Below are 144,179 nucleotides of genomic sequence, written 5' to 3'. Positions count from 1 at the left end.
AGTCTCCTGTACCAATTTGTTCAAGGGTACCTCCCACTTTCTCTTCTAAGTGATTCAGTGTGGCTGGATTTATGTTGAGGTCTTCGATCCATTTGGACTTAAGTTTTGGGCATGGTGATAGATATGGATCTATCTGCAATCTTCTACACAACACCATCCAGTAATGCCAGCACCATTTGTTGAAGATGCTTTTTTTATCCATTGTATAATTTTAGCTTCTTTGTAAAAAAAAAAAAAATCAAGTGTTCACAGGTATGTCGGGTAATATCAGGGTTTTCAACTCGATTCCATTGGTCTACCTGTCTATTTTTGTGCCAATACCAGGGTGTTTTCAGGACTATAGCTCTATAATAGAGCTTGAAGTCAGGGATGGTGATGCCTCCGGAAGTCCCTTTATTGTACAGGGTTGTGTTAGGTATCTAAATGGGGAAAGTTATTCACCAACCCCACATCTGACAGAGGGCCTATTTCCAAAATATACAAAAAACTCAAGAAGCTAGTCACCAAAACACCAAATAATCCAATTAAAAAGTGGAGTACAGAACTAAATAGAAAATTCTCAATGGAGGAATCTAAAATGGCTGGAAGACACATAAGAAAGTGTTCAACATCCTTAGCCATCAGGGAAATGCAAATCAAAACAACTCTGAGATATAATCTTACTCCTGTCAGAATGGCTAAAATCAAAAACCACCAAGGATAGTTTATGCTGGAGAGGATGTGGAGAAAGGGGACCACTCCTCCACTGCTGGTGGGAGTGCCAACTCGCACAGTCACTTTGGAAATCAGTATGGCAATTCCTCAGGAAACTGGGAATCAGTCTACCACAAGATCCAGCAATTCCACTCTTAGGCATATACTCAAAAAAGCACATTCATACAACAAGGACATCTGTTCAACCATGTTCATAGCAGCTTTATTTGTAATAGTCAGAACCTGGAAGCAACCTAGATGCCCCTCAACTGAAGAATGGATGGAGAAAATGTGGTACACTTATACAATGGAATGCTACTCAGCAGAAAAAAAAAAACAATGGAATCTTGAAATTTTCAGGCAAATGGATGGAACTAGAAGAAACCATTCTGAGTGAGGTAACCCAGTCCAAAAAGACAAAATGGTATGTATTCACTCATATATGGATTTTAGACCTAGAGCAAAGAAGTAGCAGCCTACAATCCACACCACCACAGAAGCTAGGAAACAAGGAGGACTCTAAGAGAGACATACATGTTCCCACGAAGAAGGGAAAAGTGACAGGATTGCCTGAGCAAATTGGGAGCATGGGGGAGGAGAGAGGGAACTAGGAGAATGAGAAGGAGAGAAGAGGAGGGGAGAGGAGGACATGAGGGAGCAGGAAGATCTAGTCAGGGGAAGAATAGAGGAGAGCAAGATAAGAAATACCATAGTAGAGGGAACTATTATAGGTTTAAAGAGAATTCTGGCACTAGGGAAATGTCCAGAGATCTACAAGGTTGACCCTAACTAACAATCTAAGCAATAGTCGAGAGGTTACCTTAAATGCTCTTCCCTGATAATGAGATTGATGTCTACCTTATATCCTAGAGCCTTCATCCAGTAGCTGATGGAAGCAGAAGCAGATACCTACAGCTAAACACTGAGCTGAACTCTGGAATACAGTTGCAGAGAGGGAGGAGTGATGAGCAAAGGGTCAAGACCAGGCTGGAGAAACCCACAGAAACAACTGACCTGAAAAAGGGGTTGCTCATTGACCCCAGACTGATAGCTGGGAAAGCAGCACTTTACTGTTCTAGACCCCCTGAACCAAGGAGGTAAGTTTGGAGGTCTGGGCAATTTATGGGGCCAATGGTAGTGGATCAGTATTTACCTCTAGTACACAAATCGACTTTGGGAGCCCACTCCACATAGAGGGATACTCTGTCAGCCTAGACCCACAGGGGAAGGTCTAGGCCCAGTTCCTAATGATATGACAGACTTTGAAGATCCCTCATGGAAGGCCTCACCTTCCCTGGGGAGCAGAAAGGGTTTGGGATAGGGGGTTGGTGGGAGGCAGGGGAGTAGGGGAGGGAGAGGGAACTGGGATTGACACGTAAAAGAACCTTATTTCTAATTTAAATTTAAAAATGCAAAAAAAATACCAAAATGAAACAAAATCATGTTTGAGTTGTTGTTGTTGTTGTTGTTTTGGTTTGGTTTTGATTTTGTTTCTTTGTCTTGGCCAAGTACTCCTGGGCAAATGTGGTTGATATACACAGTGACATTCCACTATAGAAAACCAATTTTCCATTTGCCCATGAATATCAATTTCGAATAGCTTCTTGTTTAGGGGAGAGACCCCATGTCCACTTGTCCCTCTCAGTACTGACTACCTGTCTTGAACTCGTGCAGGTCTTACGTGTGCTGCCACAGTCTCTATGAGTTCATATGAAGTTCATATATATTTATTCACCAAAAGTCTATATGTACACTTGATAAATCATTATTTATAGTAGCTTGGAAGTGACATCTGGTTGTATGAAGTAGGTCACTCAGAGTGGTGTGACCTTGAAAGGTATACCTTATTTTCAGTCCTCATACTGGCTGCCAGGAGGTGGGCAGATTTTCCCTACCATACACTCTCTGCCATAATGTTGTGGCTCAATTGAATCTCAGCAATTGGTCCAAATTACCATGTACTTGAACTCTGAACCATAAGCCCAAATAAATATTTCCTCCTGTTGCATTTTTAAAAAGCAGCACAGAAGAGCAAGACATCATGAGAACACTTGGGTGGAGAGATTTTTTCCTACTGGAAAGAGAATGGGAAAAGGAGGAGGTGGTGGGGAAACCAGCCTCTGGGGACAGGAGCAGCAGAAGAGAAAAGAGAGTCAGAGAGAAAGAGCTGTGGAAGGAAGGAGAGACAGAAAGATATGCAGAGGAGAGGGGGGGAGGGAGTGAGGGGGGAATGGGAGATGGACAGAGCCCTTTTAAAAGGAAACATAGTGAATATGCACAGGTGGTGCTCTTAGTGGCTACAGCTGACAGCATATCCTGTCAGAACCCTAAGGACAGTCCTGTACAGATAACCGGAATACTAACACCTTTCTTAACATATTTTGTCTTAGATACATTGCCATAGTAATAGAAAATCTTACTAATATTATTGCTTTAGGCTTTCTTGAAGTTCCAGTTGAGAAACAATACTTTGAAATTTTGTCTTGCTCCCTTAAAAATACAGTAAACTAACTTTAATCATGATCCTCTATGGCTATGTCTCCTGTGTCCCCAGTAGGAAGAATCCAAGGCTCAGAGAAACAACAGATGTACAGCAGAGTAAAATTCAATAATCTGCCATGCAATTCTCCTTCCAGTTTCTACAGTGCTAAGCTGGGGGTGCGGGTATATCTTGTAAATCATAAAAACTAAGGGGTGAATATTTTCTCACGAAATTTAACTAGAAGGCATTCTGACAATGAGATATGGATGCTACTTAGATCTTTCAGGATGCCTGTGTTCAGGAAATAGAGGGTAAGAAGAAGAATCCCTATTCATTCTGAATACCCCATAGACAGAGTGTGGACTGACATGGAACTTTTGGTTCTGGGATGAATACAGATGGTCTCACCATATAAAAGTGTGAAATTTTCATTACTACAAAATGATACTTTTTTATGAGAGTTAGGAGGACCCAAGTTAATCTAAGAATAGCTTGTGTGTTTTTTGAATGAGATGTTCCCTAAAGTCTCAAGCATTTGAATACAATGTTCATAGTTAATGGTCTTGTTTAGGGAGGCTTATGAGGTGTGTCCTTGGTGGAGAAAGTATGTCATGGAGGCTGGATTTAAGGTTTGAAAATTTTCACATCATTCTCAGTGCTCTTTCAGCTTCCTGCTGGTTTTAAGACATGAACTCTAAGCTTGCTGCTCCAGCTGCCATGCTGGCCTGATCCCATGTTCCTTTGCCATGATAGTGATAGACTCTTAGAGTCTTGAGCCCTAAGTTCAAACAAACACTTTGTTTTTAAGTTGTCTTGGTCAAGGCGTTTCATTACAGCAATATAAATTTAAGTAATGCAGCTCAAGAAAGCAAGAAAATGACCCAAATATAAGCTTTTATAGTTTTTATGTCTGTATTTCTAAGTATTGCAGCTCAGATGGAAAGAGACCCTGGCAATCAGGAGCCAAGGAATACCACAAAGTCACCCTAAGGTAGAAGCTCACAGTTTTGTGCTCCAGGGAAAGGTTTTCCCAATGTAACAGCTCTGCTCCAGCAAGGAAGGTTTTCCCCGGGGAGGTTGTTGCAGTTCTGCTCAGTTTCCCCTGAGTGTTAACAACTCTGCTCCACCAGTGGGAGGTTCCCCCGGCGAAAGTGTTACTGTTCTGCTCTGCTCCACTAGGGGGAGGTTTCCTTGGCCAAAGTATTACAGCCCTGCTCTGCTCCACTCTGCTCCTGCTTGGAGAAGTTGTTACTTCTCTGCTCGGCTTCATTCTTACAGCAAAAGTAGGTCTCACCCAAACCTCATTCAAGAGATTTATTGGGAGGGGAAGAATCCAGGAGGTTGTCCGCCTCTGCCAGAGTGGAAAAGAGCAGCTACCAACTGAACAGGTACTGGGCTTTTTATGGGGCTTCTTGGGGGCGGAATTTTAACAGGGTGTAATTTTCAGGGTGGGAATTGGATTTCAAACCGTGAACTTGGACAAGCTCAGACATTGGCTGAATTTCATGCTCATGGATTAATTGGTTTCATACTCAGTGATTAGTTGGTTTCATGCTCAGTGATTAGTTGGTTTTCCTGCTCAGGGATTGGTTGGTTTCTTGTTCAGGGATTGGGTGATTTCGTGCACAGGGATTGGTTGGTTTTTGGTCAGGTACAAAGTGTGTTTCTTTGCCTTTGATTTCAGGGCCAAAGTGTGTTTCTCTCATTGGCCCTTTTTAACTTTTTGGTTCTGGTTTCGGGGCCAGGGTGTGTTTCTTTCACTGGCCCTTTTAAACCTTTGGCTCTGTTTTCAGAGTCAGTGAATTGGCTCTGCTTTCAGGGCTAAAGTGTGTTTCTTTGGCTCTGGTCAGGTCATATTTCTTTGGATGGCTCTTTTACCCCACCAATGTAAAAAGGGGCTTATGTGGTTTGAACCTCTCCTAATTCCATAATGGAGAAGACATTGCCCTTCTTATCAGCTATCTCAGAAGTGAAGAACAAGAAATGAGTCAGAGACTAGGCTTAAATGATATCAGCTATCAACAACTGGAGTCAGACTCTCCATTTCTCCATGTAGATAAGGGTCATTGACCGCAATAATCAGGAAGGGCAATAGACTGTGTTACACAACAGATTCCACCATCATTTGTTTGACACTCAAAGTGATTGATAATCTGTTGCCAAATATTTCTTGGAAAATGGACATAAGAAGTAATATTTGCCCAAATATAGCTGAGCATTTGATATGGATATGGTTCTGCCATGTACTGTTCCAGGTTCATGCATACATACACATGATAAATACATACCATATGTATGTATATAAATGTAATTTTAAAATTCAAAGGAAGATAGTACTTGAAAGGACCAAAATTCCAGTTTGTTTACTACTGATAGCGTATCAGTAATTTTTATTTGATTTGTTTGTTGTTTTAACTTTTTTAGTGTTGGAAATTGAACCCAATGTTTCATAAACTAGAAATACTAGGCAATTGCTATACCATTGACACCTTCACTGTATTTATTTTATGCTAAAAACATTAAATATGATATCTACCATCAAAAATATTTAAGACTGTATTGTAGTATTAATAAATACAGATACTGTTTTACAGATTTCTAGAACCAATACAACTGATATTATTCCAGTCTTATATACATTGAATAACAACTCACAATTTTCTGGCCCCTATAGCAATTGGAATCCTACTTTCTGTTTCTACAAATATAACTAATCTAGATCCCTCATACATATGGAACGATATAGGGAATTGAATATCTGTGACTATCTTATTTGGATTAATATCCCCATAGGAAGAGTTCCTTCTTCATAAAGGAAATAATCAATTTTATGTGCATGTCATATTGTCTTTATCCCTCTATCATTTATTCAAATAACCCAACTTTAAGTTGCATTAATTTTTTTAAATAACATTTTAAAATTAAAATACAAGTATATCCTTCACTTCCTTTTCCTCACTCCATGTTCTCTACCCCTTCACATGTTCTCTACCCCCTGATCCCTATCAAATTCATGGCCTCTTTTGTAGTTGTGAGATGTATTATACATACATATATGTGTTATAATGTATATTGTTTACTGTTACTACTATATACTTGTGTTTGTGATTTCAGGACTAACCACTTTGTATTGGACAACTAATTAGGTGGCTCATTCCTGGAGAAGACTATTGTTGTGATACACACACACACACACACACACACACACACACACACACACATATATGTATGTATGTATGTATGTATGTATGTATGTATGTATGTATATAAACAACTTGGGAAGGAAAGCTTTCATTTTATCTTATGCTTTCAGGTCACAACCAAAGTCAGGTAAGGAACTTATGCAAGAACAGAAACAAGAAATGTGGAGGAAAGCTGATTGCTGGCTTGCTTCCAAATTGACATCAAACTACCAGATCCATATACCCAGTGATTGTATTGCATGCAATAACAGGGGGAGTTGTCCCATATCAACAAACAATCAAGAAAATGCCTCATAGTCATGCTCACCAAGTAATCTGGTGGAGGAGATTCTTCAACTAAGGTTCCTTCTTCCAAGGTGTGTCAATGTGACAAGCAAAAATAGCCATCATGTTGACCATGTTGTTTTATGGAAGAGGGTGGGTGATTCTAGAAGTCTGGATAAGAAAAGTGGTTAAATGTTCGAGGCAGAACTTAATAAGCCATTCTAGTGGGATCCTGTGTGACACTAGTGCTGAGAGGAATTTTGAAGACATTGTAACATTGAGTCTGTGGTATGATTATTGCTAACAACTCTATGCAGGTCTAAACTGAAAAAAACTGGAAATAGGATATAAATTTTAAAAAAAGTTAAAAGAGAAAAAATACTTGGAGGCTTAATATTACAGCCAAGGGACTTCCTGCAAAAAGACAATGTACATGTTGAGGAGAAGTCACCTATTCTGTAAAGGAAAAATGACAATGGCGCTAAACTTCCAACTCTGAAAGCAGAAAGCCTGAGGGGTTGTTGGGTCCTAGAAAGCAATTGCGTCAACACGCAAAATCTGTTGCTAATGTGGTAGAAAGGGGCAAGGTCCATCCTAAAATGGCAGCCAAACATAACAGTGTAATCCACGTTGTACATGCTTTGGTTCATGAATGATGCAAGAATGAGTGTAGCTATAGATTCTGCTTTCACTGTTTCAGAGAGCTACTGAGGTCAGTCAATACATGGAAGTGCTTGAGTTTGCTGCGAGAAGGCTCTGAGAGGCAATTGAATTAAGCTGTGAAAGTGAAGTCTGTTGTATTAGAGATCCCTATAGGTTGGAGATGCCAGAAACATGAGACATCTGCCATGAAAAGTTGCATATTCAGAGTAGTGCCATGCAAAGAGAGAGATGTATGTTACAAGTAGCAAAGCTAGAGATGCTGAGCTATCAAAGCCCCTGAAAACTAAAGTCCCAGGCACTGACATGGAGTTACAGGATTTGCAAATTACAATTACCACATTACATTGAGTCTCGGAAGAAACTGCACTTTTAAACAGTGTTCAGACTGAAAGACTATGGAGACATTTAAAGTAGAACTAAATGCATTTAACATTATGATATGGCCATGAATCTATGAGGAACACAGAATGGAATGTTGTGGTGTGAATGTGAAATGCCCTCCCCATAGTCTCACATGTTTGAGCACTTGAATCTGGGTGGTGGTACTATTTTGGCTGAGAGTATGGACTTTTAGGATGTGGACCATTCCTAGACGAAGTGTACTGCTAGGGGTAGGCTTTGAAAGCTTATAGTCTCATCCAAATTCCAGTTTGTTCTCTCAGCTTCCTATTTGATTAAATGTGATCAGTATCTTTCCCACTCTGGTCACCTGCTGCTATATCTTCCTTGCCATTATGGCCTTTTCTTCTAGAACCATAAGCCAAAATAAAATCTTTTTCAATGTGCTTCTGGCCATGATATTTTATCATATCAAGAGAAAGGTAACTAACACATACACATATGCACATGTATTACACACACACACACACACACACACACACACACACACACACACACTCACAAGACACCTACTGAATCTCCATTTTTAGCATTGCTAGTATAGACATGTTTAGGGCTAACTGCTTGGTACTGGATTACATATCAAGAGGCTCATCCTTCGAGAAAACTGATCCTCCTTCCCCAGTACTCATTGACTGTAGTTCTTCATCTAGGAGTAAGGCCTTGCAAAATTTCCCCCATTCATGTTGGCATACCTGATCATTGCTGTCATTATGCAGGTATGTTAGGCAGCTGTACTGTTGAGGTCTCATGGGTGTAGCATCCCTATCATGTCTATAAGCATTGGTGGCGCACGCCTTTAATCCCAGCACTCGGGAGGCAGAGGCAGGCAGATCTCTCTGAGTTCGAGACCAGCCTGGTCTCCAGAGCGAGTGCCAGGATAGGCTCCAAAGCTACACAGAGAAACCCTGACTCGAAAAACCAAAAAAAAAAAAAAAGACACTGTGTAGCTGCAGACATAATGGCTCTCTAGTTCTTAGAATCTTTCCACCCCCCTTTTCCACAACGTTCACTGACTCTTAGGTATAGGGGCTGTGAGGTAGATGAAACTGTTTAGGTTGAGTACCCCACATTCACTTATTCTCTGCATATTGATCACTTGTGAATTTCTGCAATAGTTTTCATATTTGCTCAAAGGCGCTTCTTTGATGAGGGACAGAGCTACACTTACTAGCGTATATAAGGACAAAAATTAGAATACAGTTAGAAATCAGAGTGCTTTGAGGGAAACGGTAGCAGTAGGTAATCCAGCATCTATGACCTCTCCAGCCGGGAGACATTAGCTAGATTTACAATATCTGGCATGAATTCCCCCTCCTGAGTGGGCCTTAAAAATGAAACAAACAGTTGTTGATTACTTCAAAGATAAACATGCCACTATTGCATCACTAGCAGGCTGATCATGGGTGGGATTCATAGGCTTTACAACTGGGTAGAACTATTGATTGCTTTTCTCCCTTGGCAGCTTGCACAGAACATCAGATACTATGAGAGCTAGTCCTCAGGGAGGTTTCCAGCTCCTTTCCACCTCAATTCCTCTAGGCCCCGTGTCCTACATGTTCAGTATCTTCAGCAATAAGGTCTTCCATTGAAGCTCTAAAAGGCAACTATGGGCAATGGCAATAGCCTATGTTGTTGGGGGCATCTTACATTTTCACTGAATTTCCTAGGATTTGGTGAGATCATAACAGCATGGATATTATTACCCTTTCCATTCACACATGAGGAAAAGAAGGTGTACCTTTTATGGACTTTGCCCAAGATCACAAAATAGTGTAAGTAACAGAGCCAATATTGTAAACAAACTACAGTGAATGAAACATTGTGTCAAGAATGAACTTTTTTCTGTACCATAAGTCATTACCCTTCTCTTGGTTTCCAATTTCTTATCCACAAAGGCCAAAGGAAGTGTTGTAATTTTAAAAATGCAGTGCAAGAGAAAAAAGAGGCCATGCGATAGAGTTCAAGTGGATGGGTGTTTTTATTAGGGAAAGGGATCATATGAAAAGGGGAAAGGGGGGGCGGAGACTGTCCTCCAGGGACTAGAGCAGCAGGAGAGAAGAGAGGGAGAGGTGGGAGGGAGAGAAAAGAAGAGAGGAGGATAGGAGGTAGGCAGGGCCCCTTTAAAAAGGAAAGTAGTGAATGTGCACAGGTGGTGCACTTATTGGCTGCAGCTGAGGGTAGACCCTGTCAGAACCCCAAGGACAGGCCAGTACAGATGCCTGAATACTAACAATAAGTATTATAGAAAAGATATTCAAGGCCCCTACAAATGTGTCTGATAAGAAAAGAATAAAAGCTGAAAACATATAGCTAAGCATATTTTTTATCTTAATATGGAAGCTTATATACATAGTACTAACACATATGTTGCTATTTTCCTATTAGTGAAAGACTGGTGATAGAATTTGGCTACTACATAATTAACACTCACTGTGATATCTGCATTCCAAATGCTAGTATTAGTGCTTGAATACATGATGTCAAGAATAATACTTTGATGGGTGAAGACAGAATAGCATACACAGGCAATAGGGGTTCTGGGGACACAAATATCATATTTTATTGAGGAATACATATTGAGGAAGACAAAAAAGACAAGTTAACCAGGAAATTTCCATGAGACCAAGTGGGACAGATATGCAATATTTGGAAAGAATATTTAAAAAATAATGAATATAGTATACAGTGCAAATGAGTTATGCCTCCATCGATACCTTATGAATTAGAACAATGGTATCTGCTAGTGAGAATGTGGCCTGTGTAAGAAAATTCATTTCCCTCTATTCTGTTGTTGAATGCACGTTTGGTAACAAAAGTTATATCTCTAGATAAAAGCACCCAATCTATGGCTTGATAGTATAGTGAAAGAAGCTTTATTAAAGCTAGCAGTAGTTATAATCACAGACTCATTTTGAATGTGTAGAAAGAGCAGATGTTAATGTGAAGCTCATATACAAGCCACAGCATTTGCATGTTCATTGATCATACTATTGGAATACTGTAATGTGAAGACTTGACTCATACTGCAGCTATTGTCCAAAGGCATTTGTAACCAGTCAAATTTTCTAGACTTAGCTAATTAATGAGTAGCTTTATAGTGACTTACTAACATTGATCCTCTAGTCTTAGATAACAATAACTCATTGACTATCTGAATGTTTGGTCAAAGTATCAGCCTCTTCCACAGCCAATGTAGTCCTGAGAAGGTCCACTTTTATCCCTTGCCCAAAAGACATAAAGTCCAAGCCCACAGTGAGTGCATCAAGCTATGTTAAATGTTTATTTCCCATTATAAAATGCACACACTCAATGGCCTCTTCCTCAATTACTCTTTCGATGGGTTAACAACTTTCCCTAAAAAGAGAATGCTTCTGGTCCTTTTCTCCAAAATCATCAGTAAGAATGGTCTATCAATTCGGATAATAGGGTGAAGAGGAGCTACTTCTGGCAGATCCAGAGACACAACTTCAGGAGCAGCTCCTTCTTTGGTTCCCCCTTCTCCAATGTGCAGCACAGCCTTGTGAAAAGCCTATGAGAAAAGAACACACACTGAACGTCCCTTGAAAAGTGGCAACAGCATTTGGGTGTGTTACATGTACAAAAAGAAATACAGTGTTTTGTGTTGATGGTACTTGAATGTGAATATTACTTCGATAAATGTGGCTAATGAATTTCTATGATTTTAGGACTATTTGTTTGGATAGCATCTCATTCTCCATTACCTTCCATTTCTAGAAGTTATCTCTAAGGTGCCTTTCTCATATCTTCTAGTACTATATCTCACAAGAGTCACTTCTGATCATTAAGACTTTCCATTGTATTACAGTCATCTTAGTACGTGAGGGTTAGGGATGAAAATTGCATTTATGTATCTATTTATTTATGTATTTGGGTGTTTGGCTTGCATGTAGTTTTTGGATCACATGCTTGCCTTGTACTTTTACAAAAGAGGGTGTCAAATATCATGGGATTGAAGTTGCAGACAGTTGGTAGCTGCCATACTATGTTGGTGATAGAAAACTGAGTCTTCTGGAAGAGCAACATTTCTCTTATCTGCAAAGCCATCGCTCTAGCTCCAGAAATAACTTCTAAAATTATTTATTTTGAGTAACAAGAATGAATCTCTAACAGAATCACACTGCCACTATAGACATGAGATTTCTCATTGACTAAATGAGATAGGTGAATTAATTGACTCTCAATGTCCTTTCCAGCTCATACAGTAAAAAACTAATCCATCAACTTACATAAGAAAGGCGTACACCTTTGTCTTCTGTGATTCCAGAAAAGTCAGCACTTTCAGCAAAGGCATGCCTCATGCCCATCTTCTGAAGTGTGCTTCCAAGGTCATATGTTGCAGAAATTGAAAACTTTGGAACAAACAACTCAACCCATCTGTATAGAATACCGAAAGGGAGACATGATAGTCACCATACTAATCTCTCATTCAACAGTGCTACTCCTCAGAACATTGACAACCATTAACATAACACCAGAATCACAGAAGGCATTGCTGTAGAAATGGTCTCTGACTCAGAAAATGTTATGACAGCAACACACGATGCCCCATCCCTTATTATCAGACAGATGTGTCACCGTGGTATTGAGCAAGAGTAAGGGTTTTATGGAAGGAAGATCAAAGTGTAGTGCACAGAAAATTTCATAGATTACTGTCTTGCAGTTCTATCTAAGAATGACTGCCAACTCCATGTCAGCATCAAATCTTTTCCATTCCAAAGCTCTATTTGGTCCCTAAAAAGTTATCAGCATCCTAGCATCACCACTCTGGGGAGCTTTATGGGAATTTCTAATCAGAAAAAATGTCTAAGATACTACCTCCTTTGGCATTTTCTTGATATGCTTAGATAAAAAACTGGAAAGTATCCAGAAAAGTGCCAGGCACACTACTGAACATACTCTAAATATCATCATACGCCTGCTAAGTACTTCTGGGTAATTTTCCTACCTCTAGGTTTCTTTTGATCCCAGCCTCACCTCCATTGTTAGACCCACCCATAGCCCCTCATACCCTCTAAATTGTTTACCCTTTCTGCAGTAAGTGATTCCATTTCTTCAGTGTCTTAGATGACATGGATGCCTCCACCCACTCCAGGTGTCCCTCCTTTGGAAGGACAAAAAGTGCCAGGGCATTCTCACTATAGTCCATTTGAAGTACTGTGCAATTCAGCTCTACATCCACAAAATGATAATATTGTTCTAGCTGGTGCATCATGGGAACTTGTACTGTAGTGGTCTTGTCCACTGAGAAGTTGGAACGGTCTTCTGTTTTAGATACACGAAAAGGATTTGCCCACTGGGCTTAAAACAAGAAAGAGGAGAGATGTTTCTTTGAAAGCATTAGTCATTCATCTAATAATTAAAACTGCCTACTGTCAACTAGTTTTCCAAGTGATTACATGTGACTTACTAAGGATCAGAGAAACAAGGTCAGCTGACAGGATCATCCAGCTACCACATGGCAAAACCAGAAGTCCTTGCCAATGCTGCTGGACTTTACAATATGTTTTTAGAAACACTATACTTTCTACACCCACCAGAAACAGCTTCAATTCCATGAAAAGGTATATGAGTGTACAGAAAAATGGGTGAAATGAGATAACAAAGTGTTCTGCCATTTTAAATGTATATAGGTGTTTGGCTGATGCCAAAAATTCACTCATCCAAACAAAAAAGACAGGTTCTGTAAAACCAAGCCTTGCTGGAAAAGGTAGCACTAAAAATTATCAATGTTATGAATTTGGGTACTTGTAGCATAATCTTTAGTACATACTAAGTATTTAACATATAATAAAAGGTATTTATGCAATATATACAAATGTGCATAGGAAGTAGGGACCACATTATGCTTAGATACAAATTCAGTTGCCTTGCCAAGTACAGGCTATTTCTCCACCTCATTAAATATTTTATAAACTGTAATTATTTAGCCTGATATGATCAGAACATTCATAATATTATCAACTGCATCTTTAAAAGTGTTATTTCCATTGAAATTTCCTGGAGCTGTGTGTCATCCTGGAATGATCCAATACAATGCACAGATATAGACAGTAGTGAAAAATCACTGTGGTATGAGGTACACCTACTGATGCCAGTGATAAGGGACCAGAATCCCTCCCCCACTTCTCTATCTTAACACTAGACTGGAACTTGATGTCTTAATACCTTACCTTTGAAATGAATATAGTTCACCAGAATCATGATAATGTTAAGTCTAAGGTCTTGAATTAAGCCTATAATTTTCCCTTTGGTTTGCTTCGCCACATAACTGTTGATCTCCTGCTGGGCTGCAGAAACATTGGAGAAGTCGGTAGGAAAGACTTCAGTTTCATAGAGGGTCTTGACATCATCCAAAAACTTTGCCAGTGGTTTCAGATGCTGCCCAATGAAAACTGCATTTCCCATCTGCAATTCCAGTTCGTTCTTTGGGAAATTCAATAAACAGATCAAATGCTGGAAGCCCTGATGTAATTCTGTCACTGGAGTATCTGTGAGGTTAAATCCCAAGACCTCCAGAATCTGAGTCTGGGTGCTAGAGCCAGATCCAAAAGAAAGCATGGCTAAAGCAGCAGATATGCTCACAGGGGAAAAGAAGATGTTCCAATCTGGGTTCTCCACAGAGAACCTACGATATAGACTGAATGCAAAGTCAGCATTGATAAATGGCATCTTATAGAGAGTAGCATTTTGTTGGGGTAAATGGCAGGTGGTTACTTTGCCTTCAGAGCTGTTATACTGTGCACAATTGATTGTATCCTGAAGCCCAAATACCAAGAGAAACAGATAGAGGAACACTGACATTCTGGAATGAAGATGATCTACAAAACATAAAGTGAGATAAACATTGGGGGAGCTTAGATAGACAAAACATTTTCTGATCCTGGGAAACATAAAAGTCACCCACCTTGATTTACAAAACTAAAGAAAGTATTTGAAGGTGTGTTCAGGGAGGAATAAGGGATGGTAGTCTCTCTCTTCTCTAAATACCAGTGACATGTCAACTAGGGAAAGAGAGTAGGAGAAATGGCTTGCCTAGGTAACAGAAATACAATGCCACAAATTCATTAACATATGGTAACAGCATGTGAAAATACTGATACTAATTCAAACTCATGGAAATTGAATCAGTTGTCATTTGAATGAAGGGCAGTTTTATGGGTATGAAGAATCATTAGAGAGAGCAAAGACTCCCTCTGTTTATGTTACATGTTCATTAGAATTTTGATTTGTATGCATGTGTGTATATTAAATTGGTGTTTTCTTAAGATAACATTTGTGATATGACAAAATGAGAACAACTCCTACAAGAAGTGATTAGTTTAGAATGGAAGGATAATGGTTTATCAAGTCACGTACAACATAACAAGCCAAAATTCATTCACCTGTGAAATCTATGGACTCCACAAGAGGATTTTCCCAGGCTAGGAAAATGAAAGTATAACATTCTTGTTTTAGAGACTTCAGTGCCACCTGAAGAGTCACTTCTCACTTTCAACAGATCTTAATCATCTTATTCTTATAAGTATGCATGTCATTTTTTGTAATAATCAGAGAGGAAGCCCTAAAGTTTCTAAGCATGAAATAGTACAAAGAAACAGGGAGCATGTTGTAGAGTCATACAGCAGTGGTTAGAAAAAAGAGATTCATGGAATCAGTATAGGATCCCTTCCTAAGCCTTTCATTTTCTTCATAAGTGGTCTCACTTAAGGTACTAAACAGCGATATTGTAAATGTCCTTCTAGTTCATACTGTCTTAATGAATTGTTACTCATCTATCCAGCTGCTACTGGACATATACACCCTGTTTGCAATTCATACTTCAGCCTCCACTGGGAAATTCCATCTCCCAAATGTAAATGCATTCTATCTCAACTCCCCAAACCCACTTCTTCATTTTCATTCCATATTCCAATATATTGCACCCCTGTTTATAGACAGACCCATATCAAAAAGGCTTGCTTCATTTTTATTCTTCACTTCTAATGGTCATGATGACCAATGACTACTGCCTGAATACTTATCAAAACTTTTTTTTTCTCTCCATCTCCAATTGCCATTGCCTAAGTTTAAGGTTTTAATGACTTTGTCATCACCTAGCATGATCTCCTTTAGCCTTCCTTCATCCACTTTTAGATCAATTTCCACATTATCATCAGAGTACTCTTCCTGTCAAAGTCATCAAGGATGCCTAGAAGGTCAGTTACAGGAGGAACACTGTTAGACCTTGCCTCCTGATTCAAACTCATTTATTTGGAACTCTGACTTAGAAATGTTCAATGTTCCCAAGGAAAAAATACTTACAGCACATGCCCAAGAAGCCACTTGCATCTCTCAGATAACAACACCTTTCCATCTTTATAACATGCCCTCTATTGCGAAACTAGAGCATTCTTAGTTACAAATTAACCATAACATGAACACTGCAATAACATTTCCAAAGTTGATGCACAAAACCAAGGCCAAGTGGAAAAAAAGCTCAAAAAAAGGTTTGTACTCTGGATAAAATTTTAGATAATGCTTTGGCTTCTACATACATTCCCTCATTTAAAACAGTTCCTACTCCCAATGCCAAATAATGCCAGAACAGGATGACTTTTGAGAAAATGTTATGTACAGAAAGAGACTTGGTGAATCTTTCTAATTGGTGCTATAGGATGGTTTATGCATAGGTGAAGAAAATGTCAAATCAGACTTTTTTAATGCTCAAAGGGAAACTAGTCCTGTCTTCTGATCAGTAAAGTCCACTATACTGTCCACTAGCATAGGGACTCTAGAATATGGTACAAAAGGGGCCAAGAATATGGAAGAAAAGTAAACATTTTCTACCTGATCTGCTTTATACAAAGAAGCAGTAGAAGCTGGGTGGTGGTGGTGCACATCTGTAATCCCAGCACTTGGGAGGCAGAGGCAGGTAGATATTTTCAGGCCAGTCTGGTCTACAAAGCAAGTTCCAGGACAACCAAAGCTGTTACACAAAGAAACCCTGTCACAAAAGACAAAACAAAATAAAACAAAGAGAAGAAACAAAAATAATTAGATTTCATCAAGAAACTCCAGTTTGACTCTGCCAGGTTCTAGGCAGTTTAATAATAGTAACGGTAACTCCTCTTCCTGTTTGATCAAGCACATGGGATGACACAAAGTACCTGACTCTCCAAACAGCTACCTTAAGAACTACATTAAGGATCAATGTATTCAGTCAGCAGCATAGATCACAGACATCCACATAGTTTTTGGTAAATCCATGTTGATGTCCATGGCCTAGGCAGCCACTGGACATATTGATGTCCATGACTCATGTTTCCCAGGAGGCCATGCTGATGTCTGTGGCCTGTGCTGCTGCCAAGGTCTAGATAGTGTCCATGGCCTGTGATGCAGCAGAGGGCCATGTTGATGTCTGTGGTCTATACTGACACTGGAGACCATGCTGAGGTCCAAGTGGCTCATATGGATGCTGGAGGCCATGTAGATGTTCATGGTCTGTGCTGTGGCCCAAAACCATGTAGAAGTCAGTGATCTGTGCTCCTGCTGACTGTAAAGGGCAAGGAATCTTCTTTTGCAGTTGTATTGATGACTGCAGAGTCACATTTGAGAAAAACATATAAAGCTTCTGGGAAAACCCCTACCCCCATCCCACTCCATGCCACCTCATACCAACCCCCCAAAAGCAACAGCCTAGACAGGAAGCCATTGAAGTGAACTCTTAAAAATTGTGATAATGATGGCTTCTGGCAAGGGTCAGGGTGGGGAAATACTAAGTTTTCTTAAGGGGCTGGCCACTGGGTCTTTGACCATATGGGCAACACAATTTGAAAGAAAGAAAAAACTTTCTTGGGGGCTGCCACAAGGGTCAGAGAGCAGACCTGGGAGGAATGGCAAGTGAGTGTCATGGGGTTCATGTTGTGAAATTCCCAAATAATCAATGAAAATATTATGCTGGGGAACAAAGGAGCAATATGTTAATCAAGGGAGTAGTGAAAGTACCTGGGGCTAGTTCAACTAAATCCTACATATAGTCTATGGAAGGACTTGAAATCCAAGATAAATTGGACATACTTTAACTGAAGTTCATTGGAAAAACACTGGGAGATTTTTGAAAAGGTGGTAAATACAGTGAGGCTGACTATACTGTGCCACTGTTTCTTTCCAATCAAATATAGTAAAGTGCTACTGTATACAAAACAGTATATTCAGTACTGGGATTTCAAATGTGAATGCAAAATATTCATCCTTCATCAAAGTGGCCTTTGTGATCTCATGGCACCACTGCCCAAACTCAATAGGTAAGGTCTCAGCTCACAAACAGGATGGTCAATGGCACATGTGTCACATAGAAAGGTCATGTCAATCTTTGGTCCCTTGACTACTTGTTTAGCAAACTCAACCCTGATAATAAAACAACACATTGTCTGTTTTTCTCAGATGCTATAAGTTCTAGCAAACCCTTGCAGAAGAAACAAAAAGTTAAAAAAAGAAAGAAAGAAAGAAAGAAAGAAAGAAAGAAAGAAAGAAAGAAAGAAAGACAGGAAGGAAGGAAGGAAGGAAGGAAGGAAGGAAGGAAGGAAGGAAGGAAGGAAGGAAGGAAGCAAGGAAGCAAGGAAGCAAGGAAGCAAGGAAGCAAGGAAGCAAGGAAGCAAGGAAGGAAGGAAGGAAAATTTTCAAACCTGTGCCCTCTGTGGCATATTTGGACAATGGCACAGGTTCAGGCTTTCATTGGAAATTAACTTAAGGAAACCAGGTGGGACACACACACACACACACACACACACACACACACACATATATATATGTACACTAGGGAAATAGAGGCAGAGAGATCAAACTATGAATTCTAAGTCAGTCTGGGTTACATAATCAGATTCAGTCTCAAACAACAACAGGAAACAAAAACAACAAACTAAAAAATAACCAATTTAAGGAGACCCCAAGCACTAACTTTGTCTAGTCCCTCCTGAGAACAGTGGACAATAGTCTAACTCTAAGCCCCACTTCACAAAGTTCTACTTTTATTCCTATATCCACTCATATTTCCATAAAATGTGTTAATTGTACTTCATTTCTCAACATGACAATCAATACACAGAGCAGGAATGAGTAGTATCCAGAGATAAATGAAAGCACTACCTTGGTTCATCCAGCATTCACAGCAATTTACTGTAAACTGAGTTTTTTTAAACAATAGAAATTTTTTTCTCAACATCCTAAAGGCTGAGAAAGCCAAGTTCCCAGTGCTGAAAGATTCAATATCTGCCCCAATTTTGTTTCTTGTTAATATGAAAAACAATATCCTGACAAAATCAATTTTAAGGGAGAAAGGGTTTGCTCAGTTTACAACTCCAAGTCACAGTCAATCACTACTGGGACATCAAGGGAGGAGCCTGAAGAAGCTAATTACACCCACAGTAAAGAGCCTCAAGAATGAACACACGTTTGCTTATTGCTCAGCTTCCCTTTTCCACTATTATACAGGGTGGGACGCAAACTCATAATGGCACTGCTCACAGTGGACTGGGTTTTATGACATCATTTAAGTCAATCCAGACAATCCCCCACAGACATGCCCACAGCCTTCCCCAGGTGATACTACATGTGGTAAAGTTGACATCTAAGACTAACCATCAGTATGTCATATGACAAATGCATTCAGGTTCATAGATAGCATCTTCTCCCTATGCCTTCATAACAGAAGTGATAAATGAATACCTTAAGGCATCCTTTTGGAGGGGACTAATCCCATCCATTAGGGCTATGCTACCATAACCTCATCCCATCCTCAGGGGGCCATCTCTTAATATGATTATCTCAAGTAGTAGGGTTTCTTTTGTTTGTTTTTGTGTACATGTTTGTGTTCATGTGACAGTGCATGTGCATGTGTCTTTTTAAGACAAGAAGATAATCTTGGGTGTAGTTCCACAGGCTCCTTCCATCCACCTTGTTTTTTGGAGACAAGGTCTCCCATTGGCCTGGATCTCATTATTAGAACATCCTGACTGGCTAGTGAGTCCTGAGGGAATCCATCTGTCTCTGCCCCCATGAGCCCTGCACTGGGATTACAAACACACACACACCCCATTACCCAGCTTTTTTACATTGCTTCTATGACTTAAAGTCAGGTCTTTACACTTGTGCACTAAGCATTTTTCTTGAAGCTCCAGGATATAGGATTTAAACTTTAGATCTGAGGGGAACAAAGCACTCAGACCAAAGCAGAGACTTAATATCCTCTTTTGTAAAAAGGCTTCACATGTTTTGAGTTACATATATGCAAAACAGCATCCTGAGAGGTGGAGGATTGCTTTTGCTGTCTCATTCCTCACAAGTTAAACATGAATACACTAACAACCAAGGCAACCAGGTTGTTCTATGGGACACTTGTACAATGCTGTGCTGGTTGGTTTTTGTCACCTTGACACAAATCTAGCCATAAGTGGAAAGAGGGACACTTGACTGATAGAATGCCTCTAGCAGATTGGCCTCTGTAGGGCATTTTCTTGATTGATTAATTAAGCTCACTGTTGGCAGTACCACCCCTGGGCTAGTGCTCCTGGATTGCGTAAGAAAGCAGACTATGGGGATCATTAAGTAGCACTACTTCATTGTCTCTGCTTCGGTTCCTGCCTCCGGGTTCCTGCCTTGAATTTCTTCCCTGACTTTCCTCAGAGATGGACTATAAGCTGTAAAATGAAATAAACTGTTTCCTCCCAATTTGCTTTTAGTCATAGTGTTTAATCATATACATAGAAATCCTAATTAGGACAAATATAAGTTTTCTAAGACCAAATACATGCCCCAGATAGCTTTTTGGATGTTTTTCATTAGGATTGCTCGAAACAAACATTTTTTAAGCTTTGGAAAGCAGAAACAAAATGGAAACCCTACTTTACTCTTTGAAGGATGATGTAGGTCTAGAATTCTCTTTTTCTATGTGATGTTTCATCTTGTTGTCAATGATAGTATCCACTTTCATGCCTCTAGCTATAAGTGTCCTCTGCCTTCTGATTCTTTAATTTCTGTTCCAGGTTTAGAAGTTATGACAAGACTAACACTTCTCTTCCTGAAGGTTCCATTTAATGTGGCATTGAATCTGTATGCCTAGGGAGATACAAAGTCTCTGTGAGATAGTTTCCATCCAGATTTCAAGACCCATTTTCCCTTACGTGTCTCTCTTCCGGACTCCATGTCCTTCCTACAACCTGGGGCTCACACTGCTCTCTAGAAAAAATCAAAGTCCCCAAGCCATTGTACTGCTTCTCTACAGTAGTATGCAGTCAAATGTCTAGTGAAAAGCTTTCTTCCAGAGAGGAACTTCCATAGTCTCCCAGAAGCTGCATAGAAAAGGAGCAATAGTTTCTCTAACAAATATTCTATATGGAAAAATGGATTCCTCCAAAACCAATTTAGAGATTTTACTCTGCAGGCCTAAGAAACTAATAATTGGTGGCCTCACACAAATACACGATTGAGACAAAAGCATTAGAGCTTTAATATACCTAAAATCCAAAATCTGATATTATTCAAAATAAAAAGCCAACATAATACCACCAGCACATATTTTATAATTGTGTTTATATAAAAGGTCAATGTCAAAATGCAGGTGTACAAAAATATTGCTGATGATTATGTACAGGAAATGCATATAAAGAGCATATAGTAGTAAGGAAATTTCAGTTCTACACTTAAGTCCCATTGCCAAGGTATCAAAATCCAAAAGAACTAAAAAACCAAATAAATTTTTACCATCTAGGATAAATAAGGGATACTTCACCTGTTGATTTATACATGTGTAGCACACCACAAAGCAAAATGTGCTTTTGTGCCTGCTACTTTAAATTATTCTCAAAGCAGTCTCATGAAACAACGAGGGAATCAATTAATTAGTTTTGTAAATTATAAAACTATGGGAATGACAAACAACACACCAAAAGTCACATAGGAGAGCTCAGGATAAAACCAACTCAGAGTGATATGATTGTGACCCAGTTTTGTTGTTGAGTTAGAAGTTTTCTACATTCCCTTCCACATTTAAACCAAAGAATGAGGACCACTGTGCTCCCATGTCAAGGTGGGACCAGAGGCAAAATTTAAAAGCACTGCAATTTGTTTAGAGTTGTGAGTGAGATCTGTTGATATTTTTTTCTGAACTCAGATATTTCTGAAGTTGTTTGTAATGGTAGAATATTTTTCTAAAATTAATCTGATACACAAAACATTGTTCTTTTTTAGAAAACCTTTGACATAACCTCTGATGTCTCTATAATTTTAAGAAATATTTTAAATCAAGGTTATAGCTTAGGAGGGGCTAAATGATGAATCAGAGTCTTATTTTGTTTACTGAGAAACTATCTGTTACCAAATTTCTTTTCAGAAGCATGTCACCAGGACAAGTGACCAAGGGACAAGTGTTGAGAAAAGAAAATAGCTTTAATGAAGATAGTAGAGACATAAAATGGGGAGAAAATTAGTCTCAATTCCTCCTTTTCCAAGATCTTAGGGAAGTACTCAATTGTTGTACATTAATCAGTCAGTATAGGAGCAACATGGAGAAAACCAGCATTTTCCAGATGCCTTGAGTTGGGCAGTCTGGAGTTTTATAGTGACCAGATGATGATAGAATCCAAATTAGAGTTTGTTGCTAACTAGAAATCAAGCATTTCTGCAATGCAGAGTAAAGGACAATTTCTCACAATGAGACAGAAAAAGGAATAAACTGAGGTGAAGTTATTGATAGTAGCATAGTTGCTTTTCAAAGTATTATTCCTATGCACCCTTTGGAGGTTTTATGTAATTTGAGAAGTACTCATTAAATATCTTCTACTTCTGTTTGTTTATTCATTGATTTTTATTGTTACTTGTGATGATAGAATAGTTTCTCTTTCTTTCTTTCTTTCTTTCTTTCTTTCTTTCTTTCTTTCTTTCTTTCTTTCTTTCCTTATTTCAAATCTGGCTTGCATACAGTGTGCTATGTAGGCTAGGCTGGCCTCAAACTCAACAGAGATCCATCTACCTCTGACTCCCAAGTACTGGAATTAAAGGCTTGAATGCTCCACAACTTCCAGCTTTGCTTTTTTTGTTTAACTTTTCTTCAACCTATTCTAAATTCATGTATTTCAACTTTACATGATTTTAAAATAAATATGCTTACTAGCACTAAAATATCCAGTCTTCATCTCTTTCTTTCTGAAAGGTTTACAAAACTGCTAAGATCTGCTTTCTGTACTATTTTTAATGCCTCTGTCCCTATTGACATGTGTGCTCCCTAGGTTGAAATCAGGTAAACAACATAGTGTTCCATGCCTCGAAGTACCAGCTTATTATAACATTTTACTCTTTCTGGCAGTGGAATTTATCAGATAGACAGGGCATCAGTGAATCTAAAGTTAGCCCAGAAACCTAAAGAATCAAGAGACAGGCATCGGATAATTCATTTGCTAAGGTCCAAGTGTCAAGGCTAAAGTTAAGTATCAAGATAATTCACTTGCTAAGGACCTACGCCATTCATTGGACACAAAACATGTCAATCATTACCTCTTAGCAAATGACTTTAAAGCACATTAGAAAACTAGAATTGTGTTTTATGACTCCTCCAGAGTCCACCCATGCCAACTGCCAATGTGAATCCTTCATGCTCATCTGAGGTCTCTGGGTAAATAAAGTAGCAGTTGTCCTCACCACTTCCCAGAAGGCTTCTTGACCAACTGTGTCCCCCTTTGGTAAATAGCTATAGCTCAACCATATTTTTTGACAGGTGTGTGCCGTACCATGTTTTATTTCCAAAAGCAAAGCCCATCTCCAACAGATGGGGTTGGAGTGGATAGACAAATGAGCCCATATCTGCTTGTCGATGATGAAGGCTTGGTGCCTGAAGAATATGTGTCCTTAGTCCCTGAAGAGATGATCCCTGTGGCTTTGGAAGCAGAAGTGGAAGAATCTATGGCAATGGAGGAAGGGAAGGAAGTCATTTGGTTTTATGTACCACCAAATGAAGAGGAGGAGAATCAGGCTGAGGCCCAGGAAGAAGACTGTGACAGGATTCACAGTGTGGAAGAGGGTGACGATGATGATGAGGAGGATGATGAAGCTAATTATGAGTATACTGAAAAATTCACAGGCAGAGGTGAGTTAACTGCAATGGGATTTTGGCACTTTACTTAAGATCTGGTATGTTCTATACAGCATATCTATTGGAATGATTATATCCTGCTCATTGGCCCAGGCAGGCTGTGTTGTGGTTAAGTACCACTGTGGACCTGGGAAAACACTGAGACTGGGGAAACAATATGCTTTATTAGTTTGTAAATTCCAATGACAATTTTTCTTTTGTGGGATGGCAGCAAATATCACCAGAACCAAGTGGCTTTGCTCATTCTTGTCCCAAGAGTCAGAAATAATTAGCTGCACAATATGTAAGATCTACTATAAAGAGAGGGTAATGTTATTGAAAACTATTAACCACTTACAATCTAGCCCTCAGCTATAGTCTGAAGACTATGGAAATGTAGTTTCACCCCAAAGGAAGGTACCCAGATATATTTGCTAATATTTTAGATTTTTTCTACTTAGTTTTATACTGAGTACACTGCTAGATATTACTGCTGATTGTAAACTAGAATTTTTTAGAGGTTCTAGTCTTAATGTCTGTATATTTCTTTACTTATTTAAGTGAATGACCATACATATGAACGTGCCCATTATGAGACAAAAGAAGCTGAGTGTACAGGGAAAGATGAGAGTGAAAATGAAAACCAAGAGGTGGAAGATGGCATTAATCCAAAATGAGCTGAAAACAAAGCCTGGAATCCAGGTAGATATATATGGTATAGCATTCAATCATTCCTGTCTATGTTTGTGTGTATATACTGTGTGTGAATATACATATATATATATATATATATATAATATATATATATATATGTGTGTGTGTGTGTGTGTGTGTGAATGTGTGATTGTGTTATGTTTAAAGTTTTCCTTGGTAAACCAAATAATGAGAACTGTTAAAAAATTAGTTCTTAAATTCAGTTTAAGGTTAATAATGAACACTAGATAGCACAGACTACAATGTGTTCTTAAATGTTCTTCATTTTCTTTTTAAAAATTATTTGTGTGCAGTTGAGCATGTACATTTGTATGTATGTGTGTGAGTGTGGTGTGTGGCAAAGTGTGGTATATTCATGCATGGGATGTACATACTAAGCAATCAAGAATCAGAAGAGGGCATTGGGTGTGTTCCCTTCATCACTTTATACCCTTTTTCTTTTGAGGCAGCATCTGTGACCCTAGAGTTCAAGGTTTTCTGGCTAGCTTGGCATACCAGAAAGCCCTAGTGATCCTGTCTCTCCTTTGTTCAGTACTGGAGTTAGAGGTGTGCACAAGGTCATGAATAGCTTGTTAGGTGGGTGCTAGGATGAAAAGCCAGATCCTCATGCAGATATGGCAAGCGTTCTTAACTGCCAAGACATCTGCCTAGCCCAAATGGTCTTCATTTGCATTTATTCAGCTATGGCTTTGAGGATCAACAGAAGGTTTGTCACAGTGAGTAGTTGAGCCCATAATATTTGGAGAAGCCCAAACAAGTGGCTAAAGTAATATTTACATATAACAATTTAGACTTCATCCTGTAGGAATAGAGATAATCTATTTTAACAGGGAGGAATGTTTGAGGTTGTGATGACTTACAGAACTGTAGCAACTAGAATCACTGTGATTGGTATCTTAGTATTCATTTAGTCGAAATTATTACATTTCACCTAATAGTCAACAAAAAATTAGTCATAGGAAGGGTACACTCCCAATGACTTTGTACTTAGTTTATATCTAATTGTATAACTCCATTTATCCTTTTTACCAGTATAGAACCTATTGGTTAGGAAAATATGATTCTTGAATAGAGAATGCAGGGATTTTTTTACAGGGTCACACCATAGACCACACTGTCCTGGAACTTGTTATCTACCCTAGGCTGGTCTCAAACTTGGAAACTTCCTGTCTTCACATGTTGAATGCTGAGATTACAGATGTGCATCATCATGCCCAGCTAGCAGGATTTTGTTTGTTTGTTCTAATAGAAAACTGTACTAAAATCTCAGAATGGCTTCTCCAAAGCAAACAACAAAATGGAATTTTTCAATGTTGAAAAGTGAGAAAGATGAAGTTGCTATGGTAGGAGGGTGATTGGTTTGATATTCTGTATGAACATTTTCATTCCCAAAGATCTAAGCTATGATGGAGAAATACTGTGGAAAAATTCATGTTAAAACAGTGCATTCCTGTTGGATTGGCTGCTTTCTTATATTTTCAATGTAGCTGGTGCATGTTAATGCTCTACAAGTGCTAATTATCTCTTATTGCTTCCTACAGTTTGAAGGCATAGAGATAAAATACAGGATGGCAGAAACATACAAGGATTTTATCAACTCTGATTATGTTTCAAAGTTCATCATTACCCTTTTTAGTCAACTTTACTGTTATCTGATTTTTTCCTATATTATTTTTCTGTAATCCACAATGTTTGTTCAGTTCAAAATAAAGGATTTGAAAAGCATAAGCACAAGATTCTTTGCATAAATAACACTGTCTTAATTTATTAATATTGCTTTTGTCTTTGCTTAGCAGATATTAAAGGGAATCTTTGGCAGCTACGTTTTAAATTCTTTCATTAGTAGCCTCCGGCTACAACAACATCAGTGTCAAACAATTTATTTCAAGAGAGAGGCAGAGGTCTAGCTTCGATTCAAGGAAACTAATGAATGTACTGGCTTGCCTGGAAGCCAGATGGTGTCACTGTGCAGTGGCAGCAGCAGCAGACAGAGAAGAAGCAGTATCTAGGCACTTGTTAGAAATGCAATTACACAAGCCCACTACAGATAAGCTAAGGCAGAAATGTTCAAGATAAACAAAAAATCTGAGTTTTTAATAAGTCTTTTAGGTGATCCTAAAGCACATTAATGCTTGAAAAACATTAGATTAGGGCAATGGGAGGCCACGTTTCTGCTTTCTGAGTGTTAGTTAATCCACTTGAGACCCTTTTCAGCAAATTGAACAGGGAAATCAAGGTTGAGGGTGAGCCTTGAATTCCTCAGAGTTTAGACATAAGATGTGGAAGCTTAAAGATTATATTGTGGAAGTGGGGAAAACAGTTAAGGGAGAAAGCTAGTCCTAGAAATATACCAATTTTATGATGCCACATATACATGTTGTAATGTATAAAATAACCATCTACTAATTGCAGAGTCATGCAAGTATAAGAGAAGGGATGCATAGGAGAGATGCCTGTGAGTGTATACTGCATAGAGGTGTGTAAGACAAGAATAAACACCTTATCTAGGAGGATGGCTATCTTTGAAGAGAGAGGATAGATCATTCACTTGGAGAAGATACTCTTGACCCTATAAATCTGTGATTAAGTATTACCACAAAAGCAAATAGCTTCAAACAAGAGAAGTTTATATTCAGACACTTCTGAAGGCCACAAGTCTGAAATGAAATTCTAATCCAGGAACACTCACTTAGTAGATTTAGGAAAGAATCCTTCTTGTTTCTCTGATTTCTGGTCACTTTACATGTGATCTCTTGTTTATCTGTTTCCTCCAGATTGGATATGAATCAGAGCTTCTGTGATTAATAATTTACATCACAAACCTCCTGAGATCAGGCTTACTGTCTTTTCCCTAGTGGAGGGATGGAGAATATTTACAGGGATTATGGGGATCAAAATCCTTGAGAGATCTTCCCAAGGCTCATTTTCCCCTGACATTATGTAGGAGGTAGAATGTTGACAAGCTATGGGACTCTGGCTAGCTCCAAGTATGTGGCCCGTGGGGATTCTTCAAAGTCATAGCATTTTATGAGTCATTCATGAGGTGGATGGCATTCTTCAGTAGTATAGCTTCAGGTAAGTTGTTTAGATAGCTTGGCATGAACCACCCATGCTCCTACATATATTCTCAATAAACCCATTGGTTCACCAAGCTGTATTTGCATGGAATCCTTTCTTTGGTCAGTTAGTGCTATATCTGGGGTGAATAAATGGTTCTTTATGTCTCTTGAGGAAAGCTCATGCATGGCATATATTTTTTCCTTCCTAGCCTTTCTCTTAGCCAAGAGAACTCACCAATCATTGGATTTAAGACTCATGCTTTGTTTTTGAAACTTTTATTGATTCTTTGTAGATTTCACATCATGCTTCTTGATCCCACTTATCTTCCTGTCCCCTCAGAGCTACCCTCAACCCATGTAAGCCCCCCCTAAACAAAACAAAATTTAAAAGAAAAACCAAAACAAACAACAAAAATAGAAGAAAAAAGAAGAGGCGGAGGAGGAGGAAGAGAAGGAGGAGGAGAAGAAGAAGAAGAAAGAAGAAGAAGAAGAAGAAGAAGAAGAAGAAGAAGAAGAAGAAGAAGAAGAAGAAGAAGAAGAAGAAGAAGAAACAGCAGCAGCAGCAGTGTGGCCCATTGAGTCACACAGTTTATTTATTTTAGTCCATTCATTTTTACTTGTAAGTGTTCATTGCTATGAATCATTTGTCTGGTTCGAGGCCCCTGGCCTCTGCTATACCACTGATACTGGGCTCTCTCTGAGGATCCTCTTGGATATCCTGTTGTCCTGTGTCATGGAGATCCTGCAGTTTTTATATCTGTGGTTCATCCCCTTCACATGTTCCAACAATTCATTGTTGGAGTGGGCTAACTCATAGCCCTTCCTGGTTCTGGGCCTGGATGACACTGGCCACAGACATCATCATGGACCCCTGCTGCACAAGAACCATAGACCCAGACATGGCCCTCAACAGCAGGTTGGGCTCTGATGTTACCATGGCCATAGTGGAAGCATGGGCCACCTAGATCAGTATGATCCTGGTGGGAGCATGGCCCTCAGATACTATGGTAGTTTGAAAGAAAATGGCTCTCAAAGGGAGTGGCACTATTAGGACGTGTGGCCTTGTTGGAATAGGTGTGGCCTTGGAGGAAGTGTGTCACTGTGGGGGTGGGTTTTGAGTTCTCCTATGCTCAAGCTACTCTCAGTGTCTCAGACCACTTGCTGTTGCCTGCAAGATATAGAACTCTCAGCTACTTCTCCAGCACTGTGTCTGCCTGCATGCCACCATGTCCCATTATGATGATAATGGACTGAAGTAAGTGAACCACCCTTGTAGGGGAAGCTGTAGCCATGCCTACTTAGGGGCTGGCTACAGGTGTGCCTGACCACGATTGCGAGGGTGTGGTCAGGGTGATGTAGAGCGATACTTCCATGGGACTGCGTTTTCTCTTTTGGGTTCACTTTGGTACTTGCTGGACAGACTGCTGCCGCGCCGGCTGGCTAGGGTGCTCTGTAAGTAAGGCTTTTCCCTATTAAATACCCTATATTTCTACCTGGCTCTGTATTGGTAATTTCCCACTATATCTGGTGTCAGGAGTGGGATTATACCCTTATATTTCTACCTGACTCCGTATTGGTAATTTCCCACTATACACCCCAATTAAATGTTTTCCTATAAGAGTTGCTGTGGTCATGCAGTCTCTTCACAGCAACAGAAACCCTAAGACAGACACTGATACAATCTCAGGTAGCTGACTAGACCCTGTATATCTGCAGAGCCCTCAGTGTTAACAGGAGCCATGGACATCATCTCAGATCCCAGACACTTCAGTGATACCCCAACCTGTTCTTCTTAAGTAAATTTGAACTTCAAAGATACCACATCCAATTAAAATCACATTTATATGTTGTAGATATTAGAATTTGACATTCCTTATGTAGAGAATGAAATTTAGTCCATCACAAGGAACACAGAAAACTTCCATTATTCTTATATATTAAGTAGTGTGGTTGGTACATATTATAAATATAATTGATTTCATATCTATGGATGCCACACCTATGAATTAAAGTATGATTAAAAATTTTAAAAAACAGACACCTCATCCTTGTCCCCCCTCCACTCTCTGCCCTCAGCCTGCCACCTGAGGTGAGTCTGAGCACTGTTCTTCCCCCAATTCCCTCCATCACCCCTCCTCCCTTCCTCCTGAGCCTGCCCCTCGCCACCAGTAGACCTGCCCAGACAGGAAGGCCCACCCTGAGTCTGGCCACACCTCATGCTTATCCTCCTTCTGCCCTCTGCCCTCTGTCTGCCACCTGAGGTGAGTCTGGGTACTGCTCTGCCCTGAACTTCCTTCACTACATGCTCCTCACTTCTTCCTGAGCCTGCCCGTTGAGTAGAGTGGACCTACCCAGACTGGAAGGCCCACCCAGAGTCCAGACACACCTCACTCTTGGTTCCCCCTCTGCCCTCCGCCCTTTGCTTGAGGAGACTAGAAGAGAGGGAGAGACCCCACCTGCACCCACTGGAAGAAGGGATGGGAAGATGACAGAATAAGAACACACTCAACAACAGAAGGACCAATAGGACACCACCAGATTCTAGGGACAAGCCCAACACAGAGGATGAAGAAGAGATGGACCTTAAAAATTATCTTATGAAGATGATAGAGACCATTAAAGAGGAAACAAAAATCCCTTAAAGAAATAGAAGACATACAGGGGGTGGGCCTAGGCCCTATCCCAAAGGATACAATAGACATTGATGACACCCTATGGAAGGCCTCACCATCCAGGGGGAGCAGAAAGGATATGTGATAGATAGGGTTTTAGTTGGGGGAGTGGTAGGGGAGGACGGGAGGGGGAAGGGAACTGGGATTGTCATGTAAAACAATTCTGCTTCTAATTCAAATAAAAAAAGTTAAAAAATAAAATTAAGAACTCTGCAACCTTCCACTTTGTTCTTTGTTTGCAAGATTATTTTGGGTGTGCAGGGTCTTTGAAATTCCCTATAAATTGAGAATGGGTTTATCTAGTAATCAAAAAAGCGTTTTGGAGTTTGCAAGGCATTATATTAAAACTGTCCAGCATTTTGAGTACTATAGGCATCTTTAAAATATTAATTCTCCTAACCCAGAAGAGAGAATATCTCTCCATATATTTGTCTTCTTGCATTTTATTTCAATATTTTGTAAAACTTCACTTATAAATCTTCTGTCTTTAATTCTCTGCACTTGTTTCTAAGTATGTTATTTTTCAAAAGATTTTTTAAAGTAGTTATTTATGAGTCTGTGTGAGTAGATGTCACATGTGTGCATACCCACAGAAATCGGAAGAAGGAGTCTTATGGTAGAAGTTGGACCTGTAGGCACTTGTGAGGAGAACAATGTGTATGCTGGGAACCAAACTCAGGTCCTCTGGAAAAGCAGAAAATGCTTTTAAGCACTGAGCCACCACTCTACCCCAGTACTTTATTCTTTACTGTGGTATGGAAACTGAAATTAAGTTTTCATTTCTTATTTTGGCCATTTATTGTTAGTGTGCAGAAATGCAATTGATTTTTGTGTATTGGTTATAATTTGCAATCTAGCTGTATTGGTTGAATTGTATGTGTGTGTGTAGTAATTGACACTGTCTAAATATATAAGATTATGTCATCTGTTAATAGAATACTTTTACTTCTTTTTTTTCTAATAAAATAGACATAGAAGAAAAAGCAAGCAAAAAGTTACATGAAATAGAGGAAAAGACAAACCAAAAAATTCTAGATATAAACAAATCTCTTAAAGAATCTAAAGAAAGCCAAGAAAAAACAACCAAACAAGTAAAGGAAACAATTCAAACAGTTCATAGTTTGAAAGCAGAAGTAGAAACAATAAGGAAAACACAGAATGAGGGGATGCTGGAAATAAAAAAGCTGGGTGAATGATTAGAAACCACTGGTTATACTGATGCAAGTATAACCAATAGAATACAAGAGATGGAAGAGAGAATCTCAGGTGTTGAAGACTCACTAGAGGATATGCAGTCATCAACCAAAGTAAATCTCAAGTTCAACAAAACCCTAACATAAAATATTCAGGAAATATGGGAAACCGTGAAAAGACCAAACCTAAGAATAATAGGTACAGAAGAAGGTGAAGAAATTCAGCTCAAATGTACAGAAAACATATTCAACAAAATCATAGAATAAAACTTCCCTAACCTAAAGGATAAGCTTATGAAAGTACAAGAAGCTTACAGAACACGAAAATAATAATCAAATTATTGCCACATAATAATCAAAACACCAAACTCACAGAATAAAGAAAAATATTAAGAGCAGCAAAAAAAAAAAAAAGGCCAAGTAACATATAAAGGCAGACCTATCTGAATTACACCAAACTTCTCAATGGAAACTATGAAAGCCAGAAGGTCCTGGATAGATGTTCTGCAAGTGCTATGGGAACATGGATGCGAGCCCAGATTACTGTATCCAGCAAAGCTTTCAATCACTATAGATGGAGAAAACAAGATATCCCATAACAAAATCAGATTTAAGCAATACATATCCACAAATCCAGCCCTACAGAAATTACTAGAAGGAAAATTCCAACCCAACAAAGATAACTACTCTCAAAAAATCATAGGCAATAGATAATGCCACTTAACCAAAAACCAAAAGAAAAGCGGAGGGAAACCCACACATAATAACACCACTAAAAACAAATCCAAAACAAACAAGAATCAACAATCAATGGTCATTAATATCCATCAATGTGAATGGTCTTAATTTGCCTATAAAAATATACAAGCTAACCGAATGGATACGAAGACAGAATCTATCCTTCTGAGGCATACAAGAAACACATCTCAATGTGAAAGACATGCATTCCCTCAAAGTAAATGGTGGGGAAAAGACTTTCCAATCAAATGGATCCAAGAAACAAGCTGGTGTAGCAATCCTAATATCTAACAAATTCGACTTCAAAATAAAATCAATCAAAAGAGATAAAGAAGGGCATTTCATACTCACCACAGGAAAAGTCCATCAAGATGAAGTCTCAATCCTGAATATCTATGCCCCAAATACAAAGGCACCCACATTCGTAAAACAAACATTACTAAAGATCAAATCACACATAAAACCTCACACACTTATAGTAGGAGATTTCAACACTCTGCTCTCACCACTAGATAAGACCAGAAGACAGAAACTTAAAAAAGAAACAAAAGAACTAACAAAAGTTATGACCCAGTTGGGTTTAACAGACATCTATAGAACATTCCATCCAAACACAAAAGAATATACCTTCTTCTCAGTGCCACATGGAACTTTCTCTAAAATTGACCACATACTCAGCAATGAAGCAAACCTACACACACACAAAAAAAAATAGAAAAATCCGTGTTCTTATCAAACCACCATGCTTTAAAATTAGAATTCAACAACAACACAAATTGCAGAAACTCTACAAACTCATGGAAATTGAATAATGCACCAATTGCACCATTCCAGGGTCAAGGAAGAAATACAAAATGAAATTAAAGACTTCCTAGAATTTAATGAGAATGAAGACACAACATACCCAAACTTATGGGATACTTTGAAAGCAGTGCTAAGAGGAAAGTTCATAGCACTAAGGGCCCACATGAAGAAACTGGAGAACAGCCACACTAGAGAATTAACAGCGCAACTGAAAGCTATAGAACAAATGGAAGCAAACTCACCCCAAAGGAGTAGACACCAGGAAATAATAAAACAGAGGGTTGAAATCAATAAAATAGAAACTAGGGAAACATTAGAAAGACTCAATGAAACAAAGAGTTGGTTCTTCCAGAAAGTCAACAAGATAGACAAACCTTTATCCAAACTTACCAAAAGGCAGAGAGACATCATGCTAATTAACGAAATGAGAAATGAAAAGGGGACATAACAAAGGACACTGAGGAAATCCAGAGAATCATCAGGTCATACTTTGAAAACCTGTACTCCACAAAATTAGAAAATCTAAAAGAAATGGACAATTTTCTGGATAGATATAAATTACCAAAATTAAATCAAGAACAGATAAGCAATTTAAACAGACCTATAACCCTTAATGAAATAAAAGCAATCATCAAAGTCTACCAACCAAAAAGAGCACAGGGCCAGATGGTTTCAGTGCAGAATTCTACCAGAAATTCAAAGAGCTAATACCAGTACTCCTCAAATTGTTCCACACAATAGCAGCAGAAGGGACATTGCCAAGCTCTTTCTATGAGGCTACAATTACTTGGTACCCAAGCCACACAAAGACACAACTAAAAATGAGAATTACAGACCAATATCCCCCATGGACATCCATTAAAAATATTCAACAAAATACTCACAAACTGAATCCAAAAACACATCACAGAAATCATCACCATGATCAAGTTGGCTTTATCCCAGGAATACAGGGATGGTTCAACATATGGAAATCTATCAATGTAATCCACCATATAAACAAACTGAAAAAGAAAAACACATGATCATCTCACTAGATGCTGAAAAAGCCTTTGAGAAAATTCAACATCCCTTCATGATAAAGGTCTTAGAGCTCAGGGATAACAGGAACATACCTAAACATGATAAAATCAACATGCAGCAAACCATCAGCCAACATCAAACTAAATGGAGAGAAACTCAAAGCAATTCCTCTAAAATCAGGAAAAAGACAAGGCTGCCTACTCTCTCAATATCTCTTCAATATTGTACTTGAAGTTCTAGCTAGAGCAATAAAACAACAAAGGGAGATCAAGGGGACACAAATTGGAAAGGAAGAACTCAAACTTTCACTATTTGCAGATGACATGATAGTTTACATAAGTGACCTGAAAAACCAAGGAACTCCTACAGCTGATTAACACCTTTAGCAAAGTGGCTGGATACAAGATTTGCTCAAAAAAATCAGTAGCCCTGTTATATACAGATGATAAATGCACTGAGAAAGATGTCAGAGAAACATCACCCTTTACAATAGCAAATAACAACATAAAATATCTTGGGGTACCGCTAACCAAAAATGTAAAAGACCTGTATAGTAAGAACTTTGAGTCTTTAAAGAAAGAAGTTAAAGAAGATACTACAAAATGAAAGATCTCCCATGCTCTTGGATAGGTAGGATCAACCTTGTAAAAATGTTTATCTTGCCAAAAGCAATCTACAGATTCAGTGCAATTCCCATCAAAATCCCAACACAATTCTTCACAGACCTTGAAAGAACAGTACTCAACTTCATATGAAAAAAAAAGGATAGCCAAAACAACCCTGTACAATAAAGGAACTTCCAGAGGCATCACTATCCTGGATTTCAAGCTCTATTATATAGCCATAGTCCTGAAAACAGCTTGGTATTGGCACAAAAATAGACAGGTAGACCAATGGAATTGAATTAAAAACCCTGATATTAACCCACACACCGATGAACACCTAATTTTTGACAAAGAAGCTTAAGTTTCACAATGGAAAAAGAAAGCATCTTCAACAAATGGTATTGGCATAACTGGATTCAGACATGTAGAAGATTGTAGATAGATCCATATATATCGCCATGCACAAAACTTAAGTCTAAATGGTTCAAAGACCTCAACATAAATTCAGCCACACTGAACCTCCTAGAAGAGAAGTTAGGTGGTACCCTCGATCAAATTAGTACAGGAGACTACTTTCTGAGCATAACACCAGTAGCACAAACATTGAGATAGACGATCAATAAATGGGACTTGCTCAAACTAAGAAGTTTCTGTAAGGCAAAGGACACCATCAGCAAGACAAAACGGCAGCCCACAGAATGGGAAAAGGTATTCACCATACCCACATCTGATACAGGGCTTATCACCAAAATATACAATGAACTCAAGAACCTAGCCACCAAAACACAAACAATGGAGTTAAATAGTGGAGTGCAGAACTAAATAGAGAATTCTCAAGAGAGGAACCTACAATGGCTGAAAGACACTTAAGAAAGTGTTCAACATCCTTAACCATCAGGGAAATGTAGCTCGAAACCACTGTGAGATACCATCTCACACCTGTCAGAATAGCTAAAATCAAAAATACCAATGACAGTTTATGCTGGAGAGGATGTGAAGAAAGGGGAACACGCCTCCACTGCTGGTGGGAGTGCCAACTCTTAACAGCCACTTTGGAAATCTGTATGGCGATTCTTCAGGAAAATGGAAATCAGTCTACCACAACATCCAGCAATTCCACTCTTAGGCATATACCCAAAAGAAGCACATTCATACAAGGACATCTGTTCAACGATGTTCATCGCAGCATTATTTGTAATAGCCAGAACCTGGAAACAACCTAGATGCCTCAACTGAAGAATGGATACATAAAATGTGGTACAGTTACACAATGGAGTACTACTCAGTGGGGGAAAAAATAAACAATGGAATCTTGAAATTCACAGGCAAATGGATGGAACTAGAAGAAGCCATTCTGAGTGAGGTAACCCAGTCACAAAAGACAAACATGGTATATACTCACTCATATGTGTATTTTAGACATAGAGTAAAGGATTACCAGCCTATCATCCACACTTCCAGAGAAACTTGGAAACAAGGAGGACCCTAAGGGAGATATACAAGGTCCCCTGGAGAAGGGGAAAGAGACAAGATCTCCTGAGCAAATTGGGAGCATGGAAGTGTGGGGAGAGGGAACTAGGAGAATGAGAAGGGGAGAAGAAGAGGGCTGAGGAAGACATGATGGGGCAGGGAGGTTGAGTTGAGAGAAGAACAGAAGAGAGCAAGATAAGAGATACTATAATAGAGGGCGAAATTACAGGTTTAAAGAGAAATCAGGCACAAGGGAAATGCCTCGAGAGCTACAAGGATGACACCAACTAACAATCTAAGCAACAGAGGAGAGGCTACCTTAAATGCCCTCTCCTGATAAAGAGATTGATGACTAATTCATATGATGTCGTATAGCCTTCATCCAACAGCTTGTGGAAGTAGAAGCAGACACAGCTAAATCTTGAACTGAACTGGAATCCAGTTGCAGAGAAGAATGAGTGATGAGCAAAGGGGTCCACACCAGGCTGGTGAAACCCACAGAAACAGCTGACCTAAACAAGGGAGAGCTCTTGGTCCGCAGACTGATACCTGGGAAACCAGCATGGGACTGATCCAGACCCCCTGAATGTGGGTTTCAGTGAGGAGACCTCGGAAATCTATGGGACCTCTTGTAGTGGATCAGTACTTATCCCTAGCATAGAAATGGACTTTGGGACCCCATTCCACATGGAGGGATACTCCCTGAGCCTAGATACAAGGGGTTTGTCTTAGGCCCTATCCCAAAGAGTAAGACAGACTTTGAAGACCCCCCACAGAAGGCCTCACCCTCCCTTGGGAGCAGAAAGGGTATGGAATAGGTAGGGTGTTAGTTGGGGGGGGCAAGGGAGGAGGGGAGGGAAAGGGACTTGGGATTGACATGTAAAATAATTTTCTTTCTAATTAAAATATAAAAAAGAAAGTCTTCGGAGACAAAGGGCTCCATGCTGTGGATTATCTACATGATTGAACAATATTGAAGAAGAGCTCCCAGCTGAAATAGCAAACCTGGAAGTGGTTCTTGCATGAGGAGGGGATTGAGGAATACTAGAGTAACTGAAGTAGATGTTTCCAGAGAAGGGCTAGAAGGGTTGGTCATTGATTATGGTCTGGGACCCAATAATACTTCACATGAGTGAAATGCTCTTCCCCCTACAAGGGAAATATGTTCCTTAAAAATGGGCATGCAACAGCACTTCCAGCAGCTCCACACAGCCACATCCTACACATCCTTTTCCATTGATTAGCTTGGTGGATTCTTTTGATCCTTCCTTCCACACACTCTCCCCAATCCATGGGTTGTAGAAGGAACCAATGTGGGGAGAGAAGGAGCTCCCAAGATGGAAATAGCAGGACATGAGTGCAATGAAATAAGAAATAGGCAAAGCAGGAGGGGGCTCTTTAATTGGGAAGGGGGAAAGAGGGCAACACAAAGGGAGAGGGCTAGAGGATGGCTAGATAACACTGAAGATGTTTGAAAAAGCCATATGGAATCATAGTATTTTATGTTTACCTAATACTATATAATATGTGTGTATGTGTTTTATGTGTATATATATAATATAGTTAGACAATTTTAATGAGTTTATGCCACTTGGAATCATAATGTTCCACCCCAAAGCCTTAGACTAACAATAACACACAAAAGAGGCTTCTGCATGGCAGTCCAAGAGACCCCTCACCCCAAGAACATGATAGTCTATTGCCATTGTCCTTGGTTGCCTCCCAGATTTTGAGGGTAAGCGCCTATTGCTGAACACACCACACACTTTGGAAACAGGGTTTGGAGGCATCAGGCTGCAACTGACCAAAAAGCCTCTTCCCTGAATATCACCTCCTATAGTGCTAGAAGGTGCTAAGAAAGCTACCAAGGGAGAAAACAATCAATATTCCTAGCCAGCAGTAAAACCTATGAACTGCAATAATAACTAGCAAGGCAAGAAATCTCCAAAGGTGCAGCAGTCTCACTTATATACTGGGAGCAATCAACATCCTTCTAATTGTAGTGTAGGGCTGCTCAATAGCAGGGAATTTGTGCCAGGTGCTGTAAACCTAGCCAACTATACATGGCTGATTTGGCCATGGACCCCAGAGAAGGGCCAACTGTCATTTTCCTAAACAAGTATAATTTCTAACTGCACTGTAAATAGTTAACTTCCTATCCACAGATAAGTGTAGTTCTCACCTCTCATCAAAATTGCTTGCTTTAGCTCCAGACAAAAACCACCACAGAAAGACTCCACTGGTAAAAATGCAGAGAACACCTAACCATGGGGTGCCTGGCCTCGGTTGATGAACATACAACACAACCTCTATACCTAATGATCAGGAAACATTGCAGACAGGTGTCATATAGATTGAAAGAGCAAGAGGTCTAAGATGGTGGCTTCAAGGTTGTGTCTTCTATATAGAACAGTTGCTGCATCCATGCATGACTCCTGGGACTTTGACCAGATAAGGAGAGGGGGTTGAAGAAAAGATACATACACATAAACAGAAGAGCTGGGATTGGGTGGACTGGGGTCTCTGCTGTAGAAACCACACCACCCTGGAACCTCAGCATATTTGTTATATATACCTGAACAGGGATATTGCATACAGTTGAACAAGGAGTCTGTGCTTATGGTATACAGCTGGATCAAGGAGGAAGTTTTAGCTAATCTCAGTAGGACCAGTTTTGTTTTATCTATGTTGTTATACTAACAATAAAGACTCAGTAGTCAGATATTGGGACAAAAAACTGATAGATCGCTGGGTGGTGGTGGTACATGCCTTTAATCCCAGCACTCAGGAGCCAGAGGCTGGAAGATCTCTGAGTTCGAGGCCAGCATGGTCTACAGAGTGAGTTCTAGGTCATCCAGTGCTACACAGAGAAACCCTGTCTTGAAAAACCAAAAATAAATAAATAAATGAATAAATAAATAAATAAATAAATAAATAAATAAATCCAAAAACCGATAGATCAATGAGGTGGAGGAGTGACTTGTGAAACTATCTATGGCCAATTCTTGTCAATTAGTTCCTGGCTCAGCCCCCTGACCCAAGGTTATTTTATTAACACAGTCTCAGAGTTTCAAAGTGTGATCAAATATCCCACAATGGAGCAGTCTCTGTACTGGTGCAATATTCAGATGATTGATATCCAGGAGAAGAACTAACTAGAGTGAACATTTTATGTACTCTCTTGGTTCCCTGGAAAAGGCTTTGCCATTTCTGTCTGAGCCACCCCAAGGAGGTAGATTTGCCATTCCTCCATGGGTCTGAAGCTCTGAGGTCCTTGGCATGGCCCAGGTCAACACCACACACTCACTGAGGACTTCATTCCTTCACAGTGATAAGGACAAGGGAGGCTGGCAGCATGACTAACCCTGCAGCTGCCCAGGTCCAAAACCAGAGTTACAAGTTGGCCCACCCCAACATCCACCCCATCTATGGACTGCTGGAGCATGAGAAGGGGCCCGTCCTGTAGACCCAAAGCTGCAGGAACTCCATGACACAGGGCAACAAGAGGATAACCAAGAGAAGTTCCAGTGAGGGCTCAGCATCAATAGTGTAACAGAAACCAGAGGCCTCAAATCAGACTTCTTGCAATGAACACTTGCAAGTAAAGATATATGGATAAAAGCGTAAACTGTGTGACTCACTGTGTCACACTACAGTTTTGATGGGGAGATCGATTTTTTCTTTTTTCTTTCTTCTTTTTTTTCACTTAAATTTTATTTTATTGGGCTGGAGAGATGGCTCAGAGGTTAAGAGCACCAACTGCTCTTCCTGAGGTCCTGAGTTCAATTCCCAGCAACCACATGGTGACTTACAACCATCTGTAATGAGATCTGGTGCCCTCTTCTGGTGTGCAGATATACATGGAAGCAGAATGTTGTATACATAATAAATAAAAAAATGTTTTATTAAAAAATTATTTTATTTTAATTTGGGGGGATTGCAAGGGTAGAGGGCAAGATATGAATGCAGGAGGAAATGAATGGGATGGAGATGCATGTTGTGAAGGCCAGTAAGAACAAATAAAAAAGAAAGTTAAAAAATGTATAAACTTAGAGTATCCCTTATCACAAAGTGAGATAGAAGGCACAGGTCCTTTTATCATCATTGTTTAACTGGAAGTGTAAAACACTAGAAAGTTCTCTATGTAGGTAACTGGGCACAGGATTTAAGGCCTTATAGCTCAACTCTATTTCCTCTCTCTTCCCTGCTTCCTGTTCCTTAAAGATGATGAGTCCCAGCTGCACACTATTTTCACCAAGGAGCCACTGACTGCCATGTTCCCCCTCCATGATGGATTATATCCCCTCCAACTGTGAGCCAAAATCAATCTTTCCTTCTTCATGTTGTTTCTTTCCAAGTATTTCATCACAGCAACAAGACAAAGAATTATACAGCTATACCAAATATTCAATTTACATATTCCCAGTGGGCCTGTGATAAGTACCTTGAGGAGTTTGTATTGCTTTTTGCTGCCCACATGACTTTTTTTAGATGAAACCAATGTACATTTGTCCCAATATCAATACCCTAATCCTGTTATTACCTATCTGTAATTATTTTTTGTTTGTTTGAGGACTAACTGTTGGAGTATCCACATAGACCCATGGCCTGAGATATTCACATGCATATAGATGTGGCCTGTCAATGTGAAGGATGGAAAGCAGGTGGAGACAAAAGATTTCAGGCTTACCTGAGGCCAAGGGGCTAAAAAGGGTGGTAGTCAGGATTCCCGCTCTGATAGTATAAAATGCACAGCAGTCAAAGAATTCAAAATTCAAAATTAACTGGTTGGGTCTTTATAATGGTGGATTTATTATGAAATAAAAATTGTTGCTTGTGAATGGGGCCCAGGTTTTTTGTGTTCAGGTCCTCGGCCTTTTATCCAAAGAGACAAATTAAGAGCTCACACAGATTTGCTAAAAGAGCAAGATAACTTCATTTGGCACAAACTGATAATGTAAGTTGTAGAGTCATGCACTGTTAAGACTGACACCCTGCCCACTTGAGGCAGGCAAGCTTATGAGTCAGTCTGGTGTACCCATTTGGGTTTGGCTTATGCATACTCTTGTAATAATTTACATGGCAGGGCTTCCTTCCTTTGCATATACTATATGTACACCTTGTGGTAGTTGAATGTAGTTGACCCCCATAATCTCATAGGCAATGGAACTATTAGGAGGAGTGACTTTATTGGAGTGGGGATGGCCTTGTTGAGGGGAGTCTGTCACTGTGGGTGTAGGCTTTAAGGTTCCCTATGCTCGGGATACTGCCTAGTGTCTCAGTCAACTTCCTGTTGCCTGCAAGATGTAGGACTCTCAGCTACTACTCCAGCACCAAATCTGCATGCATACCACTATGCTCTCCTCCAGGATGATAATGGAGTGAGCATCTGAAACTGTAAGCAAGCCACACCAATTAAATGTTCCCTTTAAAAGAGTTGCTGTGGTCATGGTGTCTCTTCACAGCAAGAAAAACCCCAAGACACACCCTTCTCCAAATAATGTGCCTAGCACCTTCAGAAAGTCCCTCCACCCCTAACTCATATTGGGCTACACTTACTCCTATATATGGCCAACATTGTAAATTCCTCTGCCCCAGTTCACAATCAAATTTAGACAGTTCTCTTCAAGGTTATTGCTGACATATTGGGATAAAAAAAAAGAGTAGGACAGGTCTGGCCTGAAGTAGGTTTGGGCACATGCTCAGTAAAGCATAACTGTCCTCTAGTAACTTCTTGGCGAGAATCCTATATACTATCTTATGAGTACATGCAATTGGGTGTGGATATGATTGAAATCAAATGTATTGTGGGAAGGGTCATGCACAGAACCTAATATATGGATCAAGATAGAGAATCACCCGAACTACATTTCTTAGGAACCAGCCTGTCTTTCCATAGATCCATAGAAAGAGACAGCCCAGGACCATAGAGTGCTCTCACTCATGTGACCTGATGTCAGGCTTAACAGCATATCCCTCTAACAATCTGCACTACTGCTTTGCTCCACAAAAAAAGTTGTCTTACTTCTTTCGCAAGTCTCTGTGAGCCTTCCTTTTCCAGTTTTTTTTTTTTTTTTTTTTTTTTGGATAAAAGGTCAAGAACCTGGAAACAATCAGCCCACCCCACAGCCAATAACCAGTAACCAATACACATTGTTTTATTTAACAGGTAATTAGTTGACTTAAACATTTCAAATCATTATATAGATATCATGCAGGCCTCCAACTGAAGCCTTGTCCTAAGCCTTGTAAATTTCACAAGCATTACAGGTGGGTTATGTTAAATATTTAGTCTACCCTTTCCACATGAACTGTGGGGCTTCTCTTGGTGTTATGTGCTGCTTTATACTAAACACATGGCTAGGTTAGAGAAAACAGATGTGCCTTTGTCACATTATCAATACCCTGACTATATTCCCTATCTTCAATTCCCCTTACTCCACACAACTACCACAAACACTATTGTCCAGAAGAACTAAAACTTTTGGTTTATTATGATGGCGGGAATAGAAATGTCCCCCATAATTTAGGGTACTTGTACACACTTAGTCACCAGTTGGTGGTGCTGTTCAAGGAGGTGGGGGTAGATGGTCCAGCCTTGCTAGAGATGGTACATCACTGGAGCCTAGCTTTGAGCTTACAAGGCTTCTCACCACTTTCAGCCCACTCATTCTGCTTCATGGCTGTGGTTGAGGATGTAGGCTATCAGCTTCCTGCTCTAGCTGTCATGCCTCCCTGTCATGAAAAACCCATTTGGGCTCTGGAACCATGAGCCCAAATGAAACCATTCATTCCTTCTGAAAGTTGCCTTGGTCATGGTGTTTTATCACAGCAGCAGAAGAGTAAGTTAGGGAATTGCTATTCTTATGTCATTAGTAAAATCTAGCCATATAACAGTAATACCTGGAACTAAGTTTTACCAGAGTTTGGGGTACCTGGAACACTTGAAGCCAGGCAATGGCATACTAGTCATGATGAAAAACTTCTACTGGTGTACTAGTAGGCATAAGAATCAAGGGTTGTTTCATAATCTATTTTCATATTTGTGCTTCTAGCATTTTCAAGCTGAATCTATTAGTAAGATTTCTGGAAATAACACTTCAGGTGTGATATTCCTAGGAGCTTTGTGGATCTTCTCTTAGGGACACTGGTAAAATTTATTATTTACATGGGTGTTGGAGTGTGTGCTTATTCTTGTGTGTGCTGGTTCACATGTGTATAGTACACAGGTAAATGTGCAATACATTGTTCTTCAGGAACTTTCCATCTTGTTTGTTTTTTTTTTTCATCCAGGACCTCTCACTGGGACCTGGGGCTTGGTGATTCAATTAGACTGGCTTTCCAGAGAACCCCAGAGATCATCAACCTTCCTCCACCTCCCCAGCACCAGAATTATAAGTATCAAAATACCTACATTTTTACATGAATGCTAGGGGTTAAACTTGGGTACTCAGGTTTTCATGAAAAGCTTTTTTTTTTAATTAAAATATCTCCAAGCCTCCAAAATTGTTTTTTAATCCAATTGATTGCATTCTTTAGGAGTGATATTAAGGTCATACATCAAGCAAAGCAACTTTAATTCAAGAAAATCCATACAAATTCAATAATAATAATGTGAGACTGTGATACCTGAGCCAGTGTCCACACCGTCTTTCTCCTTTACAAAGGAAAATTCAAGACTATTGTAGCCAATAAAATAGGGCATTATCTTCCTCCAGCTCTGGAGTGATGCTTAAAAGAGCAGAACACCTAAAGATTTAATCCCATTTCAACCTACTTTTCCCCCAAAATCTGATTTTGAAGTGGATGTGGTGTAGATGTAGAAGCCCCCATCTTTCATGATGTCATCCCTTATAAGATGAAGGCCCTACCATGGATCTAACACTGGTGAGACTATTAGGCCCCCAACAGGGTAAAGAGGTTCTTCTCTAGATGAGTCAGTCCTTTAGAATACTTCCTATTTCCCTCTCATACCCTTTGAGAAGCTGCAGCAACATACACATCCAATGTTCTTAGGACAAGATGGAGACTGCTAGCTAGCCTTCCCCAGCAACTCCCTCCCTATGTTCAGAGAGCAATGTGATCACCTCTTTGCCCTATGATGTCTCCCTTTTGCTTGCAAACAAAAGCATTATTTCAAGATTTCATTAAAGCCTTACCTGTATTCTTGCATACTTGGCTGAGTGTCCTTTTTATTGCCTCTATTGCAGAGCTCCTCTCTCCAGTAACACAGACATTGAGTACATACCTCCTAAGATAGAGTATCAATTATTAAAAAGATCCACCTGTTGCATGACTTTTTCTGGGAGCTACATAATTAACATGTGACCACAACCTAAAATAATGTAACTATCCCAGAGAACGACTCATTGAAGTTAATGTTAATGAGTAAATTGAGTTTATTTGGAGCTACTGGATGATTGGGACAGCTGTTATTTTTCTAAAGTCCACCTATCATACCATTCATTCCCCTATCTCTGCTTATCATGTTGCTAACTTATACAGCTCTATGTCTACAGCAGAATGGATGCAAGCCTGAGTTCAGAGCGCTACCTAGTGTTAATGAAGAGGAGGAGACACTAGCCTCAATTAATATATGCCATAAGTAAAACCAGATCCTGGGAGTTCCAAATTTCCATGCATTCTGTCCTTACTCTTATCACGGATTCTCCTGGTCTTGGCAGACTCCATCTAAGCTTGGGAGGAATGGCTTTTTGTTGAATTTGGTTGCATAGAACAGCCAAGTGGTGTCTGCAGCAAGATGGAGTTACTCTAGCTAGGATTTGAAAGACTACTTCCATACTCTTAATCAATTCTCCCTATCCCCCAGGTCCAGATCCACACCACAAAGATTTTGCCCAGGGGGTAAAGCAGTTCATGGGGCAGGTTTCTGCATCTTTTCCCTCAGAGAGTTAATCTATTTGCAACAGAGTATAAAATCAAAGCTTATGATGCTCTCAATAATTAATAGTGTCTGTGGTTAGAAGCAATTAAGAGGAAATAGAATCATTACAAATAGAAGCTAAAGTAATAGGCAAGCTATCTTGCCAAAATAATTGAGGATAAACATACTTAAGAAGACTCGATGTTGGGATCAGAAAAATTTCAAGTATAGCCTAAAACATTATTCCTTCAAAGGAACCTGAATTTAATTGGCTCAATCTGCTGAGCAATGTATTTCACAAGCAGCAGTGAATAGAGAGTAATGGCTGAGTGTGGTCAGGGAAAGAGATTATCAAAGAGAGCCATGACAGAACCATTCTCCTCCCAGGGTGAACGTGGGCAAACATATGAAGGCAATACACCCTTACAAAGATCATCATTACTGTCATGCCAGAAGGGAGGGAGAAGTAGACATTGTCAAAATAGTCCAAGCAGTCAATAAACAAAAAAGCAAGTAATGAGAGAGATAGTCTAAAATATATATTGTCTAAAATATGGTGTTTCTCACAAAAATAAAAGACAAGAAAAAACAAATATGTCTAACTCTGAGTCTGATTTATTCCTATTTACAGTTTTACAGTGTCACTCTATCTGAAATGATAAGAGATTACTAAACACCCAATACTCAACATCAGGCACACCAAATCAAACTGAACTTTTAAAATCAAACACCCAGTCCCCAAAAGACCATGGTGGCATGTAGGACAACATAAGTCTTGAACTCAGGAATAGTGAATTTGTGGAGACTGTGGAGGCAGCCCTTGTAGAAAAAAGAGACTGATTTGATTCTGGTCCTTGTCATAGGGATGAAAGGCAGGAAGACAGAATAAAAATGACCATATGCAACTAGCCGCTTCCCAGGCACTATTTGGGAATAGGAAAGTTTAACTATATGCCAGTATCCTGTCACTTAATATGGTGCTCTGTGTCTGGTAACATCCTTCCTTTCATGGCTTGGTTTGGGAAGCTCATGTGTCCTGGGACCACATTTATTAGTAGATATGATTACTATGATGTTGGTAACCTCTAACACAAATAGCAGGGTTTACAACTATCTCGGTCAGTGGTTAATACACTTTTTTGATAGATAGCAAGTGCTTCCTTTGGCCACACAAGGCCAGAGACCTTCTGTGATGAGGAGAAATCCTCTTTTACAACCTAAAGACCAACATAAATCCAAGTTAAAAAGAAATGATACACTTGAAGACATGATAACAAGAGAAATAACAATCTCTGTAATGAAATATGAATTTAAAGACCTACAAAAGCCCTGCCCTTCATGCAGTTGCTTTTACACTCTCACTGCTAACCCAGGTCACTGAGTTCACTTCAGAAAGTGTAACTTTCTCCCTTCCCCTCTTTCTATTCTGCTTCTGACACTTAGCTAGCTGAAAGTTCTCCAGTGCTGGGTTCAAAGTGGACATGGAAAGTTGGGAGTAAGACACTTATTAGAAGAATGTTGAACACCATGGTCCGACAGGAAACAGCATGATGGTGGACTCAGGAATACAGGCCCCAGAATCAAAGACAGACACCATGCAGGGCGCTCCAGTGAAGTAGAGGTGGGGGCCCATTCTTATAGGTGTTTGAGGAAGTGGGAATGTTTGGGGCATCAGGGAAAGCCATGGTGGGGAGATGCATTGTCACTGGCAACCACTATTAGTTCTCTGCTGCCTGATTCTGGCAAGCCTTTTTGAAAAGTCCCAGGACTTTTATGTAGAGAGTCTGCTGGAATATTAGAGTCACCAGCAGACTCTCTTTCAATTGCCTGCCAGGGGCTGTGCGACTGCAGAGAGGGAACTGATGCTGTATGTATAATGGACTGAGCATATGTCTGCTTTGTGTTTTAACACCTGATGACCTTGATATGCACTGACATTTTGCGGCTGTCCAACCCCCACACATATAGTCAAAGACTTCCACTTCAGGCTGAGGCTCTCTGTTTTCTTCAACTTCTAACTCAGAAACTATAACATTTCTCTCCTTTTCCTCTCCTTCCCCCTGGGCAGCTGCCAAGATCTCCAACTTGCCTGTCCTGATGTTTTCTCTAATTCCAATAAATTCCTTAAGCTCCTTCTGATTCTGTTTTTAGATTTTCAAATATATTCTAAAGAGACATTCAGATCCCTCTATCTGACTATCTACTCTTTAGGAATTTCCTGATGGGAAAAAGAAAAGGCTAAATCCTGCTGACAGCTAGAGGATGAACTTGCCTCCCAGGAAGATATTTCATGAGATGCTGACATCATGTTAGAGCACCTTACTGGAGACACCAGAGCCCAGACAATGATAGTTCAGTGATGAGTGATGGGCAGTCCCATACCTTGGCCTGGGATGCCTAAATTACATCTCCATGGCCCTCTATTTATGCTTTAACTCACTTCAGGATCCCAAAGATGAATTTGGGGGCCAGTGGGCAATCACTGGATTTCTTTGTTCCTTTTCCCCAAAGTGACCACATTGAATAAATGTCTTATTTCTGTTTTTCACTATTAATTTTGGCTGTTTTAATTGATTTCTTGAAGCTGCAACTAGCTTCTTGGAGTGCAGACTGACTCCAATCTCAATAACAATAATGAAATTATAAATCACACAACACAAAGTTATAATTAGAAGATAATCCTCCCTCTGGAAATCGCCAAAGGCCTATTGTTGGAGACTGTCTTGTCTTATCAACTTTTTTCCAACCAATGAATAACAATAAGACATGATCAGAGTCTCTAGGACAGACTGTGGAGGCTGAAGAGATAATAAAACATCTTTATATGGAACAGGTAGATAAAAAGTGCTACTGTTGCTAAGAACCAGTGATTATATATGTTCTGAAACCAAGCAGCACAAGTTAGGCTATTGAAAGACAAGGGCTTATAAGAAATAGACAAGACTGTTGCAGGCGCCTTACTTTAGACTTGATAGTTATTATTCATCAGCTCATACAAAAGGCTGCCTAGAAATAAGAATGGAAAGCAATTTGGCATTTATTATTTCATCAAGCTTGTTCTGTTCCTGAGAGAAAACAACTAAATGGCAAAGCTGTTCCTCCATTGAAAACAAGCACAGACGATTTCTGCCTATTTTTAGAAACACTATTGTGCTGTGGTCCATCTAAATGAGCTGGAAGATGCACTGTCTCCTTCCCTGGTCCTTTTCAAGGTATAATTTATCGGGTTTATGTGAAATTAAGAACATAAGTCAAAGAATCCTTTAAATTAACAACTCAGTTACATAATAGTCACATTTCTACAAAGAAGATGGGGTGCAAAAACAAGGTACAGTGTATATAAGTCTACAAAATGCACATAGTTGGGTATCAGCCTTTCTGTAAACACTGTAAATAAAACTACACAAAGGAATAGGAAGAAATCTGACACCACATTAAAAAATTGGCAACTCACAACCAGGCTTTATTTATCAGCCTTCTAATGGAATCCCTATGGAAAGCCAGATTGTAGATTAAAATGTGCTGCAAGAACTCCTAAAATTGATTTAATTTTTTGAAAACTCATATACAGATGAGTGCACATTTAATCTCAACACCAGAGTTAGATTTCATTTGAATAATTTTCTTTACTCAAAATTAGCACAAAGATTTATAAAATCACCAAAGGAGAAAAGAATGCAGCAGGACCTTATGAAAGAGAGAAAGATAGAGCATGGAGTTGGGTGAGTGGCATGTGGAGAGGATCTGGGAGGAGTTGGGAGAGGGAAAACCTCCATTATCAGAATTCATTGCATGAAACTTTCTTTCAATAATAATATTCTCATTGCCATTGAAATCTTTAGTTTTGTATTGTCTCTTGTTTTTCTACATTTTGGTTTCCAATAATAACCAATCTTTACAGAAGTTCATTTCAGATTGCATAATACAGTAAGTAAAAAGCAGAAGATTAGTACAGGACATTTAAAGTTTATGAACATTATCTTTCTGCTACAACAGATTAAGTGATTGAAATAGAGATTTAAGTAAACCTTTATTTTCTTCTTCTTTGGTATTTTACATGGGTACAGGGCCAGTTTTCTTTTTTATTTATTTTTTATTTATTTTTATTTAAATTAGAAACAAGCCTGCTTCACATGTCAATTCCAGCTCCCTCTCCCTCCTTTCCTCCCTGCCCCTCACCAACTCCCCCAACCACCCACCCCATCCCGCCTCCATTCCCCAGGGAGGATGAGGCCCTCCATGGGGAATTGCCAAAGTCTGTCAAATCATCCAGGGCAGGGCCTAGGCCCTTCCCCATGTTTCCAGGATGAGAGAGCATGCCTTCACATAGACTGAGCTCCCAAAGTCTATTCATATGCCAGGGATAAATACTGGTCTACTACCAGAGGTTCCATATATTGCCGATAAAGCAAGTTTTCTATAGCTTTGAGATTCTTATCTCGATGGAAATGGCTAGTAAAGTCCAGTTTATTTTCCTGCATTGCATTAGACTTTTTATTATATTGGCTTAAAAAAACTGTACTGTAATTTGTAAACATTTTGTGTTGACTTTGAATACTGTTTTTGAATTTTTCCTCCATATTAAATTGAGGAAAATTAATATTAAATATTAACTTTAAATTCTTGCAGTCTGTGTAAATTATAATAACAAAGATGTATATTTACTTTTGTAATATTTTACTACAGATGATTCTTCTTAAAATAAACTGATTTAGAATAGATGAAAATGTTTATATTCTTGATACATTGAAATTCAAGCTAGTGCATTCCAGATGGTAATATATTTAGTAATACACAGACACAATGTATAAAAGTTCACCTTATATTTTACTATGTATGCCAATCTGTGCAGAGAAAAAATTAGGACATCTTTTTGGTTCAATATATTACCGTTGCTTTTTCTTTTCTTATTTTTTTTTTGCTTTTTTTTTTGAGACAGGGTTTCTCTGTGTAGCTTTGGAGCCTATCCTGGCACTCGCTCTGGAGACCAGGCTGGCCTCGAACTTGGAGATCCGAGTGCCTCTGCCTCCCGAGTGCTAGGATTAAAGGCATGTGCCACCAACACCTGGCCCTACTTTTTGTTTTCTCTATGAATAAATTATGCAGTATAGTGACTCAATATTTTATTTATCTTTTACTTTCTGTTTTTGTTCACTTTGTTCCTCCAAAGTGAAAGATCTAGCAAAAATAAGCAATTAAGTTTTATGTTGAAATTTAATTTTTCAACCACTTTTTTAAATTAAATTTCTTCTTTGTATGAGCTGACAATTCTTTTGATTACAGTCTTAGTTACAATCAATTTAAAACTCAATGTAACAGTCTTAGTAACTATACTACTTATATATAATCCAGCGGCACAATGCATTCAAGCCACCAATGTTGTTAATCTGACACCATGGTCTTTTTCTGTGTTGTATGAAAATAGTCTTTAAGGCTTGGTTCAGTGCTGGGGATGTAGCTCAGTGTGGTAGAGCATGTGCTTAGCATGTTGAAAGCCTGCGTTCAATCCATAACACCAGAACAACACACACCTGTTCTCTAATGAAGCTACTGTAAGTGGCTCATACTTAAACAGAAGTATTTTATGGTTCTCAGTGTCTATGAATGGCACTATAGACTGGAAACAAACCTTTTACCATGTGGCCCATTGGGGAACATTCCAGGTCCTAACTATTACAGAAACACAATAACAAGAAACTATGACTATGCATTTGTTCTCATTTCTTCTCTAAGAATCTTTAAAAGTGGTAAAATTATATAAATCAGTAACTATAACAACATATGATTTACTTTGTAGCATTTATGTATGTAACTGGTATCATTTGGGAAAGGCTTTGTGTTTTCTCCAGATCATAATCTATAAAAGCATGCTTTACCTCTCGCCTGCCTTAACTTGTCACAGGCTCAGACTCTTTTTGTATAATAATGTCAGAGAAGAGCATTTTTTTTCTAGAAATTTTATAATGTGTGTGCTCATTAAAAACAACTTGCAATTTAAGAGTGAATTAATTTTATGGTATTATTTAGACAGCATATTATACATATTAGAAAAGCCTTTGTTTTCAAATGAACACTTAAAATGAGTTCGTCTTAGTAGGAAAACACTTAATTTTTCTATCATTTACTTCAAAGGTATGGATTCTTTCAGATGTAAATTTTGCAACAAGTTGTTTTCATACAGTGTATTCTATTGTGTATGCTATTAGCATATTACATCAATGAACTGCTTAAAATTTACTGTATGGAAAACTTTTAGTCATTGAAGTTTTAACATGGTTTATGATAAAAAACATTTATACTTCAGAAGAGTGGTGTTTTTATATAAGAAACATATTTCACGCCTAAAGAATATTATAAAAATAAAATTAATTTACTGTAACAAGAATAATTGAAATTTATTCCTTTTTAGGACACATGGGTATCTTTCCCCCTCCTCTAATTCCTCTCATAACAAACCTCTTCCCCTCCCTCTCCCCTTCCACCCAACTTTTGAGTTTTCTACTTTTTTTCTCCCCCATCAGGTCCAGGTTGTTTTATACAAGTACCCTTGTGAGTAAGGCCAGTCTGGAATGCGGTTGACCTCCCAGGGGTCACCTCATTTAGCAAACTGACTCTCCCTCTCCCAGCAGCTATCAAATGCCTGTAGCTCTTCAACTAGTGGTAGGATTTTATACCTACATCCCACTTTCATGCTGAGATTTTGTCTGACTTGAGCTTGTGCAGGTCTTGTGTGTGCTGTCACAATCACTGTGACTTCATATCTGCAACTGCTCTGTCTGTCATGTATAGAAAACACTGCTTCCTTGATGTTATCCACCACCTCAGGCTCTTCCAATCATTCCAATCCCTCTGCTGATAATATCCCTGAGCCTTGGATGTAGGGAGTGTGATATGTATGTCCCATTTAGAGCCGAGTACTCCACAGATTTGATTTCTCTGCATATTGACAAGTTGAGAGTTTCTGCTATTTCTCATCTACTACAAGGAGAAGATTCTATGGTGAGAGTTTAGAGATGTTCTGATCTATGGTAATAGCAATAAGTCATTGGAAGTCATTTTAGTACTATGTGTATTTGTAGAATGATGATAGTATTGGGTATTCCTAAAATGCCTATAACTTATGCAGTCACAGTTTTTTGTACCCTTTAACAGTACCAGCTAATGGTTCTATGTCATGGAGCAGGACCTTAGATCCATTCAAAAAGTAGTTGGCTATATCCCCATAACATCCATGCCACTATTGCACCAGGAGCCATATCTTGTCAGGCCAGGTGTTGTTGTAGTTTGCAGAGAAAACAGATGGGTGAAACTGATGCTTATGTTTCTTCTCTGGTAGTATGCATAGCAACTTCCAGCACTATGAAATCTAGCCAGTAGGGATGAAACTTTCAGGTCACTACCAGTTAAATTTCGCAACGGTTAGTGACTCAAGTATGTGGTGTCTTTAGCAAGAGTCTTACTATCAAGTTTTGAAGGGCAGTAATTGGCAAGCCCAGGTAACACAATTAGTAAAAGACACAGAGACAGATATTGGGGTTCAAGCTTCAAGCTAAAGATCACAAAAGCAAAACATCCAGCCACTAGCTATTACCTCTATCTCAGTTTCAAGGGGGGGTAATTCTGGCTGCAGAAGTCCTCAGAGTGCAATGCTTTGTCCAGGAATCCTCGGAGACAATAACTTGCCCTGTCTAGAAGCTAAATCTCCTCCTCCTGTCCTCAAGTGGATGGAGACTAATTCTTCCTTGAGACCCTTTGTTTCTGCCTTCTATACCTTCTAGTGCTGGGATTAAAGGCATGAGCTCTGTTGTTCCTCACTCTTGTGTAAGCCAGGATGGCCTTGAACTCACAGAGATCCATTTGCTTGTTTCTTGAGTCCTGGGATTAAAGGTGTGTATCACCAGAGTTAGCTAGCTTTGCTTTCTGTATCCTCAGGCAAGCTTTAATAAATCATAAAAAAAATCACCACAAAAACCTCTGAGACATCTTGCTAGCCCATATAATAGCATTCTTATTATTTAAAAAGGAACAATTTTTGAGGGAAACCTGATGTCAATTATTTCAGTGAACTATCATAAGAAAGCTGAAAGAGTGCCTGGAGTGATAGCTCAGTGGTTAAGGGAACTTGATATCGATACATTTTCAGAGGTCCACCGTTTGGTTCTTAGCACTCACATGGTGGCTCACAACTGCCTGGAACTCTCTTCCTAATGCTGTGACCCTTTAATATAGTACCGCATGTTGTGCTGAGCCTCAATCATAAAGTTATTTTTATTGCTACTTCATAGCTATAATTTTGCCTCTGTTATGAACCATAATGCAAATATATACTATGCAGATATCTGATTTGCAACCCCTGTGAAAGGGGTTGTGACCCCCAGATTGAGAAATGTTGCTGTTGATCAAGGAACTCCAATGACCTTATGGCCTCCATACATGAGGTGCACATTAACTCACACAGGAATACACACAAATAAAAACAAGTAAAGCATTCAACGGAAGTTCAAAGAACTAAACGAATCATGGGCTGAATAAGTAAATTTTGAAATTATAACAACACCTCATTAAATGGTAAATATAAATAAAAAGACAAAGACTATTTTAAAAACAAAGAAGTATTCTGTAGCTGAAAACACAACATGAAAAAATATTAGAGGGCCTCAATAGTAGAGAAGAATTATCAGAATAATTCTAAAAGCTGAAGACAGATGGTAAATCTTCATACTATCAATGAAAAGAATATAAATGAACATTCTCAAAAATGGGAAAAATATCCACCTAGCTTTAAGTTTAGTGTCTCACCGGGCATTGGTGGTGCATGCCTTTAATCCCAGTACTCAGGAGGCAGAGGCAGGTGGATCTCTGTGAGTTTGAGGCCGGCCTGGTCTCCAGAGCAAGTGCCAGAATAGGTTCCAAAGCTACACAAAGAAACCCTGTCTCAAAAAACCGAAAACATAAAAAAGTTTAGGGCCTCAAAGAATAATTAGAAAGGGAAAGTGGAGGACATCTGGCTTCTGAACACCTACATGAGCATATAGCATACATCACACACACACACACACACACACACGAATATAATGTACATACTAGATAAAACAAATTCTAAAAAAAATAAGACAATACAGAATTTTCACTAGCCTGTCTGCTATAACATAACAAAACAAAAAATACTAAATGACATTTTTAGGCTAAGAATGTATTATTTCAGGTTGATAATGTGAATCTACTCACACAAAGGAGTATCAGTAATATAATTATATGATTATTAAAAGTCATGTCTATTCTCCTTTCTTAACCATATGAAGAGCAATTATACAATATAATATTTGTATCACATTTTCTCTATAATATATACACACAAATATGATGTATTTGCCAATTACATCACACAAGTTATAGTTAAGTGTGAGGATATATTTATCTAGTCAAGAATTTTGTTTCATATAGTAACTTGAATTTACAAAAAATAAAATAAACCTCCATTATAAATGGGAAGGTAAATTAGCTTTATTTTACTGTTACAAACTACCTGAGATAAATCAACTTTGAAAAATAAAAACACATTTAGTTAGCAGTGTCAGAAAATTTTGTCCACTGTTAAGTGACCCCACTCCTTTTAACCAGTGAATAGGTAGCATAACCCTTTTTCATTTTTGAAATTTTTTTGATTTTTTTGAGACAAGGTTTCTCTTCGTAGCTATGGAGCCTATCCTGGCACTCACTCTGGAGACCAGGCTGGCCTCAAATTTACAGAGATCCACCTGTTTCTGCCTCCTGAGTGCTGGGGTTAAAGGCGTGCACCACTAACGCCCGGTTCATTTTTGAAATTTTTTATTCATTCTTTGGGAATTTTATACAATGTATTATGATCATTTTCACCCTCCACCCACCTCTTCCTAGACCCAACACCCTCTCTTATCCACCTGTGGTAGTTTGAAGAAGAATGGCCCCCCATAGGATCATATATTTGAATGTTTGGTCTCCAGCTGCTAGAACTATTTGGAAAGGATTAGGAGATGTGGTCTTGGGAGAAGGGGTCGGCCACACCATTCCCAGATTTTTCCCTCTTTCTGCCTTTACCTTGCTGATAAAATGTAAGCTTTCAGCTACTGCCATGTGTCATCAATGACAGCCTACTGCCATGCTCCCTACCATGATGGTCATGGACTCTATCCCTCTAAAGCCTCAAATTAAATGCTTCCTAAGTTAGCACAGCAGCAGAAAATTTACCAGGGCACCACCCAACTTCATGTCCTCTTTTGTTTCCTAAGCCCAGTAAGTCTAATTTAAGTTGTTCATATACTGTTGAATATGTAGCCTTCCTCTAGAGTATGGCTGATCTCTCAGGAGCTACACCCTTAGAGAAAACTGACTTTCCCTCTCCAAGCCACTATCAATTGCCAATAGCACCTCAGCTTGGGCTGGGACTTCTTGTCCCCCTCCCTTCTCTATACTGGGATTTTGTCTAGCATGAGCTTGTGCTCCTCCCCTGCATGTGCATGCTGAGAAGGCACATCTTGATGAAGAACTCATAATTTAGTTAAACTCTTCACCTGAGAGTCATGGAAAAAATGTATCAGTGGGGAGAGAAAACAAAGGAAAGTAGAGAGTAGAGGAAAGATGAAAGAGGAAAAAGAGGAAAGAGAGAAGAGGGAAGAGGGAAGAGGAAATGGGAAAGAAAATGAAAGGAAAGGAAAGGAAGGGAAGGGAAATGAAAGGAAAAGAAAAGAAAGTAAAAGAAGAGAAAAGGAAAGGAGGAAAGGAAAGGAAAGAAAAGAAAAGGAAAGGAAAGGAAAGAAAAGGAAAGGAAAGAAAATGAAAGGAAAGGAAAGGAAGGGAAGGGAAATGAAAGGAAAAGAAAAGAAAGTAAAAGAAGAGAAAAGGAAAGGAGGAAAGGAAAGGAAAGAAAAGAAAAGGAAAGGAAAGGAAAGGAAAGGAAAGGAAAGGAAAGGAAAGGAAAGGAAAGGAAAGGAAAGAAAAGAAAAGGAAAGGAAAGTTTTCACAATTTCCTGAGAGGGCAAGTCTCCAGTGAATTAACTTACTCCTCAACTTAAAACTTTCACTATCTCTGAATCCTGGTAGAAACAAAGATTTTTACACATGGGCTTTTTTTGACACATTCAAGGTTGAAGTCATAGCAAAAGGTTAATAACAAAATCTGTAATTTCATATGTGTTCTTTCTTCTCCCAGATTCTTTTCCCTCTAGGAAAAAATGTAGTTTATTTTCAAATAATAGGCAACAGTAACATACTATTGGTTGTTAATAGCAATGCACATAGTACCATGATTTTTTAATAAGATGTCCTCTAATATCCAACAATGATAAAAATCTATAGTCTGAGGAACATCTCTGGGATTGTAGGAGAGAATGCTCCTCTTCTGGCAGGCAGGCATACATGCAGACAGAAGACTGTATACATACTAAATAAATTAATTAATTAACTTGAAAATTGAAATCCAGATTCACCTATAAAATAGGTGAAAGAAAAGATTGTTAGTTGGTGATAAGAACACAATTGGGTGAGAGAATTACCAGGTTCAGTGATAAAGCTAAGATAAAGGGTAGTTCCTTAATGCAGAAACCAAAACTATTCCAGAGGCAAAAATACAGTAATAGTGAAGGTTCCCAGACATATGGAAAGTAGACTCCCATTTACTTTTCTTCCTTTAGCATTTATCAGTTTACAAACACTGGCTTTGTGCTGGTCTTTGCCTTTAAAGTATTTGGTGGGGTACACATCTTAGCAACAATGAAAGCTGTAAAACTAAGGAGAGGGTGATTGCTTTAACCCACTATCTTGGAAAAAATAATTCCTTCCTAGCAGAGCCACCAGACTTACATCACATGGTACTTTCGCATTTACTAATAATAGAAACAGTAGTATTAGAACAACTATGAACTTCCTAAGCATAAGTTTCTGTGTAACTTTGAAACTCCTCTGTGTTGTGGACTATTATTTTAAATATGTAAAGATGTATTGCATTTGTCTATGCTGCAGAATATTACTTTAACTGTGTAAAGTTGTGTTACATTTGTTCTTGATGCCTTTATTTAACAAAGGTGTGAGGTGGGAGGATGTGTTGCGTTTGTTTAATTATGAAAAGGTGTGTTGCTGTTTCACCTTGACTGCCTAAAGTACCTGATTGGTCTAATGAAAGGCTGAATGGTCGATAGCTAGGCAGGAGACAGAAAGTGGGGCTGGCAGGCAGAGAGAATAAATAGGAGGAGGAATCTAGGCTTAGTAGAGGAATGAGAGAAGAAGGAGAAGAGAACAAGGGAGAAAGAGAGGTACACACCCAGGACAAGAAGCCAGGTAGCTGCCAGCCTGCCAGACACAAGAAGCAGCGAAAGCAAGATATACAGGAGAAAAGAAAAGTAAGAAGCCTTGAGTCAAAATGTAGGTTAAAAAAAAAGGTTAATTTAAGTTAAAAGAGCTAGCCAGAAATGAGCCTACACTAGGCGGAGCATTCATAATTAATAATAAGCCATAATTTGGGAGCTTGTTGGTGGCCCAAAAGAATAAGTCTGCCACACCTATGATCCTCTTTACTTGATTTTTGTCTATCTATCTATCTATCTATCTATCTATCTATCTATCTATCTCTCCATCCAATTTATTTAAACTTTTTTTCTTATAATATATTTTGGTCATATTCTTTCCCTTTCTCCAACTTCTTCCAGATCCTACTCACCAAACGTCATATTCTTTCTCTCTCTCAGAAAAAAAGACAAAAGTCCCCAGAAAAAAAAATAGAAAAATTAAAAGTACACAAAAACCATAGCATCTGTATTGTGTTGTCACTATTCATGGGTGTGAGGCCTGACCTGGAATGTGGCTGATATACCTTTATGAGACATAAAATTATATAACATAATAACTATAACAAATATATCATTTTGTAATACATATATATATATATATATATATGTACTGTTATAACATGCAACAGGCTGAGCATTGGTGGTGCACGCCTTTAATCCCAGCACTCGGGAGGCAGAGGATCTCTGTGAGTTCGAGGCCAGCCTGGTCTCCAGAGCGAGTGCCAGGATAGGCTCCAAAGCTACACAGAGAAACCCTGTCTGGAAAAAACCAAAAATAATAGTAATAATAATAACATGCAACAGTATTGCACAAATAGTAAAAGGGGGTAACTACAAAAAAATATTTCATTATGTCATAATGTATGTCATTATTTTGTCCAACTGATATATACTAATGAAAAGAGGGAAAGGAATATTTATAGATTTATCTGGAATACAGTCGTATAAATCTGAAGCTGATTCTCAAAAACTAACCATATAGTAATCTTTAAAATAATAATAAAAATAAAAATTAATTCAAGAGACTGGTGATGTCACTCAGTGACTGGAGTACTTACTTGCCTAGCCTGTACAAAGCTCTGGGCTGGATCTCCGGTAAAGTATAAAACCTGGCTAGTGATGCAAGCCTATAATCCTAGAACTCAGGAGACAAATGCAGAAAGATTCAAAGTTAAAACTGGTCATTTGGGGCTACATAGAAAGCTCAAGAAAAGTCTAGAGTAATGGAACCCAATCTCAAAAAGAATTAATCTATCAATATCTATATCTATATCTATATCTATATCTATATCTATATATATATCAGTTTGTTAGTTTTTTTAAAGCGGAAGTTTTCTCTCCTATGCAAAAATCTTGATTTAAGTTTATACATTATACATATGCACATGGGTAGAAATACTATGAAATACAAGGAAAGCTATGAATGGGGATGAAGTTATCATAATTGAAGGGGGAGGGGGAAAGAGAGACTAACGTAATACATATTATGCATGAATTAGAAATGAGAATTATTTGGAGGAAGGGGCCTACAAGAAATACAGTATAGGGGGTGGCTAAGGGTAGTTGGGGGAGAGGATGAATGAGATCACATAATGACATTTATGTATCAAAAATGCCATAAGGAGACACTTTAGTTTGTATTCTAACCTAAAAAATGTAACAAGGGAAAATATTTGCCCTAGATGAAAAAGTAAAAAGTGAAGAGGAAAGGAGGGAAGGGGAGAGGAGGGAAAAATAGAGTGTGATTCTGATTCTTGGTTCAAGCCTTAAGTACAGCTTTTCTTGCCTGACTACAGATTGTTAGAAAAGTTTTTACGTAGTAGGCCTCATGGGAGAAAATGTCTCTCCTCACACCAGACTTGCACAGCTGATGCTTTGTCCTCCCAGAAAGGAGTTGCTGTCAGCCAGCCAAAGCCCTGGTCAGCCATGCTCTCCCACACAGCTGCTTCTTTGGCCCAGTTGCCTGGATTTAGTAACCTCTCTCAGGTGTATCTGGCAGATACTTTTGTCAGGGACCTTTTTGCTGAAATCTTTGGTGAGACATAGGAAAGGAATGAGTTCTTGTTTCTAAATAAGGCTTTGCTCTCCAGCACTCTGCTGTGATTTCTTTTAGTGAGGCAACCCCCATGTCTTTGTTCATCTATCCAACCCTTAACTAGTGCTGTTCTGTGGACAAACGAGAACACAGAGGAGCCAGAACTTTCTCCAAATTAGTGATTTGCTTGTTAGTAAACAATTAAAACCTTGCCTCTTCTCTTTATTTTGGCTTCTGGTCTCAAACAGATACCCTTGACACCTCAGCACTCAGCTCTCCTCCTTCTCAGTTTAACTCCTGCCAAAAGGTGCAGGGATCTGAGTAGTCAATTAACCCCACTACCATTGAAAAAAAAATGCTTGAGGATTTCAGAGTCCCTTTGGGAAGTATTAGAATCTGCAGAGCATCCCAGGGGAGTTGCTAATGGATTTGGTTTCCATGAGACTGAGGGTTCCACGGGTCACTTTACTAGCTATGTACATGACCTTTGAAAGTATTAGAGAAAACTATGAGACTTTCAAAGGCGTTATCTGATGTTTGTATAAATATTTCAGTGCCAAAGGAGACTTAGGTCTTTCTGTTTAATCCTTGACACTTTATCTGAAATCTACAGGCCAGTAGAAAAAGAATCCAATGAAAATGTTCAAAAAGTCAGTGAAGCAGTGTCATAGCTCTAATATAGGACAATGACAGTAGGGCCAGAAATAGGGAAGGGGGCAGATTCCCTCACAAATGGAGTAAAGGCAAATTTGTGTCCGCTGCAAATACACACATTTACAATGCAGCAAGTTGTGTAACTTCAAAAGGAAAAAGAAGTATAGTACCCAAGAGCCCTGAAAAGAGTTCAAAAACTTCACTTGATCCGCTCTAATCCCTTTAGAAGTAAGCCTGCTAAAGTTAGGGGTGTGGATGTTGCTCTGAACACCGTCCTTTACAGTGCCCTAACAGCAGCCTTAGCCATGACGACAGGATGTAAACAGCAGTGGAAGACCAGCTGTAACCATCTGGATGCTGTGGCCCTCCAGGGAAGTCCAGACTCTGCTTCAACTCTTCTTTCTCTCTGCATAGGCTCAAAAGTTCCAGCCAAGAAAGCCGTTTGCCTCAGCCCAGTCCGCACCCTGCCTGTGCCAAAGCCAGCCAGCTGGCCATGCTTGGTTTTATAAATGGGCAGCACCTGAGATTGATGCATATCCTGATCTTTGTGCCCCTCTCTGTAAGCCAAGGGCTAAAGGCCCCACAGTTTTTGTTCATAAAATCAGCTTTCAAAACCAAGCAAAACTTTTCTATCCAGAAATACTTAAGGAATGCCTGCACCAAGATTGGGATTCAATAATCCTTAGCCTGCTGTGTGTTGGCACATAGGTGGTTGTGATTCTAAGTCCCTGGACTAAGATGAAGAAAAATAGGGAGTTTAAAGTTTAGAGTTTAAAGGCACCACCCTAAAGATCCCCACACAAGCCCAACTACAAGTGAATTATTTGGGGTCTTTGCAAATGTCTATTTTCCTGAACCCTACCATTGGAAAATACATACATATATATATATATATATATATATATATATATATATATATATATATGGCTCTGAAAACATCCACTCCTAGATGGTAATGAGAAATGGAACAATTAGGGCCACTTTAAGTGACATGGGAAGCTATAAACCTGTATTATAGTTAATGCCTTGGCCATTTGACTAGGCCACTAGCAAGCCTCTGTTGGTACATAAAACAAACTGCCTGGTGGGAACAATTCATTGAGATACAAGTCATTTCTGTTCTTAATAAGATCTTTGTCACCTGTGCAGATGCTCACCAGAACATTTGCGTTGCCAAGGTGAAATGCAGTTCATGAGCAGATTGGGGTTGAGAACTAAGTACAGAGGCCGAAGTGTCTTCTGACCTCATAAAAGGATGTGATATACATTCACGCATCAAATTTGATGATGAGATCTTCAGCAACAACATCGCACCATCAAGTTATGGAGCGTAATCAAGAGCAATGGTAATAACCTGTAATGTTGGGGGGGACCATAATAGGACCTGAACTGGAAAATGCCATGAAAAGAGGGAATTTATACCTGGCACTGAGCTTTTCACAACCCTAATCAGAGAATCTTATTTCTGTGATAGATGACAACTAATACAGAGACCAAACTCTGGCCGATGTGCAGAGAATAAGAGACTACTCAGTGCTCAGCTCTAAATGGGACATCTATATCACAGGAGTATTGGATGGGGGGGTGTAGAAGGGAGGCGGGGGAGAGAATGGGAGGAGGGGGAAGGGGAACTGGTTGGTATGTAAAAAAAATGAAAAAATTTAATAAAAATTTTGAAAAGAAAAAGAAAAGAATTCAGAAACAATTTGTGGTAGTTTGAATGAAAATGGCCACCATAGACTCATAGGGAGGGGCACTATTAGGAGGCTGGAAGAGGTGTGGCTTTGTTGGAGGAAGCGTATCTCAGGGGGTGGGTGTTGAGATTTCACATGGTCAAGCCAGGCCCAGTGTCACTCCCTTCCCGCTCACTTTGGATCCAGATGTAGAACTCTCGGCTACCTCTCCAGTGTTATGTCTACCTGTGTGCTGCCACACTTCCTGCTATGATAATGAACTAGACATCTGAACTATAAGCCAGCCCCAGTTAAATGTTTTCCTTTATAAGAGTTTCTGTGGTCATGGTGGGATTGGGGTATAGCTGATATAGACCAGACCATGGTTTTTATTTGTTTAAGAGGACTATGAATTTTGGATTCAAAAGAGGAGTTGAATGCTTTAAGTGGGGCTTAGTGGGCCATAGGAGTAGACGCAAGGAAGACCGTGGTGCTTAGTATAATTTGAACTGTGAGGGCCCAATTCAAGATGTTTTAGGGGAGAAGAATATTAATATGTGGCCTAGAGATCATTCTTGTGATATCTTGGTGAAGAACGTAGGTACTTTCTGCCCTTGTCTAAAAATCTGCCTGGAGCTAAATTGAAGGGTTATAGATTAACAGCTTTGGCAGAGGGCATTTCCAAACAACCTAGCATTGACTGTACTATGTGGCTGTTAGTGGCCAGTCTTATGCAAATCTATAATGAAAATGAATAAGCTGAGCAAGGAAATATCCATAATGTAGTATTGGAGAAGAAAGGGAGCACCAGGAAGAAAAAGAAAAGAAATGATCAAGAAAAGGCTGATGCTAAGTGGAATAAATGGAGTGGTGGCCTCAGAACAACACCCCACCCAGCTAATCTTCCAACTAACAAATATTGGAATTAAAGAAAAGCTTAGGGTCAAGTGTGATAGGGCACACCTTTAATCCCAGCACTCAGAAGGCAGAGGCTGGCAGATCTCTGATTTCAAGGCCAGCCTGGTCTACATTGAGAGTTCCAGGACAGCCAAACTTAGGCAGTGAAGGAAACCATTGAAAACAGAAAGCTGTTGAAAATGTACTTGAACAAGGGGTCCATGTTCCAGCTTCAACAAGACAAAGAAAGAACTTGGCCACTTCAGCCACATAGTTCTAGCATTAGAGTCAAGGATACAAGAAACTGGTTACAGAATTTCACTCTGAGACTAAGAAAAGCTGCTAAGGCCAGGCACATGTCAGGGGTGTCCCTGCATGGATGCTTAGAGATTCCATTGTATGAAGCTGAGAAGGGGAAGCCTGGATTGCTTTGGAGGTCGCAAGATGTTTTATGCTAGAGTGTGGGATACCTGCTGAGGAAAGCTGCTAATAGGAAGTAGAACTAGTCCAAAAGAAGGATATGTCTTGCAGTCAACAAGGATGAAAGGAGATGGAGATCTGAAGAGCATTTTGACATCATACATGGAGATGCAGAGTTTAGAGTTTGTCTAGCTGGTTTTCAGTCTTTCTTTGGTTCAATATCCCACACACACACACTATGTTCCCTTTCCTCCCTTTTGGAATATTACTATATATCCTGTGCTATTGTATGTTGAAAATATATGATCTTCTTTTCATTTTGGTTTTATAGGGGATTATGGGTAAGAGATTGCATGAATCTCAGAAGAGACTCTGAACTTTTAAACACTGTTGAGACTATTATAAACTATATGGGCTTTTGATGTTGGACTGAATGCAGTTTTACATTATGATATGGTTACCAGCCTATGAAAACCAAAGAGTAGAATGTGGTGTTTTGAATGAAAATGGCCCCCATAGGCTCATAGGAGTGGCACTATTAGGGAGGTATTGTTTTGTGGGAGTAGGTGAGGATGTATGTCACCAGGGGTGGGCTTTAAGGAGGTTTCATATGCCCATGCCAGGCCCAGTGTCACTCTCTCTTCCTGCTCACTTCATCTAGATGCATAACTCTCAACTATTCTTCAGTGCTGTCTGCCTGCATGCTGTCATGCTTCCTGCTATGAACGTAATGAAATAAACCTCTGAACTATATAAGCCAGCTGCAATTAAATGGTTTCCTTTATAACAGTTGGATTGTCTAGCAATTGAAACCCTAACTAAGATACAAGTGAAAAAATGTAAGAAAAGGGAGAGAAATAAAACACCGTCCTAGAGTTTTCTTATATACATGAATAGCTTTTGTCACTAAAATGACAAAGCAGCATGGAAAACATGCCTTATCTGTTAAAAATATGCTACCCTAGCTTATACTGAAACCTGTCATGGATAGATAAAGCAAGCCAATAGGTCATGATATTCTTAACAAGTTAATTACATTGAAACACTGAGTTCATTTAAGACTATTCACTGGATCTTGAAAAAAGTAGCTGACACTTTTTCCTAGGTGAAACATTTACCTGTCCATCCTCAAGGGACAAAGTTCTTCTCTTTATACAAACTTGTTATAATGTCAATGCACTGCAATCTGTAAAAGGAGATGTGGTCACAGACTCAGGACTACTTGGCTGGCTGTGCTTTTGTGTACACTGATATCCCTTGTCTAGTTACCTTCACTTAGAAGCTGCTTTATTAGAGGCCTTCAACATAGAGCTGCCTCTGGTACTTCTGCTAAAACATCATTAAGAAGGATGGAAATTCTCTGTTTCCCAATTCTGGCTCTTTAGTCAGTATTTTTCTACTACTAGCTTTTCTCTCCCTCTACTTCTCGACTCCAAGGTCCAGAAATAAGCAGGGATATTGTTCAGGGTGCCATGAAAATGAACAGGGTGCCACAAAAGGTTCTCATGTGTGAACTGATCCATTTGTTTTTGACTCATCCATTCTACAGAGAAAAACAGAACTGAGAGAAAGAAGTCGGTTCTTTGTTGAATTTGTCCTCTTACAATAAACAATTAATGACTGTATGGTTAATATAATTTTGGCTTATTGTTCTCATCAGCTATTCTTATACCTGGTAGTTCAATGTCCTCCCCAGTACAGCTAAGATCCCAACATTAAAAACCCTTAAGCAAACCAAAATGCCATTATAAAATATTCACAAAATATCAAAAAGTTACAGAAACAAAACTAAAGAAAAAAAGATTATACACAACATACAGAAAATGATGGCTAATGGTGTATATAAATCCAATATCTATAAGAACATTAAATGTAAATGTAGTAAGTATTTCATTCACAAGGCAGTAAGTCTTAGACTAGATAAAAGCACAGTCTAATCATATGATACCTATAAGAGAGTTTAGACTTAAAATACACATAGATTTAGAGTAACACAAGAGAAGCAGATGGATCATACAAATAGAAACCATAAGTGGTAAGACCCATACTAGTAAGAGATAAAGTAGACTTTCAACAAAAAATTGACTAGAGCCAATTCCCCTTGAGAAGCCTCTTCTTGTCCTATTATGTATAATTACTTTCTCTCTTAAAGTGCTTTTATTTCTGTTACAGTAAATCCAATTTTGCTTCAAAAATGCAACTAAATAGAAAATACTATAAAAATAAAGTATAATAATTGTGAACAAATGAACAAGTACATAAAGGGTTATCTCTTTCCCCAGACCCAACTTTCAGGGTCACCACTTGCAACAGAATACAAGCTTCAACCTCCATTCTCTCCTATCCACACATCCTGTAAATCCAAAATACTATACCTCCTGGCCTCCCTTCCCAATTCATTCCTATGCACCAGCCACCAACTCAGGGAGACATCCCTCTTCAACCACAGGCCACACCTTCCAGAAGACCTGGTAGGCTTCCCTCTGATTTCCCCACTCTCTCTGTTCCCCAGAATCAAACCTCAGTTTTTGCCTCTAGGGCTACAACAGACTATCTCTCCCAGGCCTTCCCCTCTCCTCCAAACCCAGCAAGCATTCCCTATGAACACATCAACAGAGCAGACCCATAAAAGAGACAACACACAACCAACACACACTCTGAAAATCTACAGAAGAAACAGAAACCAAGAAATAAAACACCCACCCAACAACAACAAAACACAGAAAATCAGCAACTACATTTTAAATAAACCTAACCCATATGTCTAGATACCAGCATAAGAACACAATCAATAACAGCCATGACAATATGTCTCCACCAGAGCCCAGCTACCTTACCACAGCTGGCTCTGAATATTCCAAAATAGTTTAAGAAGAAGACACTACAACAAACTATATGAAGTTGATAAAGGTTCTTAAAGAGGAAATGAATAACTCCATTAAAGAAATCCAGGAAAATGCAAACAATAGGAGGAAATGAATAAATATCTTAAAGAAAACCAAGAAAACAATTGAAGGAAAGGATTAAAACTGTTCAAGACCTGAAAGTGGAAATAGAAGCAATAAAGAAAATACAAACTGAGGGAATTCTGGAAACTAAAAAGAAAATACAAACTGAGGGAATTCTGGAAACTAAAAATTTAGGAATTCGAACATGAACTACAGAAGCAAGGCTCATCAACAGACTTACAAGAGAAGAAAGAGAAGTTTAGGCAAGGAAGATACAATAAAAGAAACGGATACATCAGCCAAATAAAATGATATATCTAAAAAATTACTGACATGAAAATTTCAGGAAATCTGGGATACTATGAAAATACCAAGCCTATGAATAACACAAATAGATGAAGAAGAATTTCATCTCAAAGGACCAGGAAATATTTTAACAGAATTGTAGAAGAAAATTTTCTTAACCTAAAGAAGGAGGTGTCTATAAAGGTACAAGAAGCATACAGAACATGGAATAGATTGAGCCAAAAAGGAAATTCTCCTTCACACATAATAATCAAAACACTAAACACACAGAACAAAGAATATTAAAATCTGTAAGGATAAAAGACTAAGTAACATATAAAGGTAAACCTATTAGAAGTACATCTGTCTTCTCAATGGAGACTCTAAAATTCCAGAAGGCTTGGACAGATGTGCTGCATACTCTTAAGAGACCACAGATGCCAGCCCAGACTAGAAAACCTTCAAACACCATAGATAGTAAAAACAAGATATTTCATGAAAAAGTCAAATTTAAACAATATCTACCCATAAACCCAGTCCTACAGAAGGTTCTAGAAAGAAAACTCCAAACCAAGGTTAACTACACCCATGGAAACACAGGAAATAATCTCACACCAGCAAAATAAAAGAAGAGAAGCATCCACACACACACAAAAATATACCACCATCACAAACAACAACAACAAAATAACAGAAATTAATAATCATTGGTCATTTATCTCTTGTTATAGTCTCAATTTCCCAAGAAAGACACAGACTAGCAGAATGTATGTGAAAACAGGATCCATCCTTCTGCTGCACACAGGAAACACACCTTACCTCAACATCAAAAGGGTTAAAAAAATATTACAAGCAAATAGGCCTAAAAAGCCAGATGGTGTAGCCAACTTAATATCTAACAAAGTAGAATTCAAGCCAAAACTAACCAAAAGACATGAGGAAGTACACTGCATACTCATCAAAGGAAAAAAATCTCCAAGATGATATTTTGGTTCTTAACATCTATGCTCCAAACACAGGGCACTAAAGTTTGTAAAAGAAACACTGCTACAGCTTAAATCATACATTGATTCTCACACATGACCCTAACAGATATTGATAGAACATTCCACCCAAACACAAAAGAACATACCTTCTTCTCAACACCACAAGGAACTTTCTCCAAAATTGACCACATACATGGACACGAAGCAAGTCTACATAGACACAAGAAAACTGAAGTACCTCCCTGCATCCTATCAGACCACCATTGAGTAAAGCTGAGCATCAGGAAAGTGAAAATCAAACCTACTTTGACATTCCATTAAAAAAAAAACATCAGAAAGGCAGAGATCAATAACCCAAGGGACAGCTCCTGTTGTGGAGGATGTGGAGCAAGGGGAACATTCCTCCATTGCTTGTTGTAGTGAACACTTGGACAACCACAATGTAAATCAATATGGCCATTTTTGAGAAAACTGGAAATTGATTTACCTCAAGACTCACCTATACCTCTCCTGGGCTCCATCATGCCACAAGGGCACTTGCTCAACTATGTTCATTGTGGATTTAGACTTTATACATAATAGTCAGAAGCTGGAAACAACCTAGATGATCCTCAACTGAAGAATAGATAAAGAAATACGGTACATTTACACAATGGAGTATTACTCAGCTGTTAAAAATGACATCATTGCTGGGTGGTGGTGGCATGAGCCTTTAATCCCAGCACTCGGGAGGTAGAAGTAGGTGGATCTCTATTAGTTTGAGGGAAGCCTGGTCTACAAAGCAAGTTCTAGGACAATCAGGACACAGAGAAATCCTGTCTCAAAAAACTAAAAAGAAAAAAAATGAGATCATGAAATTTTCAGGCAAATGGACAGAACTAGAAAAAAAAACCACCCTGAGTGAGGTAACCCAGACTCAGAAAAGCAAATATGGTATGTATTCACTAAGTGGGTATTAGCTATTTAGTAAATGATAATCAAGCTTATAATCCACAGACCCAGAGAAGTTAGGTAAAGAGGAGGGTTATAGGGGAAAAGCATGGATTTCCCTAGGAAGGGGAAATAAAAAAGATTCTGTGGAGGAGGAGGATGCAGCAGCAGGAGGGATTGGGTGTGGGGGATAGAGAGAGAGAGAGAGAATGTGTGTAGAAACAGCTATAATTGGGAGGAATTGGCATTTGGAGGGCAGTGTGGAAACCCAGTGCAGTGGAAACCTTCTGGGGTCTATAAGGATGATCCTATTGAGGACTCCTAGTAATGGAGGATAAGGAGTCTGAACTATCCATCTCTTGTAGACAGGTAAGGCCTCCAGTGGTGGGACTGGGTTGCAGTCAGTAAAGTTATTGGGAGAGAAGTCCTATACAGATCTCTAAACAACTCAGGCTAAAACTAGGACAGAGGACCTGACAGGGGGCCCCATTGCTGAGGACAGCATCCACACAGCTCATTGAACATGGAGAGGTTGAGCTGGTGCCTGCATGGAGCCTTCACCCCTACATTCTAATCTCTTTGGTGTGAGTAGGTACTCTGCAGGCTATGGAAAGAGAGACCTGGACACCAACCCATCCACAAACCGTCCACCTATAATCTGTCCTGCCTACAAGATGTGTTGGGGCAACAGTGGCACAGAACTTGTGGGAGTGACCAACCAATGTCCCATTGAACTCAAGGCTCATACCATGAGAAGGAGCCCATGCCCTATAAGGCCTGAACAGCTAGGACTAGAGACTGGATAGCTCAGAGACCAAATACCACCAGCCAAAAAACAAAACCAAATAAATAATAATTAAATGACTCCTAATGATATTGTTCTATAATCATAGATTGGTGCCTTGTCCATTCATCATCAGAGAGGCTTCTTCCAACAGCAGATGGGAGCTGATGCAGAGACCCACAGCCAAATATTAGGCAAAGAAAGAGTCTATATTCTAAGTATCCATCAGGTCCCTCACCCCAGAGGTCAGGGAACTTGGGCAGGGGGGGGGGCAGAGAGATTGTAGAAGTTAGAGAAGATGGAGGACACTAGGAGAACATAACCCACTGAATCAACTAAACAGGGCTCACATGGATTACGGAGACTGAAGAGACAAGCATTGGAGCTTACATGGCTTTGCACCAGGTCCTCTGCATCTATGTTATAGCTATTAGCTTGGTATTTTTGTGGAACTCCTAACAATGGGAGTAGGAGTATCTCTGACTCTTGCCTGCTCTTTGGACTTCATTGTTCCTATTGGGTTGTCTTGTCCAGCCTTAGATATGAGGGCTCTTGCCTTGTTTATCTTATCTTAGTTTGTTGTATTTGGTTGTTTTCTCTTAGAGGCCTGCTCTTTCCTGGAGGGAAATAGAGGGGGAGTATATCTGGGGGAGAGGGGAGGTAGGGGGTTGCTGAGAGGAATGGAGGGAGGGGAAACTGTGGTCAGGATATACTGTATAAGAGAAGAACCTCTCTTCAATAAAAACTAAAAAACATATACATAAAGCCAATTCTGACAAAATTAAGGGAGAAAAAGAAATTTCAACAATAACAGTTGGAAAATTTACTATTTTAGTATTGGATAGTACATTTAGGCATAATATTGGTAAAACATGAATATTTAGACAAAACAATTGAGTCTGGAGAAATTGTTATGTTTGAGAGCAGTGGCTCCTCTTCCAGAGAAGCCAGGTTCAATTCCCTGTATCCACATAACAGCTCACAATCTTCCGTAATTACAGTTCCAGGGATCTGAAACCTTCTTCTGGCCTCTGGCCTTACCAGGTTTACACGTTTATACACATAATATACATAATAAAATCAATAAAAAAGAAATCAACTAGGCCTAACATGTCTATAAAATACCCAAAACAGGAAATAGTCTTATCGAGTACCTCTGGAACATTCTACAAGATAAATATTATGATACTATAATACTACTAACACCTATAAAGTCACAAGAATGAAAATAGCACAAATATTATTTTACTATATAACATGGAACAAAACTAGGAATACCAGTATAACTAAAGCAAGGAATAGATATGTACAAGATAAATAACACACACTTAAATAATTAAGAGTCAAGGAGAAAAGTCAGAAGGTAAATGTGAAAACATTTTAAGATACATGAAAACAAAACATGATATATCCAAACTGAGCAATTGTAAGTTAAGTGGTACTTAAAGGAACATTTATCTCTGAAAATGCCCATATTAAAAGATGAAACTCAGAGCAATTGTTGATCCATCCATTTTAAGATACTAAAAAAAAATTAAATAAAGCAAGAATAAGTAAAGTTTAATTAATAAAATAGATTGTAATGTTGGAGACTATCTCAATCTGAAAATGGTTTGCCTTTCAAAGCACGAGAATCCAAGTTTGGTCCTGAGAACTCATGTGAAAAAGTACTGGACATATGACTAATGCTTGTAATCTAGGGTTCACTGGTCAGCCAGTCTAGCCTATTCTGTGAACTGCAGGCAAGTAAGAGACCCTGTCTCAGAAAACTGGGTTGATCCCAGGGCTCTCTCTATATAAGCAAACATAGGGGCTGGCAGACAAACACAGACACATATTTCCAAATAAATTTTTAAAAAAATCAAGTATCTAAAAACAAAATTAAATATAACCAAAGAACTATTACTAAAACAAATTATATATAAATCAATAAAAGTAGAATAAATAAAGCAATGAGGGAAGGGAAGGGGCACACAGAGAGAAAGAGAGACAGAGAGAGAGATCAGATCATTAGAGTTTTAAAAAGAGAAATATAATGTTCATTCAAAAATTGAAAGATCTGTCATCAACTTTGGGAAGCAATTTAGTATATGGCAATAACAGTTATTACAAGTCCATTACAAGCCACAATGATAATGATAGGTTGGTAGGATTTATGAAGCTAATAGAGATCTATTAATGCAGCAATAGGAGACATTATGCACCATTAAAAGTGCTAGCATTGTGCTCTAGTCACAATGGTCAGTTACCCATCTAGACTATGTTTGGCTGTAAGTAGGTGAAGGGACAAGGAATAGTTACCAGATTAGTTCAAAGAGACTATCTAGCAGCTAAAGTGGACACTAAATAGGGTTTAGATCTTTACTGGAATTTTGTAGAACCATTATTGGTTGTGGCCTACAGTAAAGAATTTAAGTCATTATTTATTTGCCTCTTCCACTTTATCACTTTGCTTCTTAGCCTTACTAAGGTGAACTGGTTTCCTTCATTACATATCCTCAACATTATTTATTTTCACCACAGGCCCAAAACAAGAGGGACAAAACATGGACTGACACCATAGGTCAAAATAACCCCTCAATCCTTATTAAATATTTATCTCATGCACTTTAACACAGGAATACAAAGATGACAGACACATTACCATACCGCCTGGGATAGAGATCTGTAGAGCGCAGGAAGATATAACATGGCGAGAAATCAATGCTTTTTTGTTCCTTGGCTCCAATACCCCAGCATGGCTAATCACCCTATGGTTTACTTTAGTTAAGTGGGAAAAGTATTTGTCATGTTGCTGATTTTGTCATTCTTACCTTCTTTCTAAGGGAATTCATATTTATCTCCTAATGCCTAAATAGCCTTAGAGTACATCATGATGGTTGTATGTTCTGTATCTACATAAGAACAGTGCTTATGTTGATTACCAAACAAATGTAGAGTTGACCCAAATCAAATGTAATAATTAATGTCAAGCTAGAGTACCCTGACATTGTGTTATATGCTTGCATATGTTGTAGAGTTTGGACATAGATGGGCTTTACATTGTCAATTTGAATGGCATTTACAACATGCACCATTCTTTTTCATTATTGGTAACATTATATGTTGAACCTTTTCTTGAACCACTAAGAGAACTGTCTTATACAGGATGATACAGTAACTTTTGTGTCCGTACAGCAATGTGATTGCTACTTCCTAGGTTCAGTGTTTTGGCCCTACAGACAATGTGCATGAACCCTCATTTACTTTAGGTACTATAGATACTATAGTATATGTAGTAGAGCGATGGTTCTCAACCTGTGGGTCCTGAACACAAATTTCTGATGGTCTTAGGAAATGAGACATCGCTCAGTAGCAAATTAAAGTTCTAAAGGGCTATGCAGAATTAGGGTTTTTCCACATGATCAGAAAGGGGGGTTGCATGACTCTCTGGAGGGGGTCACCTAAGACCATCAGAAAACACAGATATTTATATTAAGACTCATAACTGTAGCACAATTACAGTTATGAAATAGTAACAAAAATAACTTTATGGTTGGGGTTACCACAACATCAGGAACTGTATTAAATGGCCATGTAATAAGAAAGGTTGAGAAGCACTGATTGAAGGTAAATGGGATAGTAGCAGAAGATAATTATAGGAAAGGAAAACTAAACGAGAATAATTATGAGGACCCAGCAAGCTGCAAAGCTTCAGACTGAAAAGGACAATACCAATAGACATGCTACCATGGAAAGGGGGCATCTCACAGGGACCCAACCCTAGACAAGGAACTACAGGCATGTAAGAGATGCTGAGAGAAGAAGAAATAGTCTTCCCCAGAGAAGAGAACACTAGTTGTTTATCCAATATCAAATAATCAACCCTGAAAATTAATCATATACATATATATACATATATATACATATATATACATATATATACATATATATATATATGTAGCATTATATATACTAAGAAAGTTGTATTTATAAATTTAGGAATATATAAATGAGAGAGAAAAAAAGGCCAGAGGCCCTGGATCTGAGAAAGAAAAAAAATGGGATACAATGGGGGAGGCGGGTGTTGCAGAGAGGAAAGGTAAAGGGGAAAGTAATGTAACTACACTTTAATTTCATTTTTATTTAATTATTTATTTTACATAACAACCCCAGTTACCACTCCCTCCCCTTCTCCTACCCCCACCTCCCCCATCCCACCCTCCATCCACTCCTCAGATGGGGTAGGACCTCCCATGGGGAGTCAGCAAAGTCTGGTATACCAAGTTGAAACAGGACAAAGACCCTCCCCCCTGTATCAAGGCTGAGGAAAGTATCCTACCATAAAGAATGGGCTCCAAAAAGCCAGTCCATGCACATGAGATAAGTCCTGGTCCCACTGCCAGCCCCTCCAACAGATCAAGCCACGTAATTGTCACCCACATTCAGAGGGTCAAGCTGCAGGTTCCCTAGCTGTCAGTCCATAGTCTGTGAGCTCCCACTGGCTCATATCAGCTGTCTGTGGTTTTTCCCATCACGGTCTTCACGCCATTGTTCATATGATCCCTTGCTTCTACTTAACTCCAGGAGCTTAGCCCAGTGCTTGGCTGTGGATCACTATATCTACTTCCATCAGTTACTGGATGTAGGTTCTATGATGACAATTGGGGTACTCACTAATCTGATTAAGGGCAAGGCCAGTTCAGGCCTCCCACCCTCTCCACTCTAGCTAGGAGTCTTAGTTGGGGTCATCCTTGTGGATTGCTGGGAATTTTCCTAGTGCCAGGTTTCACACTAACCCCATTATGGCTCCCTCTATCAAGATATCTCTTTCATTGCTCTCCCTCTCCCCAGTCTCCTTCCCTCCCTCCAGTTCTACAATCTCCAATCCAAATATTCTCATCCCCTCCCTTCTACTGCCCCTCCCACTTTACCCAGTAGATCTTATCTATTTCCCATTCCTAGAGCCCACCATGTGTGTACCTCTTAGGTTCCTCCTTTTTACCTAGCTTCTCTGGGGTTGTGGATTGTAGCCTGGTTATCCTTTGCTTTATATCATAAAAAATATGATTCAGAAAATCCTTTAGACTGAAATAGTTTTATCCCTCCTTCATGTTAATACCAGCATAACTATATTAATACCTAATCATTTATTCTACTTTTATTCTCATATTGGTTCATGTTTATATAAAGGAATCTTATTGAACTTAATTTTAGAACATATCAAAGATGCCTCAGAGGAGGCATGAGGATTGCACCCAAACAGATAAGAGGATGCCAAGCACATTGACTGAGTGCTTTTATTCAACAAAAAACGTCCTTCTCAGAGCTCTACATGCTAAGAATACCAACTTCAAGATATTAAAATATTTGGTATCTGAGAGAAAAAACTTTCAGGTTCACATATCGTGACTTCTCCTTATGTTATTGTGGGGAAGTGGCCACATCAAAACCTCTCTTGGAAGGGCATTGGTCCCATTCACAAGAGCTATGCCAACATGGCATTATACTGCTCCTAAGGATGCATCATTTACTATTGTCACCTCAAAGAATAGGATTTCAAAATGAGGAAACACGAACACACAAACTAAAACAGGGACTTCATACCCTGTTTTGTGGAAAGTCTTTACATCTAGTGGTATGTAAGAGTGGAGAGATAATATTCCTCTTTTCTATGCTAGAAAATTAAATATTCGTTAAAACAAGGCATATGTTACAAGGCTGTTCTGTGAGACACTTGTAAAGTGTCACTTGGGCTAAGCTCAACTCTACGTCCCAAATAGCTTTCTTTAAGCATTTCTCACTAGGTTGCTCACAACAGAAGTTTTTTTCTGAGTTTTGGAGAGTAGAAGTGATACAGTAGCCCTGCTTTAGTTTTTCCATGATGATTTAGGTCCAGGGCCCTCTTTTTTCTCTGTAGGTCTATCTTGATGCCAATGGTAGTAGTTACCTTCATGGCTATAGAGAACAGTGTCCACTGGGTCCAGACTCTCTATCATCTTTGCCAGGTTCCAGGTTGTGGACTTTGAGGCAATACAAACATTTCTCCTGTGGGTTCCACATTGGCAGTAAGGCTGTTTGCCTAAAGATGGACAAAATCATAGTGAGAGTTTCTAACATTTCATATCCCATTTTTCATCTATTCCTCCATGTCATATTCACTCTTCCCTTCTGGACCCATGTTCTGTGAGTGGAGGCTTACACTTGGTTCTAAATAAGCAGCTATATCAATATTGTTTTTACCAGTTTCCATTGAAGTATGCAGCTAAATATCCATAGTGATTTCATTCTGGAACAGAGAAAATATCTTAGCTCATTGGTACTTCTGTAACAAGATGCTATAGAGTAGGTAACTTATATGTTATTTCTTATTTCTTAGTATATTGGTGCCTGTGAGTCCAAAACTAAGTCACTGACAGTTGCTATGTCTGTCTCATCTGCTTGCATGGAGGCACTATTTTGCTTCATCTTCCAGAGGGAATCACTATTGTGTCCTCATTTTATAAGGCTCAGACCTTTCATTACAGGAGAGCCCTTACGATCTCATAACCTACTTATATGACAATAGATACTGTTGTGTTGAGCATTAGGCTTAGATATGAACTTTAGTTGAGAAAGAAACATTCAGGCCACAGAAGTGAATCAAGTAATTTACCAGATAATAAGCACATTTTGAATTTGCCAGAGTGAGCCTCATGTTCCATACACAGGGCTCTTTGGCCTCTTTTGAAGTCCAACGTAAATCTTTATTTCTAAATCCCACTCACTGTTAGTCTGTCCTGATTTTTTTCAAATAATTGTTTATTACTTAAAAATGAAAATATAAACATATCATTCCCCATTCCCTTTCTCCCATTTCTAAGAGCCCTTCTGATGTATACCCTCATCTTGCTACCTCTCATATTCATGGCCTCTTTTTCTTTAACTGTTATTTGTATCTAACACTAGACAAAGAACTATAAACAACTGAGGAGTATCGAGAATGGGAGAATCAGTGTTCCCCAAGAAAGAGCCCTCCATCCTGATATTTTATAGGCAATATATTGCATGGAACAATCTTTCTGCCATAGACTAGTTCAGGTTTAACTTTTGGGCCTACCATGATTTTGAGAAGCTCACTCCACTGCATGCTTTTCAACCTCTAACACTGTCTCTCATCAACGGTGGAGAAAGTCTGGTTGGGCCTACTGAGGGCCATGAATTTCTTTGTATTTGGCTAATTAACCTTTCTACATTCTCTTTGATATTTATGTGTTTTATGAAAACGCCATGTTCCCCTTTTGAAGTGGGAGTTTGCTAAATTGTTATTAACTTCTACATTTTGTGGGAATGATTAAGGAGATTGGTGGGTGTCATTTTCCTGAAATGGGATGTTTTTGTTTAAAGATTTTCACTATAAACATGAAAAGGTATTTTATTTCTTCATAGTAGAAAAATTCTTTATATTTTGGAATTCTTTATTCTGGTCTAACTGGGAAGAATGAAACAGAAAGTTTTAGTTTTGATAACTCATCCTAGAAAAGCTGTCATTTTAATTTCTGACATGCTTTTCCTCTTTTTGCACACATTTATAGGAGGATTGGTTTGGATTTGGCAGTGGGAGTTAAATACTTTCCAGGTCCTGGTTTGTTTGATTTTTCACTTTCAACTCTTTGTTTTGACTGTAACCATTTAAATTTTTCAACATTTGGCTCTTTTCTGTGTCCTTTAATTTTACCACTGCTTAAATATGAGCTATACAATGATTGGGTTTTTTTATTATTTTGGATCTTATTTTATATGTGTATTGGTGCTTTTTCTTGCATATATGTCTGTACATCACATGTATACAATGCCCAATGAGACCAGAAGGTACCAGATGCCCTCGAATTGGAGTTACAAATGGTTGTTAACCCCCACGTGGGTGCTGGGAATCGAACCCGGGTCCTCTGGAAAAGCAGTAAGTACTCTTCTGAGCTATCTTTCCTGCCCTTCTACAATTGTTTTATAACTGTTTATATTTGCATAACCCATGCCAAATAGAAGTCAGTGTGGAGAGGCTCATTCATATTGATACACTATTATTTTGCTGACAATATAAAATTTAAAATACGGGGCTCCTATCACCTTAAAAGTATCCCAAGACAGTAAGGCCTCAACGGAAAAAGGTCTGATTCTGAGCAGTCCAGTAAGGCCTCAACGGAAAAAAGGTATGATTCTGAGCAGTCCCTTGAATTCAAAGACCATTATCGCTCATTGGGCACAATGAGTGTCAATCACTATGTCTCAGCAAATGAGCTTACAGTTCTGATGACGTGTGAGAGGGACCATTATTACTCTTCAAGGCTCCACCCCCTCATACTGGTCATAAGCCATCTTGTGGCTCACCTCGGTAGGCTGCTCCTCCTGGTGCTGTCTAGCCCTTCCTTTTTAGGTGTTCCACACGAACCAAATCCATCGGTTGACTAGTGGAAAACCTTCACTACTGCTCTCACTGCCTCCAAGGAGGTACCTGTGGCCAACAGCCTTCCTCTTTGTCTTTGACTGCTCTCACTGCCTCCAAGGAGGTACCTGTGGCCAACAGCCTTCCTCTTTGTCTTGGTAGTCAACTTAACAACGCCTCATCCCAACCAACACCTTCAGAGCTCCAAGTTTGCAGTAACATCTTGACTGGCAAATATATTGTGTCATGTCTGCTGTTGCAGAGCAGGAGCCAGGATTACCTGAGCAACAGCAAGAAGGTAGTGGGATGGGGCATGACGCCAGACAAATTGTCTTACATGTACTACCAATAGACGACGCTATTGATGACATCGACGGAACCGTGGCATTTCTGGTTTCTCAAGCAGTAGTGAGAGCAATTGCGGAGGAAGGGTGTGGGCAGGAGGAGATATGGCCCGATATTGAGGAGATATGGCCTCAAGTGGAAGGCATCTGGCCTGAAGAGGAGGAGGTATGGCCTGATGTCGAGGAGGACTGGTATGTCTGGAACAATGACCAAGAGAATGAGGAAGTTTGGAGGGAAGCAGAGGACGACGACGACGACTATGACAACCAATACTACAATAATGAGGAAGATGAGGAGGAGGGCTACTATGACTATGATGACGATGATGAAGATGACGACGACGACGACGATGACGACGATGATGATGATTATGAATATGATGATTATGAGGAGGAGGATGAGGAGGACGAGGACGAGGAGAACGAAGACGAAGAACAAGATGAGGTTCTGGGGGAGGAGATCGTCCTGCATGCTTGTGAGTTCACCTAAGGGGGTTTCAGGTCCCGATAGAGAAAATTTGTTTCTCTTAAATACACCACGCCACTAAAGTGTGTATACATGCTATTAACAACCACATTTTGCTTCACCCAAGGCAAGGGACGTAAAATTCAGTCATTGGGAGCTCACAGATTCAGGAGAGGGAAGAACTATCCAAGAAGTCCAGACCTGTCAAAGGAAGCATAGAATTGGGAGGGTGAGTGTCTATTAGGAGGAGCTACCTCCAGGATGGCTGTCTTTGGTAACATCCCAAAAGGGATCCCAAGGTGCATTACACAGCTCAGAGGAAGCTGAGGGTGGCATGTTCTAGTACAGTGAGTCCTTGACTAACACTTCTGTATTTTATTAGTTGCTGATTTTTGCAACAAAGGGAACAAGGCCACCAAACATCAGCAAAGCTGTTTACCATTCAGCATCTGTTGGCATTGGTAGCTCACTTGCAGACCATACACAGAAAACTTGGTGTTAAAGTGGGAAACCAATTCTATCAATACCCTGTTATTGAGGTATTTGGGGGAGTGGTTTGCTGCTTTTTACCAATCTGTTTGATAAGATTACCAATTCAGTATACAATCCTACAGTAGGTGACTGTTGCTTTTTTAAGGAATATTTACAAAGGAGTGTTGGAGGATGGAGAGACCAGAGGCAAACAGCAAGCAAATGCTATATATTGGTTTTGGATGAGGGTTTTAAGAATGCAAATAGGATCTAATGTAGGATGATACAAGATAATGCTGAATAGCTATAAGGATACTTGAAAGTTGTAAAAATCAGATATGAAGAGATTGGGGATATCAATGAGATAGATGCACTACAGAATTTGTCTTCAAATATAACAAATGTTTTTTTTCAACAAATCTCTACAAATAATGAAAATTCAACAAGAGGGAAATAATTCTACTTTCTTCCAAAGGACCAGAAATAATCAAAAGTACAGGATGTTCATGCAATTAGGAAAGGGGGAAAGCACCCTAAAGGAATACAGAACTCAGCAGATATGTGAAGTTCAGAAATGTAGCTACCATTGGGAAGCTGCCAAGACTACTGGATTTTGTTTGCCTACTTCTTTAAATGGAAGGGCATGAAAATTTTTAAAATTATGGTTTATTAGAGGACAGAATATTTTAACACAGAATAACTTATTTGTCTCTTTGCAAGGTCATGGTATAGCCAGAAAAAAACAAGGCCTTTCAAGGTGATTGAAGGTATTAGATGATACGAGTATCCTGATACACAAGTGTTTGAGTTTCAAGAAGAAAATACGCTCATTGTTTTGTTAAGAAAACAGAAAGATATGATATACTAACTTAAGATAAAAAGTAGTTCATGTTAATGTTTTCCAGTTGTTAATTATCTCTTATTCTTCCTACAGTCTGAGGGCAAAGGAAGGCGTGGATGAAGATGGACTCGAATTGGTTCTTCATGGATTTGAGATCTTCTAAAATTTATTCACAGATGAAAATTATCACCACTGATACTGTTATAAATTTCTTCATTAAAAATATACACACTGAAAACTTCCCCCATTGTTTAATCATTCCTTAGATTAAAAATAAAAATCATTTGAAATTAATAAATTGTAGAGGTTTTGTATCAATAAAACTAACTCAAGTTGACTGATGTATACTTTTGTTTCAGCCTACCAGTCCCAGAAGCAGATCACTTTTAACTGCTTTAAGTCCTCTTATTACACTCTCAATAAATTGCATTAGTAAGTTTAAACCATTTATTGAAAAAACAAAGATGTGTAAGACCTTACCAGGCCACCTGACCTTGGGTGTCAGTTGGGGGGCCTGGACAGTCTATGAGGCCTCTGGCAATGAAACCAGTGTTTATCCCTAGTATAAAAATGGACTTTTGGGGCCCATTCCCTATGGAGGGACACTCTCTCAGTCTAGATAGATGGGGGAGGGCCCCCAATGATGTAATAGACTTTGATGATCCCCTATGGGAGGCCTCACCATCCCTCAGGAGTGAATGGGGAGTAGGAAGGGGGATGGTGGGGAGAATCGGAGGAAAGGAGAGAGAGGGAACTGGGATTGGCATGTAAAATAAGATTTTTTTACAAAATGCCAAAAAAGAGAAAAAACATATGGAGGTCTAGCATAGTCTGAATTTTATTCACAGAAACTGACAAGTGACCCAGTTTGTCTGGAAACAAGATGAGGCCCTTTGACACATGGAACAGCAAAAGCAGCAGCAGCACCTGGGAATTTGTGAGCAAAGCCAATTCCTTGGCTCCATTCAAGATGCACTAGATAATACATTCTCAAATTGACATGGCAGAGCTTCTGAAGAGCTCTAGTTTATTCTTTTTTATTCTTAATGTCAACATAATTTGAAAACTGCTAATCCAGAGTAATGTTCCACTATGATTGGATCAGTGTGATATCACTGAATTGAGACCCTTTAAAATAAATTAAATAAAACAACAAATACTGGATCTTGGATGAGGGATGGTACAGGGAGATCACACAATTATGAGAGGTCTAAGACACAGAAAGACCTAAAATGGCAAATATTGGATGTTGTAGTGGAGAAAAATATATAAGGCAAAAAGACCATTTCTGGATACATTATAAAACACATATAAAGTTTAAAAACATGTAAAACAACAATAAATACAATTATATAAACATATATAGTAAAGTGAGTATTGTGATGCATGCTTATGTAGCATGCAAAGAATCTTCTATGAGAATGAAAATACCTATTTAGGATTACTGGGTATATTTTTTAAGAAAAGGGGAGTATTTAAAGGGTAGGGCTACATGGTGTACTTCAACTACATCATAGTATATCGCTTAGGTTAGTTCAAGGGTGTATACATGTAAGTACTCACTACACCTTGTTATAGGTTATCGATGTTTCGAGAAGGGAAATGGAAAACAGGAAGGGTAAAATAAAAAAAAAATGGTTCAACAACTGGAATCTGTTTAAGGGAAAAAGATGGATGTGACTAGAGTAGAGAATCAGAAGAAAAGGGACAGGATGTTAGGGGTGGAAAGCTATGTTCTACCAGTATTATAAAGCTTCAGAGGTGCTCATTTGCCTTAACACCTCCAGTTGTATTCTATGGGAACACATCTCATTTTAAAATATTACATAGCATTATTCACATGTATATCATTGTCATTCTCTAGAGGTCAAGTTTCCAAATTATTAGGACTTTTTAAAAGTTTGACTTACATATCTTTCTTTTCTTCTTTTTTGAGGGGCATTTTCGAGACAGGGTTTCTCTGTGTAGCTTTGGAGGCTGTCCTGGAACTAGCTCTTGTAGACCAGGGTGGCTTCGAACTCACAGAGATCACCTGTCTCTGCCTCCCAAGTGCTGGGATTAAAGGCGTGTGCCACCAACGCCCAGTTATGTATCTTTCTTAATGTACCCATCATTGTGTTTTCCACTTGGTAGATGTTTGATAAACATTTCTTGCAAAAAAAGCTTGCTTAATGCACACATAATTCCATTTTGGGTCACCAATGTTGACATTTAAAAACACATTATCAGTGATGGGATAATAAGGACCATGACAGAAATAGAAAAAATGGATTCATTAAAGTGTTATATAACACAAAAGGGTATGTATAGTCTAAAATAATTTATTGCATATTTTTAAAAACTAGAGAAGGAAGGTTTTCAGACTCTCAACACAGAAATTCAAATGTTTGATAAGATAGTGTGACTCAGTTTGATTTTATCATGAAACATTGTATATAAATACATGTACCAAACTATCACACTATACTCCATAAATAAATGCAACTGAACACTCATTAAAACTAAAGATAATACAGTCTACATAGTACATATTATTAGTAATTTTACATATTTGTGGCAGGCAGATGGGACAGAGACACACTGTAAGTCCTTTTTCACATTCACACTGAGTAGAGAGTACAAATAGGAATTTATCTTAGTGTCATTGAAGACATTCCCATTCATTTTAATTGGTTGCTTCTGGAATTTCTGCTAATATAACTAACTTATACATCTTCTTTCCACTACACATGAAGTATAGCCACAAATCTCTTGGTCTCTTCTCAGATTACTTAGGGACAACCTTCAGTTTAGATAATCAAGTATTTTTTAAGTTTATCTTTTGGTAATTTCATATATGTATACAATGTCACACCACTTTTCACGTCCACCTTCTTACAGGATCCTCAACATGCCTCTTCTAACTTCATGGCCTCTATTTTTATAATCTACAGTTATGATTTTGGGGCCATCTACTGGAGCTTGGGCAACCTATCACAGGCCACACCCTAAAGAAATCAACTTCCCCTCTCCTAACAGTTATCAACTGCCAGTAACTCCTCAGCTAGAAGTGGGGAACTGATGAGGCCTCTCACAATCCCTGGTGGAATTTTTGATAATCTTAATTTTGTGCATGTCTTATGCAGGCAACCACAATTGCTGTGAGTTCATGAGTACAATAGTTTTGTCATGTCAAGAAGACATTATTTTGCAGCAGTCCTCCCTAATCTCTAGCTCTTAACAATCTTTCTCACAGGATTCATAGTTGGGGAAGATTTCTAGAAGCCTGCTTAGCACCTTCTAGAACTATGTAAGCTAGCCAGTAGGGAGGAAGCTTCCAGGTCAATATCATCTTGGTGTTTTTTTGTTTGTTTGTTTTGTTTTTATTTTTTTTTCCCCGTGACCAAAATGTGAGACGTCTTCAACAATAGGAACTTTCCTTTGCATTCTGGTGGATGACTAAGAGCAATGGCAATAGCCTGAATTCATTGAGGGTTCTCTAGGATGCCTATGACCACAAATTGTAGTGTTTATCTCAGATTTGGCATTAGGCTTTTTGTTTGATACCCTATGACTTCTCAGAGCAGCATTATTTCTTTACATGGAGCAAATCCAAATAAACCTGTGTTTCACATACATATTTTTGGATACTTTTAAAATAATAGGTTTCTATATGGTCTTTCCAAGCATTCTCGCTGATATATATCCCTCCTTCTATGCCTGTACCTTGTTCTTCCATCTATCCCCTCCCAACTTAAATGTTCCCCATTATTCTCTTTTCTCCATTCATACAAACTGTACTCTACCACCCCCTGACTTAATCTCTTTCTCACCCCTTCCATGGCCTCTCTTTCTAGTTTCACGACTTCCACAGGTATTCCAAGTTAAACACACAAATCTGAAACTTTCATGCTAGTGTCCACATATGAGAGACAGCATATAGCATTTGTTCCTTCTGGTACTGGCTTACCTTACTCAGCAAGTATCTCTGTTGCAGGATTAAAGACTTTTGGGTACATGCCCAGAAACACTAGAGCTTTTTCATATGTTAAATCTATTTCTAGAAATCCACATTGATATCCATCATGTCTGCATTGTTTTACATATCCATTAACAGAACAAGGGCTACTCTTTCCCCCCACAGCCTCACCAGCATTTGCTGTCATTCAATTTTCAATCATTTTCCAAGCCAATTTAACTGGAGTTAGAAAACAAAAAAAATTAATTTACATTTCTCTGCTTCCTAAGATGTTGAACACTTTTTAGAATATTTCTTAACAATTTATATTTTTTGAGAATTCTGTTAACAGCTAAAGCCCACCTTTTCACTAGGTTGTTTGTTTTCTTGATGCTTTGCTTTTTTATTTTATTCTAGATATTAACAGTCTAGAGAGAATATCTTTCCCAGCTCTGTGGGTTCCCTCCTCACTCAATTGGCTGTATCATTTGCTGTACAGAGATCTTTACATTTCATAAGGTGGCACTTGTCAATCAGCATTAATTCCTGAGTAAATTCAAAGTTTTTATTGTAGTGGTTTTCACATCTTTGGTTAGGCTTATTCTGTTGGCATTCTAAGACTATTGTGAATGGAATTGTTTCCCTGATTTCTTGTGTAGAGTGTTTGTTATTGTTACATAGAAAGGCTACTACTAATTTTTGTAAGTTGATTTTGTGTATCTGTTATTCTTTCTCTTGTCTTAGCAAGAACTTAAAGCACTGTTTTAAACAAGAATGAAGATAGTGGACAGTCTTATCTTCTTCCAGATTTTAATGGACTTTTCCTTAAGTTTTTTTTCCATTTAAGATGATGTGGGCTATGGATTTGTCATATATAAACTCTATTATGTTTAAATACATTCCCTTCAGACATATTTTTCTAGGACATTTATCATGATATAATGTTCATTTTTGTCAAATATATCTATTGAGAAGACCATGTGACTTTGGTCTTTAAGTTCATGTATATGAGTTATTATATTTACCAATATGTTTATATCATCATCCATGAAGCACTGGGATAACACCAATTTGATCATGGTGGATAGTCTGTTTTATGTTTGTCTGAGGATTTTTGCATCTATTTTTCATAAGTGGTAGTGATCTATTCTCTTTTCATGTGTCTTTACCTGGATTTAGTGTTAGAGTAACATTGGTTTCACAGAACAAGTTTGGATGTATTCCTTATATTTCTATCTTTTTGAATAATGGAGAAATGTTTCTTGCAGTTCTTTAAAGGTCTGACAAATTTTTTCTCTGCATCCATCTGGACCCAGTATGGTTTATTTATTTAACTTTCAGTCAAGGGACCTTTTTATTACTGTTTAAGTCTCACTTCATGTTGTGGATCTGTTTAAAGTATTGATCTCTTCTTGGTTTTAATTTGATAGTTAAGATATATTTAGAAATTAATCCATTTCTTTTATGTTCTTCAGCTTGTTTTTGGTCTGGAAGACCTGTACATTGATGAAAGCCAGGTACTGGGATTACAGTCATACCCTATCATGTCTAGCAGAGAAAGTCATTTACTTGATAGATAGATAGATAGATAGATAGATAGATAGATAGATAGATAGATAGATCCTTTGTATTTTGTTATGCAACAATAAAAACCTCATGTATGGGGCTTACCAGAGAGCTTATGTTATGTTTCTGTATGTATAGGTAAACTATTTTTCAGCCATTCCTGATATGGAAAAATAGCCTTGCATTCAAGATTTTCATGCTTACACATGTATCTATTTATGCAGGTGTGAGTCATGGGTATAATCTTTGAAACTTGAATAGGTCTCCAAAGGAGAGGTGGGGAGATGTGATGAGGAAGGTTAGAGGACAATAGAACATATTGATAATAAAGTGAAAAGGAGACTACTGACGTAGAAGGGCACAAGTGGGTATTGGGGGTGGTGGAGTTGAAATGAACGAAAGAAAATTGTTTGAAAACACCATAATAAAACCTAATAGTGTGCACTAATTTTAAAATTAATTAATTGACTGAAAATATACACATATTCTAAGTTGAAACCTGGTATTTCAGATTGGAAAGAAGTCACATTCATCATAATAAAGGAAAGGCATTTTACTTAATGCTTGATTTAAACCTTTCAAATGCTTTTTATATATCACAAATAGGGTCACAAATAAACTCTTACTGAGAGCCCTTCATATGTTACTCAAGTTGTAGATGGTTCAGTTTGCATTTTTGGTTCATACCCCCTCATCACTCCCTGTCATACTTGGCCACCTAAACACAGAAACAATACTTCTCTTTGGCTTGGAAAGGAAATTTTCACCTTGGACTCATATTTCCTCTTTTTTCAGGGTTTGGACCTGTAGACCTAGTGTGAGAAAGGCTAAAATCAACCATCCTACTCCTCCACCCACTCCTAACCACGCCTATCATCTCTAACACATAGCTTACTTTTTGTCATACATTTTATGTAGTTTCTTGGACTTAAGAATTCTGTTCTTTCCTCCAAATGAACATAGTTACATGGAGTCTAATTCCCATCAGCTGAATCAGGCATAACTATTTAGAGCCCCTAGGATCCCGAAAAACTTTCCAAATGACATTTTGCTTCTCTGATAGTTCTCAGGTCTGAACTGTCACTATCCTACTGGCTTTCTCTCCTGTTATACACAGAATGAAGTGAGATTTAAAAGTAGTTTTTGGTTTTGGAATTTAATTTGTCATAGAACTAAGACTAAGGAAACTAGATATTTGACTAAATGTGTCTGTTGATATCTAGGGACATTTTTAAGCCCTTCACTGACAAACAAATAGACAAAAGACAGAGTCTAGGCATGGCTATAATCCTAGCACTTGGGAGACTGGCAAGACTGTGAATTCAAAGACAGCCTGGTCAAGATTGAGTAACAGTGCCTGCTGCCAAGCCTAATCACTTAAGTTTGAGCTTCGGGACACACATGGTGGAGAAAGAGAACCTATTTCCACAAATTGTCCTTTGACCTGTATCCCATTAGCATACTAGTGGCCCCACATACACACATACACACAAAATAAATAAAATGTGATTTAAATATTTTAAAAATACTATCAACCAAAATTACAGAATTTTCCATGAAAAATAAAAATATTTTTAGGAAATATACAGTCAGCCGGGCATTGGTGGTGCATGCCTTTATTCCCAGAACTCAGGAGGCAGAGGCAGGCAGATCTCTATGAGTTCAAGGCTAACCTGGTCTACCAAGCAAGTTCCAGGCCAAGCTCCAAAGTTACACAGAGAAACCCTGTCTCGAAAAACCAAAAAAAAGAAAGAAAGAAAGAAAGAAAGAAAGAAAGAAAGAAAGAAAGAAAGAAAGAAATACACAGTCAGATCCACCACCTATAGAAGCTTTCAAAGTGCTACACACAACATGCTAATGTGTTCATCACTGTCAGTGCTATTGGATCTGATGGGCCACAATGATCAAATGGCACAGAAATTTCCATGATTATCTGGAACTATTATGAGGCATTTTCTTGTTCTGGGACATGTTCAAAAGTAGAAGCTTTTCAGATTACTCAAAAATGGGTATGCTTTGTAATCCCAAATACATACATGATTCTTTCACAATAAAAAATAAGTCCACAAGACATCATGACCTGGTATTGGGGACCAGATACAATTTCCATTTCCTCTTAGAAGAAATAATTTCAATATAATTTTGACCTCTGATTACCTAGAAGATGTGTTAAAGACACAAGTCCCTAAATTTCTGTGGGGCTCACATACTCTATAGTGCAAATATGCCTTAGCAACATAGATAAGGATAAGGTGGTCAGTACACACTGCTCATCAGCTCCAGTTCACAACTATCCACAAGTGATGTTGGCTAGAAGAGAGAAGTCTGACTGACTTATGTGCCATGATGCTTCCAGAGGTTCCATCTGCATTGACTTATGTGAAGATCAGGACATTAGTTTCTACCCAGTGTTACATTTTACCAGTCTTAAGCTGAGTCCCACAATGAACTTCTGTGCTTAATACCCTGCTCTCCTCCTAATGAATACAACCCACAATATACACAATGGAATAATATCCAGCTATATTAAGAAGAAAATGAAGCCATAGCTTCTATGGCAACATGGATGAGATTGGTAATCATTATGTTAAATTAAATAATACAGGCACAGAAAGACACGTACTGCATGATCTCATTCACATGTGGAATATAAAAACATCAATTTCATAGAAAATGAGAGCACAGTGTTTGTAATCAGAGGCCTGGGAAAATAAGGAGTGGGACAGAAAGAGGTTGAACAATGAGTATTATGATATACTTAGATGGGGATAATAAATTTTGGTACGCTATTGCTCAGTAGAATGACTACAGATAATGATAATGTATTGTGTATTTCAAAAGAGAAGAAATTTGAATATTTTCACCATGAGAAATGATTCTTGAGAAGCTAGATGTGTTTACCCTAACATAAACATTGCACAATTTGTGCATGTACTGAAATACCATGTGCCTGTCACAAATATATCCCAAGTCTATAGTTTTGTATATTAGCTACAAAATAAACTTTAAGTAAAAATACAAGAAAAATATGTCAAATATTACAGAAAAAGTTTACAAATGGCAAATAAACATATAAGACAAACAAGTCTCTATAACACACCTAAAATTCATTAGTAATTAAGGAAGTGCAAATCAGAATCTGTATATTTAATATAATAGATTAACACTATCTACCAACTATTGGTAAAGATGTGAATGACTGACTTAATGTACTTCTAATGAGAATTCAATATGCAATTACTATAAAAGAGTTTTTCTTTTTCCTTTTTTTTTTGGCTTTTTCGAGACAGGGTTTCTCTGTGTAGCCCTGGCTGTACTGGAACTCACTTTGTAGACTGGGATGGCCTCAAACTCACAGAGATCCTCTTGTCTCTGCCTCCCTAGTGATGGGATTAAAGGCATGCACCACCACTGCTTGGCTGAGATTTACAGTTTCTTAAAATGTTACATATACAACCACCAGATGATCTGTTCATTCTGCTCCTAGATATTTATCCAAAAGAAAGAAAAATTGTGTTCAGACATCACAGACCTGCCTATGAATATATGCAACCGATTTATTTGTGACTCCCAAACCTGAAATCAAAACTTAAACTTATGGAAAACTCTGGCATATTTGTTTAATGTAATATTTAATAGTGATAAAAAGAATGTACTATTGGTGCATGTAATAATAGTAATTGATCTCAAAATAGCCATTATGAATAAAGAATAGTGACAAAAATCAGTCACCATACAAATGCACTTTTATAAAGCTCTGGGTGAGGGGAGACATTTGTGTAGCAACAGAAACCAAAGTAACGAGTGGAGATGAGAACTTGAGAAGGAATTCTTATGAAAGAATATAGGAAAAGTTCATTATCTTGTTTGTGGTAGTGATTTAAATAATTTTATGTCAGAATTTATAAGGTGTTATAACTCTTAAGTATATGCAGCTTATTTATTATATGTCAATTGTTCTTCAATAAAGCTATTTTTAAAAAGAAAGTAATTAAACACTAGGATTGTTTATTAGTTTCAACCTGAAGCTATAACAGGAATCCCCTAGGCTGGCAATTTCTAGATAATATAAATTTCTCATAATTCTGATCAAAACATCAACAAGTGGTGGGAGTATAGCTCAGTTGGTACAGTACTTATTTAGCAAGCAGGCAGCCCTGGGTTTAACCTTCAACATCTCATAAAAACAGGTATATATAGCTATAATCCCAGTACTCAGGAGGTAGAAGTTGTTAAGCAACTGGAGATGACGTATTAAGCAATCTGGGCTACATTAGGACATTATCTCAAAACAAAGGCTACTGGCTTTTTGCCTTTGATCCCTGCACGTGAGAGGCAGGTGGATCTCTGTGCGTTCAAGGCCAGCCTGGTCTCTACAGTCAGTTTCAGGACAGCCAGTAGTGTCTAGTGAGGGCTTGCATCTTCTCATTGCATTTTTATATGGAAAGAGGTGAATGCTGCATGGTGGTACAACAAAAGAGACTGACAAGTCAAGTACCTCTGTGAAAGCTGTTTGGGTTTTTTCTTTTCATTTTAATTTTTACTTTGGTTTGAAGTTTTATGTTTCATACATTTTCATACATTACATAATGAATTGGTGTGGGATAATGCCCTTGTACACTGTAAAGATTTGTTACTCGTATTGGTTTAATAAAACACTGATTGGCCAGTAGCCAGGCAGGAGGCATAGGCAGAGCTACCAGACTAAGTGAATTCTGGGAAAAGGAAAGGCAGAGACAGAGTCGCCAGCCAGATGCAGAGGAAGCAAGCTGATACTGCCTTACTGAGAGAAGACATTAAATAGCTGCAGGAGTGGACAGGACAAAAACTTCCATCTACAATGAATATTAGTTTTTCCTCATTCCATTTCGCTCCTCCACCATCCCCTCACACATGGAAACCCTTCTTTCCTCACACTATCCTTTTGTGTGTGGCCTGCTAGTCTGTGCACCATGTGCATGCAGTACCCAAGGCGACCAGAAGAGGGCAAAAGATACCTAGAGCTGGAGTTTACAGAGCATTTTGAGCTGCCATGTAGGTGCTGGGAAATAGAACCCCGAACCATTGTAAGTACCTCACATTCTCTTAAACTCTAAGCCATCTTGCCAGCCCTCCAAACCTGTCCTTTGATGTTTTCCGAGCCTGGGTGAGTGTGATACATGTGTCTCATTTAGGGCTGAGCATTCTACCATCATTTAATCTCTGTACATTAGCCAATTATGGATTTCTGCATTAACTGCTACCTGATGTAGTAAGAAGCTTTTCTGATGATGAGCTATGTGTAGCACTGATCTCAAATGGCAAACAGGACTTCAGGCAAATTATCATGGGGCCTCTTTTATAAAAGCGTTAACACCATTCATAAAGTAGAGACTTTCTGACTTATTCAATTCCACAAAGACCTCTCCTCTCCTCTCTCTACATGGGGGTTTAAATTCAAACATACAAATTTGGGAGAAACATACACATCTACATAACTACAAATGGTCTATCCATAAGAGATGGCAATATATTACTGCTAAAAATGTTTATTTGAAGTTATGTAAAAACTTGTCAAGATGGGTGTTTAGTATCAAAGCAAAATCAATGGTTCTATTAATCTTACTGTCTTATTTTTAAAACAAAATGAATAAACTTAATCAATATGTTAAAAGAATGGAAAATAGCAGCAATTAAAGGAGAATTTGTGGGAGATAGGCAAGGAGTGGGAGCAATAGAAATACGGTAGTATACCAACACATTTTGTGAAAACTAGCTTTATGTCAACTTGATAAAAGCTATAGTCATCTGGGAGGAGGTGACCTCAATTGAGAAAATGCCTCCAGAAGATCTGGATGTAAGAAGACAAGCCTGTAGGGCACTTTCTTAATTAGTGATTGATGTGGAAGGGCCCAGCCCATTGTGGGTGGGACCACCCCTGGGTTGGTGGTCCTGGGTTCTATAAGAAAGCAGGCTGAACAAGACATGAGGAGCAGGTCAGTAAGCAGCACCCTTCCATGGCCTATGCATCAGCTCCTGACTCCAGGTTCCTACCCTGCTTGAATTCCTGCCCTAAGTTTCTTCAATGATGAACAATGATGTGGAATTGTAAGCCAAATAAACCCTTTTTCTCCATAACTTGCTTTTGGTCTTGGTGTTTTATTACAGCAATAGTAGCCCTAACTAAGATACCTATATAATGCAATTATGCAATTCATTCACCCTAAATTGCTTCCAGAAAAATAAGGCACTCACCAAGGGAGATATCTCAATGGTTAAGACACTTGTAGCATGCTTGATGGATTTAGAGTCAGTGTGGATACAAACTCCTTTGGGTATATTTATAAAGGTATTGCTAGAAATGTTAAACCAAGAGGTGCATCTGCCCAGAATGTATGTAGAATCATCCCATGGGCTGAAAATTGGGCCGAACACTCTGACTACAGAATGTGGAAGCAATGAGACAAGCTGCATCATTTGCCTCCTGTTGTGACTTCTCCACTAAGATGGACTGAATTCCCTCAGAGTCTGCATTAAATAAACGCTTTACTCCTTAATTCGATTATTCTCTGGTATTTTGGCTATGGTAAAGAGAAAAGTAATTAATACAGAAAATTGGTACTAAGAAATAGGACCTTGCTTTGAAAATATGGCTAGCTAGTTCTTAGGCCATCAGGATTGCTTCATGGGAGGAACGTAGAACATTCTGAAACTCTGACCTAGAAAATCACTAGAACACAGTAAGCTGAACTTAATGACGCATTCTTGTGAGAGATAGGAAGACCAGAGAGGCACACAGATACTGCAGGCCTAATTCATGATGCTTCAGGGACTAATGACTCTAAATGAAAATGTGCTAGAAACTATTCATATGATGTTCAAGCAAAGAGTCTGTCTGCATTCTGCCTGTGTCCTGAGATCTTTAAAGTCAAAAGTAATGAACCAGTTTGTTTGGAAGAAGAAAGCCTCAAGAGAGGACATTCAGACTGTGACACAATTACTACTCACCTCTTTTATGCAGGTCTACATTGAGCAAGAGCAGCAAGTGGAGAAAGGTAAGAAAAAATGTACAGTTTTTCAAAGAAAAGGGCATGGAAGAGCTTAAAAGTATAGGCAAGGTGAATGGAAATGTAGATGCAATTGTTCATTAAATAGAAACCTAGTGTTCTTTACTGCAATAATAGGAAAGTTACTCTGAGAAAGGGTGAATTCATTTGAAGGGAGGAAACCTAAGTAGATGATGCTGAAGGAATTTGCTGTTGGAAAACAGCTGCCTATGGAAATGATTCTCTGGGGTCAGCAAATAGATGCAAATTCAACAAAGATGTAATTGGACAGGCTCAATCTCGGGTTGGCAGTGTAACTTTTTAGCATCATCCATGTGAGACTTGTTCTATTGAATGAGAGATGCTAAGAGTAAGGCAATCAAAGTTCCTGATGGCAACTGAGACAAGGCAATGTGTGGCAGGGCTGGAGTTCCTACAAGGACGTCCTGAGAGGCCACTGTGTGAAGCTATGAAAGGGAAGCTCATGTTACAAGGGAGATACCAAGGATTCCAGGACCATGAGACATCCATCAAAGGCAACTCCAGGCATGAAGGCCAGTGAGCCCAAGAGAGAGAGAGAGAGAGAGAGAGAGAGAGAGAGAGAGAGAGAGAGAGAGAGAGAGAGAGAGAGAACATGTGCTCCAGGATGCAGATCTCTAAGATTGGAGTTCTGACACAAGCCTGGTGGAGCTCAGATATTTTATCACATACTGTAGATGCCAGGCATTCAAGATCTGGTGTTTGGTCTTACCTTGGTCCTATCTCTCCTTACCCATATTCCTTCTTTTTACAGAATGGGAATGTTACTGTGTACCATTGTACACTTGAAATATATAATTATTTTAAATTTTGTAGGAAGCCACAAATAGGAGACTGCCTTGGGTCTCATAAGAAGCTGGGACATCAGACTTTTAACAGTGTTAGAACTGGTAGAGACTAAGAGGACTTTTAGGGACAGACTAAATATATTTTGCAATATGATATAAAGACGAGACTTCAGGAGTCAGAAGTACAATGCTATTATGTAAAAACATGGTTGTCCATTGGAAAATGGGTTGACTTATGATGGCTAATCTTGATTGTTCCCTTGATGGGATTTTTAATCATTGTGAAACACACCCATAAGTCTTTGAGAGTGTTTCCAGAAAAGTTTACCTGAAGACAGAAGGTTTTCTAGCTTTAGTGTAGATGGTTCCATGGGCTTGGGTCCCAGACTGAATAAATGAAAAAATGAGCTGAACACTAGCATTCATATGTCTCTGCTTCCTGTGAACACAGTGTGACTGGTTGCCTTCCATTACCACCAGTATGGTTTCCCTACCAGAATGAACTGTGTCCTCTAGAATTATGAACTGAAAATAAAGCCTTCCATCTTAATGTTGTTTCTTTTCCAGGTATTTTGGTCTCAGCAGTGGGAAAAGTAATTAACACAGGAGACTGTAAATAGGCAAGGATAAGGAACTATTGGTGCCTGATCTCTGGAAATGTTCCAAGGAGTTGCCAAGCATTACAACCCAGGCAGCTGAGACCCTCTAGGCTTAAGAGCTGCAATACTAGCAACTAGAAGACAGAGGTTCTTAACCTGGGGGTTGCAAACCCTTGGGGGGTGTCGCATATCAGATACCCTGCATACCAGATATTTACATTATGATTCATAACCAGTAAAATTACAGTCAGGAAGTAGCAACAAAATAATTTTATGGCTAGGGGTCAGCACCACATGAACTGTACTAAATGCCGCAGCACTAGGAAGGCTGAGAAGCACTGCTATAAGGAGTGCACTCCAATATCTCACAGCCATTCAGGAGCTATATTCATAGCAAACAGGGTTTGCTGCTTTCTGATACTGCTCCTGGCTCCCTGCTGCTAGAACTTGAGGATTAAAATTGTTGCCAAATGCTAAGGTTCCTGTGGTTAAAGCCCAGAGCAATAAACCTCCAACTTTCTTGCCTAGAGCCATAAATCTCCGCCTGCTAAACCCTAGGACAACAGGCCCCTGGATCGCCTTGCTTGGAGCTGTAAGTAATTAGGCTGTGTGTGCTCAAAGGCCAGGGCCTGCCAACACTAGAAGAGCTTGTCCTCGCCTACTCATGATTTCTATCACAGTTGAGGAAAAGGCCTCCAGCAGCTGACTGCTGCTAATTCCATTGTTTGTGATGCTTCTGTTTTTTTCTTCTATCCTTCTGTGGTAAAAGTGACAAGGACTGTCTTACCCAGATTCCCCTGGCAGCTCTATGTTAGGTTATTTCAATGGGAGATTTACTCATTGAGAGGTTGGAAGGTGGCAGAAAGAGAAAACGATTATTTGTGGTTTACTACAACCCTTGCCCAGTCTCTCTCTGTCTCTCCCTCTAGTCACCTCTTCTTTCAATGACTTTAAGAACCGTGGCAGCGGGGGTGGGGGGCAGGGAGAATTGGCTCTTCAGCGAGAGTGTGATTTCCTCGGTAGAAACATGATCTTCCGTGTTCTTACTCCGGGAGAAAGGCACTAGCTGTGGTGGGAAGTCATAAATGCTCTGGCAGACTAGGCATGTGCATAGTCCTGACTCTGACTCTCAGAGAAGCGGTGGAAGTTCCCATTTGCATTCCCACAGCTTTACGATCCTTGTGTGCTTTGTTTCTAAGGACAGTACTAGCTGTATTTCCTCACATATATGAGTGTGGACGGATATGCATGTGTCTTAAAATAGATTAACAAGAAGGAGAATATATTGGCCTTAGAATGGTAGGCTACACGTCTCCCAGCCCCTTATTTATGCAGTCTAAGTTTGGGGCCTCATCAGTATAATCCCATTCTCTTCTATTGATTCTCACGTGTACTTCATTCTCATAGACCATTCCCTTCTGTCATACAACCTTGCTTTGTGGGTTCTTCCTTTGTGCCTTGTACTTACTCCAATGAGTTTAAGTCATGCCCATTCAAAACTTCATGTTTTAAGAGAAAAAGAGGAGATACTAAAGATGAGATAATAAGTAATACATAACCCAAAAGGCCTTATAAAAACACTGCTTGGAAATAAGGAACTAAAAGCAAACCAATGATGTAAGGATGTCACCAGATTGTAGAAAATCCATGCTAAATTTCTAGTCTATATACATACACGCCAGTGGGCCACAAATAATCTAAAACTACCTTGTGGTTTATTTGGGCCTTGTTTTCCTTTCTTCCCATCTGTGTTACGCCTTCATTTGATTCTTGCACATACCTATGAAAGTTAGTACCATACACCCTTTTTATACTTCCTTTAAGCATAACTTCATATATTAAAGTATTAGTTTTCTTTACACTTCTTTTGCAAAGGTTTCCTTGAAATTCATACATGACTGATTTTTATGTGGACAACAGTATTGACTTAGTTGCTTTTATCAACTCTAAGAAATAAGTATTAAGACGAGTCATATGTTAAACAAGATGAAACAAGTCTGGATCAATCAGGGAACTTAAGATAACACAACTAGGGACAGAATGGGATGTAAGCTGTAACTGTCAGATTGTGTGTTGTAAGGAAGACAGCACGTATGTCAAAACCTGAACTGAAGGCCTTGTGAACAGGTTTCTGTGTATCCTCACTAGAAAATCATGGCAGCATCTATTCAAATTAAATAAAGAAAAGAACTGATATAGCCTGGCCCTCCTGTTATGAGTCCTCCAGGGAATATCATATGGTTCCTTCTTGCTTTAGAATCCCCAAGATGAACAACATGGGCTACTCGGAGTATGGCAAGAGCTAGGGCTATTGTTTGTCAATTGCCAATGTACTGTGATATTGTACTTGTTAGGTTTTCAGCAATGCTAAATATCTTTAAAAGTAAATTTGTGCTATATGATAGTACCTCAGAGCAGTCTAACTCATAGGAATATTGCCCACTGACAATGTATGAGTTTTTGTATCAATGTAGAAGGACAAAACTAGCAAATGTGACAAAATCAAAGTGTATCCCAATGAACATGTGTTGGGGAATTCTGTGGTCTTCACCGGGAGCTCTATTCCTTCTCCCCCTGCTCACACATATTGGACAGAAATTTACTGGCTCCATTTGGCTCTGGAAGTGACACATTGACCAGCTGAATTTCCTTGGTTTCTAGGAGCTTAATAACACATTCTTCCTTGTTCTTGCACTTCAGGTGGGCTCATATTTAGCCAGTGTGCATTTTAATCTTTCTATTCTTTGTTTAGAGCCAGTGTTGGCTATTGGTTGAGGCCTGTAACTTAGGGTTTATTATAAAACCTGAGAAATTTTTGCTTTAGATAAATTTACCTCCAGCAGTGTTATACTTTATTATTTTAGCAGCACAGGAATGCCCACATGCATGCACAAATTTCAAACAGCAATCCAGAAGAGAAAGACCATTGAAATATTGAAATAGAATGACTAGCAGTTTGGAGACTAGGGAAACTTACTAAAACACACACACACACACACACACACACACACACACACACACACACACACACTACAAAGAGCATTCCAGAACAGAAGGGATGTTGAAATATTGAAATAGAGTGACTAGAAACTTGAAGACTAGTTAAAAGGTAAATTAAAAATTAAAAGGTAAATTTTTGTACTAATTAAGAAATCATCTGTTCACAAAGTCTTGAACACATAATGTTCTTGGCAGGTGCAACTAAAGAAGATTAGGTAGTACAGTACATGCTGACTATCAGATAAAAACAGTGCAGTCAAGTAGCAAAAGGTAAGGCTTGTGATAAAAAGTTTTCATCCACAAGACTACTGTGTAATGGGAATACCTATGGAAAAAGCACGAAAGAAAGTTGATAGAGGTTAAAGGTAGAGCAGGGGGTGGGGGAGTAGGGGAGTTATTTTCAAGGATGCTGAATATGAAGTCTGCACATTCCTTAGTTTAGCCACCTTTTTCTTTTGATCTCTTTCCCTCCGAAGCATTTAAAGTTCTTGTTTGATTGAACATTTAAGAATTACGTATATGGGGCTACTTAGACATGGGCTCATTTTTATTGTTATTAGAGCTATGATTACTAGCAAAGTTTGTTCTTATTCATTTTATATGATTGTTTAATATTGTACCTCAGCTTTCAACACCTACAACAAATTTCCAAGTGAAATTACCAAGTAGATCAATCCTGTTTAAGACAGTTTCTCTTTATGGTACCCAGGCTACCCTAGAACTCTTTGTAGCCCAGGGTAGTCTCATGCTCTCTCTCTCTCTCTCTCTCTCTCTCTCTCTCTCTCTCTCTCTCTCTCTCTCTCTCTGTGTGTGTGTGTGTGTGGGGGGGGGATAAAGATACCAAATGGGACATAGCCTGAAAAAGGATTAGTACCTATAATAAATAAAGATTTACTATACACAAACCAATAAAAGCACCGACAAATAAACCAATGGGTAACTTAGAAAAGAGTAAAGCCAAATGTCCAATAAACAAAGAAATTATGTTTCTTTCTCTTCCATTTGTAAATAGAGAGTTGTACATTAAAACACTGAAATGCCATTTCACACCCATTCGCTTGGCAACAACTTTGAAGTTTGACATTAGCAAGTGTTGACAAAGTGGAGCATGGGGAGACCCTCATATAAGGCATGGAACTGTGAATTGGTACAGCCTCTTTGAAAACTCATTGATCCATGGCCAGCAATGATGCCATTTCCACTGTCCAGAGCCCAACAATTCCACACCCGAGTAACTACCCTTAAGTCTGTTTTCATACCAGGGAGTGGGATTTATTTATTTTTAAGGTCTCATGGTGTTCCATTTATTTTTTCTTTTTATTTAAAAGATTCTTTTCTCATATAATATCTTCTGATCATGGTTTCTGTTGTAATTTAAAAAGGAAAAGACAGTTTCCCTTTCTTCTACTTCTTCCAGTTCTTTCCTACATCCCCTCCCATCTAGATCTATCCCCTTCATATTTCTCATTAGAAAACAAACAATCTTCTAAGGGATTTTAATATATAATATAATACAATACAATACAATATAATATACACTGATAATGATTTCCCTTCCCTCTACTCCTTCCAGGTCCTCCCTACATCCCCTCCCACCTTGATCTACCCCCTTTCCATCTCTCAACAGAAAACAAACAGGCATGATTGGTTTAGACTAAAACCCATTTCAGGAGACAAACCACCCCTGACACTGTCTGTCTGGAGCACCAGGACCCCACAGGCTGGGTGACCCAGAGACATAGAATAAAACCAAACACGATTGGAGAAATAAAGTCAATGTAATGAATGACATCTAATGATATTCTGCTATACTCACAGATTGGTGACTACCCCATTAGTCATCAGAGAGCCTTCATCCAGTAACTGATAGCAACAGATGCAGAGACCCACAGTCAAACATTAGACAGAGCTTTGGGAATCCTATTGAAAAGAGGGAAGAAGAACATCTAGGAACCTGAGAGGTCAAAGACACCCACCACAAGAAAACCCACAGAATCAACTAATCTGGATTCATAGGAGCTCACAAAGACTGAACCAACAACCAGGAAGTCTGCATGGGACTGATATAGGTAAAGTTGTGTAGTTGGTCTACTTGCATGACTCCTAACAATGGGAGCAGGGCCTGTCCCTAATGCTTTGGCTGGCTTTTGGGAACCTACTCATCATACTGGGTTGCCTTGCTCAGCCTTAATACAAGGAGATTGCTTAGTCTTACAGCAACTTGATATACCATATTTTGTTGACATCCATGGTAGGCCTGCCCATTTCTGAACAGAAAGGCAGGAGAAGTAGATTGGGGTGGGGATATAGGGGAGGTGGAGGAAGGGAATGGGAGGAGAAGAAGGGGGAAACTGCAGATAGGCTGGAAAACAAAGAAATAAATTTAATTAATAAAAAGAAAGAAAACAAACAGGCTTCTAAAGAATAATAATACATATATGATATAATAATATAAAGCAAGAAACTAACATATCAGAATAGGATAATACAAATATATAAAAGGAAAAGACACCAAGAAAAGGCACAAGAAACAGATATAGATGTAGAGACCCACATGTGTAGCCTTTCTAAGCCAGGTTATTAGCTTACATCTGTAATGCCAGCATTTGAGAAACTGATTAGGAAGATTGTTGTGACTTCAAAACTAGCCTGTGCTAAACAGTATGTTCCAGGAAAGCCTGGGTTACATAGAAACATATGTAGATATTGATATGGTTATAGCAAATGATTCTGACTTTAGGTATTGTTTGGAATATTTTTAACTCTTAAGGTAAATATTACACCTACACATATTTTATTAATGAATGAACTAAGGTACATGACAGTTAATTAAATCACTTAAAATTGCACAATTAAGTGTCAGAGCTGAGAAACAAATTTGTATTAGTTCGAATGTCCGTGATATTTCAAATAATAAAATATGTAGCCTTCGTCTCAAATGGTTCCCTGGTAACATAAAAAGCAAAGCCAAGCAATGGGCTTGACGGATAGTCTCCTATGTCATTATTATTAAGTTTTCTAGTCTCTTGAAAATTTATATTTAAAATTATTTCGTACATTAAAAGTTATCAATGTGAGAAAAGAAATTTTTGGTTCTGGATTCTGATGTGCTGATAATAGCATACTATCTGAGGATTTTAATCTGTCATATGTTAATATTTGGCAACATGAGCTATACAGCATTTCCTCCATAGATTTTCAGGTAATGACTTGAATTTCAGACAACTTAAAGAGTGAGATATTTCTGTTCTCTGTGGTTACTGAGAGCTAGAATAAAAAGAAAAATGGGAGAGGGAATGTTCTAAGATAAAACTTGTACACAAACATCAGAATCGATATATAAAGTACAAAATGTAAAACATCCCAGGGTAACCTCAGAATTACAATTTTATCATTCCATTCATTTGGCTCTCCCTTAGTTTCAAGCATTGAACTCTTATTCCATTTATCTTAAATTGAACAATTGACTCCTTGCAATAGTCTGGGAAAATCTGAATCATGGATACTTTATTTAATCTGTTTCATTGTGATTCTAAGACCTTTTTAAGTCTTTTTTTCTGTGATGCTGGCAGATTGTGATAGGTACCCCCAAACTACATAGGTAGATGCAAGACAGGCACAGATTCACTTATTAAAGTGATTAAGTATGTGAAAATGGAGAGTTCCCCTTCTTGTTGGATATAAGGCTTGGGCAATAACTGTCATAATTAAACATCAGAATGTTTTAAGGATTAAGCTAACAAATTGCTAAGAGTTTTTTTTTAATTCTTCCTGTAAGGTATAATCATAATTATAATTAGCATTCATAGAATAATATTCCCTTGAAATGAAATCATATATATTTGCAAAATGTTACTGTACTTATCTGTGTACATGAATAAGAACATGTTTTAATCTATCTTAACAAATGCAGACACTGAAGCATATGTATACCAATAACCCTTTAGCTATATAAAATTAATCTAGTACAAATTGATTTTCTCCTTTTGATTTGATATTTTCTACAACATATAAAAAAGAGATAGTGGCATTTTTATACTTTGAATTTAATTTTAAATATAGAAGACACAAAATATGCTGAGGTATATTTTTCATCTTTTTCTTTTTAATTAATTTCTAGCTATATGGAAACAGACAAAGTTGATTTGAATGCAAGAAACACCTTGACAGTTTTGTTATTCTAAATTAGGTTCATATTTGAAGGAAGAGAATAAGAGACTATTAGAGGAAAGTGGCTGCTCAAATAAAATCAGAGCACAGACACCACAGAGAACAGAAAAACTTTCTATGGCCATATCATCCTGAATGTGCCTGACCCTGGAAGCTAAGCAATGTTGGTCCTGGTTAGTGATTGCATGGGAGAACGGAACAATTTTAGCCATGAACTGTAATGGCAATATAATATTTAAATAAACAGGGCAGAATGAAGTACAAAAACAAAATTTATCTTTTGTGAAATGAAGAATCCATTTACATGAGTCAGCATTAAAGGATATAAATTAAATTTGTTATAGTGAAAAAATTTGTTCTTTTCTTTTCTCTTTTTGTTTTGTTTTTTATTATGTTTTGTTTTGGTTTTTTTGTTTGTTTTTCCGACAGGACAGCCTTGGCTGTCCTGGAACTTGCTTTGTAGACCAGGCCAGCCTCTTCATCTCAAGTGCTGGGATTAGAGGTATTCACCACCATGCCCTGCAAGGCACACTGAAAACACATGCAAGATGTCAAATATTTCACTCTAATGATGGAAAAATAAAAAATAAACAATATATTCTCGTTATATATTGTACATTCTAATATTGTTTTTCACTTTAATTTTAACCCCCTGTATTCCATTGTTTTTGAAATATATTGTACATTAATGTATTATGTGTATGTACTGAAACATATAGACACATATAAACATAGATGCATTTGAACACATATTAAAGAAAAGTGTAAGTATAATTTTTAACTAACTTATTTTCATGTGTATGAGTGTTTTGCCTAAATGTATATCTGTGCATTACATCCATGTCTGGTACCTGTGGATGACAAAAGAGACTGTCAGATCTCTTATGACTGGAGTTACAGATGGTTGTGAACCACCATGTGGGTGCTAGGAACTGAACTGGAGTCCTCTGGAAGAACAAGTGCTCTTTTTTTATTTAAATTCTTTAATTACCACTCATATTTACATATCCATTCCCCCATTCCCTTGCCCTCCCATGTTCCCCAGCAACCCCTCCAACCCATTCCACAACTTCTCCCAGCAACAGTGAGGCCCTCTACCAGGGACCTTCAAAGTCTGTCATATCGTTTGGGGGAGGGCCCAGGCCCTCCTTGCTGCATCTGGTCTGCAATAGTATCCCTCCATAGGGAATGGGCTCCCAAAGTCCATTTGTGCTCTAGGGTTAAAGACTGGCTCTACTTTTAGAGGTCCCATAGACTGCCCTAGCCTCCTAGCTGGCACCTGCAGAAACAGTGGACCTGATCTAATGAGAGCATGGAGACCGTAGTCATAAAGCTGTGGAAACAGCATTGGACTGAATCAACAAGTGATCTTAACTGCCGAACCATCTCTCTAGCCACTAAATATAAATTTTAAACAATTATTAATCATTTAATACATTAAAAGATTATTCATATACAATATTGAGCTTCTAAAAATGCTGTTAATAAGAATGTTGATTTGATTGTTTTTATGAAACTTCATATGCTTGATGCTATGTGTTTATCTGTTTTTACACTTTCAGGAATTTTCTAGATACAAAATTTTTCACTTTATACACGAAGCCTTAAATTTATTTGAAGAACTCAGAAATTAAATTAAGTCTGGCATTAAGGAAAAACAGAATCAGCAATAAAACCTGAGCTTTATAATGTTATAGTACAAATAGAATAACTTTACACCTATATGCCTTTTTGTATTGTTTGAAATTTTTTAAAAAACAAATCTTTGTCAAGACTTGTCATATTGCTGTTCAATTAATCCTTATGTTGAATACTTGAATATGTTAGCCTTTCTGAGCAGTGAGCTCAGCATATAGGAAATTTAGATCATTCCTTTTTGTGATGATCATCCCAAACCTTGCAAATCTAGGAGAAGACAATTGAGAAGACTTACATAGCCTGTAGGAATTATGTTTCCACACATTTACTTTGCACCATTCTAAAGAATTTTGACTCCATCCCCAAATATTAGACTTTTAGCAAATATATAATTGTATAAGAATAGTAGTAATATTTTACTATATACATTTAAACATTCATAAACTGAAGTTAATAAAACAAATAAAAATTAAAAGAACATAAACTCAGAACGCTCATTTCTTACGTTCTACGGCATGGTCTTATGTTCTCTCTGGATCCACAGAGCTGTCTTTAGTGGAGGCCATTTCTTTGCTCTCATGTACAAATGTCCTTTTCATATGAAAGCTTTACCCTGTTTTTTGTTTACTTCTCTGATGTTTTGTTTTTGGCAATGATAACCAAACATTTTCAGAAATGTTGGTCACAACTTAAGTGACTTCTGGCATCACTGTGTGAACCTGACATTGTTTTCCTTACTAATATTTGTATTTATATTATTATATATTTTGTCATATTTGTGTTTAGTTTTTAAAACACTTATAATTTAAAAGAAAAATATTATCAACAACAGCTTTAAAACAAGGCAACTTTAGGAAAGAGCCTTTTTGTTCTAAATAGCAGTGTTCTTCAAGGTCTTGTGATTTGCAAAAACAAAGTTTATCAGGTCTCCATTTTTAATCAACAATGTTTCTTAGCATTGTGTCCTTGATATGCATTAGGAGAACTGCTTTGAGACTTTCCAGATTCTCACTCATAGAAACTATTTCTTAAATTTCCTTTATTATTCTTTTATTTATTTATTTTGGGGCCGGGGAAGGATGCCACTTTCTGCACATGGAGGTCAGAGTATAACGAACAAGAATCAGGGCTCTCTTTCTACCATGTGGATCTTGGGGCTAGAACTCAGGTGGACAGGCCTGGTGGCAAGTGTTTTTAGCCACTGAACTAACTCACCAGCCTGAATGGCAACTATTTTATTGAACTGACTAAGACTCTTATATTATATAGGTGTTCTCTGGAGAACTTCCCATTAGAAATCATATGAATGCACAAGAAGAACTCAATTTAAAAAGTGCAATGGATACAGGTATATTTTTCCCCAAAGAATATATGCAAATGACAAATGGGTAGACAAAAAAGCACTTAATAGCACTAATAATCAACAAGAAAATGTAAGATTAAAAACACTGATCTATCACACTTTACCCGTTAATATGGTCATTACCTAAAATTCAAAAGTTAACAAATGTTGACTCAGAAAAGGGGAGCAATTACTATAAATGATTGCTAGGAATGTAAATTAGTATACTCAATTTAGAAAAAAAAATGATGTCCCTCAAAAACATTAAATACCATATGATCTAACAATGTCACTTCTGAATATATATTCAAAGGAAACAATATCATCATTTCAAGGAAATTTATGTATGCACATGTGCATGTACCACTTATACAGGTTATGGAAGTAACTTGTGTTCATGGGTGGATAATTTGATAAATATATATACACAATATTAAGTCTTTTAAAAAGGATATTACACGATCTCTAAAAGCATAAATAAATGTGAAGGATATGTTAACAGAAATAAGCCAGACACAGACATGATCTCACATACAGAATCTTAAAAGGTCAAATTTGGGGGCTGTAGAGTTGGTTCACTGTTTGAGCATACTTACTGTACTAAGTGGGTTTGATTCCAGCACCCACAAGGCATCTCACAATCTTCTGTAACTCCAGTTCTGGGGGATCTGATGCCCTCTTCTGATTTCCGCAGGCTCAAAGCATGCATGTGGTACACATACATGCAGAAGAAATACTCATACTCATAAAATAATAACCTGAGCTCAACCTTTAGCTCCTACAGCAGGAGGAGAAAACTAACTCCCTAAGGTTGTTCACATGTAAGCCATGAAAAGGACAAATACACACACACATACATACACACACACACACACACACACACACACACACACACACACACAGAGAGAGAGAGAGAGAGAGAGAATAATAATAAATGTTAAAAATGAATTGCAAACATTTATTATTCATGTCTGTATGTGTGTGTGTGTGTGAGAGAGAGAGAGAGAGAGAGAGAGAGAGAGAGAGAGAGAGAGAGAGAGAGAGACTAGAGCTACAGCCCTATGTGTGTATGTGTGGGGCAAGATGACACATTTACCTGCTTAGCCATCTCCCTGGCCCTCTGGTAATATATTTCTATTTGTTTCTAATTAGTACATATTTTAAGATAACTTAGTAGGTACATAAAAGTACAATTGGCTAATTGCTAATTGTAATATCAGTAAGTGGAATAACAGACTAAAGGAAAAGAGTGGAAGGGAAGGAAATTGCAGGATCTTCTTTGCTGTGAGAGAGTGACATAGGACTAATGACACCTCATTGTTAAACAAAAAGCATCTACCAGTCTAAACTGGTTAAGTTTACCAGTGTAAACTTTGTTCATGGGAGCTTAATAATCAGGAATAAAGAAGAATGTTGGGAGTTGTCTGATTACTTCCCAGGCCCTTTATTCTACTCCACTGTGAACATTTCCTCTTAATGAAATGTAAAAGTGCTCTTAGGAGTATTTTGGTTTATCTGATGGTTTGAACTGGAAATTACATCTCCATATCTGGGTGATTGTTGAATTTGGCTTCTTATGGTCTTATTACATTGTTTGCTCTTTTGAAAGTGTTTCACTGTGGAGCATGATGGGCTTCCCTAGTGAAATGATAGATTACAAAATATATACCACCATGTCCCAGCTAGTCTTATTATTAATTTTATATATTTAATTGCAAATAAATTTTTCATACAATATAGTCTGATATAGTTGCTTCTCCCCCAACTCTTCCCAGATCCTCCCCACCTCCCCACTCAGTCAACTTCATGCCCTTTCTTTCACTCTCTGATTGTTAATACATATATATTTTCCAATTTCAGTATAACCAGACATGGAGGGGTTCTCCTTAGAAATTATCTAGTTAGCTGATGCAACTGAGTCACCTGTAACCATACTGGTGAGGCTGAGACAGGGAGATAATGAGTTTAAGGTCAGTGTGTGTAGCATTGGGAGTTGCAAGTTCTTACAAGAGAAAAATTGAGAGAGGGAGAGAGGGGGTTGAGGAGAGGGAAGGGAAGGGGAGAGGAGAGGGGAGGGGAGAGGGGAGGAGAGGGAGGGGAGGGGAGGAGGGGAAGGGAAGGGAGGGGAGAGGGGAGAGAGGGGAGAAGAGGGGAAAAGAAAAGGGCGGGGAAGGGAGGGGAGGGGGGAGGGGAGAGGGGAGGGGAGAGGGGAGAGGAGAAGAGGGGAGAGGGGAGGGAGGGGAGGGGAGGGGAGGGGAGGGAGAGGGGAGGGAGAGGGAGAAGAGGGGAGAAGAGGGGAAAAGAAGAGGGGAGGGGAGGGGAGGGGAGGGGGGAGGGGAGGGGGAGGGGAGAGGGGAGGGGAGAGGGGGGAGAAGAGGGAGAAGAGGGGAAGAGGAGGGAGGGAGGGGAGGGGGGAGGGGAGGGGAGGGAGAGGGAAAGGAGAGGGGAGGGGAGAGGGGAGGGGAGGGTAAGAGAAGCAAGTACAAGGGATAGCCACCAAAAATAAAACAAAACAAAACAAAAAACAAAAAACAAAAAACAAGCAAAAACAGATTGGGGGCTATTCTAACTAGCCTCTCTATTTATATGAAAACTAGCAGCTGCCTCTTAATCTTTTCCTTCAGGAGTCACTCATGTTACATGTTTGAACGAAAATTGAAGGTATGTTCCTAGCCCACTCAAAGTTCTTTAAAAGAAGAGCTTCTTCTTTTGAGCTGTGCATTGGTTTTACTTGCGAACTTACTTCCCAGTGCTCGGTGAGACCTTGCGTTTTTTCACCACTCCATCATAGAAGTGGGCGGAGCGTCCTTGGGCGGAGGGGAAGGCGGAGAACCCCTGGAGTCTGGGGGAGGAGCTGCTCTTACACGGGCTTCGGAGGCTTGGGCCCACCACTCGAGCTGCTTTGGGGAGAGACTGCTAGAGTCGCCGAGTGGCAGGGACAGCAGAGGCTGCCCTTTCAGGCCATGGCCTTGGCTGTCCGGAAAGTAGATGTTTTCCAAGATTTGTAGAAGATTTGAGTGTCAAAGGTGAGAAAAGCTGGGGCTGCTGGTTTAAAGTAATGGAAAAGGAGTGTTGCTTTGTGCCAGTGTTTCTATGAGAGAAATGATAACTGAGCTTTGTATTCCAGATTTTTTAAAAGTTCAACGGGAGAGAGGTGGTGATCGTATTACACTTGTAGAAAACAATTCTTTATGAGATTGCAAACAATAACTTTTGAATGGATCATTTGGTATTTCAGCCAAAAAGCAGTGTTAGCTACGGGAAATGTTTAGAAATATCTGGGTAAATTAATCTTTCTTATTTTGAAGAAAGTTTTGATGTCATAAATGAGTATTTAAAGTGGTCAGAATGCTGTCTTTTATTTTATTTTGTGTGCATCAATTGTATTTCCCACAGATACTAATGCTTTGGTGAATTTTGTGTAATAGTATACAGCAAAGTATAATTTGAAGATTCTAGGGCTTCAGAGAACTGGAAATATGGTTGTCAACTCAGTGATTTAAAAAATCAATTTTTAAATAATTGCAAATAAATGCAAAGATGAGCTTTTTGTACATTTGAAGAGATGAGTCCTGAGTGGTACTGAAATATAAAAGGAATGAGAGGCAGGCATTGGATGCAGCAAAAGCCTGGAATCCCAGTGCTTGGGAGGAGGGGGCAGGATGATCAGGAGTCAAAAGCCAGCTTTCAACTTAGTTGAGACTACACTAGGCCCTGCCTCAAAATCAAAACCTGAGAGACCATAAAAACAATAAACATATATCATTATAGTAAACAGAATAAACAATGCATCTAATAATAAAAGATGTCTCCTATTAAAGAACATCGAAGGGAATGTTTGGTGTATTTCCACATTTCACTGAGCATGCAGTATCTACATGGGCATAAATTAACTGCGATTAGAATTTAAAATCACAGGGGGAAATGCTACCTGTGAACTATATATGAGGATTGAATAAATGCAATTTCAAGGAGAGCATTCAAGTGTGCATGTGATGGAATAATAAAATCAAAGTGTAAACAACTCAGGCAATGGGTACTGAAGATGTGTTGTTTTTGTTTTAGACTTTATGCACTTTTACACTTAGAAATAAAAATGGAGCTGAAAAAGGAATAATTTGCTTTGTTACAGGTGCTTGAGCAGATGCCCACACACATTCCATTGTCTTAAGCTGCAGCTGGATCTTCCTGTGGATCTGAAAAGGCTGGTTACCCAATTACTTCTGTTTGCTTAAAATTCAGAGAGTTAGGCTATAGTCCAGACTCTGGTTCAAACAGAAGATATTTATATACTCTTGAGAAAGAATTTAGAAAATGTTCAAAGCACATATTGTGAAGCAGTATGTAGGAGATAATGTGCTGGCTAGTAAAACCGTATCATTGAATATGATTTAGTTGTAAAAGAATAAAGTAGCTATGAACTGTTGTGATGGCTCAGAAATGTGCTTGCTATGCAAGGCTGGAGATCTGTCTTCCAGTTCCAGAACCCCATGTAAAGGTGAAAAGAGAGAACTGACTTCACAGAATTCCTCTGACCTCTAGATGCCTGCCAGGACACACACACTAACACGTATGCACCCACATGAGCAGGCACATGGGCTCGCACACACGTACACACACACACACACACACACACACACACACACACACACACAATCAATCAATCAATTGATAAAAACAAAGAATGAAATAACCCCAAGTGCAATGATAAGAAAATAGATTTAAGGTGCATTCTAAAATTAAGCAACTTCTAGCCAGGCGTTGGTGGTGCACACCTTTAATCCCAGCACTCAGGAGGCAGAGGCAGGCAGATCTCTGTGAGTTCGAGGCCAGCCTGGTCTACAAGAGCTAGTTCCAGGACAGCCTCCAAAGCTACACAGAGAAACCCTGTCTCGAAAAACCAAAAAAAAAAAAAAAAAAAAAAAAAAAACAATTAAGCAACTTCCAGAAACTTCTGCATAATATCAAGTCTTTTACAAAAATGAATGTTGTCCATTAATAGAATGAGTGTAAGAGAAAATTAATGCATAAATAGTAATTTGAAAATGGGAATGTAAGTGAAGTTGGAGAGAAAAATATTTCAACTTATGTATTGCATCTCTTCCGTTTAAAAATACCATACTTAAGTTGTTTTCATTAGAAGAAAATTTTAAATTTAGAGATATGGAAAAATCTTTAAAATGTTTCACAGATAATAATGTGGCAATAGCAAATTATTGAGGGGATAAACATCTAATTTCAAAAACATTCAAATTATACGTGCACACACATGTATAGCAGTTTATGAAGAAAACCATCATATTTTGATCACTATTGTATCTAGAATCCAAACATGAATATAAAATAAACATTAGATATTTTAGTCCAAACCCTAAAATGAGGAGTTTTTTTCACAACACACACAGACACATAGAGGGGAGAGAGAGAGAGAGAGAGAGAGAGAGAGAGAGAGAGAGAGAGAGAAATTGTTAAGCTGATAATTAATAATTCTGGAAACTTGAAAAAACTACTCTTTACATGGTTTTTGCTCCCACCCCCCACCACCAACTGATTGTTCTGGTTTTGGTGAAAAGATGGTTCTTCAGGTTTACCGTTTACTAAATGTTTTCCAGGCAATTTTTTTTTTCGAGGCAAGGTTTCTCTGTGTAACAGTACTAGCTGTCCTGGAACTTGCTTTATAGACCAGGCTGGCCTTGAACTCATTGATATCCACCTGCCTCTGCCTCCCAAGTTTAAAAGCATGTGCCACCACCGCTTGGCCCAGGCAATTATTTGTATAAAGCAGACAAACAAATAATAAATTATATTTTGTTTTAGCCGGTTGTGAACATTCATACAGGGTATGACTGAAAGTATCTGTTATATATAACTGGAAAACATCATACAAAGAGAGTGAGTGATATGAGAATTTATAAACAAAGTGCCAAAAATCAAATAAACAGAAAGCCAAGGTAGTTGGCCAGCATTTGGCTGATAGAACATACAAGGCAATTATTGGTTCCCTTCTTTGATGTCTCTACCTCTTAATTTTCTGAATGGAGATTATTTTAGCATGAAACAAATATGGAGCTGTCCTAAAAAGCATTTCAACTTACATGAATAAGAGGGAAAATCAGCATATCATGAGATTACCAGGGATGTGCTTTTCTCACTCACGTGCCTCATAGCAGCTAGAGTTTGGGTAGGCAGTTTCTCCACATTCCTTTCTCACTTTATTGATTTGATTTTCTGTCTTCTTTTTGCCCAGCCTCAGTTGATATCAGACTAGCAAGTAACGTGGGCAAGACGGCCTGTGAGACCACGTGTGCCCAGAAAGGCAGTACAGCCACACAAGTACCCAGAAGAGTGAATGCTCTGCTGGGCAAACAGCTGGAGTGTGAATCAAAACAGCTGGATCATAGTGCCAGATTACCACCATCCACGTGACAGAGGGTAAGGCTCTTCTCATTTTATCCAACTTCTTACATTTAAAACCATTGTGAGATCACAAAGGTTACTTTATTTTGCATCTGTGGCATTTTAAATTTAAAGCTACCTTTTGTAGTAAAGCTCTTTTAGTTGAAAATTTGGGGATACGGATCATTTAGCTCCCTGTTCTGAAACCAGAAAAAGTGCGATGAAAAGTCACAGTTTTGAGAAAGACTGTCTTGTTTTAAACAGAAGTCGTGTTAGTGGCTATCCAGAGCTGGCCTGTGAACCGGACTGTCCAGTCCTTGAAAAGTGCTCTAGGTTGTCATCACGTAGCACAGTGACTAAGGTTTCTGAAGATCTGCTTAAAGGCCCCCAGGCTTTCCCTTAGAAGGAAATCTGCCTGCTTTCTTGAATAACTACATAGTGGTTTAACCCATTCACCTCTTCTCTGGCAACCATCACAAATCTCTAACTCCAGAGTTTGTGCTGTGTTGTTGAAGTTGAGCTTTCTGTCTTTTGTCCATGAGATTTTCTTCAATTATCTTAGATAAACAGGGCAGCAGTAGCGCTCAGAAAACATTAAAACCCAGCATTCCACAGTATAACCAGAAAAGCCCAAAAGTCTCCAGCCATCAGGAACACAAATAATGTCCCTGACGCTGCCAAAGACCCTCCTACATACGTTCCTTTCTTTCTTTTACAACAGCAAAAAATAGAGATAAGGTATCCGGTTTGTGTTATCTTAGTGCTTCTCTGGTTTTGTTTGCCCCGCCTTCTCTCTGATTCTATTTGTTTTTCTGACCTGTACCTTGTCTCCCCTCTCATTGTCCATCTACCTTTCTATTTGGCAGAGTAAACTTTTTATCTAGTCCCTTTTCTTTGAGGTTATGTTTTAATCTAACCCAGTTGTCACTGATTGAAAATATGTTTTTCAAGCTACTTTGTGAATTTTCAGGGGAATGAAATGAGGCTAACAAGAATTAAGAACCCTTTAGTGTCTCTTTCACCTAGCATAAGGCTTCTTGGAAAACCCTGCAGAAGTCCGCAATTTTTTATTATCACATCATAAAATGTAGTTACTATCTGATATTTGTGTTAAATAGGCTGTCTGGGCTGTGGAGATGACAACCTAAATTTGTGTGAGGAATTGGAAACTTGGTTTCCACAAAGGTAATAAAGGTTTCAAACTCACAACTGTCTGACTTCCTATTTGAAAAATATAACCATAATGCCTCCACTGCAGCATTGTAAATTCTGACATTGGATCCTACCAACAGAGACCCACACTTCACCAGCAGAGTGGGTACATAATCATTTTGACCTTGTCTGACCCTTTCGCTTAGGATCTCTAGAAGAATGATGGCAAGCACTTTTTTCCCCTTCCCATTTTTTTTTTTATTACAGAAGGAGCTTTGCTAACAGTCCAGCTGTTTCTCTATTCTCGGCTGTTAAAATGAGCAATAGATTCCTGTTACCTGCTTGCTGTGTTAATTGATGGGGCTGTTTAACATCTTAGAATTTTTTGGTTTTTAAACTTAGCATAACATTATCTTAAGAGATGTAAACCTCAGACTCGTTATCCACAAGTGCTGTGTTGTTCCCCCTAGGAAGCAACAAGTCAGGGTTAAAAGAAAAGAAAATTCTAAATCTTAGTCTTAATTTCTTGGGTACTTTTGAATTTTTTTTAAAAGAAGCTTAACAAAAGGATGCCAGCAATGCAGCTTTCCTATATGGACATGGCTGTTAAAAGCAAAGCACAGGAACAAACGATGGCTAATCATTAATAAAGTGGAGTGAAACGAGCACTTCACTGCAGAAGACTATGACTTTTGGCGCCATTACTGGAGAAGGCATAACTGAAAGGGAACCTACCACTAGGCTTCAGGAGCAGAGAAAGACCCTAAGGCCAAGGGGATGGAACCATGCTGAGTATGGTCAGCACAAAGGCATAGTGCACCAAAATCCCTAAGAGGGAGAGAGTATGTGTGTGTGTGGGGGGTGGGGTGTAGGGATCACTGAGCATGGAGGCGGTTTCCCAGTGTGTTCACCAGCAGGGATGTGATGTTGAACTGCACACAGTTTTGTATCACATTCACTAATCAACCCCAATCAGAGTAAATGATGTCACCCTGCATTCTAGGCCACAGGCAGCATTCGAAGCCCTGGAGGCAATGACTGCACTGGACAGGCCACTCTAAAAGAGGCAGACAGACTTACTTCGACTTTATTTTTTTTTTCTTGTCCCTTACTTGGGTTTGGAACAGGCACAAGTTTCTGTTTCCTTGTAATCTTACTAATTGTTTATTTTATAATTTGCCATGTTTCAGTCAAATTGGGCTTAAAAAACCCCCAAACCACAAAAACCCATGAAGTCTTAGTGTTAGTCACATTCACATTATTTTAAATATTAAAGTAGGTGGATATATCGTTCATGTGTTGCTCTGTTGTCGTTTTGAACATTTGGATTTTAAGGAGCTCTGATAAAAATGATTTGCCTTTCTCCACTGACCAAATTGATATAAAATGGAGTTGTACAGGGAGGCGAAAGTGTAAGCTTTAGTACAATGGTGAGTTGCAGAACACTGATAATTGTAAAAGTCAAGTGGGCCTTATGACTGTGCACCAAATTTAAGTAAATGCTGTTAAGCTGCTTTGAGGCTTGTAGCAGGAACAGAGATATTTAGAGTTGCGCTGCTTGATGGTGCTCACAAGGAAGCAGAGTGTTCCCTTAGAATTTCATCAACTATTCATGTCCTCTTGTCCTTTGCCCATTTATTTTTATTTTGCTATTTATTTCTAATTAACAGCTTTTAGGCTGCCATCAACATTTTATGTTTTTTTGGGGGGGGGTATTAGTTTAGCTTTTGAAATAGGTTCTCACTCTGTAGCCCAAGCTGTCTTCAACCTTGCCCACCCCCAAGCTCCTGCCTCAGTTTCCTCAGTGCTTGAAGAAACTAAGAGCTACTTTAGAACAGAGATGGTTTTACATTGAAAACGGTTGCTCCAAGTTTGTTGAGTTTTCCACTTTACCTTACAGTATTTTTTACTACAAGGTTTCCCCCACTAATTTTAGTATCAGATACACATTTTTTGAAAAATTCTAAGTCATGTTTCATATTTAGAAATGACTAAGATGTGTGAAAGTTTCTGAAGGATGAATGAGAAGACCTGATTAACACACACACACACACACACACACACACACACACACACACACACACACAGAGAGAGAGAGAGAGAGAGAGAGAGAGAGAGAGAGAGAGAGGAGGTGGGGAGGGAGGGAGAGAGAGGGAGGGAGGGAGAGAGAGTGCACTCAAGTGGAGGAAAGCACATATCTGAGGAAAATTAATCTTGCAAAGACTTAATTCCCTCCCAAAGAGGGTTTTTAAGTCACCTTAATCACAAACAAGGACCTGGCAGATCTTTCTAATACATTTTGAGCAGTTTACAAAAATAATATGGCAGGATAGCCCCCCCCCCCCAAAAAAAAAGCCCACAAACAAAACAACTATGTATGTGGCAAAAGATATTTTTATCTAGGTCTTTAATATATGATAAAGACATTTCTGCATTTTTTCGGGGGGAGGTCATTCACCCTGGTGCTTTGAATGTAAAGTAAAGGACACATGTTGCCTTCGAGTTGGTTTTTTTTTTTTTAAAGCGGCTGTTTTTCCCCCTCAGGCTCAAACAAGTCTGGGTTTGAGTTGGAGCCTTTAGTCCCGCCCACAGGGGCGCTCTCCGGCAGCCCCCAGCACAGGGGGCGGAGCTTCTGCCAGCTTGTGGGAAGCTCCCTCAGTCCCTCGCTCCCTCGCTCCGTCTCGCTCGTGGCGGCGCCTGTCCTGGGGGAGGGGCCGCACTTCTCCTGGCGGCGGCGGCAGACTAGGAGCTTGAGGTAATGGCTGTCTTAAAGCCCGTTATTTTCTGGTAATTTCTTCGTGATTTGGGGGAAATGAGGAAAAAGAAAATAGAAATTAGTGCCTGGGAGAGATGGGGATGGACTAATGTTTCGATAGACGGGTCGTTTTTCGTGTGAAATTAATCCTCTGGAATTTGGGGTTTTCGGATAATTTGAAAGTCCGTAGTGTGGGGAGAGGTGGTCAGACTGCAGCTTCTAAATTAAGACTTCAGTGAGGCATGCCGTTCATGTTCATTTTCTTACGTGGCATTCCGTGTTTTGCCTCTGGTACAGTTTAGTTTTGGGTTTTTGGGGTTTTTTAAAATGAGATTTTGTTTTAAAATTTGCGTTTTGCCGAAAAAAATAACTGGCAGAAAATGCAGTCATAAAATGAATGACATAGAAAGGGCTTGAAACGAGATTTAGATACGCTGTTGAGTGATATCACTTGTAAAAAAAAATGCGCGTTTTTCTGACTGGGGGCGGGGGCGGGAAACTAGACTCCTTGCCTCGCTGAGCGTTTGGGGTATACTTGGTTGGTGGCGAGGTGAGGCATAATCTATTTTTTAAAACTGCTTTCAGCCTTTTCAGAATTGCTTTATTCCCTGATAATTTTTATAATTAGAAAAGCGAAATGATGTCGAGAGAGCATACCTATTTTATTCAAACACATAGGCGCGTGAACACACACAAGTACAAACAGAGGTAAGTGCTCTCATAACCCATTTCTTTTACTGAGAGAGGATTTTTTTTCTGGATCCAGTGAAGCAAGGAACCAAGTTGTGTACACGACAGCCCTGCGTGGATCCTGCTTGTGAGGGCTCCTGTCAGGCCACAGGTACAGCAGCAGTGATCAGCAAGAGCCACTATTTGGTTTTTTGGTTTTTTTTTGTTTGTTTGTTTGTTTTGGTTTTTTGTTTGTTTTTTGTATTATCTCAGTTGAAAAGTGGGATGGGGGACTGGATTTATTTCTCTAAGCAGTGTTTAAAGTATGATGCGGCAGGATACTTCAATCCTGTGGTATGCTACATACAGCTGCTGGCAAATAAAAGTATGACGCTCTAGTGATTTGAAAAGCTGCCTGCGAAGTAGAAGTCAGTGAAAAAAAAGTAAGCTTAGAATGACAAGCAGTGTTTTAAGTTGTTTAAGAAGAAAAAATATAATTAATGAAATGTGTGTCATCAATCAGAAAAAAGGGGGCAGCCTACTAATGGTATTTTTAGGGGGTGGAGATAGAAGTGGTCTTACTATCTCTATTTTAAAATAGCCTCTTGGTGATGATTATTGTTGTTTGAGACAGGCTCACCTGGAACTATGTAGTTCCGGGCTACCTTTGTGGCAATCCTCATGCCTCAGACCACTGTATGATGGAATACAGGCATATGCAAACATGCTGGATTTAAAATACGCTTTCATTTCTATTTAGTCATTTTCTAGTGATATCAGAAAATAAGCCTTGAAATAAAATGCTTCAATTGGGGGAAAAATAGAATTTGAAACAATGCATCAATGAACTGAACTGGCTGCAAGGCATGGTGTTTTACATCTGTAATCTGAGCATTCACTAATCTAAGGCAGGAGAATGGCCTTGAATTTCCAAAGCTTGGGAATGCATAGTGATTTCTAGCACAGCCTGGGTTGCAGAGCAGTTCTTTGATGCAAAGAACCAAAACCAAATCACAGTGAAAAATCTGGCTTGTAATACTATGGATTCATGTGTGTATCTAAAAATATGTAAGGTATATAGGCAATTATTACTAGATTTATCTTTCCAAAATTATAATTTTTGTTGCTTCCTCATATTTTATATTTTTGGTAGGCATGAAATTTCTTTTACAGTCCAGAACTTTGGAGGTGGGGACATTTGGATTCCACCTTTTGTGCAGTGCACAACAAAGCTCTGATTTTCAGTCTGGTATATTCTAGAAGCTTGAGAAAGCTGCTGGCTGGCAGGATGTAGTTCCCACCTTTCTCCAAGGACACGGTAGTGATAGTTCAGCTTCTGGACACAAGATGGCGCTTGCCAGATAGCCTAATTTTTCTCCAGACAAGTGTTTTTATAAAGTAAGCAAACAAAACAATGAAATACACTTTGTATTAGTAAAGTGTAAGACAGCATGTAGTATATAATTGAAATTCATTGGAAAAAGTGTTGTGTAAGGAAGACAAAGCCCCATTTAAGATTAAGATTGGTGTAAAGGTTCTAAACATTTAACAAATGAAGTGCATACAGTTTGGCCCACAGTAGACAGAAAGCTACTGTTATTTCCATCCTCTTCAATCTCTGTTACCAAAATGGCATGCCTACAAGTGTTTTGTTAGGACAATTTATTTACACTTTTTAGAAACCCATTTTATTGGTTTGATTATCTGTTCCTTTTTTGACACAGCCTCAATTTGCATGTGACGTGTACAGTGTACCTGTGCTCCATTTGAATCCTAGAAAGGCAGAAGTGTCCAGCAGAGTAAAGGCTTTGCTGGGAACACAACTGGAGTGAGAGTCAAAGCAGCTGGATCACAGGGCCAGACCACCACAGTTCACGTGACTGAGGGTAAGAATCTTCCCATTTCATAAACAATATCACGTTAAAAGCATATGAAGTTGAAGATGTAGAGTATGGGTTGTTTCTGGTTTGGTAGCCATGGCATATCAAATTTAAAACTATACTTTGTAATGCTGGGAAAGAAATAACTATAGATTGTTCTTCCATTCTGATGATTTTTCTTTTTAACTTTATTATTATACAAAAACCATTGGCCTTCAGTAGGAGCCATGATTTGAATTTGCATGTTTTCCTAGACCTGTAGTACTCAACTGTGTCAATCCTGGGTAGCAGCAGTGAGCCTCAGCTTTGACATGGCCTCACTTACTATCACATCTGCAAGTGATATAGGCAGTATACCTGTGATCTGTTTGAGTCCTAGAAAGGAGTGCAACTGCAGAAGTGTCCAGCAGAGTAAGGGCTTTGCTGGGAACACAGCTGGAGTGAGAATCAAGACAGCTTTTAGTCAGCCATGTGGTAATGGCAGGAAACACATAAAACTGGTGAAGTAACTGTTCCAATGTTTTTTGTCTGCTTGTTTGCTTGTTTACTTTGTGTATGCAGGAGTATGAGGTATGTCTGTGAAACACGTGTGTGCGATGCCCTTAAAGATCAAAGAAGGGCGATGGAACCTGGGCACAAGAGTTACAGATGGTTTGTGAACCACCACGTGGCTGCAGGTTTCAAGCTCTGAAAGAGAAGCCAGTGCTCTTAACCCTGAGTCATCCCTTCAGCACACTGCATTTTTTTTGAGATAAGGTCTTAGTACAGGCTGGCCTGATACTGGCTATGTAGACCAGATTGGTCTAGAATTTGTAGCTGTCTTCTAGTCTTTTCTTCCCTGGAATTATTAACTACCATAGCCATCTCTACCAGTGATTCTAGAGTGTGTGTTCGTGTGTGTGTGTGTGTGTGTGTGTGTGTGTGTGTGTGTGTGTGTGTGTGTGTGTGTGTCTGTCTGTCTGTCTGTCTGTCTGTCTGTCTGTCTGTATGTATGTATGTATGTATGTATGTATCCCAGTGTGTCCACAGAATACCTCAAATGCAGTTTAACTGATATTTTTAAACTATGATGAATTTGCTTGTGTATGATTCTATTACAGTTTGTGGAAAAATGTATGTGTTAAAGCTCTATAATGAAATTAAGCAAATGTTCACAATGATAGCTACTTCTGGCAGACTGCCATATCCAAGCCAACAACATGACTTGTAAGAGACTCTTGGAAAGAATCCTGATAATAAGTGGCCATGTCAGTCATTCCAAACCTCTGACTGTCATCCTCTTAATGATAGGTTATTGTATTATCTGGGCCAGTAGAGGAGACACAGACCCTGAATTCTGTTTGGCTGATAGGGGTAGATAAAACAGCACTGATAACTTAGGTGAGTTCAAAGAAGAGTCCTTAGGAGAAACTTTGAAAGATCCCAGAGACCCTCCCCCAGAGGAAATAGTACCCTTGGTGTTCTCCTTGCCCATCCCATCTCTCTTTGTCACCAGCACACATACTAATTCCTTTTTTTTTTTTTGGTTTTTCAAGACAGGGTTTCTCTGTGGCTTTGGAGCCTGTCCTGGAACTAGCTCTTGTAGACCAGGCTGGCCTCGAACTCACAGAGATCCGCCTGCCTCTGCCTCCCTAGTGCTGGGATTAAAGGCGTGCGTCACCAACGCCCGGCTTCATACTAATACCTTTTATACAGTGGCTACAATAAGAACTGTGTACTGGACTATTATTAAAGTGCCATTTTGAAATAATTTAATAATTTCCCAATCTTATGTCTTGACCCGGTGCAAGCTAATTTTGTCTTTAGTTAATCTTTTAAGTTTTATTTAGATATGTGTATGTATGTGTGACTGTGTGACTGTGTGTGCGTGTGCGTGCGTGCGTGCGTGCGTGTGTATACCTCTCTGTGTGGTTACCTGTGGAGGCCAAAAAAAAAGAGTGTTGAGTCTCCTGAATCTGGAATTATAGGTGGTTGTGAGCCACCTAATGTAGGTGCTAGGAACTGAAATCAAGTCCTCTGAAAGAGAAGCAAGCACTATAAACTACTGAACCATTCCACCAGCCCCCATCTTTCTCTATTTTTAATGAACATCTTGAAGTGTCATGCAATTCAAATTATTTATTCAGGCTTTTTACTTTATTGAATTGTGTATATGTTCATGGTGGGAGCAGTACATGCTTGTTTGTGCATTTGTATATGTGGAGGGCAGAGGTCTTCATTGGGTGTCTTCCTCAATCACTCTTCAGTTTTTGTTTGTTTTTTGTTTTTTTTTTGTTTTTTTTTTTTTTGAGACAAGATACTTTACTGAACCTGTAGTTCCCTTGACTTGACTAGAGTGACTGGCCAGCAAGCTCTAAGCATCCTCCTGCCTGTGTTCCCAGACTTCGATGGCAGGCACAAGCCACTGTGTCTGGCTTTTACATAGGTACTTGGAATAAACTCAGGTCTTCACAATGTGGCAAGCACATTACTAACTGTAATAGTTTCCCAATCCTTTATTCAAGCTCATTTCTAAGTTTTTGAAAACACTTGAGTAAGCTGCCTCTAAAATGATCGCTTTTCTTGGTAAGCCACATAGTCAAACATAATCCACTGTGACCTAAGGACTTTTGTGGATGACTGAAAGCTCTCTGATTGGTTTCTTGCCCAAATCTAAATGTATTGATAAATCTGGTCCATATTTAAGTCATCTACAGTTAATACTGAACTACTTTACCTGTCATTGTCTACATGGTGTTACTCACTTAGGCTGCTACTGAGCCCCAAAAGACACACTTGGATTATACTTTGATATTGGGTGGTACAAGTTGCCCATTCAGCCTGCTAGTACAGTTAGAACTGGGTTCCAAAACCCATGTCTTTACACATTGTATCGGAGGGCCCTGCCTCAATGCCTACCTGAGAAAATTAATATTTAAGTATTTGAAATGTAACAGTCTCTCATATGGCCTCACTAAAATATGCTAGATAAGTACAATGAATCTGGGTGATAAAAATAAGCTTGGTCATGCCTAGATCTTTTCCTATACATTCTTTCAGAGAATGGCAGGCATCGTAGGGAATGTTTCTTTTTCTTTACACTTCTACAAGTGGATCCTGGACAAGTCTTTCTGTCTGTTACTTCACAAAAGAACAGCACAGCTTACTTGTCTGGACTTATACTAGAGCTTTGTTTGTGTATGTGTTGTGATAATTTTTATGAGGTCCTTGTTTCCTTTTCTTTGTTTTTATTCTCCAGGAAATGATTCCCATTATGCAATCTACAGCCTTAACTCTCAGTAGTCTTATCTATTAGCATTCCATAGGTTTTAATAGTAATTGGGAAATACAGAACTGTTTGTTCTCTTGATGTTCCTTTTTTAAAGCTGATATGTCATGTCACATACATACATTTGACCAAAGATTACAGAGTCTTTTTCTCTTTGCCAATGATACAGTGCAGCTTTGCATTTTATTCCATTTGGGATACTCTGTTTACTGTCAAGTTCTTTTGTTATTTATGTGTACCTCTGTCTTAAGGGTAACTAAATAGTTTGCTTGACCATAAAATATCTAAAATTAATTTTTCTATTTATTTATTCAATTAGTTTATCCCCCAACTCAATCACAGTTTTTCCTCCCTACTCCCCTCCCAGTCTTGCTCCATCCTAACAGTGGGAGATAGAGCTGTCTCTGATGCTGTTACCTGCTTTTGGGACCATTTCCTCCTAGTGGGTTGCCTCTTCTAGCCTCAATAAGGCAGGGAGGGTCTAGCCTTACTGCAACTTGATATGCCATGGCTGGCTGATACACATGAGAGGCCTGCCCTTTTCCAAAATCAATTCTTTAATCATGGCATGGGAGGCCTTCAGTGTGATTAAAGTTGTTCCAAAGAGAATACATTTCATAAGCTATAGTGTACTAGAATCATCAAGTTTCTTGACATTTGTCTTTTGCTAACTCAATGGAAGAACTAGTCAGCAAAGACATGAACTTTTACAAGGTAAGTTATCTGATCACATCAAAAGCTACATGTCTTAGAAGTTCCCAAATGCTTTAAAACAAGTTAACAAGGTAATAAAACTATTATAGTGGGTTAAAATAATTTAATTTCTAATATTTTAGGGGTTATTTAAAAGGATATTTTATACTTCTGGTACACACAGCTTTCCTTGGTATTCAGTTAATCCAAAGAAAAACGTAAACTCTGTATTCCCAGTACTCTCAGAGTGAAATATAAATGTCTTTTATGGGCTATATTCTGGTAGATTGATGCTATCTTCATTTGAAGACTCACATTTGTTGAAGTATAATTTGCATAGAGTTAAATTAATTCTGGTTTTTGAACTTTTATTCTTCTCTCATACATTACATCTTGACTATAGTTTTCAGTCCCTTCACTCCTCCCAAACCCTCCCAGTCCTCCAGAACAACTCCTCCTCTGTTTTTCTTAAAAATAAAAAGAGCAGGCCTCCCAAGGATATTCACCAAACATGGTCTAACAAGATACAATTAAGACTGCGCACATCCCCTCACATTAAGGTGGGACAAGGAAAACAAGTAGGAGGAAAAGTGTACCAAGAGCAGGCAAAAGAGTCACACCCCCCACTCCTACTTTTGGGAATTTCACAAGAACATCAATCTACACAACCATAAAACATATGCAGAGGACAGGGTCCAGGATTGTTGCTTCAATTCTCTGTGAGTCTCTATAAGCACTGCTTAGTTGATGCCTCTGTGATGTGCTCTCCTGATTCCTAGTCCCCTTTGGCTCCTACAGTCCTTCCTCCTCCATTTCTGTGGGGGTTCCCCAGCTCTGCCTAGTGTTTGGTTGAATTCACTCTTTTTAAACTGTACATCATGGTGAGTTTTGACAAACTTAGTCATAAAACGATACAGATGGGCTATGGAATGTTTTCTTATGTCCAAAATATGGTATTTAGACCTCAGTGTATTCAGTAAACTGTCTCTATCTCACTTCCTGACAAGCAGCAAGTTTATTTCTATCCCTATGGATTTTCTTTTCCCAGGATTCCACATACATGGAATCCAAAAGTAGCCTTTTAAATATTCACAAACAATGATGCATGTGTAAGTAGTTTATTCCTTAATATAGCTGAGGAGTATTATATGATATGGCTGTTCTGTGATTTCTGTAACCACTCCTCAGGGTTTGATGATTAGGATTAAAGTAACTAAAGTAGTTTTTACTTCTCTTGAGTAAATATCTCAGAGTGGAATTTCTAGCTTTGAATGAATGCTTAACTACATTAACAACTGTTGGGCTGTTTTTAAAGTGTGTTTGATATTTTTGCAATATACGATAGTTATTCTACATCATTTTCTGAAGTTTATCTTGTCAATGTTTTTTTCTCTTTAATACCAGTTAAAAGTGTTAATGATGCCTCATTATGCTTTTATTTGTATACACTTAATTACTAATGGTGTTGAACATTTTTTCATGCCTTCAACTGTAATTTGTGATTCTATTTTAATTGAGATGTTGATCTTACTAAATTCTAAGAGTTATTTATATATTCTGGATACAAGCTCTATAAGAGGTATATGCTTTGCTCATATTTTATCCAACTCTGAAATATTTTCCATTTTAGTTTTGAAAATAAATGAGAAAAATTTCAGGCCCAATTTTACTATTTTTTTATGGTTCATGGCTTGTTTTTCTGGCTTTGTATTTTAAAAACTCTTTGGCACATCCTAGGTCTGAAAGACATTCTACTAATATTTTACAGATTTTCACTTTACATATAAGCTCATGGCCCATTTAAATGATTTTGTTCATAGTCTTTGCTAAGGGGTCACAATGAATAATTATGCTTAAAATATTCCAGTATGACTTATCGAAAAGAACCTTTCAAAAATCAGTAGTATTATTTGCTAGTTTATTTGTGATCTGTTGACCTATATGTCAATCTATGTCACTATACCTTGATTACTATAATCACGAAAATCAGATGTGAGTCTTCCACCTTTTATATTTCCTTTTCAATATCACTCTGGCTCCCCTACTTCCTGTGCTTTTCCAAACATATTTTAGAGTTATTCTCTCAACTTCCACAAAAAGCCTGTTGGGATTTTTATTGAAGTTCGAGTGACTATAGATATGTATGGAGAGTTGCTATACCCTAAAATTAGTGTTTCTGTCAGTTCACATGTATGTATCCAAATTTATTTAGGATCTTTAATTATTTGCTTCAGCATATTAAAGTTTCCAACATAATAATCTTACACTTAGGTTTTGTTTTTGGAGGGGTGGAGTCTCTCATTGACCCAAAACTTGCCAAGTAGGTAAGCTTGCCAGCCCTGGGGAATCCATCTGTCTCTGCCATCCAAGTACTAGATTACAAGCACAAACCACAACACCTGGCTTCTTAAATATGGGTCATGGGGATCAAATTCAGATCTTTGTGCTTGCAATGCAAATATTTTAAAAACTGAGCTGTCTCCCAGACCTGTTTCTTGTATATTTTAAACAAAATTGTACATAGAGTTTAAAAACTTTAGCCAGCCGTGGAGCCTCCATGGGACTGAGCTAGGTCCTCTGCATGTGGGAGACAGTTCTGAAGCTTGGTCTATCTGAGGGGCCCCTGACGGTAGGACCAGGATCTATCCCTGGTGCATGAGTTACTTTGTTGGAGTCCATTTCCTATAGTGAGATGCCATGTTCAGTCTTAATGCAGCACAGCAAGGAGGGGCTTGGTCCTGCCTCAACTTAATGTGTCAGGCTTTGTTGATTCCCCATGGGAAGCCTTACCCTTTGTTAGGAAGGGATGGGGGGTGGACTGGGAGGGAAGCAAGGGGCCAGGAGGAGGGGTGGGAAGGAGAACTGTGGTTGGAATGTAAAATGAAATTAAAAACTAAATAAAACCTTTAACCTTAAATCTTAGTTGTATAAAAACACAGTCAACTGTAGATTGGTTGATTCACTAGAATTCTTTTCATAGGATCATTCATGGTATCTACAAATGCAGTTTCCCTGTTCCTTTCTAGGACATACATAATTAGTTTATTTTCAGGCCTCATTTTATTCACTGGGATCTCCAATCCAATGTTGACTAGAAATGCTCAAAGCAGATATTCTTACTGTATTCCTGGTTTTAACAGAAAGGCATTCCATGTGCTACCACTATGTATAGTGGTAACTGTAGGGTTTTTGTAGATGCTGGTGATCTGATTGAGGAAAATTCATTTCTTTTATAACATGTTCAGTGTTATTATCCTGAATGTTTGTTGAATGTTGCTAGATGCTTTGTCCACCTCAGGTACTATGATTTTTCATCATTTTCAGTCTTCTAGCATAGTAAGTTGAATTGACAGATTTGGGGATGTTGAACAATCCTTACATTCACAAGTATGAATTTCATTTGATCATGATATATCTTTTATCTATGCCATTGTTTTGAGCAATAGCATTTGGTTAGGATTTCTGCTTTTAGGTTTATAAGAGATACTAGTCTAGAGTTTTCTGTGCTTCTTATTATGTTGTTGGTATTGAGTAAATATTGGTGTCATAATAATATGTTTGATGTTGTTCCTTAAATTTTATCACCTTATTCTTACTGGCTTGAATTTTTGGTTTTTCAAGTAAAGGTTGGTTCAATACAAGATTTTGGTCCTCCATTCCTTACCCTAAATTTTCATCAGTCCTTATAAACCTGTACTAGCAGATGGGAATCTATCTTTGTGCTCTTCCCATTTTGCCACTGTTAATATTAGGTACTAGGCTCCCAATTATTCAGTAAATATTGGCCAGAGAAGCTTCAATATTTGGGGGTGCCTTTAGGCCTAGACCTTGAAAGTTAGAGCTTTCTCAGTAGTCTTCCCTCTCACAGTGGCAGGTAACCTCCAATTTGAGTCTCTGAGTGATCTTTGGAAGCTAGCTATTGCTCACTTTATACCACAAAACACATACACACACACACACACACACACACACACACAGAGAGAGAGAGAGAGAGAGAGAGAGAGAGAGAGAGAGAGAGAGAGAGAGAGAGAGAGAGAGAGCTCAAAGCCTATCCCCAGGGAAACAGTTCCCCCAACAAGGCCATACCTCCTAATTTTCCCCCAAACAGTTTTACTCCCTGGTGACTAAGCATTCATATATGTGAGCCTATGGGGACCATGGCACCACAGAGTTCATCGGCCTTTGATACTTAATACAGTTATATAGTAAACTGAGAGAAAGCTAGGACCCTTAAGATATCTAGAGATTTGTCATTGTTAAGTTTGTTAAATTATTAATGAGATTCTCTTATGCCTTTTTACATCTTAAGAGAAAGTACTTCTGGTGCTTTTTAGTAATGTGTGCATGTGTTATTCTTGATATTTATATTAAACACACCATAGAAGCAGGTGTTTCCTGAAGTATATTTGTAGAGTTGATTTTTGTATAACAGTTATTATATGTTGTGCCTACATTTTTATTCTTTGAATTATTATAGATTAAATTTGTATTTTAAAGTAGCATATATTATATGTGAACTTTATTGCATGGATTTCTTCGTGGTTTAACATATATTCAGGTTCTTATAGCCACTACACTTGAAAGTCAGTATTGCATCACCACTCCCCATGATTTCCTTGTGCTGTCCTTTTAAGTCTACACTCTCTCCCATCTGGAACACTGGAGATGTTGATCTTTTCACTATCGTTACTCTTCTATTATTTTGAAAATGTCAGATAGATTAAATCATACAGTGTTGTGGTGAACAGGTTCTAAGAGACCCACTCCACTGCAGAGCATCCTTCCCTTGTGTGCAGGCTACAATTTGTTTGCAATTAGCATAATTTGGGAAAGATGATGAGATGTCACTCACTACCTTGCTTATATGAGACTGTCTTAGTCAAATGAAGGAGAAATAGGAGAGGAGCAAGGAGGGAGGCATGCTAAATGCAGAACTAGGTACAGTAGTCTCTTTTAAGTTTCAGTGACTCAGCACATCCTGCTTTAAGATTAACTATTTTGCTTAGCTATTCATCCCACACACAGGTATAGAACAATTTTTATTTGCAACGAGGGATTTTCAATGTGTCTTGGTGATTACAAACATTACCTCTGGAGTCAGAGTACCTAGGTCCAAATGTCCTATGCCAAACACACTGTGGACATTCTTATAAACATCCCTTAATCTCTCTAATGCCTCATTACAAAATGAGAATGCTGAAAATGCTCGCTCCATTTTGTGTGGTTATAACAGAGTACTTGAGACCAAGAAATTTCTTCACAGTAGGCAAATATTTGGATCACAGTTGTGCAGGCTGAAATATCCCAGAACTGAGAGGCCATATCTGCCAGGGGCCTTATTATTATTTCATAAGGTCACAAAAAGTAGCATACAGTAAAAGAGCAAACAAGAGAAAAAGAGAAGGGGGGCCAAGTTCATCTTTTGAATGGGAACCCACTTCCACAATAAATAAACCACTGCTGCAGTGTGGTCGTAATAGGTTCACTGAAGTTTTAATCAACACATAAAGATCTTCACCACTCAACACTTAGCAGTAAGGATTTGAATTTTCAAAACATGAACTTTGGTGGACATGTTCAAACTCTAGAGCTTTTCTGATATTTTGTAATGCATGTAGATGATTTAATAGACTACCTGGCATATGGTGATAAATCACTGGCATCTATCCTCAATACTAATACTATTAATTTTTATATAGAATGAAATAAGTTATTATGTACTTTTTAGTGAGTTATCAGTCAAATACTACTACTGTTGCCTGGCAAGTAAAAATTATAGGCATTATATATGATTTTTGTATCTACTTCATAATAATAGCACTAGTATAATTATAGCATTTATTAGTAGTGATCACTCTTCACATCCTTCTGCAAAACAACAAAAGAGAAAGTATATCCATGGAATTGGTATAATATTGACTGATTTGTGCACACTATAGAAAATAGACACAAAAGTATAGTTTTAAATATAATAACTATATTTTATGTGCACTTGGGCATGTAAATGAATAGGTAGAAAAATATTATAAAGTATATAATCAAATAATCCTCTTCATTGAAATAAAGTCATATATAACACATCGGCCCAGTAATCCTCTTTAGGTTAAATAATACTTAGTATTCTGCAAGAATGATTCATTTTGGTAGCTTATTATAAAATTAACTATTTTTCTGCTGCTACTCAAAAGTGACCGGAAAATACAGAGACATAGCTAAAAAACAAGTTCACTGTTCCATAAGCTGACATCAGAATGAGGTAGTCTTGTTAAGGGCTTAAGATCATCCATCTCTAGTGAGCTACATCATTTTTCTAATTCACTTCTTAGTTTAGAATAGCTTTCCAAACTGTATCTATCTATTGTGGTCAATTTCTAGTGAACATGAAAAGTAGTGAAAGTGAGGCAGAGAACTCAGACAAGCAGTTTGTCTACTTGTGGTGGCATTTTCTTTAGAATGTTCACAGCTGTGCAGTTAGACAAATGAAAAGACATCAGTAAAAATTGGAAGAAAAATCCTTCATGTGGCAGGGAGAGTGCTACATGTTCACCAACTCTTCATTTTCCTCCTGAATCACAAGGAAAACACATTGCCCAGGCTCCACTGTAGTCTGCCCTCTAGACCTGAGTTCTGGTTAGAGGACAGCCAGGATATTTGCAGACACAGCCCTTAAAACTGTCCACAAGACTGTCCATCTTCACTCTTTCTTAGATACCTAGCCAGACACAAATTCTGTACCAAAGGATTTCCAGGCTCAAGAAAATGGTAAAGCCATAGGATGGAAGAAGTGTGTCCTTTGGACTGCTTAAAATAGAGCACCATCCCCTTTCTGGTGACTTGATGACCTATATTCAAATGTGACATCAGCAAAAGCAAACTTTTGGGGAGTGAATATGTGAGATTTGTGAATATTTATACCACAAACATTGCATAATATATTTATTAAAACCGACAACATACCAGCCTAGAGATGACTTTTATTAGTTTATTCATATTTATTATTCTGATACTAAAATTTGCATAAATGATTTAAAGAAAACATACATTTAAAAATTATACCATCAGAATAATATCATATCATGTGTTGAACTGACACAAATTAAGCCCTGCATTTCTCAAGTTATCAATTATCATTTAATTATAATTAGACTTAAACAGGCCTTCTAACTTAAAATTACCATAGGGATATTCTGATGAACAGAAGGCCTAGAAATTAAAAACAAATTCACCCTGCACTGAATTTCCCAAGTGTGAACACAACAGCAAAATCCTAGAAAACGAACCTTCTTGTTGTAGACTAAGATACACAGAAATGGATCATGTCTTCCCAAACATGGTTTTCACTTTCTAGTCAGAAAGAAACAGGAATACGAAGGGATCCCTGAGGCTTCCCTGAAGAATGCAAGAGAAGCCCCCAGTCAAAGGAGACACACCATGCTTTGGACACAGAAGAGAAGTCAATGTTATCTGGAACAATGTAAAGTTGTAGTGCAATCTTAATCACTGTCTTTCTCATTCTACTTGAAAGGATGTTGACCAGCATGGTTTTCAGTTCACCTATAAATACATTCTGTTTGAAAGTATTTTATTGAGAAATTTTGCATCTATGTTCATCTGGGAATTTGGCATATAGTATTTTGTGTGTGTGTTCTTATTGTAGGTGGGGGTTCGGGGTGTGGGTGTATTGTGTGTGCATGTGGTGTCAAGGAAGTGCCAGGGGGAAGAGGAAAGTGGCCATTCAGAGTGGTAAGTGGGAACAAGAGAGGGCAATGAGAGATCAATAAGAGTAAGGCACATAAGCATATATGAAAAAGTCCATAATGAGGCCCATCATTTTGCAATGAGGATATACTAAGAAAGGAAAGAAGGAGGAAGGAAGGAGAGAAGGAAGGAAGAAAGAAAGGAAGGAAGGAAGGAAGGAAGAAAGAAACAAAGGGAAGAAAGAAAATAATCACTTATAGACATAGGATGCCAGATAAGGCTAGTTAAAATATTTAAACTGGGATTTTCGTATTACGAGATAGTGTTTTTGCAACCTCCTCAAGAAATCATCCACTCTCAGGGCTTGAATGGAAATTAGACATACCCTTGTTGCTATTACACTGTAAAGTTCTGTAAAGGGGAACATTTCCATGTCTCAACACTTCAGCAGTTTTTCTTGGCAATTGTCTCTCCTGTAATTCAGGGAGTGGCCTTGTGTTCTGTGCCACTGCGGGGGCGGAGCCTTCTCTGAGCAGCACCTCTGAGTTCTGCCCTGCCAGTCTTGTGGGAGGAGCTGCATTTTACCAGGCTGCAGCTGACAAGAAGCGTCAAGGTAATGTCTGACTTCAATTTATTTTCTAGTGACTTCTCTGAGTTCTGGGATAAAAACTGAAAAAATACTAAGGATGATCTTGGAAGTGGAAGGAACGTTGTGTGATTTTTAAAGGACTGCTGGCATTTTGAGGGCATTAATCCTCTGGAACTTTTGTATCTCCCAGGGTTTTTTAAGTCCAGAGGGGAAAGGGGTGATCAGATTACAGCCTCTAAATTAAGGCTTCAGTGCAGCATGGCCGTTCATGCTAATTTCCTAACTTGGCAGACCTTGTTGATATTACAAGGCGTTGTTATTCTATGAAGTTTCAAACATTTATTCATTTACACAGAAATAAATCTGACAAAAGTATTCAACAACAGTGTATTCATACATCTGCTAATTGGAATGCAGAGAAAAATATGTATATGTTACATGCATATGTGTATAGGAAGCGGATCAAATGTGCAGTTGAGTGAAGACATGAGCACATAATATATTCATGTGTATCTGTGTGGTTGGAAAAAAAGTGACAGAAACTCCTGTGTTAGCATTCAGCACTTCTGGGTAGTCAAGTTGCTATTTTTAATATGTTTAACCCATTTCAATACCATTAAAGTGTAGAGTGCCTCATGATTATTTGTTTAACTATGAAAGCAAAACGAAGCTCAAATGGCATATTCATTTTGTTTCAGCTACATAAACATTCATAAACATACACATATGCTTCCACAATCATACTTATTTTTTCCAGTAGTGGAAATTTTCCTGTATTTGGTCAAATGGGTAGCTTGTTTGATGTTCTAACTATAACTCTGTGTGTATCTTCCCTGCAGTTCATTATTTCAGGCCACATGGAGAGCCCTGGTTGCCAAAAATCATTTTTGTGCATCATCTAATTGTATGGATAAAACAAAATATTTGCTTTATTCCTATAAGCCATTTAAAGAATATTATATAGTATGGTACATGCATACTCTATAGTATTGCATATCTGGTAAATGAAAAACATGAGCATCCACATGAAGTAATTTATAAGTTTCTGAGAAATAGTACCTGATAAAGAAAGAAAATTATGGGACAGTAATTACATATGCTATCTCAATGTATGTATGTTACCACAGTGCATGCAATTAAATCTGAAAAATGCATCTCTAACAAAAATATATGTTATCTGTATAGTTAGAGAACCAGAGATGCCTTTACCAGTCTCTACTTTTAAAATAGTAATTCATGTTTATTTGGGCTTTCTAAAACATCTTCAGGGAAATATTGAGATAAAATATTATAGACTTGGGACAAGCCTCATTTAATAAGTTATATAAAATCATATTGAAAACACTTATTTATATAGAATTATGTTCAAACCATACTCTTGAGAGGGGTTTCTGAACCTGGCTTGAAATAGACATTTAATTCTTCTATGTAAAAATTTTCTAGAAAAAGAATATGCATGGTGGATATTTGTGTCAAGTAGTACTTAACTTTTTATGTGTATATGTATTTTGTATCATTTCAGTTTTAATGAGCTTCTGGATCATCAGAACTACTGTTGTGAAAATGTTACCTTATTTCTATCCTATTTATTTAAAACATTAAATAAAGTATAATTAAGTGTACTTTATTTAATGTTTTAAAATGTGGTACTGGAGATTGAACCCAGGATCTTATACATGCCTGGCAGACACTCTAACACTGAGCCACATCCCAAGCCCTTAAACCCTTATACTTAACATAAAGGATTTTAAATACCCAAGAAGTCTTCTGACTGGTTAGTGCAGTTTCTAACCTTCTCCCATGAGAAGGATCCTGTGTTAAGGCCCTGCCTATATCACCAACAGGCTGCATTTCTGGTTCTGGTTATAAGATGGCATATGTGTGCCAGAAGGCCTGAATTTTCTTCAGGCAACCATTGTTATGAAGCAAGGAAACAAAACAGTGAAATATTTTTAATTAGTGACTGTGAGACAGTGTGTCGTATATAACTGATTCCATTGAAAACACCTGCACGTTTAAATGAGAAATCAACATGATAACTATTATGAAGATTCAGAAAGTCTAAACTGCGATTCATAGTAGACACAAGATAATTTGTTAACCTCTCTTCCCTCATCCCACCTCATACTTTTCTAGAGTGAGATCATTTCAGCATGAATGGTAAGTAATATTTCATCTTGTAGAACATCTACATTAATAATGAGAATTTATCTCATACCCGTGTTTCAAAGTGGCAGCCAGTTAATTTGGGTAGGCAGATTGTTTTTTTTTTTCAAACACTCCCCTTTGATTGATTTGATTCCCTGTCTTCCTTTTGTACAGCCTTGGTTAATATTGGAGGTGCATGTGGTGTGGGAACTCTGTGTGTGATTCGACTTGAGCACAGAAAGGCTGTGTAACCACATACAAGCCCCATAGGGTGAAAGATCTGTTGGGAAATCAACTGGCTTGAGAGTCAAGATAGTTGGATCACTTTGCAGGACCATCACTGTCCACGTGACAGAGGGTAAGACTTGTCCCATTTCTGGATACACTACACATTTGAAAATATGCTGAGGTCTTAAAGGACACTTGATTTTTGCTTCCTGCTTTCCATCTGTAAGCGTTTTCAACTTAAAAGCAACTTTTGTATTAACATAATTCAGTTGAAAGTTTGAGGCAAGGCCATGTACTCAGCTAACACACTGCCTTTTAGTGTTAATGAAGTAATAGAATCATTTTAGAATGTAGTAGAATTACAGGGTTTTTAGCTCATTCTAAGAATTTCTGAATAAGACTTTGAAAATGGAGCCTAACATTCTATGAGGTCCTCCATATAATCCTCATGATTGCTAAATTTGAAGACTCACTACCACAGATGTAATACTAGGAATACAAAAGTACCAAAGTATCAGATGGCATGAATAGATTCCATAGCATGCGTGTACTTCTAGCTATACTGATGTATATTCTTTAACAAAAAAGTAACAGTTCTTGAATTGGGGTTATAATGCAAGTTTATTTCCGTTTGTTACCTCTCTGTCCATTAGACTGCTTTTTTGTCTTTCTCATCTCTCATTTGAACACAGTTCTTTTCAGTTTATCTCTTTTGTCTGCATTTGCTCACCGTCTACTTTGGCAAGATAGTTTTATTTGTTAATAGTGTTTTCCCTATTTCAGTATTTTCCAGAGTTCTCTTATTCAAACAACATGTTCAAGAATTCTGGGGACATATTTGTGGAAGAAAACAGTGCACATAAACTATAGACTCTTTGTGGTTCTAAATCAAAAGAAACTTTAATAAGACTGTTGTGATAGCATTTGAATTTGTAGCCACAAGGCCAACCAATCTTTGTCTGTAACATTAACTACTTGGCACACTAATCTAAATCATAATGGATGGTGAATATGTCCTATGTAATTGGAAAGAACAATTATGGCCAGCAAAAGTCTTATGTAGGTCTGAAATTTCATCAAGCAGTAAAAGGAAAATGGCATTTTCCCTGAAAGTTCAAATACTTTCACTAGATGAGAAAATTACCGTGGACAGCAAAGACATAAAAGTCCTAAGTAAAGCTGAGGTTGAAACCATTGTGTCCTTACTAGCAGTAGAGTCAGAGGTCAGAGTTCCACCTAGGGAAGAGACAGCCTATGAAAGAGCACTGAAAATGGCACTGGAAATCATAAGAGAGCGATCAACTCAGAGCCAAGAAAACATGCCAAATGAAGAGGACACCACTGTAGCATCTGAAAGTGTACCACAACAGCAGGATGATTCACCTCCTCCTAAAAAGTATCGGAAACTTGAAAGCAACCTCCAAGAAGACTCAGCTTCCATATTACTGTGCTCCGAGAGTGATGATTCCCTATCTGATGATAAATTGCAGGTGCGCACAGCCATTGAGAGTATTGCAAGTGAAATGGAAACAAAGTCATCACAAAACTTCAGCTGGTGCCAGACTTACTCTTCATTTCCGGATGATGAGGATGATAAAAAAGAAGAAAAGATAAAGATTGACATGTCAGCATCCATGTCCATGAATTTATCCATCAAAGAGGAAGCTGAAGACATTAAAGAAGAAAAGTTTGTCCCACCATCAGATGATCTCACTGTACCTAAGGAGGAGGCCCAAGAAATCCCCCTAGAGGCACCAACAGTTTCCGCTGAATGTTCAATCTTCCCAGAGAATAATATGGAAGATCCTGGAGAGGGCCCATCAAATCAGAACCCATGCTTCTATGGCAGCCAAACTCAATCTTCTGTGGAATCAGAAATAGGTGCTGAGAGTGCCCTTCCAGGGTGCTCAGGGGAATACCAGGTTTCACTTTCTGCCTGTAATCCAGTCAATAGCGATCTACTACTTCAGAGACTGGATTTAGAAGATCTTGAGGAAGAAGCCCGAGCTTCTGGCAAGCTATTGTCTCTAAATCCTGCTTGTGCAGCTGCATTAGATAATGATGATGAAGATGATGATGATGAAGACCTCCCTCGCTTCATTCTCTGCTATGAGACGCGTGCATTTGAAACCGGAATGATAGTGTGGTTTAAATACCAGAAATACCCATTTTGGCCAGCAGTGATCAAAAGCATTAGGCGAAAAGAGAGGAAAGCTAGTGTGCTCTTTGTTGAGGCAAACATGAGTCCTCAAAAGAAAGGTGTTAGAGTCTCTTTCAGAAGATTGAAAAAATATGACTGTAAAGAGAAGCAGGATCTAGTAGAGAAAGCTAGGGAGAACTACCGTGAAAGTATCGATTGGTGTGTGTCACTCATCTGTGACTACAGAGTTAGACTAGGCTGTGGTTCTTTTACAGGCTCATTCTTTGAGTATTATGCTGCTGACATCAGTTACCCAGTCAGGAAAATAATCAAACAAGATACCTTCAGAAACATATTTCCAAAGCTACACAATGAAGACACAGGGGAGCAAATGGCTGTGACATCCCACGCCAAGAGAATATCTTTCCAGAAAATACTCCCTGACCGGATGAAGCCTGCTCGGGACCGAGCTAACAAGAACCTGGTAGATTTCATTGTCAATGCAAAAGGAACAGAGGACCATCTCTTGGGCATTTTAAAGGGAACAAAAAAATCCAAATGGCTGAAATCATTTTTGAATGCAAAGAGTTTCACACCCTGTATTGAAACATACTTTGAAGACGAAGATCAACTGGATGAAGTGGTGAAATATCTACAAGAAATCTATAAACAAATAGATCAGAAGATGCTAACTCTGATAAAAGATGACAAAATTAAGTTTATCTTGGAAGTTCTTCTACCAGAAGCAATTATTAGCTCAATTTCCGCTGTTGATGGCTTAGATTATGAGGCAGCTGAGGCAAAGTATCTAAAGGGACCATCCCTTGGCTGTAGGGAGAGAGAATTATATGATTCCAAAATCCTATTTGAGAAGAGACGGAGGTCCTTAGCAAATGAAGCTCATTAGTATGCCAAGAGTTGAAACCATAATGAAAAGTGGATAAAAATTTGGAAAAGTAATCATCTAAAATTTCCAGCATGTAAATATTTGCTGAAAATACAGGGAAGGGTCCTTGAATCTAAGTTCTTTTATTTTTTTGAAGATCGGTGTGATCTGCAGATACCACTACATCCATCTTTATTTTCTTGTGCTTTTTCAGAATCAGCTTTGTCAATATATTTTTAGCAGTTTGATTTTCTAATACATTTTAGAATGCATAATTCTTAAGCGATTTTAAGGGAAACTACTATTTTGTTCTATGATATTTTTGTGTCTTTGCTAAATAGGTAAATACTGTATGCACATTCAGTTTGATAAAAATTGCACTGGTGTTAGATTTTAAGCAAGAGAATTAGAAAAGATGTCTAAAACAAATATCAGTTATATATTTTTTGCTCAATTTTGTTTTTATAAAATACTGAGTTTTCTCTTAAGATAGCTGAATTATTTTTCCTGTCATGCCTATTTATTTTGGGAAAAATATCTCTAAGTCATAGAACCAAAGATAGAGTAAATGTTGCTATATATTATAACTAACCACAATTGCTTTTGCAAGAAAATAATCTAAAATTAAAAAGTAAATGGGTTGTCTGCATGTAATATATATATATATATGTGTGTGTGTGTGTGTGTGTGTGTGTGTGTGTATAACATCTCAGCATGCAGAATACGATTTTGGTATCTATGAACAGAATTGTTCATTCTACACTTCTCTGAAATTCCAGTTTGAGGAGTGTTTGTCTTTCGATGCTGAATCACTTTTTAAAACAGATAAGCTTCTGGCTATCTTCATAACTGTGAGTAAGTCTTATTACTATAGCTAACTGTGCACATGTAAAAGACCATTACAATTAGCATAACAGTCCTGCCACTCTACAGTCAAGGGTTGCTGCTTCAATGTCTATCTAGTTTGATATAAACTAGAAAAAGCAAGCACTGTGTTCAGAATCCTGTCTCCAAATAGAAATTCATTTGTGTCAAACCAAGCAAGCTTTAGCATCTCGGTTATTTACAAAATGGTTCCAATAACATAAATGCCAACTGGTAAATCATTCCAACGTACTAGATGGACCAGAATCTGGAAATTTGGAAAAATGTTACAGCAAAAGTTCCTTATTGCTATATGTGGCAGTTGTTCTGTATATGGTTACACATACAAAATTAGTTGTTCTTGTAACTTGAAACAAGATGTTTTATAAGACTTAAATCTTAGAAAAGCTAGTATATTAAAAAAAACTTGATGTGAAAATGTGTACTAAGGGCTGAACACAAACCTATCTACATGTTTCTTCATAGAGAGAAACAACATTCACTCTTGGGCTCGTCTTTTGTGTTCATTTCACGTGGCTATGTGTTTATGTACAATTTGCAAAGTTCTGGTATTTGATATATAATAACATTATATCCTTCACTTTAGATGTTCATTTCACTTCGGTTGTATAGCAACAATGTGGTTTTGGTGTAAATTTATATATGTATATGCATATATGTGCGCGCACACACAATTTGTTTAAAACTTTTGCTCGTTGTCATCATTTAATTCCTGTTATAAATTGTTATTCTAAATAAATGCCAACTTTAATGACTGATTTTGTATTATTTCAAGAGAAAACCTTCTCAATTGTTTATGATTTGTATCTAACAAAACCATTTCTGAATCCTGCCTAAAATTTACCAGAATTCCTTTTATGTGCATAATCTGTCAGTAGCCATAATTTCCACATAGCTTTGAGAAGTTTGCACAGCACACCATAAAAATGTAGACTCTATATTCTAGGAAAATGCATTGTATTTATGCTATAGTACTCTGTTCCCCCAGTTCCAATATATTTCCCCCTTCAGTATCCCCAGGAAGCTATCTCTATATCCTGGTTCTAATACATTTTTATTACATTACTCATCGTTATGAATTAGCAGATCAAGTATATATGGTTTAAATCTTTGTTCTTAGGAAAGATTGTTGGTGCCATAGGAAGGAGACCCAGGTAACAATTTCTAAGTTGTATTACATCACACTGGGAAATACTAAACATACAGATTGCCTGTATTTGAAAATGAAAGCCTCAGATTTCCTCATATTAAGGAATGCCTGGGTATTCTGTTTGAGGTAAAGAATGGGGCACCTGATCCCTTTAGAAATGCAATCCATCTTTTGGCATATGCTGAACTGAAGCATCTGTGCCCTTGGGATATGTCACCAAATGGTATTTGGGCTGTAGGAAAGAAAGAGCTTAGTTAGCTTCCTCACATTGCTTCCAGACTATGTGGATGTTAAGGCAGGCTATGTTTGTCCCTAGCATAAGTTTTTAGTGCAAGGGAAATGTTTGTTTTGCCATCTACTCTAGTCACTGGGTAAAGATTATCCTCATATCTAGTTAAAAGAAGTCTGCTCAATTTCACAACCAGATTTTACTTAGGTGTCTGCCAAGCAGCATGGAGACCATGCACAAAGTTCAAAGGGTTATACATCTATGTATCCATATCCAAACAAGGCAAGAATGGAATTCTGAGACTAGAATAAAGATGGAAATGATAAACTTTTTGAGACATAATTTCATATAGCCCACACTTGCCTGGAATTCACAATGTATTTAAAGCTCACTGTGAACTTGTGATCCTCCTATCCCTCCTGCCATTGGGACTGCACCACCTTGCCCAGCAAAAATGAGAATCTTAAATACCTAAAGTCATCTGAAACTTCAGCCTGACAATAGCAGTTAATTTGAAATTGTTGAAAGCATATGTTTAAGCGTCTGGGAATTTAGGAATGAATCAGAGAAATAGTCTTCTTGAGGCTAAATAAAAATATGTTTGATTAAATACATGCAATGAGAAGTTAAAATCCCAAATTGATAATCCTAAATTGATACAGGCTTTTATAAAAGTAAATGTTAGCAAAGCTAAGAATAAATGCTTAGAGCTAACCCCATTTTTACCAATTTGTGTGGTTTATCTGAGCCTCATTTGTGATGCCAAACACATTCAGTGTAACAACTATACCAACTCAATGTACATCTGTAATTGGGAGAAGAGAATCATTTTTCCTCCCCCCTTCACCTTACAGAAGCTCCTTTTAATGAAAATTAAGTTGTATTTCTTATTAAATGTGTAACTCTCCATTTTTCTTTTATTGAATATACTTTGATTTAGAGAGGGAGACAGAACCAGCCAGTGTAAGTGGACATTAAAAATACAATACATTATCACACTTATGATAATTATCACACTTACTTTCAGGAATAATGCAGATAAAATATCCTTATTTGAGTAGATTCTCTGAAGCTTGTGTAAGAAACCCCAATGACAAGACAATTCATTGAAGCAACAAACATGGTATCAAAATTTTCTCAGTTCTTTGACAATACTCAGTCTAATGAAAAAAATACAGTAGCAACCATGATGCTGAAAGTTGGATGAATGGATTTTAAAAATGTGATACATGACTCAATTATCAATGGGATCAGACATTTTCATCCTTGTGAAAACAGCAGCATGGGTTTCCACAAACGTAGATGGTCTAGCTATGCTACATACTAAGGCTGCATGATGTAGCCTATTGGTCACGGGTCATAAAATTCTTCAGCATGCTACTTTACTGAATATAGCAATAAACTGTAATACAATGAATGGTAAGTATTCATTCCTAAACATAGAAAAGATGGAGCAAAACCAAAACATGGGTGATTTAATAAATGGCATGTCTGTAAATCATACCAAGAGTGAAGCTTTTGGGACTAGAAATTGCCCTGGATGAGTCAGTGATAAGGGAATGGAAGGAATCAAATATTATAGTGCACTTCTGTAATATTTATACACACTATACACTTGAGCTACACTCACATTCACATACCCATCAGCAGTCACACAAACCTACATAAAATTAAAAGTAATAAAGATAAATGTGAAATAAATAATTTTTAAAGAAACCCAGGAGACTGCTTCCTGAACATTACACCAGTAGCACAGACACTGAGATTGACAATTAATAGATGGGACCTCCTGAAACTGAGACGCCTCTGTAAGGCAAAGGACATAGTCAATAAGACAAAACGACAGCCCACAGATTGGGAAAAGATATTCACCAACCCCACATCTGACAGAGGGCTGATCTCCAAAATTTACAAAGAACTCAAGAAGCTAGTCTCCTAAAAAACCAAATAATCCAATTAAAAAGTGGGGTACAGAACTAAATAGATAATTTTCAATAGAGGAATCTAAAATGGCTGAAAGACACATAAGAAAGTGTTCAACATCCTTAGCCATCAGAGAAATGCAAACCAAAAAACTCTGAGATAACATCATACACCTGTCAGAATGGCTAAAATCAAAAACACCAATGACAGTTTATGCTGGAGAGGATGTGGAGAAAGGGGAACACTTCTCTACTGCTAGTGGGAGTGCCAACTCATACAGCCACTTTGGAAATCAGTGTGGTGGTTCCTCATGAAAATGAGAATCAGTCTACCACAAGATCCAGCAATTCCACTCTTAGGCATGTACCCAAAAGAAGCACATTCATACAACAAGGACATCTGTTCAAAGGTGTTCATCACAGCATTATTTGTAATAGCTAGAACCTGAAAGCAACCTAGATGCCCCTCAGCTGAAGACTGGATAGAGAAAATGTGGTACATTTACACAATTGAGTACTGCTCAGTGGGGAGAAAAACAATGGATTCTTGAAATTCGAAGGCAAATGGATGGAACTAGAAGAAACCATTCTGAGCGAGGTAAATCAGTCACAAAAAGACAAACATGGTATGTACTCACTCATATGTGGATTTTAGACATAAAGGGATTACCAGCCTATAATCCACACTGCCAGAGAAGCTAGTAAACAAGGAGGACCCGAAGAGAGACATAAATGGTCCCCTGGAGAAGGGAAAAAGGGACAAGATCTCCTGAGCAAATTGGGAGCATGGGGGGAGGGGAAAGGGAACTAGGAGAATGAGAAGGGGAGAAGAGGAGAGGTGAGGAGGACATGATGGGACAGGGAGGTTGGGGGAAGAATAGAAAAGAGCAAGATAAGAGATACCATAATAGAGGGAGACATTATAGGTTCAAAGAGAAATCAGGCACTAGGGAAATGTCTGGAGAGATACAAAGATGACACCAACTAACAAGCCAAGCAACAGAGGAGAGGCTAACTTAAATGCCCTCCCCTGATAAGGAGATTGATGACTAACTTATATGCCATCCTATAGCCTTCATCCAGCAGCTGGTGGAAGTAGAAGCAGACACCCACAGCTAAACACTGAACTGAACTGAAATACAATTGCAGAGAGGGAGGAGTGATGAGCAAAGGGGTCAAGACCAGGCTGGTGAAACCCACAGAAACAGCTGACCTGAACAAGTGGGAGCTCTTGGCCCCCAGACAGATAGCTGGGAAACCAGCATGGGACTTATACAGACCCCTGAATGTGGGTGTCAGTGAGGAGACCTCAGAATCTATGGGGCCCCTTGTAGTGGATCTGTACTTATCCCTAGCATAGGAATGGACTTTGGGAGCCCATCCCACATGGAGGGATACTCCCTGAGCCTAGACACATGGGGGTGGGCCTAGGCCCTATCCCAAAGGATATGACAGACTCTAAAGACCCATATATGGAAGGCCTCACCCTACCTTGGGAACAGAAAGTGTATGGGATAGGTAGTGTGTTAGTTGAGGGGGCAGGGGAGAAAGGGAGGAAGAGGGAACTGGGATTGACATGTAAAATAATCTTTCTAATGCAAATAAAATATTAAAATGAAACCCATAAACATCTTTATCATATTACTCTCTCCAAGGCTCACAGATCATCTTGGAAGGGGAGTTGGGAATATTGAAAGAGACAGAGGTGATGAATGTCTATACAGAAAGTGTTTTTTTCAGGCACATAAGAGATGTTACAATACATAAACCCAGAATTATTATGGGTAAGATTTTCACAAGTTGAAACCAGACAAAATACCTTCATGGAATGCAAATGGGTAGAATTCTCACCTCTACTTAAAGAACTATTGGCACCTAATAGCTCCAGGAAAGGGAAAATCAGTTCTCTGGTAGGTGAGACCCACTCCAGGGCCAGCCCTATACCCAAGAGTATTTGAGCTACACAAACTAGACTCCAGGAGTTTACAACCAACCAAACAAAAAAAAAAACAAAACAGGAGGTAGGGTGAGTAGGGGGGTAATGGAGAGATCTGAGAGGAGGTTGGGGAGAGATATGGTTATGACCAAAATATATTGCATGAAATTCTGAAAGAAATAAAAATAACCAAAACCAGAAATAAAAGATTCACAATTTTAAAGGTAACATTTTCAACCTCATAATTATTCATACCACCATAATAAATTCAATTGAAAAACTCAACAGTAATGAATCATAAATTAATACAAAAGATCTTCAAGTTTCAGGATACCAAAGAGTTTTTAATGTAGAATACCCCAAAAATTCTAAAATCAGCCAGGCATTGTTGCCAGCACTCGGGAGGCAGAGACAGGTGGATCTCTGTGAGCTCAAAGCCAGCTGGTCTACAGAGCCAGTTCCAGGACCGCCTCCAAAGCAATACAAGGAAACCCTATCTCGAAAAACAAAACAAAACAAAAAAGAATTCTAATATCCCTCTGTAAAACTTTAAAAACATCAAAACTATAAAAGACCCACCAAAATTAAATGTAATACCACAACCAGTTCTACCATTGATAACCCTAACTAAATGTTAGTTAGTTCTAAAAATGCTAATAAATCTCAAGAAAATTCTACTAAACACGAAACAAAAATAATGATGACAATTATCAAGTGTAAAATATGTTGTAGCTGGGCCATGGTGGAACACACACCTTTAATCCCAGCACTCAGGAGGCTGAGGCAGGAGGATCTCTGTGAGGCCAGTCTGGGCTACAGAACAAGTTCCAGGCCAGGCTCCAAAGCTACACAGAGAAACCGTGTATCAAAAAAACAAAAAGGTTATAATGCTTACATGGAATTAAACCATGAATAGTGAAATGGAAAAAAAATCAATGTTTTCAAGAATAAAAGCATTGATGGCCAACATCAAAAAATCTCTTTATGATTTAAAATAAACTTTATGAATTAATTTCACAGCCTTACCACATAACTCTGTATGATGAATTTGTGGCCATTAGACACAAATTTATGGCTAGTTTTCCAAATCATAACCAGATTGTTCCTATGTATATATTTCAAACATGGCAACTATATTGGGCCACCTACTATATATTTGTCAAAATGAAAACTATGATTGAACTGTTCTATATAGTCACACAAAAGGAACGTGCATATTCTTCATTTATTTCTGTACATAGGCTCTTATTTTTGATACTTTATTCTTGAGAATTTTACACAGCTATTCAATGAAATATGCTCATATCTAATCACCATTTTCCCAATGCAACTTCTTTTATATGTCCCCACCAACTCTTTCAGAATTTTTATGTTTTTTTATTTAAATACTTTTTACACTTATTTATTTCATGTGTATGAGTATTTTGCTTCCATATACATTCATGCATTATGTGTGTGGTTGTCATGAAAAATGCCCCCCATAGGCTCATATGTTGCAATAATTGGTTCCCACTTGGTGGAATTCATTAGGAAGGATTATGTGTAGCCTTGCTGAAGAAGGTATGTCACTACAGAGTGGGCTTTTGAGGTTTCAAAAGATTCATACTATTGCCAGTGTGCAGCTCTGCCTCCTACTTATGAATCAAGATGTGAATCTCATTTATTCCTGCTGTTATACGTTTATTCTACCATCATGGACTCTAACTCTCTGAAACCACAAGCCAGATAAATATTTCCTTTTATAAGTTGTCTTGGTCACAGTGTTTTATCAGAGCAATTAACTCCTAAGTTGATATGAGAAGTGGGCTATGACACACCTAACCATGTGTTTTGAAGGAATGTGAAAGACTTTGGGACTCTGTAACAGAAACTTCGTTGACCCTACTAATACAATTACTGTTAGTCTTAGCTTCCTAACCTTATTTACATATCTCTTATGTTGTTCTTATCTAAGAGATCCAAATAACTATGTACCCACAGATTCTCACACTACACCTCCCATGTTAAATCAATATTATATTTCCTATTTTCTTAGACTATCTTATAATTGACCCCTATTAAATAAAGGGTATATTAGTCGCACTTATGTTCTCAACCCTTATCTCAGCAGTCATTTTTTACACAATAGCTATATAATCTAAACACATTGAAGTATAATATTTCTCTCCAGTAAGCCAACACTTAGTATGAATTCTTGTGGCTGATCTGATACTTAAATAAAACAGAGGCTGACAGGACACCTTTCATTAGTAATGCACAAATGGCTTTTATTCTTTGTGTCTCTATTGTTAGCATTCTTACATCACTCACAAGCCCATGTAAAAATAATCTTACCAAATGAAGAGTAACTAATAATTTGGTCTTCTAAATGAAAAAAAATGGGGAAATGATTTCCAAAGGAGTCAAAAACACTTAATACTTCATCAGCAGCACTGAAAAGCTGAAATTATGCTTGAACTATTACATGATTTTTCTATCCGAAGCACACAAATTATTCTTAAGTACTAAGCATTAAGAAATTATAATGTAAACCTATGTATATTGTGCATTAAATCCTTAACTTATTAATAATGACCTAGTAATCCAGGTATGCTATTGCAAGCCTGTAACCCTAGCATTTCAGAGACTGAGAGAAGATGACCATGAATTCAAGTCTTGCCTGTACTACATAGTAAGTTCTAAGCTAACCTATGCTGAGTAGTAAAACATTAGTATTATACAAGCTTAACTAAACATCACACATGTTGAACTAGGCATTAAAATTTTATCCCTGGAGCTGGAGAGATTGTTCAGTGGTTACAAACACTTGCTGCTTTTCAAGGGGACCCAAGTTTGGTTCCCAACACCCTTTTGGGGCAGCTCATAGTCATCTCTAGATGCAAAGTATCTAATGCACTCCTCTGGCCTCCATAGGCACCAATATATACATGATATACATACATACATATGACTAAAACTAAAATAAAATAAAAAATGTACTTTTCATCCATCAAAGCATATACATAACCTACATAAAGTACAAAATTCATTAGATTTATGATCACATAGCATCCAGTTGTTTGTAGTTAATTGTACATGGTACATAAAATCAAAACAACTCTTATAAACAATCTTATCATCTCTAATGAGGGTTTTAATAATCTACCAAACAGTGTGGAATCAGAAACTCCTTTTAGGATTTCTATACTGACATTATAGATGGACATTTTCAGGAACATTTAATTAAAACTCATAAAATGTTCCCCTTAAACATAAACACACCATCATCCCATGATCACACACTGGTGTCATGCATTTGCTGTTTGTGCCCTTTTTTTGTTTTTTGATTGAAAGAATTATGAGAACCAGCAGAGTCATCAAACCTTTTACAGTCTATCACCTTATAGCTGAGCTTCAAATGAGTATTAAGGCTAACTCATTATACTCAGTAGACAAACAGCTTTACAGTCCATACTTACACAAGAGCACCTCAAATGCCATAACACATGCTGGTTAATTTTTGTCAACTTGATACCCAGGAAGAGGGAATACCAACTGAAGAAATTGCCTCCATCAGACTGACTGATAGGTATGTTTGTTGGGCATTTTCTATAAACTAGTTGATTTGAAAAGGCTCATCCCTCTAAGGGTTGTGCCACATCTCGGCAGGTGGTCCTGGTGTATATAGGAAAGCAGGCAGAGCAAGCCATGGGTAGCAAACCCTATAAGCAGCATTTCTCCATGGTTCCTGCCACTGCTTCAACTTGGGTTCCTGCCCTGACTTCCCTCAACGATGGACTCTGACATAGAAATATAAACCAAATAAGCCATTTTCTCCCTGAGTTGCTTTTGGTCATGAAGTTTAATCACAGAAATAGAAAGCAAGCTAGGACACAGACACATACACTCACAGGTCACATACACACACCTCATACATGTAGACTTAATCTTGTAACCCCTCATACAATTCCTTCAAATCTCTAGATTCATTAATGCATTATTTAATTAATTTTATTTAAATTAAAAAC

At 38.4% G+C, this 144,179-nt stretch overlaps 4 protein-coding genes and 1 long non-coding RNA gene across 8 annotated transcripts; 4 read left to right on the top strand and 1 right to left on the bottom strand.

Moving 5' to 3' along the window:
• Window positions 1–11,020: 11,020 nt before the first annotated feature.
• Window positions 11,021–16,036, bottom strand: Serpina7 (serpin family A member 7). Its single transcript, XM_027432040.2, has 5 exons — window positions 16,030–16,036; window positions 13,899–14,546; window positions 12,753–13,026; window positions 11,955–12,102; window positions 11,021–11,236 (listed from the first exon to the last, which is right to left on the bottom strand). The coding sequence occupies exons 1-5, from the start codon at window positions 16,034–16,036 to the stop codon at window positions 11,033–11,035; spliced, it is 1,281 nt and encodes a 426-aa protein (XP_027287841.2). The 3' UTR covers window positions 11,021–11,032.
• Window positions 16,037–23,477: 7,441 nt separating this feature from the next.
• On the top strand, window positions 23,478–24,504 carry LOC113837574 (glutamic acid-rich protein-like). The gene is made up of 2 exons (XM_027432043.2): window positions 23,478–23,842; window positions 24,389–24,504. The coding sequence occupies exons 1-2, from the start codon at window positions 23,488–23,490 to the stop codon at window positions 24,502–24,504; spliced, it is 471 nt and encodes a 156-aa protein (XP_027287844.1). The 5' UTR covers window positions 23,478–23,487.
• A 53,064-nt stretch (window positions 24,505–77,568) lies between these two features.
• LOC113837575 (calsequestrin-1-like) lies at window positions 77,569–78,156 on the top strand. The gene has a single exon (XM_027432044.1). It carries the CDS (start codon window positions 77,569–77,571, stop codon window positions 78,154–78,156), a length of 588 nt encoding a protein of 195 aa, XP_027287845.1.
• Window positions 78,157–93,697: 15,541 nt separating this feature from the next.
• Window positions 93,698–107,853, top strand: LOC118239419. The gene is made up of 4 exons (XR_004771455.1): window positions 93,698–93,990; window positions 98,217–98,467; window positions 106,173–106,209; window positions 107,681–107,853. It is a non-coding gene; the product is annotated as an uncharacterized LOC118239419 (long non-coding RNA).
• A 1,985-nt stretch (window positions 107,854–109,838) lies between these two features.
• Pwwp3b (PWWP domain containing 3B) lies at window positions 109,839–135,690 on the top strand. 4 transcript variants are annotated; one of them, XM_027432048.2, is made up of 6 exons: window positions 113,739–113,851; window positions 114,618–114,692; window positions 116,245–116,406; window positions 128,544–128,672; window positions 130,971–131,154; window positions 131,808–135,690. In XM_027432048.2, the coding sequence occupies exon 6, from the start codon at window positions 132,023–132,025 to the stop codon at window positions 134,069–134,071; it is 2,049 nt and encodes a 682-aa protein (XP_027287849.1). In that variant the 5' UTR covers window positions 113,739–113,851; window positions 114,618–114,692; window positions 116,245–116,406; window positions 128,544–128,672; window positions 130,971–131,154; window positions 131,808–132,022; the 3' UTR covers window positions 134,072–135,690. The 4 variants fall into 4 exon arrangements, with proteins under 4 accessions (XP_027287850.1, XP_027287848.1, XP_027287849.1 ...); XM_027432049.2 differs by lacking the exons at window positions 113,739–113,851; window positions 114,618–114,692 and adding an exon at window positions 109,839–109,980; XM_027432047.2 differs by lacking the exon at window positions 114,618–114,692 and having other exon boundaries at window positions 113,717–113,851.
• The last annotated feature ends 8,489 nt before the right edge of the window (window positions 135,691–144,179 follow it).

Source organism: Cricetulus griseus, chromosome X (assembly GCF_003668045.3).
Source record: "Cricetulus griseus strain 17A/GY chromosome X, alternate assembly CriGri-PICRH-1.0, whole genome shotgun sequence".
Lineage (NCBI taxonomy): Eukaryota > Metazoa > Chordata > Mammalia > Rodentia > Cricetidae > Cricetulus > Cricetulus griseus.
This window is presented reverse-complemented; position numbering and strand designations above follow the sequence as displayed.

Bases quoted from the DNA above. Each gene is read 5' to 3' on its own strand.
- Serpina7 (XM_027432040.2), bottom strand. The intron at 12,103-12,752 runs GTAAACAATTTA...TATTCTATACAG, and splicing joins AATCACTTACTGCAGAAAGG to ATGGGTTGAGTTGTTTGTTC. The intron at 11,237-11,954 runs GTAAGTTGATGG...CTTTTCTCATAG, and splicing joins AAGGTGTACGCCTTTCTTAT to GCTTTTCACAAGGCTGTGCT.
- LOC113837574 (XM_027432043.2), top strand. From the start codon at position 23,488: ATGTTTTATTTCCAAAAGCAAAGCCCATCTCCAACAGATGGGGTTGGA. The intron at 23,843-24,388 runs GTGAGTTAACTG...TACTTATTTAAG, and splicing joins TGAAAAATTCACAGGCAGAG to TGAATGACCATACATATGAA.
- LOC113837575 (XM_027432044.1), top strand. From the start codon at position 77,569: ATGTCTGCTGTTGCAGAGCAGGAGCCAGGATTACCTGAGCAACAGCAA.
- Pwwp3b (XM_027432049.2), top strand. From the start codon at position 132,023: ATGGATGGTGAATATGTCCTATGTAATTGGAAAGAACAATTATGGCCA.